This window comes from Eptatretus burgeri, chromosome 9 (assembly GCF_056783735.1).
Source record: "Eptatretus burgeri isolate ZD-2024b chromosome 9, Ebu_testis_v1, whole genome shotgun sequence".
Lineage (NCBI taxonomy): Eukaryota > Metazoa > Chordata > Myxini > Myxiniformes > Myxinidae > Eptatretus > Eptatretus burgeri.
The window spans coordinates 3036726-3180904 of record NC_140969.1 but is presented as its reverse complement, the minus strand read 5'-3'; the positions used below and the strand labels follow the sequence as shown (position 1 = coordinate 3180904).

General features: G+C 43.6%; 1 protein-coding gene and 1 long non-coding RNA gene across 4 annotated transcripts in view; both read left to right on the top strand.

The window, feature by feature from the left end:
- The window catches only part of LOC147019442 (uncharacterized), a 19279-nt gene extending 12552 nt beyond the window's left edge, over positions 1 to 6727 (top strand). The window contains exons 3-4 of the long non-coding RNA XR_015061409.1: positions 3466 to 3489; positions 6485 to 6727. This is a non-coding gene — a long non-coding RNA (uncharacterized LOC147019442). The remainder of the gene's footprint in view (positions 1 to 3465; positions 3490 to 6484) is intronic.
- A 31643-nt stretch (positions 6728 to 38370) lies between these two features.
- Positions 38371 to 139121, top strand: LOC147019441 (thyrotropin receptor-like). Of its 3 annotated transcripts, none has more exons than XM_085893950.1 (11): positions 38373 to 38759; positions 76046 to 76117; positions 92898 to 92972; positions 93995 to 94069; positions 96302 to 96376; positions 103461 to 103538; positions 104142 to 104210; positions 107970 to 108047; positions 117352 to 117543; positions 119342 to 120113; positions 136062 to 139120. In XM_085893950.1, exons 1-11 carry the CDS (start codon positions 38551 to 38553, stop codon positions 136554 to 136556), a joined length of 2190 nt encoding a protein of 729 aa, XP_085750076.1. In that variant the 5' UTR covers positions 38373 to 38550; the 3' UTR covers positions 136557 to 139120. The 3 variants fall into 3 exon arrangements, with proteins under 3 accessions (XP_085750077.1, XP_085750076.1, XP_085750078.1); XM_085893952.1 differs by lacking the exon at positions 38373 to 38759 and adding an exon at positions 75439 to 75925 and having other exon boundaries at positions 136062 to 139121; XM_085893951.1 differs by lacking the exon at positions 96302 to 96376 and having other exon boundaries at positions 38371 to 38759; positions 136062 to 139121.
- The last annotated feature ends 5058 nt before the right edge of the window (positions 139122 to 144179 follow it).

The following is a 144179-nucleotide window of genomic DNA, read 5'->3' as shown; positions in this document are numbered from 1 at the left end:
ACAGCTCTTTTAATTTTTTGTCACTTAAAGACACGTACATAGGCAAACTGTGGTAGAAAATTCAAGAGTTGTTCTCAATCCTTTCTTTTTTAAACGATTTTTATAAAGGCCCACAATTAAAAAAAAAACATGTTCGATGAAAGATGTAGAATAAAAGCAATACGTGTGCTTTTTAAGTGGAAGCCATGTCAAGAATTCCTAAGTTGGCACCACAATGATCAAATTGTTGTGTTTTTTGGTCAGAACAAGTATGTGGTTACTTTCATTTGGTTCACATTTTTTTAAATGGATATTTTAGTTTAAGGCCGCCGCCAATCTCAACTACAAATTAAGACACATAATGTGATCATAATAATCACCATTATAAATATTCATTTGCATATCTAATTGTTTATATACTTAGTGTACATTGTACGAAAGTCTACATCCATTTGTAAATGTCGGTACAATATCTGATTCAACTTTTTTTTCATAATTTCATATCAAATTGTTTCGACAAATGTACTTGGATCCATTGTACAAAGTGAACAGTGATTAGTTTTATAATTGCCAGGATATAATAAAATGTAACAATGAGCATTGGCAGTTACTACAGGGCTGTGTATTAGGTTAAAGCCTAAATAAGATAGAGTTGTGCTTCATGCCTAAATTTGGAAATGATTTTGGTACACTTCTTTAAGCTTTACTAAACTGATTTATATGTTGTTAGATTCCACTTAAGTCATACTTCCTTACAATATCTTTATTTTTTCTATATGTTTGTTAGTAAAAATTTATTTTTTTTAAAAAGTAGCTTTTGGGACTGCAGAATCATTAGAAATTGATGCATTTTTTGTAAATTACTTCAAAACTTCAAATCTCACATTTATGATATTTTGCATGAATATACAGGTTTACACAAGTATTTACTTGGTATAAATTTGATGTTTATGTGCAAATTTAATTCTACTAGCATAACCCACGCTCTGCGCGACATATTGGGGTGGGTGTGTTTGAGAAAGGAACTGATGCAGAGTATCAGTAGTAATTTTACTTTAATGCAGTAAGTGGAATACGATTTCACTGTTTCAGAACCATTTTATTTACTTTTTTTTGTACTATGCACCTCATATGGTCTTTGAGATAATGTAAGCCGAATATCACGTTACTCGAGCGCAGAACAAAGTCGAAGATAGCGCGACACGAAACCACAAACTCGGAAATAATATATAAGATGATATGAGATTAATAATGTTATAAATATTTATTACTTTTATATCATACAAAATGCACCATTGCACATTGTGCCTTTTTTCCTGATTGAGATAAGTGTTCGCATCTCATTTTTAATTGGAAAAATACATTTTTGAGCCAAAGTAAATTAACCACAAAGTTATTCTGACCATGAAACACCACTGTATGCTCATTGTGGTGTCAGCTTAGGAATTCTTGACATGGCTTCCACTTCAAAAGCACACCTATTGCTTTTATTCTACATCTTTCATCGAACATGTTTTTTTTTTTAATTGTGAGCCTTTATAAAAATCGTTTAAAAATAGAAGGGATTGAGAACAACTTTTGAATTTTCTACCACAGTTCGCCTATGTATGTGTCTTTTAGTGACAAAATTTTAAAAGAGCTGTGTAACTGTCAATATGGTGAACACTTGGCATAAAACCAGGGTAAATTTCAGTGTCGTTGAGTCTGGAGCAAAGTTCAGACACCTATAGCACCCAAGATATTGCTCCAAAAGGTTTCAGTTTTCTTGTATAAATGATCCAGTCACTAGATTATGTAAATCGGGCAACAAAATTCTTCATGATGAATAAACTGACTGTTGGCAGCAATTTGAAAACTCCAATTTTTTTTGACTGCATGTTACAAATCATGACTTTTGAGAGTACTTATCTTAAAAAATATTTTTAAGTAGAACATTTTTGGTTCACGAAAAAATATTTTCATGAAAAAAATAAGTGACCACTATATTCGTTATTGTTGTGTCTGTCTGTCTGTCTGTCTGTCCCGAGCATAGCTCCGTGGGTTTTGATCCGATCCTGACAAAATTTTGGTGGGAGGTTTATATCATGATCGAGTTGTGTTTTCCTGAGAATGGGCATGGTGCGCCCATTATGGGCGGAGCCACGCCCAAAAAACGTGTTTTTAGGGGGTAACCGATTTCAATTTGCATCTTCTCCGAGGGTGTTTGTTGAATCTGACAGGAATTTCGATATTTGGTTCGCCCAATGGCACTTGCATAGCCCCACGGAGCTCGATTTTTTTTTTTTCATTTTCGTCCTAAGGTCAAGGTCACAAGGTCATGAACTTAGAAAATTGCGAATTTTGACATGAAAAAATTTCTTATCCAAGGGGTTTGTCGAATCTGGCATGGGTTTCGGTATTTGGTTAGCCCAATGGCACCTGCATAGCCCCACGGAGCTTGATTTTTCATTTTCGTCCCAAGATCAAGGTCACAAGGTCACGAACTTAGAAAATTTTGACATAAAAATCATACGACCGCCCAAACTTTGAGAGCTCGGATGACAATATTTTTTATGCATAATCTTGAGGTCATTCCCCACCTAAAGTCTTGAAACTATTTTGCTCTATCTCGAACACCTTGCCCGTGGCACCCCCTTCAAGTTTGTTTTTACGCTGATTTCATCAAAGTATGGATAATCCGAGGAGTGTGAAATGCCATGTTGCCTATATGACGTTATATTGTTCCTGGAATGTTCCAGAGGAAGTTTTGCACCAAAGGTCATAATCCTTGACCTTTGACCTTTAAAGGTCACAAAGGTAAAATTTTCAAAGATGTGGGAATCGAACCAGGTTTTCAACCTTCTTCGACGAACTAACTCCAATAAGCTATAGCACGTATCCTGTTTCCTTATTTTAATATCCACAACATTATTTTGTGACCTTTAAAGGTTATGCAAAGGTCAAATTTTTAAAGTTGGTGAACGAAACTGGGTTTTCGACATTTTGCAGCTAATAACCTGTCACTCGTACCACATCATGTTGATCATTTTTATAACTTGGTCAAACAATATCACGTTGTCTCATCCTTGACTTCTGAAACAATCTACATCGTCAAATACACTTGTGAACCATCGTCGTCTTCAGACTTGTTGATGTCAGATTCTGAAAGCCTCACTAACAAACACCATTTGTGAGAATTTTCAGAACTCTGTTTGTAAAAGTCTGGAATTTAGAGCCCTCCAAAAATGCTTCAGATACAAATTTGCAACTCGCGACTGCCAGAATTGAAACACCCCAAGGGTGTTTGTAAGGCCATATCTCGGACACTACTTGGAATTTTGAGCTCTAACTTGGCAAACCTTCCTCATTTATGTTAAGGTAGCTTTGAGAATTTTTTCAGGAAAATCTGAGGGGGTCATCGCAGAATTTCATTTTTTTGGCTGATTTGACACTGAATGACCCATACTTGCTGTTTGTTGGTAACTTGTATTCCGTTTTTATTCTCAGGAAAGAAAAAGGCAATCAAGGACGGTGAGTGGAAAATCTTTTTCATGTGCGCTGCTCATGAACTTTGCAAGTAAAGCAATTTAAAATAAAAAAAAATTCATGCATGGGCCCATCTATTTACCATATCTACATAAGTAGAAACATTTCATCTTTCCTCCCACCTCTCTCCCCTGAAGGCCACATGCATGTCACCTCCCCTTACTCGATTCTCTAATCTCCTTCCCTTAAAAATGGAATTTCCTTTTTCAAAACATATGATCCTGTGTACATGCTTGTTCCCACCCTCGCGATACCTTATGATAAAACTGTCAGCTGTAATTGTAGACAAAGACGTTTAGTGTTTGTGGGCCGCCCCGTATGTGGGCCCATTGTACAGATCGGTTTCTGCACCAGGCTGTGATCACATCCGCCAAAGCATTTAAATGCTATATCTTAAGGGGCTCTTAGTGCTTTAAGAAGAACCTAACCCTAATTTTCTTGGTTGTTTGTTTTTTTTTTGCTAATTTTTCACCAAAAATAAGTTTTTACCTTATCATTGTACACCCAAAACCTGTAAACAGACTATAATCGTGGCTGTTTAACAAAGTGGCAATCGCGTGATTTGTGATGTAGGTAATGGGAAGGACAATGTGCCGGGGTAAACCATGGACAACCGTAGAAGTATTGGCACGAGTTAATTGTGAGTTTGTTGTACATTTATCGTCTGGGTACAGGCTGCATCAAAGGGGCCAACCCAGATTGGTGGTGGTTGTGGGTGGCTTTTGGACCACATCACCACAAACTGTGACATGCATTCCACAAATCCATTGCTACAGCATTGTACACCAGTTTGTGGTGAAAGCATAAAGGAAAATAAAAACAAACAATCAAATCCATATTGTTTCACGAGGTTCTCGAGGCTCTGAGCATTCTACACTCTATCACCTTTGATTGAATACATATATTTTTCAAAACGGATGGTTTGAGAATGGATCAATCTTCAATCAAAATCCTTTTGAATGGCCTTCAGCTGTGCAGCGAATCATTACTCCATCATGTGGCTTAATTGTCGCAATTATTTAACATTTTCCGCAAATGTAAAAAAAACAGAGAGATCGCCCCTGCACTTGTAACAGTTGCGTTCTTGAGGGGAGGTAAGACGACTTAGCAGCACATGTGAATAACTTAGTTGTAGTTCTTGAGATTGTTAGTCTCGCCCAGAAGAAGATGCAAGACGTACGTGCATGCGTGCGCATTGATGTACGTATTTTCGTGTCCAAGGAGTTTAACCCCCACCTGGACGGATGGCAAAGCTTCTCCCTTGAAGGGCTACAACCGAGACTCTGAAATTAATGTGCGCACGAGAAGGGGGCACAATGGCGGAGGGGCGGAGGAGCACAGGGGCGCTGCACCAGGACAGCACAAGTGGGGTTTATACTCGAACCCCACTACAAATACATGGATACAGCTTCATAAAAGGAACACATTTAATGGAAATAAATAAATATTTACAAAGGACAATCATTCAAAAGGTAATGATAATAATGAAGTAAATAAATCCTAAAGTCAAGGTGTCTCTTCACACAGAGTCAAATACAGACAAAGGGAAAACAAAATAAAAATAAAACCCTTCCTTTAGAGTATTCGTGTAGTTAGCTTGGCCCAGAGCTGGTCGTTGTGGAACTTCGAATCAAGGCGCTCCTAGTCACATGTGCAGACGCGCACAACAAAATGGCACCTCATTGCTTCTCTCGTAGCGGGACTAACACACACCAGGCAATCCGCGAGCGACACTCCACACCAAGGCTCAGAGACCCAGTGCAACGGCTTCATGTGCCGGTCAAGGGTCAAAGGCCCGCGTCTTGCTTCACAATGCGAGCCAAATCACCTCAACATGAATACAAGATCGTGCCGCCGTCCTCGGCATGTGCTCACCCTCTCTCGCCTCTCAAATTGCGCAACCAACCCTCCCTCTTCAATCACACCTAACCAATCCTCCGTCTCAGGGGCGTGGCTTGCTCGCCCAAAACCCGGGAAGGCGGGGCCGCCATCTCGGCATGCCTGGCTAGCCTCTGAAGTCACGCCCATCCATCACCTTGGGGTGTGACTTCGCCCGCTGTCACCATTTGAAGGCCACTTGTAGTCGTTTTAGGGACGTGTTTCCCCACCTTTATTGCTGATCTTGAAATATAAAAACATAGGGTTAAAAAATCACAGGGACAATCACATACTGGGGGAACGTATTCTTACTCCTTAGCGAATAACACCACACCACCCCCCACGTGGTGACACATAACACTTCAGCTCACAGATTCCCTACTTAGTTACATTGAGATGCCTCCTACACGACCACAGACCAAGCAACTCTACACAATGCTATATTCCCAATTAAATTTCTCCATCTACCCCCACAACCATATGTATGTATGTATGTATATATCATATTTCTCTGCAACTGCTTGTCTGATTGATGAGAAACTTAAAACGTAGGAGGGACTTCCCATGGAGAATATTTTATTGATAACTCTGTCATAGGTCACATGGTATGGCAGCCATATTGGATTAAAGGAAAAAAAAATGGACATAATTTTCCCTGAAACCACTCAACGGAAAAAAAATTGAGACTTGGCATGTGTCATCAACTCCGCATGGAGTATAAAGAGTGATAGCGATGATGTCATCGGTGATGTGGTATTCCAGCCATAATTGGCTGAATTGGTGTTCCATCCATAACTGATTAGATTTTGGAAATCCTTGCCCAAAAAATCTTAAACTTCATATATTTGATGTACGACTCAATATGAGTGAGTAATTACATTTATGATATCATAACCCATGCCAATAAACTATGTGACGTAATAGGGTGCATGGATGACATGGGTATATGGGTCATAATCGTAGTGTGTTGAGTTGACGACGGTATTTTGTTCAGAATGAACGCATGAGGTGACACGATGTGCTCTGAGTGCCGTTCTTATGTACTGCTCTTGATCTATCTCACATCGTTTCCTTAAACCCCCCCAATTCTCCCCATTTACAGACAAAAAAGGACATCATTGAGTACAAGCATTGGAGGGAGACGATGTTTCATCTTGTGGCTCCGTCACGAATGCTATGCACCGTGCTTATGCCGCATTGATGAAAATGTGAAAATTCTCTAAAAAAAACCACATTTACAATCGCATGTGGAGATGGTTTGTGATTATTGGTTTTGTACATAGCATACTGATAATGAGGTTGCCCTTTTCATGTCCTGATATCGATTAAAATGCAATTCTGGCTCCTCTTGTGTGGTAATTTTGTTTTATTTTTATGGACCTCGGTTTTATTTCCATTGCACCATGTGAAGGAACGGGGATGCTGCATTTTGGTGGTCTGTCCACGTGTCATCATGATGGGTGACTTTTGGGGGCAATTTGTATTTCATTTATTTATCGACCAAATTGTATTGATACGTTGATATTTACCCTGTCAACTCGAAGCAAAAAGCAGTGTTAAGCAAGTGGTTCATGTCCGTCCGTCCGTTCGTCTGTCTACAAACGTCAGTTTATGATCGAGGAACAACTTGATTTCGATTGAACATGAATCGGAAAACGAACATCTCGTTTAGCAGTATGTTCACTCTGAATTTGACCCGATCACAATGCCCACAAAGGAGTGAGAATTTTTTTTTTTTTTTTTAACTGTCTGCCTACCTGGCACTGAAAACAAAATTGAAAATCATTTCAAACAGGAAATTTACTGTTTTTAATGGACGCAAACAACATGTACGAATAACTCATGTAAGATGGTGTAAAAGATGCTGTGTCAATGGCGGTAAATTCCAGAATTAATTCATTTATATGACTTTAACAATCTTTATCTCATTTTAATTAAATTATATACTTGAACACTGAGAACATAAATTGCCTTGTTATCACTTTCAAAACATTTCCGTTTAGCAGTACTTGACATGTTAAAGGTGGTGTATGAGGGTGATGTACAAGACTGCTTCAGTAGCTCTAAACTTTTGGGTGGGTTAATGTGTCCTATGGTGTAGTTGTTTCAGTGATGCAACTTCAATATCTATAACTATAAGAGAGAGTTGTGTCACCATTTTTCTGAGAGATGGCCAAACGGTTCTTGGTCAAACTTTCAGAGATTCATCAGTTGGTGCTGGTGAGTGTTTTCGGCAAAAAAGAAAGTTGGATTTTTATTTTCGCTCACCTGGAATGTAGTTCTGAGGAGCTTATGAGATGGCACGTCATCTGTCCATCCGTCCATCCACAAATACTTGCAACAACAGCTCTGAAACGACACATACGATTTCGATGAAACTTTTCCACAACCTATATCACCTTGTATGTACCAAAGTTTTTGTTCATGGCAAATATATATATATATATATATATATATATATATATATATATATATATATATATATATATATATATATATATATATATATATATATTGTTGCGGATTCGCGCCCACCGGCGTGCGGACGGCCACGTAACTCGAATCGCGGCACGTCGCCCACCGGACGGACAATCCAGTCGTGACCCTCTCGGACTAACGCCGGGAACCAGTCACGGGTGGACCTTTCGGTCTCACCGCGATCGTGCCAATCGGCCCCCGCGTGGGATAGGGTTGCTCGCCAAATTCGACCTACCTAAGTACCCACACGGAGGGTAGACCGGGCGATCGCACCTCGCCGCAGGTCGACTTCGGACACGGGCCACTTAAGCGACCCGTTCCGTACTATCGGGATAACCGAGCGGTGTTATTCGTCGGCCTCGACGGTTCGATTAATTATCGGGCGTCTTAACCCACGACCAACCCTTTACGTGAAGCAAGATGGGGATTCAATGAAAGAAATGACGAAGCGAAGCGGGAAAACAGTTCAATAATAAGCACATTTATTTCGCGATGAACGGAAAGCACACATTCCACCAAAAGCACATGGAAAAGAAGAAGACAAAAAGCAAATGCAACAATGCAGATCTATCCGACTACCGGGCACTCGGCAACACTTATACAATTTTAGTTCACAGACGGCGCCGACAACACACATTCCCAAAGCAAAAGAAAAGAGAACCACCCTCCAGGATGAGGGGGTAGGCGGGCCTGGGGCCGAGACCGTGTCGGGCCTACCCGTCTGATGATGAGACGCGAAGTGGCGGTGGTGCCTCAACTCCCCGGGCCTCGCGGACAGTGTCTGGTAGGGGGTGGGAAGGGGGCCCCCTTTTGTCGCACTATCTCAGCGCGGGGGGAAACAGGAGGGGGTTGCTGATGCTCGGGGAAAGGAGGATTTCACAAAATCTCGGGTCCCGCGACGAGCGTCTCCACCACGACCTCGGTCGCGCCGCCGGCCTCTCCCTCCGCAGTTCCCCGAATCCGACGCGAGCACCCCCTCAACCGCCTTCGCCGCCGCCGCCTCTCCACAGCTTCGTCCGATCGCCCTCTCCGTCTCCTCTCTTGACTCGTCCCAACTCTTCACTGGCTCCGCGAACTCCCAACTGCGAACTGCCAACTGCGAACTGCCCACTGCGAACTGCCAACTGCGAACTCTTCCTCCTGCGAACTGCCAACTGCGAACTGCTTCTCCAACTCCAAAACTGCCCTCGACTGACGAACGCAGTCGTTTTTATAAGCCCCGTGGCTTCGCTCTTCCACCCTTGACCCTCTGCCTCCGACCTTTCACCTCGCTCCCCATTGGCCCGAGGAAAAGTGGGCGTGAATGCTTTTTGATCCATGAATTTGCATATAGCGACCGCCCTCCAACGCCCTGGAGGCGGGGCCAAACCGCCCCTCGCTCACCGATTGGATGGAACAAAAGTGGGCGTGAGTCGTTTTTGATCCGTTTTTCTGCGGAAAGTCCGCGATGCTTTTGAACACGCTGCTCGGTGCGCGCCCTGCACGAGTCCAGCATCGGTGCCCACGAGTGGCGCGAGATGACGGTGATGCGATGGTGGCGAGTTGTGACGGTAAAGGTCGTGGCGGTTGTGGTGAAGCGGCGTTGTGGTTGGTGGTTGTTGTTGTGATGGCCGCGTTGTGACGTGGTTGGTGGTGGTAATAATGGCGGCTGGTCCAAAATAAAGATAGTAAAAGAAAAACGGCTATCCTGAAGAGTCGCAGCCCTCATGAATGACATTTATTCCCTCCAGACAACGGGTTTGGGCCTAACTACACATATACTTACCGAGATATCTCACCTAAGGGACCTGAATGGTGGTTTGCGAATTTGCTCAACCACAACACTACCCCCTCCCCTTTTTACAGACTCGTCCCGAGTCGTCAAATTTTCGTGTGCCATCATGTGTAGTTTTCCCCTAGTACATTTTACCTACGGATCCCTGAGTGCGACATTCATGGTATTCGTGTCCCCAAAATAAATAACCTAAGTGCTGAGTAACTACCTAAACAAACTCACTCACACGGACGACTTAAATAAAATTGCCGGCGCTAAGACAAACATGCCGGGGGCGCACTCATATTTACAGTACATCTTAACCTTAACTTACAAATTTTACACTAAACCATGGCCCAGGATCACTGAACTCTGCAAAAAGAAAGCAGTTAACAGGGAGCCAGGCTGCTCGCATGCAGTCTCTGGCTCAAAACAATGCAGGTGACAGGGAACGTGGCCGGCTGCTCACACGCAGTCCAAGGCCTTCCTTTTTGAACTGAACGCAGTGAACCACAACGGTGCATGGGCTGCACAAACGTAGTCTCCGTGCCAGCTCAAGTGGCACACGCAATGAACACAACGAATGGATGGATGAACGCAAACACGGTGCACGGGCCGCCACTGCAGGCCCGTGTTGTAGCTGCCAACAGGGCAGTTCTTGCAGCTTGCAAACTGTTGCTTTTACGATCCTGGCGCACATGGCAATGAACAGGGGGGGCAAAGCAAAAATTGAACGGGGCTGGTGAACCTGGGCAGTGGGCATGGCATGGCAAAGGCAGCAGGCAAACACAGCCCGCAGAAGAAGGCCGCTGCAGGCAAACACAGCCCGCAGAACCAGGCCGTTGCAGGCAAACACAGCCGGCAGATGAACTGGCCGGCACAGGCCTTGAAGAAAACAGCCAGCCGGCAGATGAAGTGGGCCGGCACAGGCCTTGCAGCAACACAGCCAGCAGATGAAGCTGGCCAGCCTTCGCCGTTCAGTGGAGGTTGGTGGAGGGAGTGCGGTGGTGCTGGCCACTCAGAAGGCGGGCTCGGACCTACCTACCTGTCTCCCTCCCACCTATCGCCTTTGCCTGTCACGGTACATACCCACTCCCTTAATTTGTCAAACCCCAATTTAGCCCCAACTTTTTTTTTTAACTTATTTCCCCACTATAAATCGTCCCCTAACCCCCTTTATCGTCCTTGTTCGGCTAACCTATCCTGTCACCTAGCCTACTCCCAACCTCGACGTTCCCTTCCCGGAGGGGAGTAAGGGAGAGCTAACGTCCTGTGTCGAGGCCCACCTCAAGCCTCAGAATGGCCTCCCCAGAGTTCGGCGATCTATAACCAAAGTGGGTCCAGCAGCCCACAACGAGAGCGAGGGGATGGATGGTGCGGAGGGGTACATCTCCCAATCTACCCTAACCATTTAACTGTTAAACTACCCCGGGGCTTTCAACAAGCGCCTCTCACTTAAACTATTGGTTCTAACAACCCAGATTCCCGTCGCCTGTGTTGGTGTCCTCACAATTTCGGGCCTCGCCCCCCCCAATTTTCTCTCTGTGCCCTCACACGGTCTCCTGGCTGGGACACGTGGCTCCCTTTGGCAGGCACGACCCTCTGCCGATTCTCCCGCTATGGCACCCCCGGGCACTACACTGCCTCCGAGCCTACCAGCTCCCTAACACCGGGGAGTGCCCCCCATGGCACCTCCCCTGAAACGCACACGTGGCAGGCTGGCTTCCCGGGCCCCTTTCCGAGGGTCACCCGTGCCCACAACACTGCCCACACGGCTAATGGCGCCCCGGGCCCCCACACCAAGCAGGCGCACCCGTGCCCACTACGCTATACCGGCCCCCCATGGGCCCTTGGCCTACCACGGCCGACTAGCCTGGTGCCCGGGGTACCCACTCAGCGATACTCACCTTTCGCAGCCACGCTCCCAAGCCCGTCAACAGGGCTCCTGCACCCCTCCAAATGGGTTTCGAGCCTACACTCCCACCAACAACAAAACGACCTCCATTTTTCAATTTGACTAACCCAGCTAACTTACTTTATACTGACCCCGGGGTCCCTTGGGCGGGAGTCACTCCTCCCCCCAATCACTCATCGCACCATGCATTCCCCATTCACTCCATTCACACAGACCCGCTGGCCTCACTCACTCATCATGTACTCACCTCACAACTCACCAACTCTTCAACACACTCACCGCTGAACTCTGCCATCCTTCTAACTACTTCCCCTAACTAACTCGTGCTCCCACGTCGTCCCTTAAACTAAAGCACGTTCCTTTTAACCTACGTAGCTAAACTACGTCCCCTCTACACATCCACAAGTCTGTCACTGTCTCCAAATAATCCCATTAATCAATTCCCCAACCTAAATCTCGCTACAATCCCTCTAACTAATCCATTCCACGGACTCCATGAGGCTTACCCCTGCCCCATGAAGTCGGTCTAACTAAGCTAACCCTTCCCTCTAACTAGTTTCCATCCTGTGCCCAGGTAAGGGGGTCTTCCACCCCTTGCCCAGGAATCCTGTGCACCCGAAAGTGAGGCTTACTGTTTTTTTTTTTTGTTTTTTTTTTCATGCGCATCACCAGCGCGGCAACTCACAGCTCGCGCACTTTGCAGCTGCCCGTGACGTCATGCAGCTGCACGTGTACCTCGTCCCTCCTTGGACGGTACCATCCGGCAGGGATACCCCTCCTGCCGGATTCCAACCCCGCGTGCAGCCATGACGTCACCGTGCGCAATAAAAAACACAAGCCCCACGTCTCGAGGGGTTCCCCACGCGAACACATGTGCTTTGCCCGTTGGAGCTTAACACACACGATCGCGTGGAGAACCCGTCCGGTCCAAATCCAAAATCCTGCCTAAACTTTGTCCGTCCGCGGGATCGGCAAATCCACCGCTGGCGTTTCCGGACCGGGACTTCATTCCCGCAAGCGAGCACGTGGGGGTCTCGTGCGTTGCACAGCACGGACCTCGTGCTCACTGCTGGGTGAACCCGGCACGGTCCCCGAAACAACTACAGCCGCTACTCGGCTTTCTTTCCTCACATGTCGCCGTCGTCGCCATTCGACACACGCACTCCCGCGTGTTACGACGCTCACACTCCACTCCATTACATTCACACCGGGAGACGCGGCTGCGTGCTCCCGCATACCAACCGACATCTCCCTCACATACAGCTCTCTCACACACACGGTCTCCCTTGCATAACCCATACCACTCACACGTGGTGCTCCATTCATACAAACCACTCCACTCACACCCGCGGGGGCACTCACCCGCGGTGCCTCACTCACACACGCGGGGGCACTCACCCGCGGTGCCTCATCCACACTGGCCGTTTCATCCACACACACGGCCTCCACACACGGTGCCTCATCCACACACGGCGTGCTGGGAAGCACGCACTCCGGCACCATCGCCACCACACCACCCACACACGGGGTCGCTTCCACACACGGGGACGCACTCACACCTTGCACCACACACACAGGGACAACCACACTGGGGATTCGTGTCCCCACAAGGGTCTCCGGGGCCTCTATACCCCCCAAGCTCTCCGTGCACCTGTCCACAGCACCCGTCCTCTCAACCTCGCAAAGCACGACCGAACTCACCTGGTCGTGACTCGCCTCAAGGGGGCATACTCCCTCCCCTCGTTCCTGGAGGTGGCTATCCCGCTGCTCGCACTGGGTCCCTACACGCTCCGCAAGCTCAATCTCATCATCCTCCACTACCTCTGTGTGTGTGTGTGTGTGTGTGTGTGCGTCTCTAACCCCGTCATTATCATGCAGTCTCTCCCCTATTTTTTCTGTCTCCCGTGTCTCTATACATTTTCTCTCCTGGTTCCTTTTTTCTGTCTCTTCGTGGTTCCTTTTTCCTTCCCATCTGAGTCGTTCTTTCTCTCTGAGCCCCATTAGCTGTTCGTTCTCCCTCCGTGGCTCCTCAATCTCCATTGACTCCAATCTCGCTCTCCGTTTTAGTTGTTCAATTTCACACTCATATAGTTGTTGTTTTCTCTCCCACTGTTCCTCCTGCTCTTTGTTTTCCAATCTCATCGTTTCTTTCAATTGGCTCATTTCCTTCCTGTGTTTCATTCGCTGTTCTCTCACTACTCTTCCTCGTTTCCTCTCCTGTCCTTCCTTCTCCAGTTTCATGGTCTGCTTCATTTGGTTAATCTCCTTTTTGTGTTTCATTTGCTGTTGTCCCATTACTCTTCCTTGTTTCCTCTCCTGTCCTTCCTTCTCCAGTTTCGTTGTTTGCTTAATTTGGTTAATCTCCTTTTTGTGTTTCATTTGCTGCTGTCTCATTACTCTTCCTCGTTCCCTCTCCTGTCCTTCCTTCTCCAGTTTCATGGTTTTCTTGATTTGGTTCATCTCCATTTTGTGTTTCATTCGCTGCTGTCTCATTGCTCTTCCTAGTTTCCTCTCCTGACTTTCCTTATCCAGTTTCATGGTTTTCTTCATTTGGTTCATCTCCATTTTGTGTTTCATTCGCTGCTGTCTTATTACTCTTCCTAGTTTCCTCTCCTGTCTTTCCTTATCCAGTTTCATGGTTTTCTTCATTTGGTTAATCTCCTTTTTGTGTTTCATTTGCTGCTGTCTCATTACTCTTCCTTGTTTCCTCTCCTGTCCTTCCTTCTCCAGTTTCATGGTTTTCTTGATTTGGTTCATCTCCATTTTGTGTTTCATTCGCTGCTGTCTCATTACTCTTCCTAGTTTCCTCTCCTGTCTTTCCTTATCCAGTTTCATGGTTTTCTTCATTTGGTTCATCTCCATTTTGTGTTTCATTCGCTGCTGTCTTATTACTCTTCCTTGTTTCCTCTCCTGTCCTTCCTTATCCAGTTTCATGGTTTGCTTCATTTGGTTAATCTCCCTTTTGTGTTTCATTTGCTGCTGTCTCATTACTCTTCCTTGTTTCCTCTCCTGTCCTTCCTTCTCCAGTTTCGTTGTTTGCTTAATTTGGTTAATCTCCTTTTTGTGTTTCATTTGCTGCTGTCTCATTACTCTTCCTCGTTCCCTCTCCTGTCCTTCCTTATCCCGTTTCATGGTTTTCTTTATTTGGTTAATCTCCTTTTTGTGTTTCATTCGCTGTTCTTTGTCTATCTCCTCGTACTCCAGCCTTTCTTTCAATTGGTCAACCTCAGATTCATATTCTTTTTGTTTTCTATTCCATTGTTCCTCTCGTTCTTCCCTCTCCAATCTCGTTGTGTCCTTCAATCTCCTGATTTCTCCTTCCAGCTTCATTCCTTGCTCCTTTACTTTCTCCTCGTATTCAAACCTATTTTTTTCCTTTTGTCGTTCAGTTTCAAATTCATACTCTTTCAGTTTTCTATTCCACTGTCTTTCTTGTTCCTCCTTCTGCAATCTCGTCATTTCTTTCAACTGACTGATTTCTTTCTCCTGTCTCATTCGTTCTTCCTTCATTACTCTTTCTTGTTCCTCATTCTTTAGTCTGGCCTTCGCTTCCAGCTGTTCGATCTGTACAGTGTGGTTTCTTAAAGTTTCATTTTCCGTTCTCTTCCTTTCCTCTTTTAACACTCTCAGTTCGTTTTGTAGTTCCCTCTCTTTGTTTTGGTGTTTCTGTAACTCAGAAACTTTCTTTTCCAATTCCTTTCTCATCTCCGCACACTCAGACTTTGCTTTGGCTTCTAACTGTTCTTCCGGCTTGCGCTTGTGGTTTTCTACCCGTCTTCCCAGTTCCTCTGTCTCCGTTTTTACCTCCAGTCCCAGCTTATCAACTCTCTTCGTCATGTCTTGAAGTCTTTTCTCACACTCCACCGTTTCGACCTTCAATCCCTCCTCTGTCTCCTCCTGGCTTTCTTTTAATTTTTCTAATACCTTCTTTACCTCGTGTCTCGTCTTACACGTCTCCCGAATTATTTTCTCGCCCGCCCCGACCGCGGGCCTGACAGCCGTTGCACTCCCCCCCAGCTCGTTCGTCCCAGCACGTGGCAGCGCCATTTTCTCGCCCGTGGTCCGCGTTTCGCTCCTCGCCATTGCCATAATGCCTGCCTGCAGGCCTATGCCCATGCTCTGCATCTCACCCCGCATTTCTTTCATTTGGTTTTTCGCTTCGAGTGCGTTTCCATCCATTTTTTTTATTTTCCATTTGTTGCATATTTCTCTTCATTTCGTTGTTCCTTTCTTTTGTATTTGTATCCATCTTTTCGTTCATGCCTTTCATTTCGTTTATAATTTCATGCGCATTCGTTTCCATTTGCTTGTTCATTGCCGCCAGCATGGCGCATAGCTGGGCTATGTCGGATGCACTCAGCTGAGCCGTTTCGGCATGAATCGGGAGGTTTTGGTGGAGAGGGGGAGGGGAGGTGTCATACACCGCGGCCGCTGCCGCACCTATTTCGGGCTCTGGGTTCAGTTGGGCGAGTTCGTTTTCCTGTACAACCAACATTTCCTGCACGGGGATTTCATCCTGGACCATGGATTCTACATTACTACACATATACATTTCTAATACCCCCGGCTCCCGCTCGCCTTGAGACGCCATCTTATTTCTCGTAAAGGGTTAATTTAGCTCGCTCGTAATTTGGAGGGAATCGGGGGTCGCTTCTCTCACCCCTGGACCGATTCCCGTGAATTTAATTGGAGACAGGACAGCCCGTTTTCCCGTTCTCCGTTACCAGTGCTGCGAGGAGGGCGATGAGTTTATATCGCACGACCTGACACCAATGTTGCGGATTCGCGCCCGCCGGCGTGCGGACGGCCACGTAACTCGAATCGCGGCACGTCGCCCACCGGACGGACAATCCAGTCGTGACCCTCTCGGACTAACGCCAGGAACCAGTCACGGGTGGACCTTTCGGTCTCACCGCGATCGTGCCAATCGGCCCCCGCGTGGGATAGGGTTGCTCGCCAAATTCGACCTACCTAAGTACCCACACGGAGGGTAGACCGGGCGATCGCACCTCGCCGCAGGTCGACTTCGGACACGGGCCACTTAAGCGACCCGTTCCGTACTATCGGGATAACCGAGCGGTGTTATTCGTCGGCCTCGACGGTTCGATTAATTATCGGGCGTCTTAGCCCACGACCAACCCTTTACGTGAAGCAAGATGGGGATTCAATGAAAGAAATGACGAAGCGAAGTGGGAAAACAGTTCAATAATAAGCACATTTATTTCGCGATGAACGGAAAGCACACATATACAATTCCACCAAAAGCACATGGAAAAGAAGAAGACAAAAAGCAAATGCAACAATGCAGATCTATCCGACTACCGGGCACTCGGCAACACTTATACAATTTTACTTCACAGACGGCGCCGACAACACACATTCCCAAAGCAAAAGAAAAGAGAACCACCCTCCAGGATGAGGGGGTAGGCGGGCCTGGGGCCGAGACCGTGTCGGGCCTACCCGTCTGATGATGAGACACGAAGTGGCGGTGGTGCCTCAACTCCGCGGGCCTCGCGGACAGTGTCTGGTAGGGGGTGGGAAGGGGGCCCCCTTTTGTCGCACTATCTCAGCGCGGGGGGAAACAGGAGGGGGTTGCTGATGCTCGGGGAAAGGAGGATTTCACAAAATCTCGGGTCCCGCGACGAGCGTCTCCACCACGACCTCGGTCGCGCCGCCGGCCTCTCCCTCTGCAGTTCCCCGAATCCGACGCGAGCACCCCCTCAACCGCCTTCGCCGCCGCCGCCTCTCCACAGCTTCATCCGATCGCCCTCTCCGTCTCCTCTCTTGACTCGTCCCAACTCTTCACTGGCTCCGCGAACTCCCAACTGCGAACTGCCAACTGCGAACTGCCCACTGCGAACTGCCAACTGCGAACTCTTCCTCCTGCGAACTGCCAACTGCGAACTGCTTCTCCAACTCCAAAACTGCCCTCGACTGACGAACGCAGTCGTTTTTATAAGCCCCGTGGCTTCGCTCTTCCACCCTTGACCCTCTGCCTCCGACCTTTCACCTCGCTCCCCATTGGCCCGAGGAAAAGTGGGCGTGAATGCTTTTTGATCCATGAATTTGCATATAGCGACCGCCCTCCAATGCCCTGGAGGCGGGGCCAAACCGCTCCTCGCTCACCGATTGGACGGAACAAAAGTGGGCGTGAGTCGTTTTTGATCCGTTTTTCTGCGGAAAGTCCGCGATGCTTTTGAACACGCTGCTCGGTGCGCGCCCTACACGAGTCCAGCATCGGTGCCCACGAGTGGCGCGAGATGACGGTGATGCGATGGTGGCGAGTTGTGACTGTAAAGGTCGTGGCGGTTGTGGTGAAGCGGCGTTGTGGTTGGTGGTTGTTGTTGTGATGGCCGCGTTGTGACGTGGTTGGTGGTGGTGATAATGGCGGCTGGTCCAAAATAAAGATAGTAAAAGAAAAACGGCTATCCTGAAGAGTCGCAGCCCTCATGAATGACATTTATTCCCTCTAGACAACGGGTTTGGGCCTAACTACACATATACTTACCGAGATATCTCACCTAAGGGACCTGAATGGTGGTTTGCGAATTTGGTCAACCACAACAATATATATATATATATATATATATATATATATATATATATATATATATATATATATATATATATATATTTATTGGTGCCCTAAGGGGTCTACAGGGATTGCCCCCCAAAATAGGTATTTGCTTTCTTCTCAGAAACTCCACATGCAATTCTGATGAAACTCGACTGTAACCTTCATCACCCATGATGTACCAAAGTTTGTTTACAACATTCAAAAAAAAACGGGGTCGAAAGAGGCCTTATGGGAGATCGGGACTATTCCCCCCCCCTCCAACGTTGGTTCATTGATACATTTTGCTGATTCCATCCCATGTTGACTTCCTCCTCAGTATCATTATTCTATCAGGTAAGTGCCCAGGGGTATTGCCCCTATGTTTAATCTCTGCCGTGCCTAAGACTTTATAGCTGCGTGAAAGGTAATAGTGAAATCGTTGGCTCTGAACACAAAGCTGTTCAAAAGATTTGGCCTGGACATGGGTTCTGACTGATGTGATGCTGTTCTACACTTCTGTATGGTGGTTGTCAGCAGGGACCTTACTCAACAGAGTTTTTCAATTGAGAGAGAGAGGAGTTGGATTTATTTCTCCAGGCTCAAGGGAAAGAGTAATTCTGAAATGTGCTGACAGTCAAACTTAGAACTTGCATGTCTTGTTATTTTTGGAATCTTGAACAAACAATCTTCAGCTGCAAGAGAAAGGTACAAATCTGTTCTCTCACCAAAGCATCATCAAGGCTTTTCTTGACAAATTGGAACTCTGGATTGTAAGAGTTGAAGGCAATAATTTGGTTCAATTCCCATATGTAGATGTCATGCTCGGAGAAAAGGAAGCCATTCGAATGCAAATTCTCGATCATTTACGGAAGCTTCGGGACGAATTCCAACGTTACTTTCCGGAAATGGACTGGGCAAGGGATGGATTATCTTTCATCAGGAATCCATTCACAACAGATGTTAATAGTGTTCCAGAGGATCTGCAGGAACAAATTTTGGATCTGAAAAATGATTTTGCGGCTCAAGACGTGTCCCAGTAGTTGACCATGGAGAATTTTGGGCCAGCATGACCGGGAGTTGCCCAAATGTCAGCACACGTAGTCAGATTTATTTTGCCATTTGCAACAACTTGTTTGTGTGAAACTGGATTTTCATGTTTGTTGCACATCAAGTCCAAACAAAGGAATTGGCCTGCAGTGGAAAGTGATATTCGTTGTGCATTATCGAGTATCACTCCAAACATTGAAAAGCTTGTCGGTGAGAAGAGAATCAAAATAGGAAATGACACATCTGCTTCTTATCATTAATCACTCCAAGATATTGTCTCTGAGCATCAGGAAGTTTTAGTTAATAATTTCGGTATTAAATGTAAAGAGATAAATCTTTGTATTCCTCGGCTTTTCTGGATCCATAAGCTTCATATGAACCCGTACAAGTACAGGTTTATAGCAGGTGCCAGGCAGTGTTCCACCAAACAGTTATCAGTTACAGTTAACTCAGGCTGACAAGTTGTTAGGGAACAGTTCAGGAAATATTGTTTAGTAATTGAGAAGAATTCTGGTGTTAACACTTTCTGGAACATTAATTCTTCTTTAGAGTTATTAGATACCTCAATATAAAGTCAGTTGAAGTTTTTGATTTTTAAACTTTATTTACAAATTCGGGTTGAGTTGATACATAGAGTGAGGGATTCACTCTTCAAAGTGATTGACAAAGTTTTTAACTCATGAAATAAGTTTTTATGTGTCAGGTTTGATAGAGCATTCTTTTCTAAAAATAAATACTCAAGTTTTCATTGTATTGATAAACAGAAGTTAAAGGATGTTGTTAATTTTATTTTATTTAATACTTTTGTATCTTTTTGTGGGATATGTTTCAACAGGTTAAGGGTATTCCCATGGGTGGGAATTGCAGCCCCCGACTCGCAGATATTTTTCCTATTTGCTGTGAATTTTCATTTATGTAGAAACTGATGAAGGAGAAAAAAATTAGGATTATCTCAAGTATGAATCTCATACATGTCGTTACATAGATGATATTTGTGTTGTTAACTATAATTTTTTTGATAGGCAGCTTCACAAGATATATCCAGATAGCCTGATTGTAAACAGGAGTGGTAATGATTGTACAGTTGCTGCATGTCTGGATGTGTTGGTTCGAGTTGAACAGAATTGTTTGAGTACAAGTGTTAGTTCCTGATTGATTTCAGTTTCCCTGTGGTCTTGTACACCTTTCCAGGTAGCAATGTACAATTTAGAATGGGTTACAATGTCTTTTTCATTTCAATTACTTAGATTTGTATGAATTTGTTCAGTAAAGGATAATTTTGTGGAGCATGCTGAGAAGGTTTTTTTTCCCCATCATGTTAAACAGAGGATATTTGGATGATTGTTTGATCAGGTCTTGTAAGAATGTCTTTCGACTCGGTCGTCACTTTTTATTTAAGTTTGGCTGGTTTTCATGAAAAGTTCCTATTTCATTGGACAAAATAATTAATTAATTAAGTGATGTAAATTATTTAATGCATATTGTTGGTTAAATGTGAGAGTGTTTGTATATATATATATATATATATATATATATATATATATATATATATATATATATATATATATATATATATATATAATATTACATACACAGGGTGGTGCAGAGCCGACTGACACATTTCAGACCGCTCTCCTATCTGAGGGGTGGGGTGGGAACTTCTGGGGTTGTGGGACCGTTTTTCTAAGCCAATGCACTGCAACTGGTGGAGATCACCTTCCTGATGTCATCTACCATAAATAATAAAATTGCAAGCTTTGAACCTAAACCTCATGTGTTTCAATTATCACATATTCGAATGTGTCAGTCGGTTCTGTACAACCATATAGATTAATTAAATAAAGGAGGTATTTACATATAAAATAAATTAATATTTTTTTCTGCAATACATTATGAACTTGAAGGGCACTCGATAGAGCACACACATCCACCACATAATGCCTGATCCACAAGAACATATCAGGCCCAATACATTTTTGAAATATCATGCTATATAATCGTTTTTGGCCCTATCTCTTAATGGTGAAGAACCTCTTTAAAAATTAAATATTTCTCATGTTCAGATCTTCACCAACATCTAATCAAGTTTTCCTTTTCACACACCCAACCTGCCCACCAAGTTTCATCCGAATCCATCCACAACTTTTTGAGATATCGTGCTATATATCATTTTTGGCCCTCTCTCTCAACCGTGAAGAATCACTTAAATTCTAGTAGTCGGATCCGGATCTTCACCAAAATATAACCAGTTCGTCCTTGTCACACACCGAACCTGTCCACAAAATTTTATCTGGATCCGTCCACAATTTTTGATATATCCTGTACACAGACAAAGGGGTGAAAACAACCTCCTTCACCTTCGGTGGTGGAAGTAATAAAATAAGTTTGAATAAGGATATTGCATTGCTATGTTGAAGGACTGTGTGGACATAACTTCTAGGTTGTGGGTCCATTGCTGAGTAATCTACTGATGTGGACCGGTGACTGGGGTTGTGGATCCACCGTTTGGAGAAGTTCTGGGCTGGAAAGATCGAAACCTCGATGATAAACGGTGCCCAATTGATGATCCAGACAGTTGGGAAATCAGTAAATTGCTTGGAAGTTAAGTTTATAACTTCAAATAAAATCGCTTTGTAAGTACTTACCAGTACATCATATATCTGTGTTTGTATGTGTGTATGTATGTTGGTGTGTGCGTGTATTGTTACAGTATGTCTGGCTTCCTTTCTGGGACGACGGGTACAGTAACTGGTCTTTATTTTGATTATCATGACTCAAAAAGGAGGTGGTTCACGAAAAAATTTTGATTGGTCTGGTGGTCCATGGACTGAAACGAGTTGAGAACCACTGCTTTAAACCTTTAGACTCCTAAGACCACTACCACCCTCTAAGTCCCAGAAGACCTTCAAACCCCGAAGACTCTTCAGACACTTAAGACCTGAAAGACCCATAAAACCCTTCAGACCTCTGAATAACCTTTCGACCCCAAGGACCCTCATACCCGATCGACCCCATTAGAACCATTAGTCCCCAAAGCCACTATCGACCATCTCAGACCTTCTGTCTGAGGGCCTTCTTCAATAACACTTGAGGGTCACCAGTCATAATCAAAAGACAACCCCCCCCCCACCCCACACACATATTGGTAAACCACCTCAGTTCCAAACTAAGAGAGTGCAAAATATCATATAATTAATTAATTTATCTTATTTATTTATTTTTCCCCAGGTTCTTCTCATATTGGTTTGTGGCAGAAGAAAAAGTCAAAAGTCCCATGTGGCAGAGGCAATGGTGTCCATGACAACACTTTCACCCCCATTATAATCAAATTGGATATTTTTGTGATTTTATTTTTGCCAAACCTCAGGAATTTTTCAACATCTCAGATTAAAACTGACAGCTTATTTGTACACATGTGTCATGCATGTGTCTACAATCTGGTCAAAATTAGTCAAAGGTCGAGGTCAATGACATCCAAAACATGTAAAACACCAATGAGGCGGCAATTAGAAAATGTATCAACCAAATGTGTTATGCCCAACATTCCAACAACATTTAATTGGTCGAATGTTCCAAATCACCAAATGGATGATGTTTCCATGACAACTATTGTTGATTTAGATTTTGCAAGTTTTGTGCCACACACATCTTTCTTCTTGCTTCCGAAATCAAAGATTTTTCAAATGTATTGGTCTGGTCTGCGATTCTGTCTTTGTCTGAGGATCACCTTGTCTGAGGTCAACAACTTAGGTGGGATTTCTAAAATCCTTAATTTTCATCCAATCGAGTTCAACCACCAATTATTTTTAAGGTCAAATTTGTTTTTGGGATTTTGCAATATTGTGCCATGCATGACATCTTTCTTGTTTGGCTGTCTTTCTATGTGCAGGATATTTCAAAAAGTTATGGACGAATTTGGACTAAATTTGGTGGACAATGATGAATTGATTAGATATCGGTGAAGATCCGGATACGAGAATTTTTTAAGCGATTCCTCAGTCCTCACCATTGTGGTATGGTGAAAAACAAAATAGCGTGATATCTCAGAGTTATGGATGGATTCGGACGAAAGTTGGTGGACAGGTTGGGTGTGTGACAAGGAAAAATTGATTCTATTTTGGTGAAGATCAGGGTCCGATCATTTTTTTTATTCTTTTTTTTTTTCCAAGTGACTCTTCAACATTGAGAGATGGTGCCAAAAACAATATATACATCACAATAATTCAAAAAGTTAGAGATGGATTATGACTGAACAAGGTGGACGAGTTGGATAGGTGAAAAGAACAAGCCGATTAGACTTTAGTTAAGGTCCAGATGTAGATCTGACCCATCAGTGGGATACACAACATGTGTTGTTCAGCCTGAGAGAGGTATGTGCTCCAATGAGTGCTGTTCTAGTTATACATGTTATGTACGTTGTTGTTCTTCTTTCGGCTGCTCCCGTTAGGGGTCGCCACAGCGGATCATCCATTATGATCCGCATACTGATTTGGCACAGGTTTTTTATGCCGGATGCCCTTCCTGACGCAACCCTGGTCACCTCTTACGACACAGGGATAAGGATTGGGTTTCGCCATGATTCCGGGCTGCCCTACACCCTCTCATAGCACGGCCCAGCGCAGAGCGCCGTCCTCAAGCGATCCTCCAACCCAAGCCTCCGAGGAGCTGGATTATAGGCGCACGCCACTACGCCCGGTATACATGTTATGTACGTATGTACTAATAATACTATCGAAACATGCAATTCATTCTTTTATGATTGTATTGTGATTTCTACTTTTCTTTCTCATTCTTCAATGTCGACAAACATGCAAAACTCCTCCACCCCCAAAATGCACAATAGTGAGTTCATGGATAAGCTTTGTGGGGGGGGGGTCCTCTTTCTGACCCCCCCTCCCCCATTTTTTATCTTTCTTTCTTTAATTGGTCCTTTGCCAAAGACAAAACAATGATCCCCTCAGGATCCACCACTGGTACTGTGTCTACAATTTAAAAGTCCAAGAAACTGTCTGTAGAACTCTGAGATAGAATTGTGAGGAGGCATTGATGTGAGTAAGGTATAAAACAATTTCTGGTGTTGAAGGTTCCCAACAGCATTGTGAGCTCCATCATTAGGAAATCGAAAGAAGATGGAACAGACTCTTCCCAGAGCTGGCCATCCAACCAAACTGAGCAACTGGGCAAGAAGGACCTCAGGGAGTTGAGGAAGAACCCAATGACCACTCTGACAGAACGAGAGAGTTCCTTGGCTGAGATGGGAGAACCTGCCAGAAGGATAACAATCTTTGCAGCACTTCACAAATCGAGGCTTTATGCAAGAGTGGGCAGACAGAAGCTACTCCTGAGAAAAAGTCACATGATAGCATGCCTGGAGTTTGCAAAAATGCATGTGAAAGACTCTCAGAGCATGACGCAAAAACATTATGTGGTCTGATGAGACGAAAATTGAACTCTTTGGCCTGAATGCAAAGTACTACATCTGGCAGGAACCAAGCACAGCTCATCACTCATCTAAGACCAATCCCACCATGAAGCATGGTGGTGGCAGCATCTTGGTTTTGGGATGCTTTTCAGTGGCAGGGACTGGGAGACTTGCAATGATAGAGGGAACAATGAATGGAGTCAAATACTGGCAAATCCTTGAGGAGAACCTGCTTCAGAGTGCAAAAGACCTGACACTGTGGTGAAGATTTACGATCCAACAGGACAATGACCCCAAGCATACACCCAAAGCAACATGGAATGGCTTCAGAACAAGAGCATAAAAGTCCTTGAGTCTCCCAGCCAAAGCCCAAACTTGAATCCCATTGAGAATTTGTGGAAAGACTTGAAAATTGCTGTTCACCGACGCTCCCCATCCAACTTGACAGAGCTTGAGCAAATTTGCAAGGAAGAATGAGAGAAAATCCCCAAATCCAGATGTGCAAAGCTGATACAGACATACCCAAGAAGACTTCAAGCTGTAATCACTGCCAAAGCACTTCTCTAAAGTATAAGTATTGATTCGGGAGGGTTGAATACTTATTGATACAAGACATTTCAGCTTTTTATTACCTCTGCCACCGGAGGTGAAGGAGGTTATGTTTTCACCCCTGTCTGTCTGTTTGTTTGTGTGCAGGATATCTTAAAAAGTTGTGGACGGATCCGGATGAAATTTAGATTTCGATTTAAAATAGATTTTGGTGAAGATCCGGATCCATACAATAATGTTTTTTTTTTTTTCCAAAGTGATTCTTCATCAATGAGAGATTGGGCCAAAATCGATATGTACCATGATATTTCATAAAATTATTGGGCCCAATATGTTCTCGTAGATCAGGCATTGTGTGGCGGAGGTATGCATTCTTTCGAGCGCTCTTGTAGTTTTTAATAAATTTGTAAAATTTCGAAAAACGTCTTCACTGTCATTATGGGATATTTTGTGTAGATCGGTGACAAAAAAAATTTAAATTTAATCGATGTTAAATTCAGGCTGTAACAACAAAATATGACAAAAGTCGAGGGGTGTGAATACTTTCTGAAGGCACTGCACCAGAGAGGTCACAAAATTGTGATTTGGAATAATGAACTTGTCATCAAAGGCACATTATTCAGCACCACTCAAAATGTCATCCAACTACCAAAAGGTGACAATTAATTCATGGACACATTTGTTTTGATGATAAATTGTTTTATTTAAAAAGTATAACTGAGGGATACCAGATATTTAAAAGAACATAGTATGGAAATATTGGTGACATTCACACTTCTTCATTTTGTGAAAATAACTGATGTCTGATCATTTACGTTGAAACGTACGAGGTCCGTTTTAAAAGGTAACGAGACTGACTTTGCAGAAACTTTATTCCAAAAAATATATTGAAATCACACCTTGTCCCCTGAAAAATAATTTCCCTCCAATCTCACACACTTGTCCATCCTCTTCCATGCTTCAATACACCCCCAGAAGGCTTCATCTGGAATCCTCCGGAGCTCCGTCATCACGGCCATTTTGATGGCCTCCACATCAGGAAATTGGGCCTCTTTGATCACCCCCTTGAGCTTGGGGAATAGGAAAAAAATCACAAGGGGCCAAGTCTGGTGAATACGGGCATTGCTCCAGAGTTGGCACGTTCCTCTCCACCAGAAACTGTCGGATGCTCAGGGCACTGTGAGCAGTGGCGTTGTCATGATGGAGTACCCAAGCGTTGTTCTCCCACAGATCCCTCCTCTTGTCCCGGACTGATCTCATGAGGTATCAGAGGATCTCCTTGTACACGTATTGATTTACTGTTTGACTCTGTGGTAGAAACTCGAAGTGGAAGATGCCCTTGATGTCAAAAAAACGCGAAGGGCATCACCTTCGACATCCTTGCTTTCTTTGGTCTTGGTGATGCCGGACTTTTCCACTGATGACTCTGCCGTTTGGTCTCGAGATCGTATTTGAATATCCACGATTCATCGGCAGTAATGACTCTCCCGAACAGGTCTGGATCGTCCTTGAGGCACTCGATAATGTCTTGACAGACAGTGACTCTGCTGTTTCTGGTTCTCGGACAACAGCTTGGGGACCATCTTTGCGCACACCTTGTGCATTTCGAGATTTTCAGTGATGATTTTCAAGGACACTCCAGACATTGTCCTTGTTGATGGAAAGTCCCTCAGCAATCATGCACACCGTGAGTCAATGATCTACACGCACCATCTGCTTTACATGCTTGCTGTTGTCCGCCGTTCTGCTCGTTGAAGGTCTTCCAGACCGTGGATAGTCTTCAACCTCCTCCTGCCCCTCTTTGAACCTCTTGTGCCATTCAAATGCACGTGTACGTGACATCGTTTCTTCCATGTGGACTTGCTGTAGCATTGCGAAGGATTCGGAAGGTGTTTTGCCAAACTTGGCAAGAAACTTCAGATTGGCTCTCTGCTCACGACTCATAGCGCGACGACTCAGACTAGACAACGTGTAAAGCACGACCTGTAAAAAAAAAATCACACAATGAGAGCAGTCAACCATCACCAATCATATTTTTATTGCTGGAATGTTGCGAAAGACTGTGATGCAACCCGTTCATTCAAGTTGTGCAAGTGGAGCACACACAGCAGGCTCACTCCCGTTATTTTTTAGACGGACCTCGTATACGAGTTCACGGCAGTGGAAAAACAAGTTTTTCATTACGTGTTGAAGTGTTTCCGAAGACATGTGACTTCTTATTTCAGCGCGGATGGTGTCTTTCAGTTCAGGCAATGTTTTTCATCGATTCACATCGACCATGGACTTTAAGTAGCCCCATTTAAAAAAAAAATTGGAGACGCAAGATCAGGTGATCAGGATGGCCATGGAATGTCCTCAATTCTTGAAACAACATGATTTGGAAATGTCTCTTGCATAAGTTGCCTTGTGGGGCAAGTTGTACCATCGTGTTGACAGAAAATGTCACTGAAGTTCAGGTTGCGGCGATATAATTCAACAATGAAAAATTCTCTCAGCATTTTGCAGTACCAATCACCATTCATGGTCACAGTTTTCCCCTACTCATTCTCAAATAAATAAGGGGCTATTATCCAAGATTTTGAGATAGCACACCACACCATTACTTTCTGGCAGTGTTAACGGGATTTTGTGAGGATTTGTGTTGCTCCATGTTCAACAGTTTTCTTTGTTGACATAGCCTGATGAATGAAAATGTGCTTCATCAGACATTGAGGTTTTCGCCGATAAAGTTAAGGCCCGGTCACACCTTGACGTTTTAGCCAACGTATGCCGATTTTTGAATTTTTTTTCTAAAACGCTGGCACACGTTGAATACGTTATGGGTAAGTTTTGATAACATTGAGAGCACGCTGAAAAACACTGCCATACGTCGTTGTACGCTGGCTTTAAACGTTGTACTTTTTGGTTGTCCTCAAATTTTTTCATGCTTGAAATTTCACGACGTATGCCGGCGTATGACTCACACGTTCCACTACGCTGGCCACAAGTTGTATGCACGGTCTGCGATCGTTGACAGACGTCAACACATGCTACTTGTAAGTTAATCATAAGTTGAGACACGCCGAATAATGTTTAGCGTACCCGAAACTTATTTCTAACCTATGATTAACGTGTTGTTGGCACGTTACGCGATCATTGCCACACGTCGACAGACGTTACTTTTAAGTTACTCATAGGCTGAAAGACGTCGGTATAATGGATCGTCCTTGCGTCAGCGTCCACGGCCACGACCAGGACACTTATTTGCAGCATTCTTCAAACTTTTCTTCGGCATGACGAGGATGTTCACACTTCGATGTCCAGCTTGGCTATGATTCCAATTGTCCATCGGCAACGTCTATTTAAAATAGTCGAGTTTGAGCGTTTTAACACGTTCAGAAGAAACGCTTCAAATTTCACAACCCCAGCGTCAAAAAACAAAGGCGAGTGACAGCAATTTAAATCGTTCATTGTAAACAAGTCGTTTATGGTACCGTTTAAAAGTCGTTGAGTGTAAAAAAAAAAAATCCAATTGTTGAGCGCAAGCGTCTACTTTCAATAGTGGAGATGCAGCCATTTAAATCGTTGAGTGGCAGCCAATGAATAGCAAACCCCACGTCACCGGCAAAGATAAACTGCCGCACGATATGGATAAGTTAGGCTATCGTTGGGCATAGTTTGTGAACGCCGGCTTCACGATAGTTATTCGTTGGTATATCGTATCTATAAGTAATCAAAGCGCTCTATGCACATTATTAGTTCATTGTGCATTTGTCCAACCCATTATGAATAGACCTAAATCGTAAAAACAAGTCATAGCTCATTGTTGAAAAAGCCCCATAAAAAATTAGCCACGAAGAACTTCGAACAATGGTGAAAAGATGTCTCCTACCCGTGGACACGCGGACGCAAGGACGATCCATCATAACCCACACCCTCCCCCTCACACTCGCCTACTACTGCCAACATGAACAAACTACTACTAATACTAATACTAATACTGATACTGATACTGTTACTGATACTGCTGACATGGACATTGACTCAAAAAGGACTCAAACACTGTTGGGTTCCCCTTTTATGAACACCATTTTTATATAACAATTCCCAAAACCGCTGGGAACACGTCTTTATATTATATGGCAGTTGTAAGTTAGAAACACGTTCATTTATTTTTTTTGTCGACCGGAAGACGTCATTGGAATACGTCTACATACGTCGATGTGTGTTGGGACTACGTAAAGAATTGGTTCAAAGCACGTCAAACATAAGTTAGAAATAAGTTTCGCGTAAAAAAGACATTACCGCGACGTGTTTCGACTTATGAGTAGCTTATAAGTAACCTTTGTGGACGTGTGTAAGCGTCCTCATATCGTGTGTAAAACTTATCCCCATCGCATGCGGAACGTGTGTCATACGCCGAGTACGTCGTAAAATTTTGAACATGTTTAAAATTTATTGACGTACTCTACTTACTACGACGTATGATAGCGTACTTTAGCGTTCTACTCACGTATACCAAACTTACTCATACCGTATTTGACGTGCCCCAACGTTTTAGACACAATTTTGGTCAAGGTGTGACCGCGATGTTGACACTTCCATTTCTACGGCAGTTATGATTCGAATCGTTGTGCGTCAGCCTTTTAATAGGCTACGTCACGACATCGTTGGCGATGCGTGCAACGCGCTATGCCTGAGTTAGACTATCGTTGGGCATCGGTTGTGTAGGCCGACAACAGGTTCAGCATTCGTTGGTATAAGTTATCTATAACACAACGAAACGTTCTGCGTCCGTTACCAATGCGTTATACATAAGACCAAGTCGCTATGAATACGTCCGAATCTTTAAAAAAAAACATCAAAAGTTCAACGTAAGCCAGCGTTTTACATACATTTTAATACGTTGCCATCGCTGGCTAAAACGTCAAGGTGTGACCGGGCCTTTACCGATTTAAAAAGTCCGATGAGTGTTTCACATTTCCATTCAACTTTGATTGTCTGTTCAGCCTGGTGTTGGCTTAGTGGTTTGGGTGGCGGCTTGGGATCCTAGGGTCCTGAGTTCAATCCCCGTTGGGCCGCTGAATTAATATACACCAGGAGGTTGACTCAGCCTGTCATCCTTCCGAGGTCGGCAAAATGAGTACCAGTGTACTGGTAATGGGGACACTGCATCAGCGGCATTGCCACGTCCCAACCAATGATGCAACCAGCAGCCACAGGCTGCACTCCATAGAGAGAGAGATTGTCTGTCGGTTTCAACAGCTGTGACAATTGGATTTTCTCGGGAAATATTCAAGATCCTTGTTCACAATTGTACGCAAAGTTTCCCTGTAAATGCCCAACTATTGTCAGATCAGGCCAGATTAGATCTGTGACTTGCTGGACGTCCCATGTAAACCTGTACTAACCTGTTTCATGGTCGGGTTGTCGGCGACTAAACTATCTCCCCCACCAGGTTGGCTGGTGAGGAGGGTGTATGGATATGGACACCCAACATGATAAATAACAAAACCTGTCAATGGGAGGAGAACCTCCTTATAAGCCAACAGCCATCCATATCTAGTGCCAAATTGTGTCTGTGGAAGTCATCCTACAGTTGGGTTACTTTTTTTTAGGAGGTTGGTGGCAGGATTTGCATTCCGGCTACTGTAAAACACTTAATTCTGCAAAACCCACAAATGCAAAGTAAACTGAAAACCCAGTCTGTGGGAGTGCCTCCTGTGCTGCTGCCCTTCGCAGGGCAGCTCAAAGCCTTTGGGACCCCCATTTCTTGATGATAGGAAGAAAAGCATGGGGTAAACTTCCTATGTCAGATTGCAGTGGTGTGTGGCGAAGTGGTGCTGAGATGTCGTCCACCAGACGGCAGTCTCCTTGGGTTAACCTGCGGCGGTGCCTTCGGGTGGGTGCCTGGAATGACCTATCCCGAAGAGAGGATGATCAGCTGTCTCTGTCATCATCTGAGCTCAAGTGTTTGAACATCCGTATTGCAGCACTCTGAGGTTCAGAGACCGGACAGTGGTGAGATCATGGCGGGTGGTTACACCGACTTTTTGTCTGGTTGCTCTGATGGTTACCATGCCCAAGGAGTTGCTGGAGCTGTGTCCAATAAGCTGACTCCAATGGTAATTGAGGTAACACCGGTCAACAAGCAGACAATGAGACTAAGGATTCGTCGTCACTCCTGGGTGTCATTTCCCTGGTCTCGAAATATGCCCCGACTGAGGAGCGTGCTCTCACCGTGAAGGATGCATTCTATGCCACGCCCAAGTCTGTGGTTGATCAGTGCGCAAGGTGGGATACACTTCTCGTCTTGTGGGATTTCATTGCATCAACTGGCACTGATAGGGATAGTTGTGAGACAGGTCGGTCCCCATGGGTCTGGAACTGTGAACCGGAATTGCACTAAGTTCCTTGACTTTGCAAAAAGTCATGGACTTAGAGTGGCTGGTTCATGGTTTCAGTGCTCACAGGCTCATCATCGCTGGACTTGGTATTCCAACGCCGGTGGTGTGGCAAAGGAGATTGACCATGTGCTCGTTGGAGGATGATTCAGAACTGCAGGGTCTAACGGAGTGCTCAGTTCCTCAATACTGACCACACGCTTGTTGTAGCAACTCTGAAGATGCAGATTAAATCTGGGAGAATGGTACCATCCCAGCCTCGGCTGGATGTTTGCAAGCTGAATGATGAGAGGGTCGCTGTGGAGTTTGCAAACAGGCTGTGTTGGGCATTTGGGGGGTCTGGGTGCTTTGGGAAATCCAAAAGAGTTGTGGAGTGCCTTGAAGACTACCATCCTCGATGTTGCCAGTGGATGTCTTGGAACTCACCATAGGGCGAAGAAAATTTTTGCTCACAAGTGACACTGGATACCATTGTCGAGGGTTGCAGGTGTTGTGGAACTCTTATTATTCAAGGTAACTCTTAACACACAAATCCACTCAAGGCAAAGTACAATTCAATCAGAGAATATTTATTACGCGTGACATCACAGAGCAAAGGACATTGATGTAAATACATACAATGGTCTCCGCTAAATTGGAGTTTCAGGAATCGTCGATATATAATACAAAAGGAAGGGAGGGGGAAGTTTAGGGGGCCGAGGAGAAGAACTGAACAAGAGAGGAGGAGGAGAACCGGGTCATAATGACCCACATCCGACCTTGTCTGGGCCAGTTTAAAGCAATACTTGCGGGTCCAGAAAGTTATCATCTTGGTTAAAACAACAAACGATTTAACAAGCAAGGCAAGGGTAAAACAATCCTGGACAGATTCAGGCTATGTCACCATCACATAGATCTTTAGAAAAGGTCTGTGTAGAGATGACAGGTACATAAATTAGAAATCTCAGAAGAGAGAGAGAGACAGAGACAGGAAGAAACATTGGGTGCATCGAAAGGCAAAGAGAATTGTCATTAGGCCTTTATCTTCAGTACAAGAATCAGCAAGAGAAGATACAAGTTCCAATAAAATACCTTTGATTATAGGTTCCAATAAATGAGATGCATTGAAATGAATAACAGGTGCAATAATTAATCGAACTACAATTCTTCTACATTGAGTCCATTGATGGCAACATTTGAGCAAATTGATTACCAAACTGCTATTTAAAAAGGAAGTCCGCTTCAACACAGGGCCAGGCTAAACGACAAAGCTGAGCTGTACAGAGTTGAGGCATTAAACTGTACGTGCGCTGAGGGCGGATAAGGAGGCCTATGTGCGAGGAATCTGAATCGGTGAGAGGGTGAAGCATCACCTGTGGTCAAGTAATTCGCACCCTGCTTTCAGGGGAATTCACGCATTGTATTCGTCCATGCTCATCCCTTGGTGAATTGCAGTTGGAGCAGAGAGTGGTGGGGCCTTGACATAGGAGTCCAAAGTGAAGGCCTGCTGGGAGAGATACTTTGAGCGGCTATACCAGCCTGACCCACCAGTGTTGAGTTGTACGTCAGAGGTGTTACTATCCCTCTTGTTGACCCTCCAATCAACTGTGATCCACCATCATTTGTGGAAACGCAGGCCGCGGTGAACTGGTTAAAATCGGGTGAAGCTCCAGGGATCTGTGGCATCCATGCTGAACTTCTCAAGGCTGGTGGAAATGCTGTACTCGTGGCGTTGCATGCAGTTTTGTGCTCTGCCTGGAACACAGGCATCATCCCAACTGATTGGAAGAAGGGCCTTGTCGTCCCTCTCTGGAAAGGGAAGGGTGATCGCCAAGACTGCAACAACTACAGAGGGGTGACACTGCTGTCAGTGCCGGGCAAGGTCTTTGCTCACATAATTATTGAGAGGGTTCGCCACCATCTGCTTGAGCACCAGCACCCAGAGCAGACAGGTTTTACACCAAAGAGGTCAACGATTGACCGTATTCTTGCCCTTCAGGTCCTCACAGAATGCAAATGAAAGTTTCAGCAGGGGCTGCTTGCAGCCTGTGTTGATCTCTGCGAAGCATTCGATTCAGTGAATCGGGATGCCCTCTGGAGGATTCTTGGTCTTCGTGGGGTACCAACAAAACTGATCGATATGTTGTCTGAATTATACACTGGCACTGAGAGTGCTGTGAGATGTGGTGATACCATCTCCTGCTTATTTCCAGTTGCTACTGGAGTTTGTAAAGGGTGTGTACTGGCCCCCACACTTTTCAGCACTTGTATGGACTGGATTCTGGGGAGGATGTCGGAGAGATCAAGCTGCGGTGCAGAGTTTGGTGAGCAGGATCATCGTCAAGATCTCTGACCTTGATTTCGCAGACAATGCAGTCATCTTTGCGGAGACTCTGGATATCCTTTTGGGGACCTTCGCGGTGCTGAATGAAGAGTCTGTGCCACTGGGATTATGAGTTTCCTGGATCTGAACTAAGATCTTGGCTTTCAATTACATCTTGGATGCTGCTATCTTGTCTGTTCCTGTTTGTGGTGAGGATGTTCAATATGTTGTCTATACTCGTGGTGAGGTCAGAGAGATTCACTTACCTTGGCAGTGATATTCATGTCTCCGCTGGCTGTGAGCCAGAGGTCAAGAGATGTCTGGGTCGGGCCTGGGGACTTGTGGATTCATTGGATCATGGGGTGTGGCGCTGTCAGTACCTGTGCAGGACGAAAGTCTGAGTCTTCAGGTCCTTTGTGCTCCCAGTCTTTCTCTCCGGATCTGAGACTTGGACTCTGACCAGGTATCTGAGATGGAGACTTAATTTTTTTGGTAGCAGATCTCTTTGGAGAATCCTTGGCCATCGCTGGTCAGATTTTGTGTCCAATGAGCGCTTACCGAGAGAGACTCAAATGAGATTTGTTACCTGCATAGTCCGTGAGCATTAGCTGCGGCTGTATGGACATGGGGCTCATTTTCCTAATGCTGATCCTGCTCACCAGATTCTCTCAGCGAGGGAGCCTCGTGAGTGGAGGAGGCCAATGGGTCGACCGCGTGCGTCGTGGTTACAGCAGGTTGATCAGCATCTCAAGGAGATGGGGATGGGCCAGGCACCTGCCTGGGGGATGGTGAGACGAAGGCCTCTGGAGTACCGGCGGCAAGTGGATGCAACGACGCGCTGCTCCGGCACATGCTCCCATACCTGACCTGACCTTGAAACTTCCTTTTTCCCGACTTCTTTGGGCTCTGCAAGAATGTTTTTTTCACTCTTTCAAATGTTTCTTCACTTCATTCCGAATTCCTTCATTCTGAACTTGTTGCATCTGCTACGTTGCCAGTTGTCCTGTGTGCTTTCACATAGCGTAATATTGAATTCCATGTGGGACATGTTCGCAAACCAAACTCTGCCTGAAATCGTCTTTGAACTGGAAGATATTTTTCTCACCTCTCTCCGCTCTCCCCTGATTTCATGAGCAGTTGAGACAAACATTCCTGCAAGGAGTTTTCTCGCACTTTGGTTCCGTTGTTCTAACTACCCCATTGGCGGGTGAAGAAAGTGCTTCCACACTTTTTTTTTTAATGTGACTCTAATGTGATATTTTCATGATGTCATGTTGGAAACACTTTCTTCACCCCCTGTAATTGGGGTAATTAGAGTAGTTAATTAATACACCAATGTTTATATCCTCCTCCCTCACCCTACACAGATTCTGATTATCCCAATCACAGGGGGTTACATGACAAACATAAAAACTTAACCCTATCAAATCACACATCATCATATGAGGTTTTGTCACCTGAAAACCTGGACAGTGAAATTCATATTTCTGGTGCATGCCCGTAGGTGCGTGCCCGTAGGTGTGTGCCCGTAGGTGCAAAAAAAACAAAAAAAAAAAAGTGACGTCATAGCACCGTGTCCTGTCATTGCTTGATAAATAAATGGCCGTAACTTGGGAACCACTTGTCTGATTAATATCAAACCTTGAAAAGGCACATTCTCAGGTCCCCAGCAATATACATGCCAAGTTTCAATTAGATCGGACCAGAGGTTGTCGAGAAACGGCCGTCGCAGACACACATACAGACACACATACAGACATACACACAGAGATTGCTGGAATTATAGACGAGCGCGGGCCCGTAGGTTCGTGCCCATACGTGTGGGCCCGTAGGTTCGTGCCCGTAGGTTCGTGCCCGTAGGTGCAAAAACAAAAAAAAACTGGATTGGGGTATTGTTTCAATTATATCGGACCACCGTATCATAAATGGCCATAACTTGGGAAACACTTGGGAAGCAGCTGAAACGGATGAAGAAGAACGATATCAAACTTTGAAAAGCTACATACTCAGGTCCCAGCGTCAATTGTGACATTATATTAAAAAAAATAGAGGAAGCATTGTGACGTCATTCGTGACTTCATTGCACCGTGTCCTGTAATTGGTTGACAGATAAATGGCCGTAACTTGGGAACTGCTTGTCCGATTAATATCAAACCTTGAAAAGGCACATCCTCAGGTCCCCAGCAATATTCCTGGCAAGTTTCAATCAGATCGGACCAGTGGTTGTCGAGAAACGGCGGTCAGACAGACAGACAGACAAACAGACAGACACACACACAGAGATTGCTGGAATTATAGATAGATTATACTCATGGTACCTTTTACACACATTCAGCACTTCACTGTCCCCTTACTCCCCATGCATATTGTAATATTCAGCACCCACGTACCCCTCTCTCCCCATGCATATTGTAATATTCAGCACCCCCGTGCCCCCTTTTTCCCCATGCATATTGTAATATTCAGTGCCCCCATGCCCCCTTTTTCCCCATGCATATTGTAATATTCAGCACCCCCTGTGCCCCCCTTTCTCCCCATGCATATTATAATATTTAGCACCCCCGTGCCCCCTTTTTCCCCATGCATATTGTAATATTCAGCACCCCCGTGCCCCCTTTCTCCGCATGCATATTGTAATATTCAGCACCGCCGTGCCCCCTTTCTCCCCATGCATATTGTAATATTCAGCACCTCCGTGCCCCCTTTTCCCCATGCATATTGTAATATTCAGCACCCCCGTGCCCCCTTTTTCCCCATGCATATTGTAATATTCAGCACCCCCGTGCCCCCTTTTTCCCCATGCATATTGTAACATTCAGCACCCCCGTGCCCCCTTTCTCCCCATGCATATTGTAATATTCAGCACCCCCGTGCCCCTTTTCTCCCCATGCATATTGTAATATTCAGCACCCCCCGTGCCCCCTTTCTCCCCATGCATATTGTAATATTCAGCACCCCCGTGCCCCCTTTCTCCCCATGCATATTGTAATATTCAGCACCCCCGTGCCCCCTTTTTCCCCATGCATATTGTAATATTCAGCACCCCCGTGCCCCTTTTCTCCCCATGCATATTGTAATATTCAGCACCCCGTGCCCCCTTTCTCCCCATGCATATTGTAATATTCAGCACCCCCGTGCCCCCTTTTTCCCCATGCATATTGTAACATTCAGCACCCCCGTGCCCCCTTTCTCCCCATGCATATTGTAATATTCAGCACCCCCCGTGCCCCCTTTCTCCCCATGCATATTGTAATATTTTCTTTAGTAGACTGCAGTAGTCAATTCGTGATAACATAAAGGATTCCCAAATCCATTCATGTCGAGAAAGAAAGACCGAGCTGTGTTTTTGACATTAACTTGTATCAAGGTTGGATTTGTTTTTTCTCTCCAGTCTGTTTCCTGGCAGAGTTGAAACATGTAACATCGGAAGGATAACAACAATACGAGATGCCTTTGTGCCTTCACATGAGATACAAGAAGACCATGACCGGATGGATAAAATATTTGTGATTTTTACTGTAGGAGCTCCAACATCTTAAACTATGTGGTCAGAGGGAAATAACCAACTGGATAACCTTATGATAAGTTATCTGCTCAATGAGTGGTGTGCTTGTCAAATATTTACAGGAGAGGAGCACTATGTTTTGCACACACAAACCTTATCTCCATCTGGGTCTTGTAACGAGTACAATGAATGTTCTCTTGTTCTCAGGTTGCTCTTCTTCATATATCTCTGTCTCTCTATAGATTCTTATATGAATCCCCAGATGCCACATGTGCAGTGACTTACAAAAGTGTTCACCCCCTACCAATAATGCCACATTTATATGAATTATGTGGAAACTATTTTTCCAAATGAACTTGTTTTATATATAGTTGAGAGTTCCAACTAAAGACCGTTATAGTTCAAGGAGGTTACCTGTAAAGAACATGTACAAATCAAAATTCACTGGTTGTAAAAGTATACTGGGTAGATCTCTTCCGGCTTCGCACAGTGAGATGGTGAAATCTTTGTCCATTCTTCATGTGAACATTACTCTATTTCTGCCAAGTTTGATGGGGATCGTCGATGGACTGCAATGTTCAAGTCTCACCATAAATGTTCAACTGGGTTCAAGTAGTCCTGGTGTTCGCTTCACGGTTATGGTGGCTGGCTTAGGATTCGAGGGTCTTGCGTTCAAGTGCCCTACAGTTGAATCAACACCAGTTTGGTCGAGTCAGCCCATCATCCTTCGGGGGGGGGGGGGGGTCGGCGAAATGAGTACCAGCTTACTGGTAGTGGCCAGTGGGGCACTGCATCAACGGCACAGCCATGCCCCGAGAAAACGATACAGTCAAGCAGCCACAGGCTGCACACGATACAACGAGCTCGTCCCTTGAATAGTCTTTGTGCTCAGATCTGGGTGCCTTGTGCATGTTCATGAGATCTTTGACGTGCACCCAATAATTATTATCATCCGATTATAATCGGAACGTTTTGAAAAGGAATTTTGATGCACACACTCACCTGTGCCATCATGTGGAATATGCCAAGGTAAAATCATGAAGTGTTATCCGTTTGTCTGTTTATTATCGGCCCTGCCTCAAGTTAGTGGGTGCAGACAAAGCCCACATTGTCAGGCAGGAGGAGAGGAGGGGGGGGGGGGGTCTCTTCGACGTTCGCGAATTACACCAATCATGGGTGAAGACAATCCCACGATCCACGGATGGGCTAATCAAGCCTTTACCAAGCCTGGTCCATTCGTCCCCGTCGTCAGGACACCATGCGCCTCGTCCGAAGCTCCAGGGTCCGGCCTTATGTGTGCCGGTCCGTGCAGGTCCTCCTGGTCACCTGCGCTCTGCTGTGCTCCATCGGGGATGTCCGGTCCTGCCCTGCCTCGTGCACTTGTAAATCCGACACACACAAGGTGGTCTGTAAAGGGAGCAGCACGCACCTGAGGTTCCAATCTCTGCCACCCAACACAAGCCAACTGTAAGTACACCCAGCAATCGGCCGAGAGTGATTCAGAGAGAGAGAGAGAGAGAGAGAGACCGACCACAAGTGTTGGGATTTTATGGTTCAGAGGATGTCCTCACTACACTCACTATATATATATATATATATATATATATATATATATGAAACGGAATGGGAACTCGTACAAAATCCGGTACAACTTTCATATTGTTGGATGAATGATGTGGTACTGGACATGTACTCAGATCACATGTTTGGATTCGTGTGTCATGTCCAAATCTGGACAATGCACAGTCACCAACACCTTAATGGCTCTTCACCGAGTTTTCTTACAAAATGCTGTTCCTCCATCCTCAAAACAATCTGGTTTGAGTTTGATAACGGAGTGTGAGTGTAACCAACAGGTTGGGAATAAACGATTGATCGATGACTCTCTCTCTCTCTCTCTCTCTCTCTCTCTCTCCTTGGCAGTTTGGTTACAGATTAGCAGGTCACCTAATGGATCATTTACCAAGATAAACCTGTCGGTGTTAATTCGTTAATATTTGTTGTTGCTGAATTCGTAATAAACGTTTCCATCACAATTATAAATATGTCATCACGAGAGATGTTCATAAAGTTCGATGAGATCATCACAGCAGTCCACCAGGACAACACTCGGTGGAGCGCATACCTCCGGCAGGTAGAACAGTTTACATTTTGTATTCTAATGATAGGTCGGATATAGGATATCACCGAACCAACCCATCCACCTCGTTTTGTCACAACTCATGCACAACTTTTTAAGATATCATGATATACGTAGTTTTTGGCCTCATCTCTCAATGGTGAAGAATCACTTACAGAATTCTCGAATCCCGATCCGGATTCGGATCTTCACCAAAATGGGATCAATTAGTCCTTGTCACACACCCAACCTGTCCACAAAGTTTTGTCCGAATCCATCCGTAACTTTTTTTAAATATCCTGCTCACAGTAAAACAAACGGGTGAAAACGCCCTCTGTCCACCTTCAGTGGCAAAGGTAAATATACAGTACACCAAGGTACGTGTGTGTGTGTGTATATGTGTGTGTGGACACAATTGAGGTTGTGGATCCAGTGATGTAGGTAATCTACTGATGTGGATCCATGACCGAGGTTGTGGGCCCACCTTTTGGAGAGGTGCTGGGCTGAAAGGATGGAAACCTCGAGGAAGAACGATGCCCAGCTGATGATCTATGTGGCCGGGAAACCATTCAATTGCTTACAGATTATGGTTCTTCCTTTAGGTAAGGGAACTATGATTTGGGTTTATAATTTAAATGAAGTCGAACATTGGATGTTGTGACATTAACATCATTTACAGAAATCCTTTAAATTATATTATATTTTAAGAGTAGCCAGTAGTGTACAATTGCGTGTGCATATTATGACTATATATATATATATATATATATATATATAGTTTCTTACCCAGGGTCAGGGGTGAAGACCACAAGGGGTGAACTACCTTGGGTTCCCACCAGAATCTCCGGAATCGCAGACCATCACACATGAATAACTTTGTAACACAGCGGGTTGTGAATCGACCTTGAACGCCAATAACTCGACTACGTGACTTAGGGTCCTCCATCTAATAAATACTGTTTACCTAAAGGTCACGTGATCTAATTACTGGGGAACATGCCCTCGGTATGCACTTGCTCAAACCAGATCATATGCAGCCGAGCGGCACTGCCAAGTATATACCGCGAGGAAACAGATCGTTGGGAAATAACGTCCCGGCTAAACTTGGGTGTGGGCCATGCTGGACCAATGGAAGAAAACACGAAAACGAGCTGGGACCATTTCTGGACAACACATTTATTTTCAATTAAGTGAGGAAAAGTATGTGGCACCGTGAATGGGGTTTTATTTTACGTACAGTGGGGGATAGCAAGGAATTTGTGGGGTGCGGCAAAAGGCAACTTATAAAAGAAGACACAGAGTAAGATTATCCTGACTATTTTACTTGATCTAGGAAAGGCACCACCTCACATACACACCGAGGAAAGTTAGAGAGCCAAAAGAGAAAGAAAAAGGTGAGGTTGAGCGCCCTCCAAATACCTGGTGTGGTCGGTTGACCAACGCGGCCCAGGACGCTTCAGTAGGGGTAGTTTGAAAGATATGGTGTGGTGTCTATGGTGTGGGAGTGAGGAGGCGCGATGTAGATGACGTGAGGGGTGTGGTGTTGTGCCAGAGGAAAATGGGATTGCGAGTCAGTAATTTTCTTATTTGTGCGTCCAAAGAAGATGGGATAGAGGGGACAGAGAGAGAGAGAGAGAGAGAGAGAGAGAGAGAGAGGGAGAGAGAGAGAGAGAGAGAGAGAGAGAGAGAGAGAGAGAGAGAGAGAGAGAGAGAGAGAGAGAGAGAGAGAGATATATATATATATATTAGGTTCGTATAAACTATATACTTAAAACCCATAAAAGTCCAACATTTCTAAGTTATACAATTTAAGTACTTAAATTTCAGGAAAATGTTCAAAAGTCAATAAAAATCAGATTTTCCTGTTATTTAGTGAAGGGTGTTTCATTTTCCTCGCACTAATATTCTAAACAAGGCCAAATGTGTCCAAGAGCCACGTCCTAAAAGTTTTGTCTTCACCAGAAGAAGAGGAACAAGACAAAAAAGAAAAAAAAACAACAACTTCCGATATTTCGTCACGTGCCTTGATTAAGCCAATAGCGAGACCCGTCATAGTGTATTTACGTATTTACGAAATTACAATACATTAAATGGAATAATCTTTAAGTAGTAACGTGAACTTTTCGAAACGTTAAAGCAAGTGTCCGAATATATTTAAAAGTTCATGATAGACGCTCTCAAAGTCCGGTTGGACTTCCGGTTCCGGTTCGAGAGCAGCGAGAGGTCTCCTTTGGGGCTCTCTGCTGACGTTCTCAAAGCTAAGTTTCCGGTTGTTATTTGTCCCGTTTTAACTGTTTAATTTTCTCACCTACATGTTACTGTGTGTTGCTAGTTCGGTTTTGTTTCAAAAATCGTGCTATTTTGTGAGTATTTTTGTCGACGTTCTTACCTGTGCTTGAGGCCTACCGGTTCCACTCGGTGTTCGATCGTTTATTTTTTTTGTTTGTTTGTTTGTTTTTTCTCCCCATTTCAATTTCTATCCTCCCCATTACCTTCAATTTTGATCCTCCCCACTTTCCAAACATCCCCCATTCCCCCAACTAATCTCTTTCTTATCTCAACAACAACAACAAAAAAAAAATACCCTACAACAACAACAACACGCTCACCTTCTCCCGATTTGCTTCTTCTTCTTCTTCCTCTTAACTTCCTCCTCGTCTTCCTCGATTTTTTTTTTTTTTTACACTTCCATGACCTAATCTGTTGAACTCTCGAATACATTATTTTTAACTACAAAAACGATCTTATAATGCTTCATCTTCCTCTCTCACACATGTGGTACTCTTTACTGTTTCACAATGCACTACTCTTCTGCTATTTTAACAGACTGCTCTCATTTCGACCTTTCCTTCATTCCTTGCCTAAAAAATCGAACTATGACAGCGCTTCTTCTCTCCATGCTCTGAATTCGCCTTCATTGCATCCATCAAGAATTGTGTTAAATCGCATCTCTGACCTAAAACTTTTAAAAACCACAGTTTGCCATGGATGTTCACTTTCCATCAAACATTCTTTTTTTCCAACTTCAGTGCCAACTCACCCCCCTCACCCCTCACTCTCACTCTCAAAGCAACCATCCCACTCTTCTCCCTCCAAGCCTCCCTCTCACCTCTCTCAAAAATTCCCCCCTCACCTTTCTCCCACCTTTCATCCCCCTCACTCTTCCTTCTCAAAGTTGCCCCCCCTCTCATCCACCAACCTGCCTCTCTCCACTGCCCTCTCACCTCCATCTCTTCACTCCACCTCCTCAAATCCTCAACTGCCTTCTTCCTTGTCTCTTGTCCCCCCTCTCCCCCAGCACCACAGAGCCTTTTCTCCTCCTCATTCGGCCCCCTCCCCTCGCTCTTCTGCAATACCCCACACTCCTTCAGCAACCCTCCTTACCTGCCCCCCTCGTCCCTTGTCCTACCCTCCCCCTCCCCCTCCACCTCCTGCACCCAAAGCCTCCTCCCCTTCCTCTTCATTAAAAGTGTGGACCTCAAATATCCGGGGCCTTCGCTCAAACCTTTCAGATCTTTCCATACAGGTTGCCACTGACAAACCAGACATTATCTGCCTAACAGGAACTTTCCTCTCCCAAGACGTGTCTGACTCCCAAGTATCTCTCCCTGGTTACTCCCTCTTACGGTATGACAGACCTGAGCCTCGTCCTGGTGGAGGTGTTGCTCTCTTCATCAAAGACTCTATTCCTCACTCTCCATGCACTGCTCTCACTCCCCCACACCCCCAGGAATACCTCTGGCTTCGGCTTCCCCTCCACTCCCACCTCATGTTTATATGTGTACTGTACCGTCCACCGAACAGTGATGACTCCATCTACACCTCACTATCCGAAAACATGGACCATCTTCTATCTTCTCATCCAAACTCTCTCTTCCTCTTATGTGGTGACTTCAATTGTCATCACGCCAGTTGGCTAGGTGTGGGTACCTCTCTCACCTGCCATGGCACCTCAGCAAAAGCTTTCTGCGACTCATTGGGACTGACTCAATCGGTCAACTTCCCGACCCGGATCTCAACCAATGGTACTCCATCTCTTCTGGATCTGATTTTGACAAATTTCCCTGACAATATCTGCTGCTCTTCCTTTGCTCCAATTGGTTCTTCTGACCACGTCCTTGTCAAAGTGGACATCTCTCTGGCTGTTATCAGAGAACCACCTCACCGCCGTCGAGTCTGGCATTTCACTCAAGCCAACTGGCAGGGTCTCCGAGCAGCCATCAAACTTACAGACTGGTCTCCTATCACTACTTTTTCAAACATCAACTCATCCTGGGAATTCTTTCAAAGAAACTTGCTCTCCCTCATGCACAGATTTATCCCCTCTCGTGTTCAGTTGTCTTACCCTTCCTCCCGCCCTTGGTTTACTGAAGCTTGTGGCGAGGCAGTTGTCCTGAAACAACTTGCCTTTGCCTCATGGAAAGCAAACCAAACTGAGGGCAATCTCAGTTCTTTCCACAAAGCTCGGAACAAGTGTGTATCTACCCTGAGGAGAGCCAGAAAACAACATCTTTCTCATCTCAAGTCTGAACTCTCAAACCTCTCTCCCTCCTCAAAATCCTGGTGGCGTTTAATCAAATCTGTTTCTGGTGTATGTTCCCCCTCCATCCCCTCCCTTAACTCAAATGGCCGCACTGCTGATTCCACACGTGATAAAGCTGAATGCCTAAACTCGGTGTTTGCAGCTAAATCTTGTGTCCTAAACCCATCTCTATCTCTACCCACTTTACCCAGTCGCACCCAACTGTCCCTGGACTCTGTATCCTTTTCTCCTGACAAGGTGGAGAGCTTGCTTTCAAACCTCGAGTCAGATTCTGCAACCGGTCCAGACGGCATCAGCCCACGTGTCCTCAAAGCCTGCTCTTCTGCTCTTGCTCACCCTCTCTCTGTTCTATTCACCCTCTCATTTTCCCAAGGTCATCTGCCATCTGCTTGGAAATCTGCTAACATCACTGCCCTGCATAAAAAAGGTGCAAAAACAGATCCCTGTAACTACAGACCAATCAGCCTTCTCCCAATCATCAGCAAGGTGATGGAATCCATCATCGCCTCAGATATGAAATCCTTCCTCTTCTCCAATGGCTTGATTTCCAATCATCAATTTGGTTTCAGACCAGGTCACTCTACCCTGGATATGCTGCTTCTGCTCTCCCATCAATGGATGGAGGTCCTCAATGCCAGACAGGAAATCCGAGCCGTATCCCTGGACATATCACGTGCTTTTGACACAGTCTGGCACCCTGCCCTACTCACCAAACTCTCTTCCCATGGTATTCAAGGCCATCTCCACTCATGGCTCGCAGACTTCCTCTTCTGTCGCAGTCAACGTGTGGCCATAAATGGAGTTCTTTCATCCCCTCTTCCTGTGCAGGCTGGAGTTCCTCAAGGTAGCGTTCTGGGCCCTGTTCTTTTTCTGGTTTTCATCAATGATCTCTCGGACTCTCTGGAAAATCCTCTATTTCTCTTTGCCGACGACTCCACCCTCTGCCGTACCATCTGTCATCCCTCAGACCGGCAAGCAGCAGCTTCTTCGCTCACTGCAGATCTGGATAAAATCACAAACTGGTCCAACACGTGGAACATGTCTTTCAATCCAGACAAATCTCACACTCTCACTATGTCTCTTCGAAAGGACCGTTTACAAAACCCCCCCATCCACTTTCTCAACAATCCTCTGGAAGAAGTCTTTTCTTTCAAGCTTCTGGGTCTCACTATCTGCCATGACCTTTCCTGGGAAAGTCACATTTCCAACCTCGCCTCAAAAGCCAGTCGCCGACTGGGAATCCTCCATCGTGCTAAGTCCTTCCTCGGCCCTCTTGAGCTCCTGACCACTTACAAAGCTTTTGTCCGTAGCTTGATGGAGTACTGCTCTCCCCTCTGGGCTGGTGCTCCTGCCTCCCACCTTTCTCGGCTTCACGCTGTCGAAACCAGGGCATTTAAGATCATCGGCATCTCCCGCAATGAAGCTGAGTCTTTGGGCCTCTCACTCAATCACCGCAGGTTGGTCGGTGGTCTTTCTGTCTTCTACCGACTCCTCTCCAGCCTTGCCCCCCCTGCTCTCTCTGCGATTTGTCCCCACCACATTTCCACAGGGTGCTCAAGGTCCGCCAACAACCCCCTTCTGGTAAAACTACCAAAATCACGAATCACTGCTCATCTTCACTCTTTCATTCCTCTTTTTTCCTGCCTTTGGAATAAACTTCCTCACTCTATTCTTTCCCATTCTTCCCTCCAGGCTTTCAAAACAGCTGTTCACCACCACCTCTTATCTTCCCCCATCCAAATCCTCGATCTTTTCTACCCCCGATAATCCACCCAAGCCCACTTCCTTCATTTCTCCTGCTTTCCTTCCTGAAAGTCCCTGAAATGTCCATCTTCTCTTCGCCATGTTCCCCGTCCCATCCCCATCCCTCTCCCTTCCACAGTTCACCTAATGTGTCTGTTCCCCACTGTTTTGTCCCTTCCACTCCCGCCCCTCTTGTCTCATGCCTCCTTGCTGTGAGTTGTGTGTTAGCTCTCATACGAGCCTCGACCAAGGTATACAAAAAAAAAAAAAAAAGGGCACCCTCAATGCGAGGATGTGTACAGGTGTTTAGTATTTAAGGAGATCGGGATCCTGTATATAAAAGAGCCGAGTCCTTAAGGTTTTATCTTCAGAAGAAGAAGAAGAAGAAGAACAACAACAACAACAACAACAACAACAACAACAACAACAACAACAACAACAACAACAACGCCGAGCTCTCTTCGAGCCATGTTCGCTACGCGAGACACTAAAAATGATATTTTATTGGAATTTCTATTTACTCTCAATTTACCTCTGGAATTTCTAGGATGTGGTCCTTAAAAAGGGGTTATTTTAGCCCTTAAAAATCCTGAAAAAAGACATCTCAAAATAAGTGGGAACCCTGGAATAGATGTGTGAGAAGGAAGATCCCTAACCCAGCCGTGTAAAGATCTGTATGTGTGGCGTGTCCCTCCGTGGGACGCTCCGCCTGAGCGTTCCCAACTCGTGATTATGGTGTGTTATCTCCTGCCTATTTATTCGCCGGTGCTCGTGGCAACGTGTGCTCCACACTGGTCCGTCTGGCTTCGTGGGGGTGGCGGGACGTGAACAGCATGGCAGGGAGTCTCAAAGGACGGCAGTCACACTCGGATCAGGTTCTCGAAGAAGCTCTTTCGAAGAAGCGTGCTCCAATGGTTCTGCGCTACCCCCTTTTATAAGCCCAAGGTGAAGGGTGGGGTGAGGACCGGAGAGTGACGTGCTGTGGCCCAAATCCTGCTCCTCTATTGGGCCACAGCGGCCATAGCCATGCCCCACCAGGCTCCGGGACCGGAAACCGGCTCAGATGCCTACCAGCTTCGGCACGGCTCAGAGCTCCTGACTTAACATGGTGGCATGCTCCCCAAGCCAGCACCCCGGCCATGAACGTGCACCGAGTGTAGTCTGTACGTCGGATGGCTGCAGACTTTCTCCGCCGCCCACGGACTCCTTCATGAGCCAAAATGCACACCCGGGACCCGAATCAAACTCCCAGATCGTCCTTACCGCGACCCCTCCTGGTTGCTTTCGGTCTTGCCATGATCTGATGACTGGATGAGGTCTGTAACAATTCCAGACACTCACCCAGGACATTCCCGGTGAGATGCAGTGGAGCTATTAGCGTCTGTTATGTGGTCGAGCATCGCGTGGCACCGAAGACAATCCGATGCCGCGCGGTGCTCCTCGAAATAGAGTGGCGAATCGTAGCGATGCAGAGGTACGAGGGGGTGCGGGAATATTTCTCCCCATGTGAGGGAAGCGTTTGTGGTCAAAGTGGTGAGATTTGGTGAGTGAGGTGCGGAGAAAGGTGAGGTGCCAGTTGTGAATTGGCACGCAGATTTGAATGAAATAATGGCGTGCAAATTCCCGGGAGCAGGCTCTCTTGGGTACAACGGGGATGGGGATGATCCGAGTCACAGGAGGCAGAGCGGTGTGCTTTTAAACAATTGTCTATTGAATGGCGTGTGTGCTTACATGCTTGTCGTGTACGATGGCTAAAAGTAAAGGGTTAGAGTAGGGGTCAGAGTATGAATCAGGGACATATTTATTAGACCTAACTACGAGACCCATGCAATGCACTTCGTCCCATTAACCCACTAGACATGAGGGGAGGAATAGTAATGAAATAACTGCCTGGGGATCACTGAATGTTGGGTGCCATTGCAGAACTGCAACAATGTGTGTGTGTGTGTGTGTGTGTGTGTGTGTGTGTGTGTGTGTGTGTGTGTGTGTGTGTATGTATATATATATATATGTATGTATTATGATGCATGTCACCTTTGCATAACTCCCAGAGGACGGCGTGTCTGAGACCACGATCAGCAGTCGCCGCAGAACTTCCCGTGGGATCCCACGCCCCGAGTCGTGTTACCATACGCAAAAGCCTGAGTGCAAATGGGAACCATGCCAGTGTCTTCCCCATTGGTTTTTCCTTAACTCTCCCGCTCCTCTTGTCTCCTGCTCCCTTTGTTGTACGTTCTGTGTACAACAAAGTTATGTGGCCGAGCCTCGACGGTGTATACAAAAAAAAAGAAAAAAGTGACAGACACACCTTTGGAATGTTAACAGTGACATCACTCTACAGTATGCCCGAATCATTCATCCGATGTGGAAGTGAGAGGATGAGTGATTGGCAAATACGATGAGATGAGGATATACATAAATAGATGGGGACAGGACAGCCTCTTGTTGATCCTGGCTCCCACGTCCTGACTATAACCGGAACCCTCCACGCTCCGCTTCCACTTCTCATACAACTGCAACTCTGGCGTTTCCCTGCAGGCCGGTGACATTCATGGCACATCTTTAACATGTCTCTTGGCGGAATTCCCGGGTGAAGTCGATGAAGTAGAAGATCCAGCTATGCAGCTAGCAGAAGTGGGTGCGTGAAGGTGATGGTGCACAAGGACAGAACGCGAAGAAATAAGGAAGATAGCGAAAGGACAGAGAGAGAAGATCCAGGAAAGACCAAAGAATGAAGTGAAGCAAAGATAGTGAGTAGCAAGACATGAATAGATAAAGCGCGAAAGAAAATGATAAAAAGAAATGCTTCGGGCCAGATTTGTGCCACCAGAGAACGTGAATATCGAGTCACTCCAATGTTAATAACGAAAAGCGCTCTAAAGCCAGAAAGAACGAAACACGAACGGGCGAGTAAAGTTCGGACAGAGAAGGACGCAAAGGACCCTCACATGTTTTCAAATAAGAAGAAGCGAGCAGCCCAACAGAGTCTGGAAAACTCTCTCAAACTCCGAATATCCGTGCCTCCGGATCTGTGAATTTCCAAACCTCCCAGTCTTTCTCCCCCTTCTCTCCAAGGAGGTTCTCCACTCTGCCTATTACAAAGCCTCGATCCCCCTTTGCTCGAGCATCGCCCCTCCCGTCGTCCATGGGAGGAGCTGCCTAGAATTTGGGTTTTGGCGCGATATATTGTCTCAGGCGTTCATGAAACCTGTTTGAAGCGGTTTCCAGGGGGTCTGTGGAAAATGTGCTCAAGGTGATGTGAGATGCAGCAAATAGCTTGTAGAAAAGAATGTTGAACAAGAAAAATGATACATATGGGATTTCTACGCCACAATCGCAATGCAGACCTATCAACATGGACTTTAGACATTGAAACTAAATAATATAACTATGAAATAACTGGCGTTCACTATGGGAGGATCTCTTTGGGACCCCTCAAAACAGTAACAGTACAATCCCAAATCAATAAGTCTGTATATATAATGTACAATTTGTGTATAGACACATATCAATGTGTATAATCAAGTATAATAATCGGTGTGTATACTGTATATATAAATAAATCGACTCCTCCCATGCTCTTTTAACCGAAAAAGTTGCATAAAGCAACCATGAAAGGCTACACAAAGTAAGCCCTTTGTTGTTTCAAACCCTTCCCAGAGTTCCTCCACAGCTGGAAAGACTCACAACTAGTACACACATGAGAATCCCAATGCTGCACCCTTCCTCTTCAATATCACTTTTCCAAGCAAAAGTACCCACTTTTCCTCCTCCTCTTCCTTCGTATGCAACACAAGACTGCAGGTAACATTGGCTGGGAGTGCTGCTGTGCCGCTGATGCAATGCTTCTATTATTGCATCAGCTGCACAAACCCTGAAGCAACACATTTCGCCGACCTCAGAAGGATGACAGGCTGAGTCAACCCTGGCATTAATTCAATGGCAAAAAACAGGGGCTTGAACTCACGACCCTAAGATCTCAAGCCAGCCATCCTAACCGCGAAACAAACATCAGGCTTGCTCACTTTTCCCTTCACTGGGGACAGGTACTCTTGCTTGGATTTGGATAGTTTCCCCAGAATAGTGTTGATGGTGGACTGTGAGCCCTGAAGGAACCTGGGGGAGACAAAGCACGGAAAGAGCAGAGGTGCAAAACCAGAAAGGAGGTGATAAAGACAGAGACCACTGACCTGTCTGCGATGGCAAAGTGATAGGCCCAAAGACAGCTTCAGTGCGAGAGATTCCAATGATCTTGAAAGCCCTGATTTCCATGGCATCAAGCTAAGCAAGATATGAGACAGGGGAGCCAGCCCAGAGGGGAGAGCAGTAGGCCATCAAGCTGCGGATAAGAGTTCAGGAGTGCCAAGGAAGGACTTTGTACGACAGAGGATGCCCAGTCGGCGGCTGCCTTTGGAAGCCCACGTTGAATTTGAGTTTGAATGACTGAACTTTCTCAAGATTAAGAAAGTCGACGGGAGGTTTTGCCAGACAGTTCTTTTGGAGAAAGATAGTGGGAGTTTGATATTTTCAGGATTGAAAGACATATTCCAAGTGTTTGACCAGCTTGTAATCTGAATCCAGACCTTAACCAAAATCTAATCAGTTCGTTCTTTGCATAACTTTTCCACTACTTTTTGAGACATCATGACATATATATATATATATATATATATATATATATATATATATATATATATATATATATATATATATATATTGTTGCGCGCCGGGGTCCGGTGGCGAGAACGACCACGAGGTGGGGAAAGTTACGTCGATTCCCACCAGACTCTCCAGAATTGTAGGCCGTCGCTCCGGATAATTCCGTGATACAGCGGGTCGCTTCGCCGACCGTGGACGCCAATACCTCCACCGCGTAGCGTAGGGTCTTTTTGTCTAGAACCAATTTACCTAATCAACCATGAGGTGTCGTCTACCGGGGAAACACGCCCTCGGTACACCTTGCCCAAACCGGGTCACTCTACAAACTACGGTAGAGTAAGAACTACCAACTCCAGATCGGATGCAGCCGAGCGGAACTACCAAGGATGTACCGGTGAGAATGAACAGATTATCGGGGATAAGACCCGGCTAAACTTAGATCCGAACCATGCTGGACCAATGAAGGAAACGACAAAAACAAACTGGGAACATTTCTACAATGATTTATTTACAATAAAGCGAGGAAAGTTATGTGGTACAGGTAACAGGTTTATTGGTGTGGTATGCAGGGGAAGATGAGAGAGATGTAGTGCGACAATTTTACAGCAACTTATAAAGCAGACACAGAGCAGACTTGTTGCGAGAATAATACAGGCAAGATTTACAAGGTTCGAATAACTTATACAGTTTCTACTTAAAGACGGCGCCACACACTCAGACACACACTCGGACAAAATATACCCAGTTGAATGGCAAAGGACTTTTTCAGCCAGGGAGGGAGGGAGTTGAGGTCGCAGTTCTCGGTACCTGAGTTCCGGAGAAAGGAATGCTCCATGGTGCGGCACCTGGCAATGGTCGTGTGGCTTAGTCCATGGCCGCCTGCGTGGAGACCATGTCGGCAAAGGAGCCCAGGTCAAGTAGAGCAGAGTCCGAGGCAGGGATCAGGGTTTCTAGCTTACTCCCAAGACAACTCACTTTCCAGCTCACCAGACAACTCACTTGCTCTCCCTCTCAGCACTCTACCCTGAGGATGGTGTCGTAATTTATAGACCTCCCTCAGCGGGGAGGGGCCTTGGTGAAGCTGATGTCACTGTTCGCCCTGATTGGACGGGGCTTCCATGGGTTCGCCCTTTATAGGCGGGGGGTTTCGGCCATACCGGGAAGCCTGCCCACTCCACACGTGCGGACTCGCCAAAAAGGAACTACTGCAAGAGGATTTTGCCTCGGACAGCGAGTCGCCGGTTGGGCGAGTAGGCGAACAAGCGTTTGTTCAGCCCATGTGAGAGGAAGGTACTGTGGTTCATAATGGAGGGGATATAAAGATTTATTAATCTCACTAAAAAAAACATCGCAATGCACCCCTTTGATTTCCCACTAAACACAAGGTGTATCTTCACATATACTTAACGGAATAACTGACTTTGGGACAACTGTATGTTTGTATGCATACGGTTCCTCGAACCATAACAACATATACATATATATATATATATATATATATATATATATATATATATTTAAGTTATTGGTCCTATCTCTCAATTTTAGAAATTAGGCCTATGTTGACTTTTTGATCTCAAAAATAATAGGCGGTTGAATCAATTGATTTGATATGCAAATCCTGTTCAAATTTAAAGTAAATCAGATGAAAATTGAGGATTTTAGAAATTGCATCTTTTGGCCTATGGTTGACCTCAAAAATAATTGCCAAAAACAATATGTGGCACGATATTTCAAAAAGTTGTGAACGAGTTATGACAAAACTATGTGGCTGAGTTGGGTGCGTGACAAGAACAAGCGGATTCGATTTTGGATAAGGTCTGGATTCAGATCAGGCCTATCAGTGGGATACAAAATGTAAACTATTCAGCCTGGTGGAGGAATCCGCTCTACTGAGTGCCATTGTAGTTGTTGTTACTGCTGTGAGAAGGAAGAACAGGGCGGGTATCCGGGGTGGCACGCCCACACTGTCCAGACAAACCAAATACAGTGCTGTACAGTATAAACATCTACCCACCTCCCCCTCACATCCACAGTGTAAGTGATTGGGTGGTGGACGATGTGGGGGGGGGTGATGGGGGTCGCGAATGTGGAATCCGTATACATGTACCGATTCACAAAACTCACGAATACGGAAGGAGGGATACCTGAACTATATTACACTTATCTTATATATGATGGGATATCTTTGAGGTGACATCAATTAATTAGTTATATCCACGTTCATTATCTGGTTTAAAATTGGAGAGGTTTCATCAAAATAATTGCCATTTCCAATTCCCACTTTCTTTCTTCCTAAAAGTAATAGTACCAAAATTCCAAATGTTTGCCCCAACCAACCATAGGTCTTTCCACCGAAAAGAATGACACAACACCCTGTTTATAAAGCACCGTTTATTGATGGGTCTAGAGATGGTACCCAGACTAGACCGCACACAGGTGATACCCACGATGTCTTCAGCCATCAAATATCAATGCATTTGGTTAGCAGCCATCTGGATTCCATTTTGGATCCTGGTGGGAAGTAAGTTAATGGATAATCGCTGAAAATATGGGGAATATCTGAGTGATGACTGCACTTGACTCATGACAAACAGAGTGGTTCCAGTCATTTGAAAATAGATCATTCAGAGATCAATAGTCATTCAGAGAGGGTTGCTGGGGTCAAGAGGATTAATTTTCACAGAATGTTAACAAACAGGACATTTGTAGTGAAATGAATCTCCAAACCAATGACAAACAATAGTAACTACAATTGTTTTGCCAGTTGGTCAAAAGCTATTGAATATTTTCCAAGAACATCAACAGAGCACTTTACAAAATGAAAACCTTTTCAGCCAGAATATAGAAATGAATTTGAAGCATTAACGTGAGATGTGTTTGCAACTTATTGTTACGGCTGTGGAAATTCGCATCACACCATTCAGGGCCCGTAGGTGAGATATCTCTAAGCACATGTGTAGTTAGCCCCAAATCCGTTGTCTAGAGGAAATTTATGTGATTCATTCGGGCTGCGACGCTTTGAGATAGCCGTTTTTCTGTTCTATCTTTATTTTGAACCAACCACGTCTCAACCGCCATCACACAACAACCATCACGCCAGCCATCGTCACCAACTGCAACCACGCTCCAACCCTCAGACAACAACAACAACGCCAACAGCCATGACCTTTACCTTCACAACTCAATCCCGCAAACATCGCATCACCGTCATTCCCAAACAGCACCATAACCATCAAACCACCACCAATAAACCCTCCACCACCCTCACCTCTCTCCTTCTACAGCCATTACCGCACCACCTGTGAACACTGAGCGTCGGGCTGTCTTGGGCTCGTTCAGCGATACGCACCGAGCCGCGAGTGCAAATAGCAGCCTTTCTGAGGGAGAATTCAGATCAAGAACGCTACACGCCCACTTCTGATCCGTCCAATTAGCAAGCGCGGAGCGGCTTGGCCCCACCTCCAGGCGCGTCTGTGTGAAATGGATATATGCAAATTCTAGGATCAGGGGAGGTTCACGCCCACTTTTCCTCCGTCCAATTGGTGAGCGTGGCTCCGCCCCCGAGGTCATCCTGATCCGGATATTTGCATATTGTTTTCTCCTGCCGGCCTATAAAACGGCAAGCGCAAGGCGAATTGTAGCAGAGTGTGGCAGTAGCAGAGTGTGCCAGTAGCAGAGTGTGGCAGTAGCAGAGTGTGCCAGTAGCAGAGTGTGGCAGTAGCAGTGTGTGTCGGCAGGGCAGAGTGAGTCGAGTCATCGGTGTGGCAGCGAGTTGGGATCTGCAGTCGGCTGAGGAGAGTTGCGGGAAGAGGAAACGGAGCTTGGGTCCGAGGCAAGGACGGCGGTCAGCGACGAGGTCGCGGTGTGAGATCGCTCGTCGTGGGACCCAAGCCAGCCAGCCAGCCAGCCATTCTCCTCCCCAGGGCATCAACAATTCCCCCTTTCCCCCACGCTGAGATAGTGCAAAAAGGGGGGCCCCGTTCCCACCGCACTCCAAACGTCGTGCCAACGAAACCCGTCAAGGAGCACGGAGTCAGGGCACAGCCACACGGCCACATCTGCGGCTCGTCCGCCAACGCGTCACGAGGACGCGGGTAGGACCCCCCCCCCGGTCTCGCGGACCTGGCTGCTCCTCCAAGTCACGCACACATATTGGCCTCCAGGCCTGTCTGCCCCCTTTTCTATGAGGGTGGCTTCTTTCCTTTGCTTTTGAGTAAATGTGTGTTGCCGCCGTCTGTAAAGTAGAACTGTATAAGTGTTGCCGTGTGTACGCGTATTCGGTAGTAACTCTGCGTCATTGTTTCTTTTGTTTTAACTGATATATGTTCATTTTGACTGTTTGGCTGTATATTTGTGCTTTCCGTGTGTCGTGTAATAAATGTGCATTGGGTGAACTGTTTTCCCGTTTCGCTTCGTCTTTTCTTTATTGACCCTCGATCCTGCTTCACATAAAGGGTTCGTAGTGGGCTTAATACGCCCGGTAATTAATCTGAACCGTCCAGGTCGGCGATAACACCGCTCGGTTATCCCGATAGCACTGAACGGGCCGCCCAAGCGGCCCGTGTTCGGAGTCGACCTGCGGCGAGGAGCGATCGCCCAGTCGACCATTCACGCAGGTACTTAAGTAGATCGAATTTGGCGAGCGACCTTTTCCTGCGCGGGTGGGCAATTGGCACGATCGTGGTGAGGTTAAACCCCCACCTGTGACTAGCTCCCAGCGTTGGTCAGAGAGGGTCACGAATGAATTGTCCGTCCGGTGGGCGACGTGCCGCGATTCGAGTCACGTGGCCATCCGCACGCCGGCGGGCGCGAATTCGCAACAGTAATTGTTTTAGTACAAAGAGAAAAATCAAATGCAAGGAAAGGCCCATTGTTGGCCTTCAATAATGGACAGAGGAGGAAATACTGCAATACATTGAATATATATTTTTTTTTTTTAAGAAAAAAGGTGCATCCAACAAAAAGGTAACGAAATATACTTCGCCAAGTTAGGTAAGAAGCAAGAACAGACCCAGTGTTAGGTAACATTTCAACCTCTACCCAGCGAGTTTCCTCAGGCCAATAGATCCCGCGTCTCGGCAAGTATCGGCTTCTCTTCCTGAGGCGACCACTCGTTTCCGGTGTGTCAGATCATTGAAGGTGTTTTTCTTTTAAAAAATTGTCAAACCTTAAAGCAAATAAATGGAAAACGTAAAGGAAATCCACCAACCACACAACCTGCATACGCCATCACGTCCAAGCCGAACAAGAACACAAAAAACAACAAACGCACACACACTCACCCACACACCATACAACACCAGATCATGAGTAAGAAATAAAAGGAGCAGAGCTGACCATCGATGATGCGAGTTGATGTCTCTCCAATTCCGTAATACACTTGGCCAAAAATTTCACTTCGATGTTGGAGAACAAGATGAATCGATGAGTTTCTGGCATGCAAGGGGGTGCAGCCGTGCTAAATTCTTCGGGTTATCCTTCCTGCAATTCACAGACTGGTGTTTGTTACTTCCGCCACCGAAGGTGGAGGTGGTTATGTTTTCACCCCTTTATGTCTGTTTGACGGTGTGCACGATATCTCAAAAAGTTGTGGACGGATCCAGTTGAAATTTTGGGGACTGATTGGGTGTGCGACAAGGACGAACTGATTAGATTTTGCTGAAGATCCGGTTCTGACTACTAGAATTTTTAAAGTGATTCTTCACCATTGAGAGATAGAGCTGAAATAATATATAGCTTGATATCTCAAAACGTTGTGGATGGATTCGGACGAAACTTGGTGGACTGGTTGGGTGTGTGACAAGGCCGAATTGATTCGATTTTGGTGAAGATCTGAATCTGGATCTGGATACGAGAATTATTTAATTTTTTAAGTGATTCTTCACCATTGAGAGATGGGGCCAAAAACGATATACTACTGGATAACATGATATTTCGAAAATGTATTCAGACCGATATGTTCTCATTGGTCAGGCATGACATGGTGGAGGTATACTCTCTACTGAGTGCCCTTCCAGTTTGCATGTTTATGTTTGTCGCGCTACTCCTTCTGCAGTTCTGGGCCGATTACATTCAGACTTACTACATAGGATCAACATGGTCCCAATTTATGTCGAGGGGTGTTTTTATCTTTGCCGGATGTCATGGGGGGAGTGAAGAGGGAAAGTAAATTCTCTATGTAAATGTGTATCGTATAGCGCCCCCTCCACGTGAGGAAGGGTATTACAAGCCTCCATCATTTACAGTGCAGTGTTCCTGTCCCACGTTTTCCAGTACAGTCCGGTGTTTTGATTGATAACCAGTCGGTATGTTTTTGCCTCATGCATGTTATTGTACACCACTCCTTCTCAATTCCATATCCAGGCCATGCATGACGTCATTGCCAGGCACCAAAGGAAGGGAATACTCAGTTTTTCCTCCATTTGTTCTTCTTGTTTGTTTTCTTGTTTGTCTGGGTGTGATCTCTCAGCCATCCTTTGAGCTCGAAAGCTGAAATTTGGAGACAAAAGTGAAGATGTGTTTTGGTAAAAATGTTTTTTTTTTTAAATTTGTTTTGATTAAATGAATTAATTATTCATTTTTCAATGAATGACTTCATTTTCAAAAAATTACAGATTTGGATAAAATGGTGGTGGTTTTGGTATGCCGTTAGCCAATGGATTAAAAAAAATTAATATGGAATAGGCAAAGCCGAGAAACGAACGTAGAATTCTTCTTACATTCGCTTGTGACTTTACCTATAACTTGTTCACAACTGTATACTTGCCAACTATACCGTGGTACATGTAAGTGCCGCACAGCTGATGATTTTGACAGATCTGAGGTCAGTCAGGTGCATAGCAGACGATGCTGCAATATCCAGTTACTTCGGCCTGGATTCGGGATCAGCGATCAAATAATGTAAATCACGATTAAAAATTATTTTTGGATGATGCGGGAGAGAACTTTATTAAAATCAGTGGAGGAAATATACACCATGTCTGATATTTGGGTCTTTCATGTCTCCGACGATGCCTTTATCTCCCGGCATGCATCATTCCCCATGACAAAAACCGGAAACAAAAAAAAACCAGAAGCAAAAAAAAAACCGGAAGCAAAAGGGTCATAGCCAACTACACGGATTCCAAATTGCCATGGTATTGTGTTGTTGTTTCCGTTTCCTATTCTCTCATGTGCACACGTTCGCTATTATTATTTATTTTAATTCTGCAATTAATCAATCAATTATTGTACACCGTTCCCTCCCAATTCTGTCTCCATGTGCTGCAAGGTCAGTACCATTTGTACACATTTACCTCAGAAGTACATTTGTACACATAAAGTAAGTACCATTTGTATACATTTACCTCAGAAGTACATTTGTACACATAAATTAAGTACCATTTGTATACATTTACCTCAGAAGTACATTTGTACACATAAATTAAGTACCATTTGTACACATTTACCTCAGAAGTACATTTGTACACATAAATTAAGTACCATTTGTATACATTTACCTCAGAAGTACATTTGTACACATAAATTAAGTACCATTTGTACACATTCACCTTCGAAGTGCACCGCTCCCTCCGAATCGGTCTCGACGTGATGTAAGGTGGCATCACTGGGCGCCGACCCCGGCAATGTTGCACGCTGTGGGATTGGTTATTTATTTATTTGGCGGGGGGGGGGGGCGTTGTACTTTGTACCTCCATTTGTTTTGTTCTTTTTACCTATACATAGCTGTGTCACTTGCCTATACACCGCCCAAATGAACGTATAGGTCAGAATATACGCGCAGTGTGCGTGTTGCATGCTTGGAACAAGATCGCCCATCGAACAAGCGAGTACCCTGCAAGTATAACAAAAGGTGATCACATTATCCTTTATCGCGCCTTTGACATGCACTTTACCGCCATGCGCCAGGGTCGACGTTCGAACTTCCGTGATTGGTTTCCATGAGGCTAAGACAAGTTGTTTCAGGACAATTGTTAGCCAGAGGTATTCCTGGGGGTGTGGGGGAGTGAGAGCAGTGCATGGAGAGTGAGGAATAGTCTTTGATGAAGAGAGCAACTCCTCCACCAGGACGAGGCTCAGGTCTGTCATACCGGATGAGGGAGTAACCGGGGAGAGATAGTTGGGAGTCAGACACGTCTTGGGGGAGGAAAGTTTCTGTTTGGCAGATTATGTCTGGTTTGTCAGTGGCAACCTGTGTGGAAAGATCTGAAAGGTTTGAGCGAAGGCCCTGGATATTTGAGGTCCACACTTTTAATGAAGAGGTAGGGGAGGAGGCTTTGGGTGCAGGGGAAGGGAGAGGAGGGTAGGACAAGGGAGGGGAGGGGAGGGGTGGTAGGACAAGGGAGGAGGGGGGGAGGTAAGGAGAGTTGTTGATGGAGTGTGTGGGATTGCAGAATAGCTAGGGGAGGGGCCGGATGAGGAGGAGAAAAGGCTCTGTGGTGCTGAGGGAGAGGTGAGCAAGAGAGGGGGCAGAAGGCAGTTGAGTTGAGGTGGAGTGATGAAATGGGGGTGAGAGGGCAGGGGAAGGAGGCAGCTTTGTGGATAAGAGAGGGGGCAACTTTGAGAAGAGTGAGTGAGGGGGGGATGAATAGTGGGAGAAGGGAGGGTGGTGAGAGTTGAGGGAGAAAGGTGAGGGGAGTTTTTGAGAAAGGTGAGAGGGAGGCTTGGATGGAGAAGAGTGTGATGGTTGCTTTGAGAGGGAGGCGTGAGTTGACACTGTAGTTGGAAAAAAAGAATGGTTGATGGAAAGCGAACATTCATAGCAAACTGGGGTTAAATTTTTTTTAGGTTAGAGATACGATTAAACACGATTCTTGAGGGATGCGATAAAGGCGAATCCAGAGAATGGAGAGAAGAAACGCTGTAACAGTTGGATTTTTTAGACAAGGTACGAGGGAAAGGTCGAATTGAGAGCAGTCTGTTGAAATAGAAGAGTCGTGTATTATGATTCAGTAAGGAGAACCACACATGTTAAAGAGGAAGATGAAGCATTATAAGAGATCGTTTTTTTATTATTATGATTATTATTATTATTGTTATTGTTATTGTTATTGTTATTGTTATTGTTATTGTTATTATTATTATTATTATTGTTTGAGAGAGTTTTCATCAGATTAGGTAATGGAAAGGTTGTAGATAAAAATGGTTAGGTGAATGGTGAATTTGGATTTGTAAACGCAGGGGGTGGAAACAGATCACGTGGTTACGGGAGAAGCATGTAGCTCTGGGAGGTGTATCGTCAAAAGTGAATTTATGTATTTATTTAAAATCAGGATTGCGTAACATTCGGAAAAGGGAAGGTTGAAGTAAAAATCATGGAGGTGTGTGGTGAATTTGGAACTGTAAACGCAGAGTGAAGCTGCTGGGTCGATAAATATCAGGAAGAGGGTAGAGAGAGACACGTGGTTGCAGGAGGTGTACAGATCGAAAGGAAACAAGGAAAATTATTATTTTTTGATGGATTTTTGAAGATTAGGTAAGATTCGGGAATGGAAGGTTGTCGGAAGAAATCGTGAAGGTAATGGCGAGAATGGGTCAGCTCAAATAGAATAAAAATGGTGTGCCGGAAGGAGGAGGAGGAGTTGGAGGAGGAAGAAGAATAAGTAGAAGAATCGGGATTCGTGCATATGCAGGGAGGAAGGTATTTTTTTGTTTGTTTTTAGTCCTTTAAATTTATGACAAGAAACAGAGTGTTTACATGCGAGGGCGTTGGGAAAGCGTGGAAAATAGGAATTGAAGGTAATAAGGAGAGAATACAAATAAAAATGATCACACACCAAGAGGGGAAGGATGGGTAGGCCTCAAGGAACCCGGTAAGACTAAGGTAAGAAAACTCACAAAATAGCACAATTTTTGAAACAAAACTGAACTAGGAACACACAGTAACATGTGGGTGAGAAAGTAAACAGTTAAACGGGACAAAAATTGATCGGAGATTTAACTTTGAGAAAGTCAGGAGAGTCCCCTGAGAGAATCTGCCAACGCTCCAAACCCAGAACCGGAAGTGACGGGTTTATTGACCTCAAGCCAACTTGGAGGTAGGACATGTCTTTTTTTCTGCACTGTGGGTGTTGTCCAGCGCTAGCCGGTCATATTTGTTGTGGATTTCATTTGTATGGTGGTTTTGTAATGTTGTGCGCAATGTTGAGTGCTGCAAGGTGTGCATGGGTGTGCTGCAGAGGTGTGGAGAGATTGAGAAGAGAGAAAAGGAGAGGTGGGTTTTACAAAGGGGGTTCGAATCTGCTGCACAGACGCAACGCATTTTCCTATCCACTAATTTGAGGAGAGAAGTGATTTACCGAAACAAAATGATTGCAGATATAACTACACTGGGGAACCCTTATGTGTTGGACGTGTCTCCCTGGGGTTTTCCAAAACCGTAACAACATACTATGCATATGTCCACAGGGCTTTCTTAACCCACCTTGCAGCTTCCTATGGCAGTGGATGGTTCCATCCACCCATGGGGACCATACTCCGTGCAGAGCGTCGGTGCTGCCTAAGCAGTCTCCTTGACTATTAGGCACAATCCTGGACGGGTCACCGCTCCGACACCGGATACCAGCAAGCTGGCACTCATTTTGCCGACCTCGGAAGGATGGGCAGTCAACCCTACCTGTTTTTTTATTGAACAGCCAAGGAGGATTTGAACTCAAGATCGTCGGATCCCAAGCCTAAGTGGATGGTTGAATAATGAATAATGAGTCCTGCTGGTGAAGGTGAATAACTAGTCTTTGACTTGTAATGTAGTCTACCATCGATGTGCGTTAGTACACATATAGACCAATGCAGGAAATTAACATGACGTCAACTGAGGTATGCTAACTGCCATGGGAAGAGTGCATGGATGGATGGATAGACATCCTTTTTACAGGATGTAGAGTAAAGCGTGTGCACAACATTAGCTTACAACTTGTAAATTCAGGTTTTACAGAGAAATTAGACTCCTGAACTAATCATATACAAATTCCCCCCCCCCAACCACTGTACTGGTCCCGGTGTATGTCCCGGTTCGAATAGGTGTACCGTATCCCTGTGTGTCGTAAGAGGCGACCAGGGTTGGCGTCAGAAAGGGCATCCGGATCCGGCCATAAAACATTGCCTCAAGAAGGGAACCATGATTGCATGGAGCCCGCAAAAAGCTAACTCCTGCCCAGCAGGGAAAAATGGCTATAAAAAGGCTGTTTTTTTTGTTTGTTTGTTTGTTCTCTCTCTGTCCCCCCCACCCTTACAATCCAACACTCCACATTCCAAATTTTCTTGGCACACCAAATATGCAGAGTGCATGATCCATTTTAGGAGAATTTAGGAAACAATACGTTTTAAAAAGTATCAAAAACAAATATTTAATCCTTTGCGATGCTGTGTTTTCCCAAGACCCTGGTGGGCAGCACCAGCAAAAAGGCAACTTAAATCAAGGTTGGTTGTTTCATTAAGGTTTTAGCTAAATGTTATTTGACCTGCCAACGTGGTCACGATATTGCCTCGACGGGACGTGAGCTCAAAATTCCACGCCAGAAACTTTGTGCCAAACCTCATTTTTGTGATCAAGCTAAGAGTATGAAGACCGTGTAAGTTAATCAGACTGAGACGAGCTGTGTGTCGGAATAAGTTTGGCATTTTCATTGATGTGAAACGGTTTCAACATGTTGCCTTGAATTTCTCTTATCCATTCGCTCGGAATGTCCTTGTGCTCATGAATTCAAAAGGATAAAGTTTATTGCAGCGGAAATATAAGCCTGGTGTTGGCTTCGTGGTTTAGGGTGCCTGGCTTAGGATCTTGGGGTGCTGAGTTCGAGCCCCGTTGGCTGCTGAATTTACACCAGGTGGGGTTAACTCAGCCAGTCATCCTTCCAAGGTTGGCGAAATGAGTACCAGTGTACTGGTAGAGGGGCACAGCATCAGCGGCACAGCCGCACTTCCAGGAAATGATAGCTACCCAGCAGCCAAGCTGCCAGATGCAAGAACAGAACAGAGCGGAAATATAATAATGTTAAACCAACCATAGGTGGAGTCCAACTCGTCCACTCTCTTGGAAAGGTACCTGACAGTACCAGATGCTTTGCAAACATGTAATTTAAAAACCAACAATTTATTTTCGTTGTGAACTCTCGAGCTTAAACATTCCTACCCCAGTGTGTGTAGATCGTCCTTCTTATCCGAATAAGGCCGTTTACGTGAAACACACGAACCACTTGGTCAATCTGTTTGTCGTGGAGAAGATGCTGCTAACATAGGAGCCACTGAAACCTGACACCAAGCAACCTCCGGGAAGACCATTTGCGACCCACAGTCAGGGAAGGAATATGTAATTTGGTCACCAGGGTGCTGGTGATAATTTGCTTACTCGTCGTGAAAGACACCATGGGATTTTAGCATCTACCAAATAATGCTAGGACATGGGATACTCGGCTTAACATCCATTGGATGGACAACGCACAACACACACACACACACACACACACACACACACACACACACACACACACACACACACACACACACACACACACACACACACACACACACACACACACACACACACACACACACACACACACATACAAACACACATACACACATACACACAAACACACACTGATTTCTCAACCTGCATAGGAAATGCTACAATTACAATCAGTTTATTCATAGCTGGGCCAAGATCAAGTTGAAATTTAAAACATATATTCCCTGTCACTACTACATCATAATTGTGAACTTTTATGCCGATTGCTGAAGGGGTTCAAGAGAAATAATTATTTTACTTTTTTTTGTGCTCAATCTAATATGGCTGCCAGACCATGTGACGTATTAATTATTCGTGAATATCCTGGTATCTCCAAGGTTTGGGGAACATATATGTGAAGTTTCCCCTTGATCTGTCCATCAGTTCTGGAGAAATGTATTTTTTATAGGTTTTAGAGTAAATCCAATATGGCCAACAAACCATGTGACCTATGACATCATATGTGTGAACCTTTTGTTCCTCATGGATAAGCGGTCATACGTGTAAAGTTTCGATCTGTTCAGCCACTTAAGAGAAGAAGAATTTTAAAGGATTAAAGGATTAAAATATATATATATATATATATATATATATATATATATATATATATATATATATATATATATATATATATATATATATATATGGCTGCAGAATCACGTGACTGTTGACGTCATCAAATGTTTTTTTCTGTGGACCATTTTATCCCTTGATGACCCTCATAAATTTTCATACTGATCAGATGTAGCATTGCACATATGCAATTATGACGTCATAAAGAAGGCACCAATGATGTAATTTAAAAAAAAAAATCATACTCATTCCCCATGAGGACGACTTGCCGTGTGCCAAGTTTCAAGTTTTTTTCCTTGGTGTGGTTTCAGAGATAGAGGTCCAAAGTTTTCCGTTTTTCCAACATGGCTGCCACGCCACGTGACACATGACGTCATAATTATCAATAAAACATTCCATATGAGTCGTCGCTCCGATGGTGAAAATTTTGTCTCAATCTGACAAGCGGTTAAGGAAGAAAAGCACTAAAGTTCTCTGCGGACAAACAGACAAACAAGCAGACCCAAATGCAACAAAATTATCCTCCAGCGAGGGTAATTATTAATACCAACTAGTAATAGGCTTCCAAAACCACGCTTGACCATGTTGTGGAATGTCAGCTGAGCCCCTCATTTTATTTATTGTTCCAACCCCCCCCCCTCGTTTTTTTGCCATATTTGCTTTGAAATTCGTTTTCTCCATAACCGCTTGAGTGATTAACACAAAATTCTCAACGCAGGAGCTTGTACCCATGGAGAATGTTTGTCCAAAGTTAGTGGATGATTGGATGGAAAATGCGGACAGTGTAATGAAGTCTCTTTTCTGTAGGCACGCGTTGTTTCACGTATTAGGAATAAACGGCCTCGACCAAAGTAAATCACCTGTTTGCTTGCCGGAAAGGAATTCGGCGGAATGTTCAATAAAACAAACCAATTTACGTAAATGCTTTGTCGACTTTAACACCTAAAATGCACACCATAAGTCCACCATTTTGTTTCCCACTTCTCCTGGGCATTTGCAATCTCAGTTTACAACTAAAAGGGCTTTCAGAAGAGCACATACCTCTGCCACGTAATGCCTGATCAACGAGAACATATCGGACCCAATACATTTTTGAAATATCATGTTGTACAGTACTGTGTCGTTTTTGGCCCGATCTCTTAATGGTGAATCACTTAAAAAAATTTATAATTCTCGCATTTTCGTGTCTCGTTTTCTCTGTTCTTTCTATGTGTGGTCCCAGAAGTGTGAAATCATCTGATGTTCCATGACAACAAAATATCATGTGGCACTTATTACACTCATTGTCCTCATTGTCATCATTGTCATCATGCATTGAACAAAGAATCTTCCATCCCTTTCAAGCCTGGCTCGAACACAGCTCAATTCTTTTTCTCTTTTTTTAGATCCTCGTGGAGGATCTCGAAATCTTACTCACGTTGTTCTTCTTCTTGTGGACTTTTTTGTTTCACAGCCTACAATTTTCATCGAAACTTCCTGAAACTTGGCACATACATGTAAAAATACCCCGCGCAGACAGTAACCATCTCCGACTTTGAAAATTCCTCCTATAAAAATAGTTATGACGTCAAAATATCTCCGCTAATGGAAATCGCCGAAAAAATTATCTCCGAAACTAGGCAAGCTTTTTGAATTCTGTTTGCGGGAATCGAACAGGGCATTAGCAGAGATGAATTACCGCACATATGATGCATCACTATGATGTCATATCAATTGTTATGACGTCATTCCTATTTTTTGACATTTTTTGTTTCACAACCCAGAGTTTTTGTCGGATCTTCGTGAAACTTGCCATGTATATGCAGGAAGCCCACGCGCAGGCAGTAACCATCTCTGATTTTGGAAATTCTTCCTAGAAAAAAAAGTTGACATCATAATATCGCCGCTAATGGAAATCGCCTATACCATTATCTCCGAAACTAGGCAAGCTGTTTGAATTTTGTTTGCGGGAATCAAGCCGGGCATTAGCACAGATAACTTATCGCAAACCTGACACATCACAATGACGTCATATTCGTTTTTATGACGTCATCATTCGGAGGCCGACGATCTTAGCTCATTTGAGCTTGTTAAAATGATGCCTTGGGTCGTGGCAGAATCAATCAATCATCATCATTATCATCATAATTGCTTATTTTAGAGAAAGAACCAATCTGTATGTCTGGAAAGCTCAGCTTTGTGCAGTGGAACGAGACTTTGTTTATCGATTCAAAATCTGAACTCGTGAAAGAGTGAGATGCTGTTTCTTCAGGCTGGTTTGTGAACTACTCGACTTCAGAACATGTCCCAGCAGCTGTACCACATCCCCTCTGCCCACTTAAACCTTCAAAAGGTTTCCAGCATGTGGTACCCTATCACCATATCAGTCTATAACCCCCCCTCTTCCATACTTACCCAGGATCCATTCTCTCTCCCCCCCCACCCTCCCAATAACAATACCAACCCCGACCTTACTTGCGAGTCACTATGTTCCTCCTCTCCCACCCCCCAAATCCCCCACTCCCACACCACACAGTCCTCTCTCTTCCCTTGTTTGTGTTCAACTGTTTCTGACGTCCAACTGTCAGGACGTTGCATTTTTGACCCCTCTAAGCCATGCTGTCAGTCCCACAACTAATGATGAGAAATATTTATTTCCAACTCATGACAATCACGATGACAAATATTCCTGAGAATTTTTCTAATATAAAAACCAGCAGATAACCCAATTCCACTGGGCTGCTGTCAGAGAATTCATTCCCAATGGAGTGTGAAATATTTAGGGAGTTTGCTAGGAATGACCTTTGATAGCATAATAACAGGAACCAATGGAAATTCCATGTAATGTAAAATGTGACCTCAATTCCGAAACCCCCTCCCCCCCCCACACTCCCATCTCCAAGTCTTCAAACTCCCTCCCCACTTCAAGTACTCAAACCCCCTCTCCTAGCTCTGTCCCTCCCCCACTCCAACTCTCTTTCCTCTCCTCCCCCCCTCCCTTTTTCTTCAAGTTCTCAACTTCCTCCTCCAAACCCTAAGTCTGCAACCCTCCTCCCAACCTCAACCTCCCTTTCCCAACTCCGTTCCTTCTCTGCCCCCACACCCCCACTCCAACTGTGTCCTTCACTTCCCCCTTCTCCTTCAAGTCCTCTCCTCCCCCACCCCAAACCCTAAATCTGCAACCGCAAGTCTCAAACCCCCTTTCCCAATTATGTTCCTTCTCTGCACCCCTCCCCTCCTCAACCTCACTCCAACTCTCTGTCCTCCACTCCCCCTTTATTCTTCAAGTCCTCCACCCACTCCCAACCCTTGGTTTGCAACTCACCCTCTCTTCTTTCAACCCCCTCCCCCCCCCCCGTTCCCAACTCCAAGTCCGCATAATAGTCACTAACTGTTAAGACTGTAAAGGTTTATCGGTGAAGTAAATTGACGAAAAGGTAATTATACATCGGACAGAATTGACTGAATAGTTTGTGCTTATATTATTTACGACCTCAAATTGTTTAACATGTGACAATGCAACATATAATTGACCTTGGCTGAAGACATGAGTGATGGGTTTGGGTTGTTTTATTCAAAACTTCAAATATTAACATTTTTATACTTTGTTGTATCAAAATGCATTGCCCCTAGAACTATTTTCTTTCCTCTACATGGGTTGTAATCAAAACATACCTCCCTTTCATGATAGAGGACGCGTTGTTCAGTCTTCAAATGTACATAAACCCCAAAGTCCTCTGGAGTGCACGAAAACGTACAATAGCCAACAGACTGCGGCCTCGATCACTCCCAAAAATCATATCATATCCATAATATGGGATGCTATGCACGTCGCATTGCTTTACCGTGGAAAGTGAGTGTCGAAAATACAGAGCTCAGTGGGTTCTCATTTTGGGATGTTTTCCAGCCATATGTCAGTTATGGCATCCACATGGCAGCATATCAAATAATATTTCATTGATTGAAGTCTCGAATACCAATCAAAGTTCGAGCTTAAGTTATTTATTAAACACGTAACTCAAAGCCTGGCATTGGCTTAACGGTTAGGGTGGTGGCTTGGGATCCGAGGGTCCTGAGTTTGAGCCCCATTGTCTGCTGAATTAACACCAGGGAGTTGACTCAGCCTGTCGTCCTTCTGAGGTCGGTGAAATGAGTATTAGTGTACCGGTAATTGGGGCACTGCATCAGCAGCACTGCCATGCCCCTAACCAATAATGCGACCATCAGCTAAAAGGCTGTACACAAAGGGATCAAAAGCATGATTTTTCAATTATTACAATCTCACAGATAAACATCGGCCTTGTCCGGATAATGAGATAATGAAATGATGTGATGAAATTTTTAAAATGCATCCAAAATGCATGGGGACCATACTCTGTGCAGAGCGTTGGTGATGCCTAAGCAGTCTCCTTGGCAATTGGACACAATCCTGAACGGGTCGCCACTCCGACGCAGTATACCAGCAAGCTGGCACTCATTTTGCTGACCTCGGAAGGATGACAGGTAGATTCAACCCCACCTGGTATTAATTGAACAGCCAAGTGGGATTTGAGCTCAGGATCCCGAGGATCCCTAGCCCACCACTCTCCAGCCATCAAGATATGCGGTATACATCATCACAAAGGAAATTTAGTCAGGAATACTGAGAGGTATAAACATTTATTAATGAATGCCTATTTCTAAAAATGAAAAATTTGTACTTTTCCAAGTTCACTTGCAAATACCAACTTCTGATTTTTTTTAACCTCATTCATGTCTTCACCACTCCTGTGTGCTTGTCATCGCAGTTACAGCAGCACGTCATGTTCTCATATCATCAAAGCATTTTTAAGCAAATCGCAATCAAAAGCATTAAAGACCACAGAACTTTTTCTCTGCATTTCTCGTTTTTGACAGAGGAGTGCCAAAGACGTTGATAAACAAACTAAAAAAAAAACCCCCCAAACCTGTTCATTTATATCTTAATTGTCTCTCACTTGTTTTTTGTTCACAGTACAGGTCATGCATGATTCCTGCAGAAACGGCTCTCATTTCCCCTTAATTAGCACATGGATTGGGTCGCAGCCTTCGCTCCCATCAGGCGCTCACTTGATTCGATGGTACGAGCGTGGCTCACGGACCCGATGTTCAGGATTTCATTCGCCGGAAAGGTCTTTAAAAGTTCGTTTGAAATCGAATTGGTTGCTGCAACATGATGGGCCTTTGACAGAAAAACCGAAGTAAAGGCCCTTATACGTTCCAAGAAACAAGAGGAGACTAATGTCTGCTGCATGTAGCATTGAACTTGAAAGGACATTGATTAGAGACTTCAGGATTGTCTTCTTTTTCGACTTGTAAACAGACGCTCTCACTCTCGCTCTCTTCTTATTGGCATTCCCATATAATGCTTTGGGTCATCATGTTCTGATCCCACTTTGAAAAACCACATTGGGTGTTTATTTTTGTACATTGTTGAAAAATGTTCTCTTAATTTTGAAACACAACATTGCTTACCCTGGTGTCCTTGTTCAACGTATGATGCGCAGAAGCTCCACAAGAAAGGAGCTTTAGATAATTTGGAGAAAAGAGACTTTGCGTGCAACTATTTGTTACATGTGAGTAATTGTGAATTATTTAAATAATTCTGAACGTTTTTCTGTATATTTCAAACATTCCGATTTGCGTCTTTGTTAACTTTTCATTTCCATTGTGATATATTTTTTTAATTAACTCCACCACCGAAGGTGAAGCAGGTTATGTTTCCACCCCCTTTCTGTCTGTCTGTCTCTGTACAGGATATCTCAAAAAAGTTGTGGACAGATTCGGATGAATCTTGGTGGACAGGTTCGGTGTGTGACGAGGAAGAATTGATTCGATTTTTGTGAAGGTCCGAATCCAGATCCGGATACGAGAATTATTTAATCTTTCGTGATTCTTTACCATTGAGAGAAAGGGCCAAAAACTGTAGTACCAGTCAAAAGTTTGGACACACCTCCTCATTTAAGGGTTTTTCTCTATTTTTACTATTTTCTACATTGTAGAATAATAGTGAAGACATTAAAACTAGGAAATAAAACAAATGGAATTATGTCGTAACCAAAAGTGTTAAACAAATCAAAATATATTTTATATTTTAGATTCTTCAAAGTAGCCACCCTTTGCCTTGATGACAGCTTTGCACACTCGGCATTCTCTCAACCAGCTTCATGAGGTCGTCACCTGGAATGTTTTTCCATTAACAGGTGTGCCTTGTTAAAAGTTAATTTGTGGAATTTCTTTCCTTCTTAATGTGTTTGAGCCAATCAGTTGTGTTGTGACAAGGTGCAGTTGGTATACAGTAAATACCCATATTTGGTTAACATTATTTTGTCTGTGCTGTAGTAGTCCATATTATGGCAAGAACAACTCAACTATGCAAAGAGAAATGACAGTCCATCATCACTTTAAGACATGAAGGTCAGTCAATCCAGAAAATTTCAAGAACTATGAAAGTTTCTTCAAGTGCAGTCGCAAAAACCATCACACGCTATGATGAAACTGGCTCTCATGAGGACCGCCACAGGAAAGGAAGACCCAGAGTTACCACCACTGCATAGGATAAGTTTATCAGAGTTACCAGCCTCAGGAATCACCAATTAACTGCACCTCAGATTACAGCCCAGTAAATGATTCACAGAGTTCAAGTAACAGACACATCTCAACATCAACTGTTCAGAGGAGACTGCGTGAATCAGGCCTTCATGGTCGAATTGCTGCAAAGAAACCACTACTGAAGAAGACCATGAAGAAGAAGAGACTTTCTTGGGCCAAGAAACATGAGCAATGGACATTAGACCGGTGGAAATCTGTCCTTTGGTCTGATGAGTCCAAATTTGAGATTTTTGTTTCCAACCGCCGTGTCTTTTGTGAGATGCAGAGAAGGTGAACGGATGATCTCTGCAAGTGTGGTTCCCCCCGGGAAGCATGGAGGAGGAGTTGTGATGGTGTGGGGGTGCTTTGCTGGTGACACTGTCAGCAATTTATTTGGAATTCAAGGCACACAACCAGCATGGCATCCACAGCATTCTGCAGCGATGTGCCATCCCATCTAGTTTGCACTTAGTGGGACCATCATTTGTTTTTCAACAGGACAGTGACTCAAAACACACCTCCAGACTGCGCTTAAGCTATTTGACCAAGAAGGAGAGTGATGGATTGCTGCATCAGATGACCTGGTCTCCACAATCGCCCGACCTTAACCCAGTTGAAATGGTTTGGGATGAGTTGGACCGCAGAGTGAAGGAAAGGCAGCCAACAAGTGCTCAGCATATCTGGGAACTCCTTCAAGACTGTTGGAAAAGCATTCCATGTGACTACCTTATGAAGCTGCTTGAGAGAATGCCAAGAGTGTGCAAAGCTGTCATCAAGGCTAAGGGTGGCTACTTTGAAGAATCGAAAATATAAAATTTATTTTGATTTGTTTCACACTTTTTTGGTTATTACATAATTCCATGTGTGTTATTTCATAGTTTTGATGTCTTCACTATTATTCTGCAAAGTAGAAAATAGTAGAAATGAAAAAAAACCCTTGAATGAGTTGGTGTGTCCAAACTTTTGGCTGATACTGTATATGTAGCATGATATTTCAAAAATGTATTGGGCCCGAGATGGTCTCATGGATCAGGCATTACGTGGCGGAGGTACGTGCTTCACCGAGTGCCCTTCTAGTTCTCTCTCGAATGTCTTTCTTTCCATGTAAGTTACCTGCGTCTCCAGGAGCAATGATGTTGACAACATTGAACATTTTGCGGAGTATAATCAAAGGATAAAGGTGATATGAACTTGTGGTATAATTACACAAACTTTGCACAATAAGTGGGACAACAAAGCAAGAAGGCTTACAACATGAGAGGCCGATCTCCATTGTAAATCCTGAATCTCTGCACACAGTGCTGTTTGCGCGTAGCAGACTTGTATCCTACCAAATGCTAAGTGTTGTAAGTATTTTAATATTGCTTCATGCATCGTTTAAAAGCCTCGTTTAAAGCTTTTAAATGCTCATTTCCATGCACCACTCAACAGAGTTGGAAACCCGGCTGTCCCTGAAACTGTTTCCGTATTAATTGAGCAAACCTGCATGTGCTAGCAATTCGAGCTGGGCCTGATTTCGTTTGTAATGCAGAAGTTGCTGCCCAGACAGAAGCCACACTCGAAGACAACAAGTGATGTAACTTGATGTCATGGATTGGAGCCTCCAAGGAGAGCAAACCATTTGCTATCTGGAGTCCAGGCAGGAATCTGTCATTTGTTCATCAGGATGCCAGCGACAACTCATCTACTCTTGGAGAAGGGACACAGTGAAGGATGACACCATGGCATCTTTAATATCCAACAACTAATCCCGGCAGATGGAAAGCCAGTTTAACATCCTTCCGAGGGACGGCACACACATTGATGGATCACCCTGCCTGCCAAACAACAGGATGGCACTTTATAGCTGGGCCAAGATTCGAACCAAGGCTACACATCTCAGAGGCGAGTGTGCAAACCTCTCATCTCGGCTATCCTGCCAGCCCATGTGTAGTCTGATTGGGAGTCATCTGTCGAGTGAAGGGATGAAGACCATACACTAGACCAAAGGTCCTCAAAAGGCAGACCGTGATCCACATTCAGACCGCAGGCATCATCGGCAGACATCATTGTGTCCATTCACAAAGGTCGAGAATTATGTACAATTGGAATGTACCTTTTGAGCTTTCAGACCCCTTCGACCTTTGAACACCTTTAAGACCACCACGACCCCAAAATACCTCCAATTGTTAGTATTATAAGGGTTCCAAGTTGAGAAACCTATTGTTTATGTTCACATGAGCAAAAACGCCCAAGGCTGTGAAGACCAATGAAAATATTGTCCAACGGACCAACAGGACACCGAGTGCATAAAATTTGTTGGTGTGAGGAGCAAAGAGGGGGAGATTGTTCATGTGATATCCATCTCACCCTTTTTAAATGCTGAATACTGAATAATATACAACAACACACGAAGAGGACAATCAAAATGGAAATGGAAAATGCAAAGCCCATCCACATTCAAAATGTATGACCTTTTATATTCAGGCGTCGTCTTCTTCTTGTCTTTTTTTCACGGGCACAGGCACGCACGCCGACACCGAGCTGGAGCTCCTTTTATATGCAGTTTAAGTATTTTATGAAAACAAATTGAACATACAAATCGACCCCTCCCCCCACAATGTCATTCAGTTTTTATAACTTTATTGTGTGCTGTGGTTCGCAATGCCACGCGGATCGCAAAACAAGCCAATGTATGAATGCACTTAGAGTGGTGATAAAGCAGCAAACAGTGTGTTTACTTGACTTGTTATCCCATGTACTAGACACAAATGTTGATCTGAATTGTCATACCATGGAATATGGTAGTAGCACTCAGTACGGTGGTATTGTGGAGTATTACCATATTCCATATTATCCAAAACAAAATACATAAAACATGAAGCATTTTATTACTTACAAAAAATTGCAGAAACAAGAAAATAATGTTGTTGTTTTTTAAATGTAAAAACAGAGGGATGAAGTCTCAAAAAAATCAACCAAACAAGGTCAGAAAGACGCCACATTACAATGCCACAATACGACACCATAATGTTCTTATTAACATCATGACATCTTTTGACGTTGCTCCAGCACAATCCCACAACAAAAATTAAATGTCAAAATATGTCATGATGGTAATCTAGAAGAGGATTGTGGCATCGTATTGTGGCGTCATTCCTTCTCTGTTTGGTTGTTTTTTGAGATTTGATCAGCGCGTGCTGTGCAGTATCTATTGTGTTTCTTCCACGGGAGGCTGCGCGGGTGCGGGCGTGGGTGCTTGGAGGCTGTGTGTTTCTAACAGCTTGTTATTCATATTGTGTGTGTTTGCTTGCTTGCTTGATTTGTATCATGGATAAAAGGAAAGGGTTGAAATGGAGATCAGGATTGAATGGAAGACATATAATTTTATCAAGCTATTGGAATCATGCAACACACTTCGTCCCGTTAACCCACTAGACATGAGGGGAAGATCTAACTGCACAGAGACGAACGAAATAATTGCCTGGGGATCACTATGTTGGATGCCATTGCTTTGGAGGCATAACCGCAACTATATATATATATATATTGGTTGCGCAACAACCCTCATTGGTTGCGAGGCACACCCATCACGCTGGGCAGAGTCGACCTCACCCCGTCGCCCCGAACACGTGCATAATGGCGATGATGGAGCGAAGGGGAGATTTAATGTAAAAAAAAACCTGACTATAAAGAAACCCACAGCGCACATATGAAATTAGCCCATTAGACAGGACGGAACCCTGACTATAAACACATACTTATCAAAATTAACTGAACTGCGGGGACTGCTGTCTGTTTGTGTGCAAATGGCTTCCAGATCGTAACAATATATGTAAATATATATATATATATATATATATATATATATATATATATATATTTATATATATATATATATATATGTATGTATGTATTTCCTTCTTGATCCATCCTGTTCAACCCATTCCTCCCTACCCCATTGTTTGTCCAATTCTCCTGCAATTTTGTCCTTCTGATTGTTGTTAGAATGGCCGAATGGTCTCTTTCTGTTGTGAAGTTCCTTGGAAGCGAAGTCATCCATTATATATTGTGAACCGTGGTGCCTGTCCGTGCGTTCGTTTGTCTCCCGTTTACGGCAGCCGCTTCCCGCGCAGCATTGAAAAGCTCAACATTCACTTTTGAAATGATGGAAGAACAGACATGAATAATGTTGATGTCAAATTTTATTTCACAACCAGGATATTTTGCACTCTTGTCAGACAAATCCAACCTCCGCCACCCGATATTGCACCACCATTTTGCGTTGGGCGGTATAAGTAACACAGAGCTTTGGCTCTGTGTGAAACCAAGAGTACAACACAATTAACCTTTACAAAGTCCTGGAAAAAATTTAAAATGATAGATTAACCTAAACTTTTCCCGTTTTTGGGGATGGGTACTTATTCTAGCTTTTCCCGTTATTTGGGATGGGTACTTATTCTAGCTTTTCCCTTTACTGGGGATGGGTACTTATTTGTGATTTTTCCCGTTATTGGGGATGGGTACTTATTCATGCTTTTCCCGTTATTGGGGATGGGTACTTATTCTAGCTTTTCCCTTTACTGGGGATGGGTACTTATTCTAGCTTTTCCCGTTATTGGGGATGGGTACTTATTCTAGCTTTTCCCTTTACTGGGGATGGGTACTTATTCATGCTTTTCCCGTTATTGGGGATGGGTACTTATTCTAGCTTTTCCCTTTACTGGGGATGGGTACTTATTCTAGCTTTTCCCGTTATTGGGGATGGGTACTTATTCGTGCTTTTCCCGTTATTCGGGATGGGTACTTATTCTAGCTTTTCCCGTTATTGGGGATGGGTACTTTTTCTAGCTCTTCCCATTATTGGGGACGGGTACTTATTCGTGCTTTTCCTATAACTGGGGACGGGTACTTTTTCGTGCTTTTCTCGGGAAATTTGGGAGAGATGTTTTTGATGTACATGCACACTTTAAAGTTTTATGAAATGTACATTTCCTCCTTCATACACTCAACATCACCTGTGAGTTTATGTACTTTTTAAAACTGAACAAGGTACATTTTCATAACAATGAAAAGAGTCATGATTAATATTTGTAGTCTTTAACTAAAAAAAAAAAAAGTCCTTTTGTCAGTGTTTTGTATGTACTGTATGCTGTTGAGATGTCCAGGAGTGTTCACTTATCAAGCAGCTAGCTAGCGCTTGCCAAGCCAGCTGTTCCTTATCAACTGTTGATAATGGAGTGCTTTCTTGAGTGCTTTAGCCACTTGGCGAGCGCTCTACAAGAAACTTGGTAACTGAACACACCCCAGATTCATTACATGGCGACGAGGGTAAACATCGATACCATCACTTCTTTCAGCCATAATCGATGAATTCGTCCCTCAGGGGGTGGGGTGAGAGGAGGGAGGGTAAGGGGTGAGGTAGGAGGAGGGACCCGACGTTGCCCGTTAATGCCGGGTACCTCTGATAGTATATTTATAAAAGCTTCCAGTTGGTTTAAACTTTCCCTGTACATCATTCACAAGCCCCAGATATGATCTTGCCATCGGTGTTAAGAATCACCCAAACGAGATGTGGTGTCTCCCTCAGGGAAGTCCTTTGTCGAAAAGTCAGTAGCCATTGCTCTGTTGGTAATGACGTCCAGCATCGTCTTTCCCTTTGCCTTCTATTTCGAGATATCAAGTTGTTCGTTGTCAGGTGGCCATCAAGATGGTGGCCACCATGAGAAAGTGTCTGCTCTTGTCTGTAGGATGTGAACAGATGACCATTCGTCTCAAATTGTGCTGCATTCAGAAAGCTTTTGTGAACAGACAATTAAAATGGTTTCCTGGGAGATTTAAGATTGCACGTGTCAATATTTTAATGAAATCTTCATCATCGCAAGTGATGCTTCTGCGACGACTTTGATGAAAAGGTTCAGGTAAATTTTTTTTACAACCTCAACTAACCTTTACCCATCACATCATGCACTGGTCTTGTTTTTATTGATGCTGCCATCGAGTTTTTTTTTGGGTTGAAGAATGTAATTCTGTCTTTGTAGGATCATGATGGAAACCAAGCTCATCACCATACCTTCTTTCGCCTTCAGGGAGATGAAGAATATCACTCGGGTGTAAGTACACATTTTGATCGCAACACCATTGATCACGTTTTGTTTGTGTACGGAGTCGAGGCTCGTGGAGGAGCTAGAATACAGAAAGGACCAAGATGTAGGAGAACAAAAAGAAAAACATAGGGGGCAGGGGGAGGGAAGACACCAACAGTAGAGTAGATCGAAGGACAACATAGAATGAGACTTGGCGGGATAAGATGTGGGGAAGAATGACAGCAAGGGGAGGACACGGGGCGGGGGGAGGGGGAGTGTTGAGCAAAATGGAGACGGCCACAAACTCTTGATCCCAGAAGAGGAAATGAAAACTGGAAACCCAGAAAGGGGTGGGCTTGGGAAGGGTTTCATGGGGGTAGAAAAGATCATGGTTGTGGATGGGAGATGAACCAAGATGGTGGTTGTTGTGTTTGTAATATATCAGATCCGGACCACAGGCGTACAATAAACACGCTTTACTCAATCACCGCCATACTCGCTCTCTTCATCGTCATCGTCATCTTCTTCCGCTCCCGAAACTGTAACTCGATGATCGAACGCCCTCATGCGTCCAAAGTGGGATTACCATTTGCATCATAAATATACGAACAGGACACAGCATTTCCCTTTTTTTTCTTGAAGATATTTAAGAACAACAGAATTGAACTTTGAAATGATAAAGAAATCAAACACGAGAACAGAATCAAACATTAATTATCCCATGACTTGGTACCTTCACACACTAACTCTATTAATGCATGGAATCGATTTATCAGCCTGTCCGCTGCTTCGTGGACAACGGGCTTTTTGCAATCGTGTGTGTGTGTGTGTGTGTGTGTGTGTGTGTGTGTGTGTGTGTGTGTGTGTGTGTGTGTGTGTGTGTGTGTGTGTGTGTGTGTGTGTGTGTGTGTGTGTGTGTGTGTGTGTGTGTGTGTGTGTGTCCGTCCAAGCCATAACATTTTTACCATTTGAGCTTTCGTCGAGTAAAGCGAGACACTCGCACCGTTTTTATGTCTCCACTGACGAAGTTGCCGGAGACATTGTTTTCAGGTTGTCCGTCCGTCCATGCTAATTTTCTCTTTTCTTTGCAACCGCTTATCCGGTTGACCCAAAATTTTCAGCATAGGTGCGACTGCTCGTGTGGAATGTTTTAGTGACAATTATGACGTCATAGGTCACGTGGGGTGGCAGCCCTTGTTGGAAAAATGGGAAAACTTTGGACCTCTGGAGCTCCTAAACCACACTATGGGAAAAAAATTTGAAACCAGGCACCTTGCAACTACTCTGCATGGGGAATAAGACTGATTTGACTATAATTGAAGTGGTATCCCGGTGAAAATTCGACATGTAGAACGTATCAGTATGAAATCCTATCAGTATGAAAATTTCAATGGTTCATCTTGGGAAAGATGTCAACACAAAAAAAATTATTATGATGCCATTCGTCATGTGATTTGGCAGCCATATATATATATATATATATATATATATATATATATATATATATATATATATGTATATATTTATATATTTATATTTTTTTAAGGAAAAAATCTTCTTCTCCAGAACTGCTTTACAGATTGAAGTGAAACTGCATTTACAGATTAGCCATGCTGAATAAAGCTTATTAACTATGACGACATAGGTAACATGGTCTGGCAGCCGTCTTTGATTTACCCTAAAACCCTCAAAAATATTCTTCTCCAGAACAGCTGGCCAGATTGAAGGGGAAACTTCACAGACATGTTCAGCATAAGTTGGGGATATTGAAGTGATAAAGAATAATTGATGTCAGGTGGTTCGGTGGCCATATTGGATTGAAGAAAAATATTAAATAATGTTTTCTCTGGAACCGCTATCCGATCGAAGATAAATTTAACAAGTATAATTTAATAACATAGCTGCATTCAGTTTGGAAATGATGATGTCATAGGTCATGTGGTGTGGCAGCCATATTGGATAGAAAAATGAACCTTATCTGATCAAAATGAAACTTGACACACGTAATCCTCGACCCAATCTTGGGCAGAGTCCAAATTTTCAATGCCATAGGTCATGTGGTTTGGCAGCCATGTTGGTTTGAAAACCGAAAATTAAAAAACCTTTTTCTCCAAAACCACTTAACAGATCAATATGAAACATGTTGCCTGAAAATGGAGCAATGGCAGTGGATCACAACTGCAAAGACTTGCATCAATCGCTACATCAGTTTCCGAAATATAATTTTTTTAATTTTTTTTTCCCCTTGAAACCAATGTGGCTGCCCCACCACGTGACTGATGATGTCATTTTGAAATCAAATGTATGCAGAAAGAGCAGTGGATCATACCTGCAAAGTATAGTATTGATAGGTTAAATGGTTTCAGAGAAATAATTGTTTAATTCTTTCCTTAAAACCAACGTGGCTGCCACATCATGTGACTGATGAGGTCATTGTTAAATAAAATATTTGCAGCAACAGTAGTGGATCATGACTGCAAAGCCTCACATCAAAAGGCTAAGCGATTTCAGAGGAATATTTATTTTTTTTATATGATCGACTCGGCATGGGAAATATTTATTGAAAATTTCAACGTCATCGGTCACATGGTCTCGCAGCCATGTTGGACAAAAAAAACCTTATCCGATCAATGCGAAACTCCAAATATGTGATCGACCACCCATTGTGAATTTGATTTGATGAGGACATCGTGGGTCAGGTGTCCGATCGAAGCGGGGTTGCATCGAAGCGGAGCGGTATGGTTTTTTTTTTCTTTTTCACCATAGATGCGACTACACATGTAGAATGTTTTTGTGATAGCTTTGATGTCATAGATCATGTGGTGTGGCAGCCATTTTGGAAAAAAAGAAAAACTTTGGACCTTCGTTTCTCTGAAACCACTCTATGGAAAAAATTAAAACTTTGCACATGTGAAGTACACCCCATGAGAAACAAGTGTGATTTTTTTGATGATGTCATACGTGGCTTCGTTATAATTGCATTTGTCAATCGCTTTATCCGATCAGAATGAAAATTTCTGAGGGTGATCTCGAGCTGAATTGTAATTGTCAAAAAAAATGATGACGTTATCGGTCACGTGGTTCGGCAGCCATATTGTTTTTATCATAAAACCTTCAAAAATCTTCTTCTCTGTAACGGCTGAACAGATCGAAGCAAAACATTACAGATATGATTGCCTATCCATGAGGAACAAAAAGTTATCCACCTATGATGTCATAGGTCACATGTTTTGGCAATGACAATTTTTTTTGAAGGATAAACCTTTAAAATCTTCTCCAGAATGGCTTGACAGATTCAGGGGAAACTTCATCCACATGTTCCCCAAGCCTTGGTGATACCAGGGTGTTCACGAATAATTAATAGGTCACATGGTCTGGCAGCCATATTGGATTGAACGAAAATCTTGAAAAAAATTATTTATCTTGAACCACTTCATCAATCGATGTGAAACATCACAATTATGATCTAATACTCATGGTGAAAGTATGCCTTAAATTTCAACCTGATTGGACGCAAGGTCTTGCAGCCAGAATTATTGAATATTTTAAATGTGGGTTCAGGTATTTAAATCAAACTTGGTACAAGTATGTATAATGATGATGTAATGTAGGTGAAGGCATATCTGGTGATTTTGGGACATCAAAGAGTGCCCTTCTCGTTTTTTTTAATTGCTTCCATGTATTTTTTTTTGTATACCTTCTGGAGGCTCATATGAGAGCAAACACACAACAAACAGCAAGGGGGGCATGAGACAAGAGGGATGGGAGTGGGAAGGACAAAACAGTGGGGAACAGAGACATGAGGAGATCTGTGGAAGGGAGAGGGATGGGGTGGGGAACCTGGGGTATACAAGATGGACATTACAGGGACTTTCAGGAAGGAAAGCAGGAAACTTGAAGGAGGTGGGTTTGGGGCGGATTAACGGTGGTAGAAAAGATCGAGGATTTGGATGGGGGAAATGGGGATTTACTTATTTATCATTGAGCTTCAGTGCGTCTGTCCAAGCCATAACATTTACCATTTTTACCATTTGAGGTTTTGTCATCAAATATTCAACAAACCTTTATTATGAGAATGTGGAGAAAGTATTAAAAAATTGGGTCAAAATGTGAATGGGCAAAGTCATAGTAACTATAAATAGTGTGTGTGTGTGTGTGTGTGTGTGTGTGTGTGTGTGTGTGTGTGTGTGTGTGTGTGTGTGTGTGTGTGTGTGTGTGTGTGTGTGTGTGTGTGTGTGTGTGTGTGTGTGTGTGTGTAAAGTGGGAATACAAATCCCTTGAGATTGGTACTCCCATGGGGTGTGTTGTGTCACCTTTGTTGTTTCTCATGGCCATGGAGTTGATTGTTTGAGCAGCAGAAGAACATTGCAGAGAGTAAATAGAGCTCTTATCAGGCCAAGTTATTCCCCCAATGCAATCCGTTATGGATGATGCAACATTAATCATGGAAGAAACAGAGGTGATGAAGAGAATGTGAGGCAGACTGGATGAATTAATTTTATGGAGTCGGATGAAGTTTAAACCAAAATGAGCATGAGTTTGTCTTTGGCAAAGGGAGAGTACAAGTTGGTAAGGTTGCAGATTGCTGGAGAGAACCACTGTGAAGGAGGAATCAATAAAGAGTCTTGGAGGTGGTATTCCTTACCCTTAACGGACCACCACCATGGGGTGGAGTTGCTGAAGACTATTTCAGAAGGACTAGAAGCCATTGAGAAGTCATGGTTACCTGGTGAGTTGAAGTTGTAGTGTTTAAAGTTTGGTGTGCTTTCATGAATTCTGTGGCGAATGCAGGAGTATGAGATCACATTAACTAGATTTGAGAAAATGCAAAGAGTAATTAGTAGCTATGTTAGGAAATGGCTGGGTATTCCATGGTCTCTTGCTATGCTGGCTCTGGATAGCCCGAGCACTAAGGTGCAGTTGCCAGTTGCATCAGGTGGAGGACATACGGGTGATGGCGAATAAGGCAGTAGTCTGGCCGAAGTCTATTAGATTTGTTCCAGCAGGCAGTAGAATTCAGAAACTCCTCGTCTGATTGAAAAGGAAATCATTGCTTGTACCAAAAGCAGAGTGGAAACTTAAAGTTCACCTTGATTAAAAAAAATTGACTTTTTCAGAAGAGGTTAGTCTGAAACCAATTTGGTTTCAGACCAGGTCACTCCACCCTGAATATGCTGCTTTTGCTCTCCCAACAATGGATGGAGGTACTCATTGCTGGACATTAAATCAGAGCCATATCCCGAGACATATTGCGTGCTTTTGACATGGTCTGACACCCTGCCCTGCTCACCAAACTCTCTTCCTATGGTATTCATCTCCACTCATGGCTCGCAGACTTCCTCTCCTGTCGCAGCCAACGTGTGGCCTTAAATGGACTTCTCTCTTCCCCTCTTCCTGTCCAGACTGGAGTTCCTCAAGGCAGCATTCTAGGCCCTGTTCTTTTTCTGGTTTTCATCAATGATCTCTCCGACTCTCTGGAAAATCCTCTATATCTGTTTGCTGATGACTCCACCTTCTGCCGTACCATCTCTCATCCCTCAGCCCGGCAAGCAGCAGCTTCTTCACTCTCTGCAGATCTGGATAAAATCACAAACTGGTCCAACACGTGGAACATGTCTCTCCTAAAGGACCGTTTGTAACCCCCGCCCACCCCATCTACTTCCTCGACAATCCTCTGGAAGAAGTCCTTTCTTTCAAGCTTCTGGGTCTCACTTTCTGCCATGATCTTTCCTGGGAAAGCCACATTTCCAGCCTGGCCTCCAAAGCCAGTCACCAACTGGGAATCCTCAGTCTTGCAAAGTCCTTCCTCGGCCCACCTGAACTCCTGACCACATACAAAGCTTTCATCCGCAGCCTGATGGAGTACTGCTCTCTGCTCTGGGCTGATGCTCCTGCCTCTTACCTTTCTCGGCTTCACGCTGTGGAAATCAAGGCATTTCGGATCATTGGTATCTCCCACGATGAGGTTGAGTCTTTGGGCAGCTCACTCTCTTATCGCAGGCATGTCGGTGATCTTTCTGTCTTCTACCGTCTCCTCTCCGGTCTCCCCCCCCCCCTGCTCTGTCTGCAATATGTCCCCACCATATTCCCGCAGAGCGATCAAGGTTTACCAACAACTACCTGCTGGTAAAACTTCCAAAATGAAGAATCACTCCTCACCTTCACTCTTTCATTCCTCCTTTTCCCCACCTTTGGAATAAACTCCCTCACTCTGTTCAATCCCATTCTTCCCTCCAGGCCTTCAAAACAGCTGTTCACCACCTCTTCTCGTCCCCCATCCAAATACTCAATATTTTCTACCCCCGTTTTATCCACCCCAAACCCACCTCCTACAAATTCCCTGCTTTCCTTGCTGACAGTCCCTATCGTGCCCATCTTGTTTACCCGTGCTCCCTGCCCCATCCCTCTCCCTTTCCACAGATCTCCTAATGTCTCTGTTCCCCACTGGTTTGTCCTTCCCACGCCCCTCTTGTATCATGCCCCCCTTGCTGTGCATTGTGTGTTAGCTCTCATATGAGCCTTGACAAGGCATACATAAAAAAGAGGTTCTCCTGACCAATTCACACCCTGACATTATTATGTGGTCAGTTCCCCAGAAGACTGTAATAGTCGTGGAGCTCACAGTTCCATGGGAAGACAACTTGGAATGGGCATATGAAAGGAAGAGGGCAAAGTATGCAGACCTTAAGGCACAGTGTGAAGAACGAGGATGGACATGTCTCCTGTTTCCAGCAGAAGTAGGCCTCCTTGTCCACCCTCAGCGCCCATATTGTTTTACATCTCAACTCCCTGAGCAGATCAGCTCTGCCATTAAGCCTGGTCCGGTGACTGGTCAATGGTATCCAATGTCCCGTGAGACACAAAGTTATTCTTCACCTGATGGTGGGTTCAAGACAAACACCCGCAACATCAAGGATGGCAGTCTTGAAGGCACTCCACAACTCTTCAGGATTCCCAAAAACACCGACTCACAAATCCCCACTCAACATGTTCACAAACTCCTCAGCTACCCTCTCATCCTTGAGCTTGCAAACATCCAGCCTCGGCTGGGATGGTACCATTCTCCTGGATTTAAGCTGCAACTTCAGAGTTGCTACCACAAGCCTGTGGTCGGTATTGAGGAACTGAGCCCTCTGCTAGACCCTACAGTTCTGAATCATCCTCCAGTGTCCATCAACGAGCATATGATCCTTTGCCACACCACCAGCGTTGGAATACCAAGTCCAGCGATGAGTCTCTGTGTGCTGAAACCATTAAGCAGCCACCCTAAGTCCATGACTTTTTGCAAAGTCAAGGAACTTAGTGCTATTCTGGTTCATAGTTCCAAACCCATGGGGACCAACACATGTCTCATAACATCCTTATCAGTTCCAGTTGATGCATTTAAATCCCCCAAGACAAGAAGAGTATCTTGCCTGGGGCACTGATCAACCACAGACTCGATCGTGGCATAGAATGCATCCTTCACGGTGAGATCACTCACCTCAGTCGGAGCATAAACAGAGACCAGGGAAATGACACCCAAGGAGTGACGAATCCTCAGTCTCATAAGCTCTTTGACTCTTTGAGCTCTTTGACTGGTGTTATGTCAATTATCATGGGAGTCAGCTTATTGGATACAGCTACAGCAACTCCTTGGGTATGGTAACCATCGGAGCGACCAGACCAGTTGGCTGTGTATGATAATGACACCACTATCTCCGAACCTCAGAGAGTGCTGCAATACCGATGTTCAAACGCTGGAGCTTAGATGATAACAGAGACAGGTGATCATCCTCTCTTCGGGAGAGGACATTCGAGGCATCCACCCAAAAGGACCACCTCAGGTTCACCCGAGGAGACCACCGTCTGGTGGACGACACCTCAGCACCACTCCGACACACACCACCGCAATCCAACCCAGAAAGGTTACCCCATACTTTTCCTCCTATCATCAAACAATTGGTGTCCTTCAGGTTTTGCCCCAATACTGTCATCCGGTGAGCTGTCTGCAAAGGGCAATAGCACAGGACGTACTCCTTAGAGTGGGTTTTCAGTTTTCTTTGCAGGTTTTTCTTTTTTTGAATGTTTTGCGGAATGAAGTGTTTTACGGTGGCCGGAGTGCAAATCCTGCCACCAATGTCCTCGAAAAAGGTAACCCAACTGCAGGAGGACGTCCGCAGACACAGATATGGATGGCCGTTGGCTCACAAGTTGGCTCCGACCTTTGAAATGAAAAACAGTTTGTTCATTCTAAGAGAGACCACCACAGTATTTCCTGCTTGGAGTGGCATTTGTTCGAGCTGAAGCACTTTGTAAGGCTAATATTTCCTTCTGATGGCACTTCTACAATCCATTTCATAATGAAGGTCAATGCCAAGCATCACCTTGGCAAGTTATTTGTAATTTGATAATGCTGATGTCCACCATGCAGATAAGTTGAGCTGGCAGGATAGCCTCGGATGAACATTAAACCGGGCGTTCCATCTGCCAGCATTAGTTGGTGCATGTTAATGATCCCAACGTCTCCTTCACAAAGTGTAGGTGAGTGATCGTCAGCACCCTGGCCAAATCCAAAATGCTGTTTTAACCTGCAAGGTGGGGTCATTGCATCAGCATTAAACTTGGCGTTCCATTCCGGTAGAGCCACACGCCTCCTGCCAGCAAATGATGCTACTTGCAGCTATGCGCTGCATACGAATGAAGAAGGAGATAATCTAGCAGACTTCAAACTCCTTACAAACGACCATTTGCTCTGAGATGCAATGCTTCGTCCTGGGGGCTCTGGGAGTGGGACCATACTATTTTTAGTGTGATTCGATTGTGCCAGGAACAAAACTCAGAAGCAGACATCTCGAAAGGGAAAACGGAACCATTGACCTCTCCCAACGATACCTAACCACAGGCCCGAGCGAGCTTCAAAGAAGCGTCTTCATAACTCGGATTACAATTTTAGGATGTTCATAAAACAGAGAATAGCAAGAAAGGTTTGAAGATAGGGAAGAGCGTGGGAGATCTCAATACACTCTACTGAATGAAGTAATGTCTTGACATTTTATCTCACTTCACAAGAAACCATCAGTCAAGGCTAGTTGTAGGTCCGCTTTGTTTGTCTTCCGTAAAGCGTGCCAAGGACTTGATGTTTAACAGAAGCAGTCCTCTTGTTTCAAAACAATGCTGAGTATATTGTCTCAAATCAACACCAGGTGCTTTAAATGAAAGCAATTTATCTCATGAGAACGAATTACAAACCGAAAGTCACTTGAAATGATATACGTGTGTGTGTGTGTGTGTGTGTGTGTGTGTGTGTGTGTGTGTGTGTGTGTGTATGTATGTATGTATGTATATATATATATATATATATATATATATATATGTATATATATATATATATATATATATATATATATATATATATATATATATATATATATATGTGTCAAGGTCTAGCTCATTCCTTTGAATTCCAAGTAGTCAGGTACAGCGTATTCATTCATTCAGTTCAATGTTTGTGTCGTCTGTGGCTGAAGCCAGTGTTAATCTGATACCTACAAAGTTTTGATTCTGATGTACCAGACTCCGCTCCATCCTGAGCGTCGGTGTTGCTGAAGCAGTTTCTTGTAAATGATTATTCCAGATGGTTTGCCATTATGTGTGGTGTTGGCTTAATGGTTAGGGTGGTGGGCTTGGGATCTTAGGATCCTGAGTTCAAATGTAGCTTGTCTGTTGAATTAATACCAGGTGGGGTTGACTCTGCCTGTCATCCTTCCGAGGTCGGCAAAATGAGTGCCAGCATGCTGGTATCCTGTGTCGGAGCGGCGACCAGTCCAGGATTGTGCCCAATAGCCGAAGGCAGCACCAACGCTCTGCACAGTGTATGGTCCCAATGGATGGATGGATGGATGGTTTGCCATTGCATTCCCAGCAGGAGTTAGGCTATGAATTTGTAATTTGTTCAGGGTGCCGTTCAGGACACCGTGGGATCTTTAACGTCCACAAACTAATTCTGGCAGACGGGTCCAGGTTAACGTCCATCTGAGAGACGACACATGCACACTGATGAATCACCCTTCGCCTGTGAAACACTGGGATGACAGTTTATAGCCGTGTCAGGATTCAAACCCAGGACTAGACAGCATATTGAGGTGAGTGCGTGTACTTCCTGGCCATCCTGCCATCCTGCTAGCCTCCCTATAAAGTACCCAATCCTTAGTAGGTGACATTGTCCGTATGAGAGATTAAAATCGGACATTCTTCTTCTTGATGATGTTGGATTGTTGCTTTGGAGTACCGTACAAGGAATATAAAGATCCAGGTAGCCTGGAAGAATACGGCCTCTGCTGTGCGAGTAGTCGCGTTCATCTGTGCGAAGTGTGTGTCGTTCTGCAACTTGTGGTTAAATGGAGGCTGTGTGAACATCCCCTTTCCTTCATTTCTTCATTCACCTAATACTTGCCCCCTGCCACTACCCGTCCTCAACAATCCTTTTCTCATCATTTTATTCTGTTCCTCATCTTCATGTGGAGTGTGATGCCAAGTTTGCTTATTTATTTATTTATTTATTGGGAGTAGGGGGAAGTGGAATGATGGATTGAGGATGCAAAAAGGAGTGATTTAACTGAATCGCTGAATGTTGATTTTTCTTGCCATTATTTAATAAATAACACACAAAATCTCATATTTAACTTCATGTACAACATGTCGAGCTGATTTGCTTGTTTGGCAAAAGATTTTGGCAAGTGGTCTCATCAGCCCTTCTTCTCTGCACCCCCCCCCCCACCCTCCCTCATCTACCTCCAAACAATCTCTCTATTTTCCAGGTGTGCACTTTAAATAGGATTTTACTTTTGTTTTGATGAAGCAGTAATATTGTTCTTTCATGTCTCTCTCTTACTGGCACAAGATCCAGTGGTTTGTTGCATTTTAGAGATTTCCCGCCATCACATGATTCCTCTTCAACTTGAGGCATCCAATGGAATGCCGAGTTACGATGTCCAATTGAGAGCGACCATTTTGTTTGGCCACGTTAGTGTGTTGTTATTATCCTTTTATAATAGAAAAATAATGGCAACAGGTGACAAATGACAAGGCGGGAAAAGATGCCATCTGAATGTTGTTTTGATTACCTTGAATTGGTCAGACTATACTTGGGCAAGTCAATTGTCAAACATATTGTTTTTAATCCAACAACGATTTATTGAAATTCTGCACTGTATAAGCAACACTTGTTTTTACAGCTCAGCCAGCATCACAGTTACCGTACTGCAAGGTCCACCCAACAGCATCACCCCTGGCAACACACTCAATTCCCTCACTCTTCTTCTTCTTCTTCTTCTTCTTCTTCTTCCTTCTTCTTCTTCTTCTTCTTCTTCTTCTCTTGAACCACTTCCATCTCCTTCCATGCGATCATCGATCGCATCACGTTCTCCAGCAACATCAACGTTTCATACAACTTTTAAAACACAGCAATGACCAATAAATAGATCTAAAAAAGAATGACAAAATATCTCCTGGGAATTCCCCTGGCCTCCTGCCTCAATAATTATTCATGCAGACATTTCACTACAATATCATTTGCTTTTATTCAAAAATACCAACAGCTCTTCTGTTAACCTTTCTCAATAATCGCAGATGTTCCCAGGTATGAGTCTTACCTGTGTTGGACTGTCGCAGAGGTTATTAGGTGTCCTAATACGTGCCCGTGCAAAAAATAAAAAATAAACTTTCGAACCACGAGCCAGAAACAACAACCACACAGGCCGTTCCTTCGCTCTCGCATGCCCGTACGTGCAAACCACGCCCCCCTAAAACAAACAAAAAAAAACTTTCACACCGTGAGCCAGAAACAATCACACAGGCCGTTCCTTCGCTCTCGCATGCCCGTACGTGCGTGGCCGTACGTGCAAACCAAAAAAAAAAAAACTTTCAAACCGTGAGCCAGAAACAATCACACAGGCCGTTCCTTCGCTCTCGTAAATGACAACTGTATTGGGGCATTGTGTTTATGTATAAATGCGCATAAGAAATCGAGAAATTATTAGAATACAGTAAGTCATTACTATCCGGAAGCGGTGCGTGCCCGTGGGGAATGTTCACATGCATTCCACGAATTATCGCTTGCATTGAAGTAACAACTGCTGTGATACTAACACAGACAGAGTTAATTAAAATCAAGTTTACCTCCCTGTCTTTGCTTGCCATGACATTCGCTGCCATTGACCATTGCCACTCCTACGCCACGGTAACTAAGGCACCGATCCCCATCGTAACCGGCACGGCACGTGACGTCATCGTCGGCCGGCCACGCACCGGCCTACGCAGCCACGCCTACGCAACATGTCCTTTCATTGGATTGGTAAATAAATGGCCATAACTTGGGAAGCACTTGTCCGATTAATATCAAAACTTGAAAAGGCACATCCTCAGGTCCCCAGCAATATACCTGGCAAGTTTCAATTAGATCGGACCAGTGGTTGTCAAGAAACAGCAGTCACAGACACACACACACACACACACACATTGCTGGAATTATAGATAGACTAGTACATGCCCGTACGTGCGTGGCCGTGCGTGCAAAAAAAAGAAAACTTTCAAACCGCAAGCCAGAAACAACCACATAGGCCGTTCCTTCGCTCTCGCGTGCCCGTACGTGCAACCCCCCCCCAAAACTTTCAAACAACTACATAGGCCGTTCCTTCGCTCTCGTAAATGACGACTGAATTGGGGCATTGTGTTTATCTATAAATGCGCATAAGAAATCGAGAAATTATTAGAATACAGTAAGTCATCACTATCCGGAAGTCCGTACATTGTAGCCAGTAATGGGGAACGCGGCTGAGGTTCTCTTCTCCATCGGCCACGCCCACGCAGCAACGTGTCTTGTCATTGGTTGGTAAGTAAATGGCCCTAACTTGGGAAGCACTTGTCCGATTAATATCAAACCTTGAAAAGGCACATACTCAGGTTCCCAGCAATATACCTGGCAAGTTTCAATTAGATCGGAACAGCGGTCACACACACACACACACACACACACACACACACACACACACACACACACACACACACACACACACACACACACACACACACACACTGCTGGAATTATAGATAGATGGCAGACTTGTAACCTCGCTCATTATGGGAGAATCAAGTAACAATCTATATAATAAAGAAGAAAAAAATTGAAAAAAAAACTGTAAAAACATAGAGATGAAATCTCAAAAAAAAACCAAACAAGGTTGTAGCATCACAACATCTTTTGATGTTGTTCCATTACAATCTCACAACAAAAATAAAATGTCAAAAAATATCATGATGGTAATCCATGAGGATTTTGGTGTCATTCCTACCTAGTTTGGTTGTTTTTTTGATATTTCATCCATCTGTTTTTCCTTTTCTTTTCTTTTTTTAATGTTTTTTCCTTTCTTGTTTCTGCATTTTTGTGAAAGCAATAAAATGGTTCATGTTTTATATATTTTGTTTTGGATATGGAGTATGGTAATACTCCATGGTACTGCCGTACTGTGTGATACTACTGTATTCCATGGTACTACAATTCAGATCAACATTTGTGTCTAGTACATGGGATATAAAATCAAGTACGCACTATGTTTGCTGCTTTATCACCACTCTCAGTGCATCCATACCTTGGCTTGTTATGCAATCCGCGTGGCATTGCGAACCACAGCAGACAATAAACTTATAAAAACTGAATGACATGGGGGGGGGGCAGGGTCCATTTGTACGTTCAATTTGTTTTCATAAACTACTCCAGCTCGGTGTCGGCGTGCGTGCCTGTGCCAGTGAAAAAAAAAAACAGGAGAAGAAGATGAATATTAAAGGTTACAAGTCTGGAGACGGCGATGGTTCACGAGGGGACGCCACAGGCAAACTGGCGGGAATCGGGAAAAATGTAAATGATGAAAGTTGTCGTACTCGAAGAGCACTACTTGCATTCCAACCTTCATTCGAAACAGTTGAAAACCCTTGGAGCTCGATGCCCAATTTAAATAATTTTTTTTGACATTTTCTAAGTTTGTGACCTTGTGACCTTGACCTTAGGACGAAAATGAAAAATCGAGCTCCGTGGGGCGATGCAGGTGCCAGTGGGCTAACCAAATACCGAAACCCCTGCCAGATTCGACAAACCCCCTCGGAGAAGATGTAACTTGAAACCGGCTACCCCCTAAAAACACAAGTTTTTTTGGGCGTGGCTCCGCCCATAATGGGCGCAGCACTCCCATTCTCCGGAAAACACAACTAGATCATGATACAAACCTCCAACCAAAATTTTATCAAGATCGGATCAAAACCCACGGAGCTATGCTCGGGACAGACAGATAGACAGACACACACCCATAACGAATATAGTGGTCACTTGCTCGTGAACCAATACATTTTGAATGTGGATGGGCTTTGCATTTTCCATTTATATTTCGATCTTCCTCTTCGTGTGTTGTATATTATTCCGTATTCAGCATCTAAAAGGCTGTGATGGATATCACATGAACAATCTCCCCCTCCTCACTCCTCACACCGACAAATGTTATCCATATCCCTCAAGTGGATGCGAACGGCCTTTGCTTTCTCATGTTTGATAAATTTTTTGGTTAGCTGGCGCCAGCAGTGACCACTATTTTCGTTGTGTCTGTGTGTCTGTCTGTTGGGTGATCGCTAGACTACCCTTAGTCTCAGGTTTTCCGTCTGTGTGTCTGTATGTCTGTCTGTTTGTTTGTATGTAATGGACAGCTCTGGAGGCCAGAGGAGTCAACCGATTTTGATGAAACCTGACAGGTAGGTTCATACCAGGATCTAGTTGTATTCTTTTGATTACCGTTGCTATGGATGCCACTGTTGCCTAGCAACGGGACTTTGAAATTTTTGAAAAAATCCCAAAAATATTTTTTCCCGAAAATCAAAAATCGGCTTCCGCGCTTTTATGCGAACTATAATCAACCTCTTTGTCAAAAAATTTCAGCCCGATCCATCAAAAACTGTATGACTAGTATGCAATTATATAGCGACCACCCATGTCACCTACGAGTGTGTGTGTGTGTGTGTGTGTGTGTGTGTGTGTGTGTGTGTGTGTGTGTGTGTGTGTGTGTGTGTGTGTGTGTGTGTGTGTGTGTGTGTCAGTGTGTCTCCTCCATAACTCCAAAACTATAAAACCTAGCAGCCTGAAACTTTGCATGCATACCAAGAAAACTCCAAGGAATTGCAGGAGTGAAAACTGGGTGTTTGGATTAATTAAAACATCCTTTTCGAAGATAATTAACGGCCTTATTTAATTATATCCTTCATCAGACGCATCCTCGTTCACCTCGCTCTCCCTCGCAGGAGTCTTAATTCACCATTTTTTTTTTGGCCTGCTCAACAATACCTTGACTTGGATCAGGCTACAATGGTTTCCAAACAATGAAGCTCTCAATTTTTTTTTTCACTTGCCCCACTCGCATCATCAAATTCCTCATCTACACACCTACGAACCGCTGTTTCCATCGCTTTTGTAAGTGCTATGCTTTTCAAATTAGGAGCTTGGAGCGATTTCATGAATTTTATATGATCTTATATTCCACGATCTACTCTCACGGACTAATTCAAGTAAAAATAAAAATACAATTTCAGTTTGGAGGAATGGATCACGTTGACTAAACTTGAAATCTGGAATGAAATCTGAAAATTTTAACAAATTAGCGACGTATTGGTTTCTCGAGGGTATGTCCCATGACTGATCAGCTTGCTATCGCTTACAAAGCCAGCTGTTCCTTATCAACCGTTTCGTTGGAGTGTTTGCTTGAGTGCTTAAGCCCAGTGCCGGATTAAGCCTCGGCTGGCCCTAAGGCACATTTTGAAATTTTAGAGAATGGCCTGAAAATTTTAAATTGGATCTCGGGCTCATGGAATGGACCCCAGACAAAAGATGAACTGATTCAAGAACAAAATATTTAATTCAAAAAAAGACAAATAATAAATGTGAAAATAATTTTTGGCCCGAATTTTTGGCTGGCCCGAAGGCACATGCCTTGTCTGCCTAATGGTTAATCCAGCACTGCAGTTAAGCCACTTAGCGAATCCTCTACAAGCTGCTCGGTTGATCGTTTGTAAGCTGTAGTAATACACGGCAAAAGTATCCGCACTGTCACTGAATATATTGATCGACTTGAACAAAGTTCAGTTCAGCCCCCACTCGCCTGCACGTGGCCCCGTATTGTTGTGCGGTGCCTTGGGCAGTGGCTCGCCCGCTGAAAATGTGTAATTAAATTTTACATGACCTTTCCACTTTTTGTGTGACACGCTTTCCTGATATGATTCATCACTTCGACATGGATAATATGCGTATAAAAAAAAAATTTTGTTGGAATGCTTGCTTCAGTGATGTAATGTGTTCAGTAGTCAGAGAATTATGGAATGTGGAGGAATTGGGTTGCTCAGAAAGCTCAGATGGCAGAGCACTGGTATGGTTTATTCAGAGGACCTGCGTTTGATTCCCGCTCTGGTCTTGTAATTTTTCCACATATATATATATATATATATATATATATATATATATATATATATATATATATATATATATATATATATATATATATATATATATTGTCCTATCCTGTTTATTTAAGAATGTTATGTTCATTATTCCAACTATTTTGATTCACACTTGTGCAACGAAATGCACCTGCATTATCCCATCCTCCCAGTGTGCACCATATACACACCGTCACACTCCGTGCACACGTAATAAATGGATGGCAACTGCAAAAGTTCACGTTATTGTTCAGTTATTTTGTAAAAGAGTAAATTTATTTCTCCTCGTTTCTGTTTCCAGAGCATTTCATATATCCACGAGCCTGCGCCACATTGAAGTGAATGCCTTCAGCGATCTGCCCGAACTCATGAGTCTGTGAGTGTCAGCGAGTGCTGCGACCCTGGCAATGTCATTAACATGAATGTTGGCGAAAAGATGTGAAATTCGGGGGGGGGGGCAAGATTGGATATTAATTTATTTTAAACTCATCAAGCATGAGAGTTGCCTTTTAGTTTGTGATGAATTATGTTCATATTAAGCTCCGCCACCAAAGGTGAAGGAGGTTATGTTTTCACCCTTCCCTGTCTGTTTGTTACTTGGTGAAAATAATTTATTTTTGCCAAGTATGTTGGTCTGTAGCATTTGTCTGTCTGTCTGTTTGTTTGTTTGTTTGTCATGATTTTTGGCCACAGTTTTCAAGCAATCGTTGAAAATCAAGCAATCATTCAAGCAAACAATGTTTTTTGTGTGTGTAGTTGACCGGCCAAGGACAGCAACACTTAATTTTGGTGAAGATCCCAATCCGAATCCGGATCCGAGAATTTTTTAAGTAATTCTTCACCATTGAGAGATGGGGCCCAAAACGATATATAGCACGGTATCTCAAAAGGTTGTGGACTGATTAGGATGTAACCTGGTGGACATGTTGGGCGTGTGACAAGGACGAATTGATTCAATTTTGAAGATCCGGATTTGATAATTTTAAAAGTGATTCTAAGTGATTCTTCACCATTGAGAGATAGGGCCAAAAATGATATAAAGCATGATATTTCAAAAATGTAATGGGTCTGCTATGTTCTCATGGATCAGGCATTACGTGGCAGAGGTATGCGCTCCACCGAGTGCCCTTCTAATTTGTAAATGTTTTATGCCATTTACAGGTGTTCCCATCTAAACCGCTGATTCATGATGCTCATAACCCAGCTCTGTATTGCGCAAATCAAATACATTTGTGCCCATTGTCTACTAACGGCCTTGCAATCCATCTAATAGTTCACTACTAATGTCTACACTGATGTCCTCGTCCTGTACGTGATTGTAATACAAGCTCCTCTACGTGCCTTAAAACAATGCAAATACGATGAAGTGAATGCTGCCATATATTTTTCTTTTCTCAGCATCATCAAGAATGTCATAACACTTGAAAGCATCAAACCCGGTGCCTTCCGTGACCTCCCCAAGCTGAATTATCTGTAAGTGCTGCAGCGATTCCTCTGCATGTGCTTTGCAATCACTCCTTAGACATGAGTGCTTGCACTCCCAGCTCCATGCGCGCTCCAAGCTCCTCGCGCGCTCCAAGCTCCACAAAAACTGGTCCGATTTGACACCATGCCTTTTTGAAAACTTTCAGAGAAAAACAGTTGCTTGGAAATGAGTAAAGAAGCTCTAAAGTGTAGGAATTGGGAATGTTTTAGCAATAAGAAACGATAGTTTGCTGGCGGAGGGCAAGCGGTTCGAATGGATGGCATGCTGCACACTAAGCTGCTTGGCTTTTGGAGTGAATCTGAATGGATTTGAAATCCCTTTCGACTACTATCTGGATACTGCACAAGCAGGACCATGTTGTTTGGGGGAACGTTTGTTGACCCTGCTCTCAGATCTTGTGGGTGGTTTCTTTGGGAAAAGGTATTGTGTGCAAGTTAGAGTCTAGTCCAGTGTTTCTCAACCTTTTTTGTCCCATGCCCCACTTTGATTTTCAAAAAAATCGTACACCCCACCATGATTGGAGACACTACAGTATATACTACATGTAAGGAATTCCCCTTGATGAAAAGCGAGTCAAAGTAACATAACAGCGTTGAATTGATCAAGGGCCCGCCTTACCGGCAGATTGGCTAACAAGGGCGCGGTGAAGCAGTTTTTAGTTATGACACTATGAGGCATCAGTCGCAGCTTCAAACTTTTGAAAATTTGAAAGTGCAAAGCTATGAAAACGATCATATATTGATTCATTAATTCTGAATCCTCATGCCCCACCAAAATATTGCCACGCCCCACCTTGAGAAACACTGGTCTCGTCTCTCTGATTTGTTTTGACTTGGCTTGGCTTTTAATGCATTGACCTCTTGGGAAAACATAAATGCTATGAAAATATATATAACTCCCACCCCCCCCCCACAAAGCACCTGCTTTGAGCTCTCAGGCTGGAGGCCCCAAAATATTGCAGATGAAGCAGCCCAAGAACAATGAAACTTGTAAAGCAATGACTGGAGTGAAGCAGAGTTGTCGGCTTGTTGATACGTCTTGGTTTTTAAAGGTCAGGCAGAGCACCTGTCGTATTTGGGGGTTCTGGTGTTGCGAACCAATTATTTTAATAGATAGTTTCGTAAACTTGAAACGGAAGACCAAGAAGGAACTCGAAGAAGTAAAGAGCAAAGACGGAGTCATCAGGAGGAACCGGGATAGATTTCGGGTTTCAGCCGCTACTCCACAACCCTCAAACCCATCTAGGCACAGCCAAGTGAGCCTTACAGAAAAAAAAAATTCTGCAAGAATTCACTTCTTCTGAGAGAGATAGATAAAGAAAGAGAGAAATAGAAAGTAAAAGAGATTAAAGAGAAGAAAAAGCAAGAATTAGAGTTAATAAAGAGAATTGTGAAAAAAAATTAGAAAGAAGTATGAAAGGAACAAAGAACAAAGATGTCGGGAAGAACCTGAATCGATAGATTTAAGCAGTTACTCCCCAGGCTCAAACACAGCAACATGTGCAAGCTACCAGAGGTTAGCCAATGAGTGAGTAAAGGTTTTGGCTGTGTACATTATTACATACTCCAGCCTCATCGTATGTTGTGTCTCACGCCAATCCCCACGAGATGTTTCTTTGATTTGATGGTTTATTCATATTCTTCATGTTGTTATTTTAGTCCAACAGGATAGTGCAGTGATAGCGCACTTACCTGTGAGCTGCCAACTCCTGGGTTCAATTCACGACCCGACTATAAACTTCCATCCTGGTGTTTCGAATGCTGGGCGAGGAGGCATTGAAGTGTGTGTGCACCGTCCATCGGAGAGACGTTAAACCGGATGTCCCATGTGCTGGTCAAGGTTAACTAAAGAAGGTGAAGATAATCATTTTCTGTGGGATGTTAAAGATCCCCACGTTGTCTTCCTTGAAGTGTCCTGGGATTATCACTGGCAGGCTGATGAACAAATTTCACATTTCTGCTCGAATAACCTTGGGTTGAACATCAGGCCTGGTCTGTTGTTTCATGAAACTCTTGGACTTAAACTCCCCCCCACAGACGGCGCCACAAGAAGGTGGCCATGAAATAAATAGTAGCAGTCAAAGTAGATTGTGTTGTTTTTCCATGGGAAAAGTAAATAATATGAGCATGAGAATGCATACCAGATTAAAATGTGGAGTGTTTAAAACATGGTCCCATAAAAAAATGGAATGATGTTAATACAAACGTTTCTTTTTCCAGTGTCATCTCAAACACTGGAATTTTCACTTTCCCCCAGCTGCGCTCCATTCATTCCACCAGCATGAACTTTATCTTGTGAGTAACACACACAAACCTGATATCAACAGGATGCAGTCGTGGCCAAAAATATTGGCACACTTGCACTTTCTTCAAGTAACTCACAATTTTCTTTAAAAATAAGTATAAATTGACAATAGTATTTGGTCCCCACAATACTTTATTTAACTGTTAATATTACAGAACCTTTGTTTTTGATTCAGAACTTAATATGTCCTTTGAAATCAGAAAATAAAAATAAATGCCATTGACAAAATTGTTGACACCCTCGACTTAATATTTGGTAGTACGACCTTTGGACAAAATAACTGCAGTCAAGCACTTCCTGTAGCCATGAATGAGCTTCCTACACCTCTCTACTGGCAGTTTGACCCACTCTTCTTTTGCAAACTGCTCCAGTTCTCCCAGATTTGATGGGTACCTTCTCCCAACTGCTGTTTTCAGATCTTCTGACAGGTGTTCAATGGGATTTAGATCTGAACTCATTGCTGGTCGCTTCAGAACAGTCAAGCGTTTTGTGTTGAACCATTCCTGGCTGCTTTTTGAAGTGTGTTTGGGTCATTGTCATGCTGCAAGACCTATGACCTTTGACGGAGACCTAGCTTTCTGACGCTGGGTTGAGCATTGTGCTCCAAAATTCCTTGGTCATCTGATTTCATGATGCCATGCACACATTCAAGGCACCCAGTGTCAGAGGCAGCACAGTACCCCCAAAACATCACTGAACCTCCTCCATGTTTGACTGTAGGTAAGGTGTTCTTTTCTTTGAAGGCTTCATTTTGCTTTCTGTAAACATAGAGATAATGTGCTTTTCCAAAAAGCTCTAATTCGGTCTCATCTGTCCACAGGACATTCTCCCAGAAGGATTTTGGCTTGTTCAGGTGTGTTTAGGCAAACTCAAGTCAGGCTTTCTTATGTCTCTCTCAGCAGTGGGGTCCTCCTGGGTCTCCTACTATAGAACCCCCTTTCAATGAGTTGGCGATGGATGGTGTGAGTGGAAACTGTCGTTCCTTGTGTCTGAAGGTCAGCTTGAATCGCAGGCCATCGCACACAACTAACTTTGTGACGCGGCGAGTCGCGAATCAACCGTGAACACCAATAACTCGACCACGTGACTTAGGGCCCTCCATCGAATAAATACCGTTTCCCTAATGGTCACGTGATCTAATTACCGGGGGACACACCCTCGGTACGTCTTGTTCAAACCAGATCACCTTCCCGGATGAGATGCAGCCGAGCTTAACTGCCCAAGAACGTACCGGCTAGAAAAACGGATCGTTGGGGGATAATGTCCTGGCTAAGCTTGGACAAGAACCATACTGAACCAATGAAGGAAAAGATGAAAACGAGCTGTGAACATTTCTATACAAGCATTTATTTACAATCAAGCGAGGAAAGGTATGTGGTACAGTAAATTGGGTTTACTGGTATTTACAGCAAGGAGAGCAAGGAATGTGTGGGGTGCGGAAAAAGGGCTAGGAATATACAAAAGCAGACACAGAGCAGACTTATCCCGTTATCACTTCCACAATCTTAACTTGCTCCGACAGGCCCCATCACATACACACACACACACACACACACACACACACACACACACACACACACACACACACACACACACACACACACACACACACACACACACACACACACACACAAACCCGAGGAAGATTAGATAACCAGAAAGAAAGAGAGCAGATGAGGGTAAATGGCCTCGCAATACCTGGCGCGGTCGGCCGACCAACGCAACCCAGTAAGCTTTGAGGGTGGAAGGGGGGAGAAATACTGGTATCTAAGGTGTGGGAGTGGGAGGTGTGGTGTAGTGCAATATGGGGGGTGCGGTGTCGTACCAGAGGAAAATATGATTGCGAGTCAATTATGGATGCCCTTTTGTGTGTCTAAAGTGGACGAGATAGAGGGGTAGAAAGAGAGATAGGAGAGAAGATGCATGAGGCAAAAGATCCTGAAACTAGTCATGCATAGGTTGGCTCGTGCGGCGTATACCTCCATAGGATGCTCCGCTTGAGCGTTCCCACCTCAAGAGTTGGCGCATTATCTCTGACTTAGTCACTTTGCCGGGGCTCGTGGCAATGTGCACTCTGCACTGCTCCTCCGGAATAAGCAAGTTTCAGGTCAGGTCAGGTATGGGAGCATGTGCCAGAACAGCGCGTTGCTGCGTCCACTTTCCGCCGGTACTCCAGGGGCCTCCGTCTGGCCATCCCCCAGGCAGATGCCAGGCCCATCCCCATCTCCTTGAGATGATGGTCAACCTGCTGCAACCATGAGGCACGTGGTCGGCCCACTGGCCTCCTCCACTCATGAGACTCCCTCGCTGAGAGAATCTGGTGAGCAGGATCAGCGTCAGGAAAACGAGCCACATGTCCATACAGCCGCAGCTGACGCTCACGGACTATGCAGGTAACAAATCTCATCCGAGTCTCTCTCAGCAACCGCTCGTTGGACACAAAATCCGACCAGCGATAGCCAAGGATTCTCCGAAGAGACCTGGTACCAAAGGAATTAAGTCTCCGTCTCAGATCCTTGGTCAAAGTCCAAGTCTCGCACCCATAGAGCAAGACTGGAAGTACCAAGGACCTGAAGACTCGGACTTTCGTCCTCCCGCACAGGTACCGGCAGCGCCACACCCCATGATCCAGTGAATCCATGACTCCCCAGGCCCGACCCAGGCGTCTATTGACCTCCGGCTCACAACCTGCGGAGACATGAATATCACTGCCAAGGTAAGTGAATCTATCCACGACCTCAACATCCTCACCACAAACAGACACAGACAGGACAGCAGCATCCAAGATGTCACCGAAAGCCTGGATCTTTGTTTTGACCCAAGAAATCCGTAATCCCAACGGCTCCGACTCCTCATTCAGCACCTCGAGGGCCCCCCAAGAGGATGTCTAAAGTCTCCGCAAAGATGACTGCATCATCTGCAAAATCAAGGTCCGAGATCTTGACATTGCCAAACGATGCACCGCAACTTGATCTCTCCGACATCCTCCCAAAAATCCAGTCCATACAAGTGCTGAAAAGTGTGGGGGCAAGTACACACCCTGACGAGACTCCAGTAACAACTGGAAATAAGTCAGAGATGGTACCACCACACTTCACAGCACTCTCAGTACCAGAGTAGAGTTCAGACATCAGATCGATCAGTTTTGGTGGCACCCCACGAAGACCAAGAATCCTCCAGAGGACATCCCGATTCACTGAATCGAACGCTTTACAGAGATCAACATAGGCTGCAAGCAGCCCTGCCAAAACTCTCGTCTGCGTTCGGTGAGGACACGAAGTGCAAGGATACGGTCAATCGTTGACCTCTTTGGTGTAAAGCCTGACTGCTCTGGACGCTGGTGCTCAAGCAGATGGTGGCGAACCCTATCAAGAATTATCCGAGCAAAGACCTTGCCCGGCACTGAGAACAGCGTCACCCCTCGGTAGTTGTTGCAGTCTTGGCGATCACCCTTCCCTTTCCAGAGAGGGACAACAAGGCCCCTCTTCCAGTCAGTTGGGATGATGCCTGTGTTCCAGGCAGAGCACAAAACTGCATGCAACGACGCGAGTGCAGCATTTCCACCAGCCTTGAGAAGTTCGGCATGGATGCCACAGATCCCTGGAGCTTTGCCCCGTTTCAACTGGTTCACCGCAGCCCGTGTTTCCACAAGCGATGGTGGACCACAGTTGATTCGAGGGTCAGCAACAGGGATTGTAACACCCTTGACGTCCAACTCGACAGCTGGGGGATCAGCCTGGTACAACCGCTCAAAGTAACCGGCCCAGCGGGCCTTCACTTCAGACTCCTCTGTCAAGAGCCTACCACTCTCTGCTCGAACTGCAGTGCTCCGAGGGATGGGCTTGGATGAACGTAATGCGCGAATTCCCCTGTAAGCGGGACGAGAATCACCTGTCCACAGGTGATGCTCTACCCCCTCACAGATTCCTCGCACATAGGCCTCCTTGTCCACCCTCAGTGCACGTACAGTTTTACGCCTCAGCTCCCTGAACAGCTCAGCTCTGCCATTCAGCCTGGCCCTGCGACTCTGGTCAATGGTATCCAGTGTCCCTTGAGAGACAAAATTCTTCTTTGCCCTGCGGTGAACTCCAAGGCATCCACCGGCAACATCAAGGACGGTGGTCTTGAAGGTGCTCCACAACTCTTCAGGACCCCCAAAGCACCCAGACCCCCCAAGTGTCCACTCAGCCTGTTCGCAAACTCCTCAGCTACTCTCTCATCCCTGAGCTTGGCAACATCCAGCCTAGGCTGGGATGGTACCATTCTCCAGGATTTAAGGTGCAGCTTTAGAGTTGCTACAACAAGCCTGTGGTCAGTATTGAGGAACTGAGCACTCCGGTAGACCCTGCAGTTCTGGATCATCCTCCAACGACCGTCAATGAGGACATGGTCAATCTCCTTTGCCACACCGCCAGCGTTGGAATACCAAGTCCAGCGATGAGCTTGCGGGCGCTGAAACCATGAACCAGCCACCCTAAGTCCATGACTTCTTGCAAAGTCAAGGAACTTAGTGCTATTCTGGTTCATAGTTCCTGACCCATGGGGACCAACACACACCTCATAACCATCCCTATCAGTTCCAGTCGATGCATTGAAATCCCCCAAGACTAGAAGTGTATCTCGTCTGGGGCACTGATCAACCACAGACTCGGAGAGGCGTAGAATGTGTCCTTCACGGTAAGATCACTCGCCTCAGTCGGAGCATAAATAGAGACCAGGGAAATGACACCTAAGGAGTGACGAATCCTTAATCTCATAATACGCTCGTTGACCGGTGTTACCTCAATTATCATTGGGGTCAGCTTATTGGACACAGCTACAGCAACTCCTTGGGTATGGTAACCATCAGAGCGACCAGACCAATAGTAGGTGTAACCACCCACCATTATCTCGCCGCAATCCGGTCTCCGAACCTCAGAGAGAGCTGCAATCCCGATGTCCAAACGCTTGAGCTCAGATGATAACAGAGACAGGTGATCATCCTCTCTTAGGGATAGGACATTCCAGGCACCCACCCGAAGGGACCGCCTCAGGTTAACCCAAGGAGACCGCCGTCTGGTGGACGACACCTCAGCACCACTCCGATACACTCTCCCGCAATCTGACCCAGGGATGTTACCCCGTGGTTTCCCTCCTATCAAAGATTGGGGGTCTCGAAGGTTTTGCCCCAATCCCGTCATCCGGTGAGCTGCCCTGCGAAGGGAAGCTGCACAGGAGGTACTCCCACGGAGTGGGTTTTCAGATTTTTTTGCGTTTTTGCGTTTTGCGGAATGAAGCGTTTTACGGTGGCTGGAGTGCAAATCCTGCCACCAACCTCCTAATAAGAAGTAACCCAACTGCAGGAGGGCGTCCGCAGACACAGTTGGGCACTAGATATGGATGGCCGTTGGCTCACAAGGAGCTCCTCCGCCCTTTGACAGGTTTTGTTTTTAATCCTGCTGGGTGTCCATATCCAAACACCCTCCTCACCAGAAAACCTGGTGGGGGAGACGGTTTAGTCGCCGACAACCCGACCATGGAACAGGTTAGTACAGGTTTACATGGTACCTGTAGCAGGTCACAGATCGAACCTGACCTGACAAGATCCTGAAACTAGTCATGCATAGGTTGGCTCGTGCGGCGTATACCTCCATAGGATGCTCCGCTTGAGCGTTCCCACCTCAAGAGTTGGCGCATTATCTCTGACTTAGTCACTTTGCCGGGGCTCGTGGCAATGTGCACTCTGCACTGCTCCTCCGGAATAAGCAAGTTTCAGTCACACACAAACCGCGAGTGAAGAGCCAGTGATGGGCAGAGGCAACGAAGAGCCAGCGATGGGCAGACGCAACGAAGAGCCAGCGACGGGCAGAGGCAACGAAGAGCCAGAGACGGGCAGAGGCAACGAAGAGCCAGCGATGGGCAGAGGCAACAAAGAGCCAGAGACTGGCAGAGGCAACGGAGAGCCAGCGACGGGCAGAGGCAACGGAGAGCCAGCGACGGGCAGAGGCAACGAAGAGCCAGCAGCGGACAGAGGCAACAAAGAGCCAGCGATGGGCAGAGGCAAAGAAGAGTGCGAAGCAAATAGGCAAAGGAAGAAGAGGCTCCGCGATCCGCCTTTTATAAGCCCCGGGCGAAGGGTGGAGTGAAAACCCCAAGCGACATGCTGTGACCCGAATACCGCTTCTCTATTGGGCCACAGTGGCCCGAGCCACGCCCTGCCAGGCTCCTGGGGCTGGAAGCAGTCCCATTTGCACATCCGGTGTGACACGGCCCGGAGCTCTGCACCGAACTCCCGGATTGCTCTTCCTGCGACCCCTCCTCGCCGCCCGTCACACTGTGCCCTGGCGACTGGACAAGGGCTGCATCAATTCCACGTGCTCACCCGGAACATTCCCCGGTGAGATGCGACTGGCTCCATTAATATCCGTTGCTCGCCCCCGCATCACGCGGTCCGAGCACAGCCTGAGCTGTGCAACACGCCTCTTTTTAGTGGCGAATTGTATCGATACAGAGGTATGAGGAGGTGCGGGAACATTTTTCCATGTGCAGCAGGTGTTGGTGGTCAAGGTGGTGAGTTTTTGGTGAGCGAGGGGTGAGCAAGGTGAAATGCAGTTGGAAATTGGCGTGCAGATTTGAATGAAATGGCACGCCATGCGCGTTCTGTATAGTGTGTTTGTTCTTTTGTTGATTCTCCCACGGGAGGCTGTGTGGTGTGTTTGTTATTCATATCGTGGTGTGTGCTTGCTTGCTTGCTTGATTTGTACCATGCCAAAAAGGAATAGTTTGGAATAGAAATCAGAAGAAAAGATAAAGATTTGTTTGGGTTCTGAAGGGATCCATGATGAAATTGAATGTTCTCCTTGTCCACATCAGTGGCATATTTGGGACAAATTTTATCCGTTCATATTGTCTTTGTGACATACATATGTCGTATGTGGATTTTCACATTTGAGAAACCAGGTAATACTGTATCAATGCAAATGAATTATTTATTGTTAATTTGAACAAGTCAGGTGGTCTCACTTATCTGATTGACGTTTTGCATCTCAACACCTTTGCCGTCTCACTTCTGATGTTATACCACTGCTGTTTCAGGGAGATGACATTTAACCTAAACATCCGCTTCATCCCTCAAAGTGCGTTTGAAGGGATCAGTCAAAACTCCTTAACCCTGTGAGTATAAAACTTTTGTCATCCCTTTCCATTTTTCTTAACTCGAGGGCTATGGAATTGAGGATTGCCTCGAGGTGCGCACACTTGCCTCGAAGCTGTCTAGCCTGGGTTCGAATCTTGGCCTAGCTATAAACTCTCATTGAGATAGAGAGCTATAGCGATTCCCCCGGCGTGAGCATCAGCGTGAAAATGTTAAAGTTTTTGGTGCAAGTTATTTCCTTTCTAATGTTTTTATCTACCACACTATTTTTTACTGATTACAATATACAAATACATATATTGCTTTAAAATTATTTGGATCAGACTTCACTGCAATGCTTTATAAAAAATATTATTTTAAAAACGATAAATGTATAAACAGGCGAGCATTGGGTGGCTTTGACACCAACTCTGGTTGCATAACTGTTTCATTGTTGAAAAAACTTAAGAAGTTTTGACTCAACTCTTCATTCAAAGTGAGATTTTCAATTTTAAAAAGAAGTGAAGTGTGGTATTAACTTGTGATATTCACGTGTATACTTTTACACTTCATTCATGAAGGCTTCCTTTCGGGACTTTCATTGAAGAGATTGATTTTACTCGTGTTGTTTTCTTCGCTTGAAGCCGCCTCTTCTCCAACGGGATCACCGAGATTAAAAGCAGTGCTTTTAAAGGTTCGAAGACCTACCGAATGTAAGTTTCTTGGGTTGTTGGGTGTATGTCGAGTTCAACACATGTACAATGAAATGTAGAAAGTATCAAATACATGTCCAACTCCTTTTTTTCTCTTGCCATAAACCTGGTCCTGTAGATAAACTTCATTGTGCCATAAGTCCCATTGTTCTACCTTCTTTTCAGAGTGATTGCTCCATAACAGGAGGCTAACACAATAGCTCAAATGTTGCTTGTTCGACCTTACGTGACTTCTCTTACAAGGAACCTCAACACAGGAGGAGGCTCTTAGGATCCCAGTTTGGTTTTCGAATCTGCATTGTTTTTCTATACTCTCTCCTTTTTAAATACTGAGCATCAAGCAACGAAGCAGCCCGTACCATTTCTTACCTCCACCACCAAAGGTAGACGGAGGTGATGCTTTCACCCCCACCTGTCTGTCTCTTTGTTTGTGTGCATGATATCTCAAAAAGTTATAGATGGATTCAGACAAAACTTGGTGGACAGGTTGAGTGTACAGTATGATAAGGCTGAATTGATTCGATTTTGGTGAAGACACGGATGCAGGTCCGGCCTATCAGTGGGATACAAAATGTAACTGTCAGCCTGGTGGAGGTATTCGCTCAACCGAATGCTGTTCTAGTTAGTCTTTGCTATGACTCGGCCCGGGCCAGGTTCGAACTACTGACCTCCCACACTCATCGCAGATGCTGTAACCATTACACCATCGAGTATTGTGGACTTTCAGTTGTTTTGGCTTGGTTCGGTTGCTGCCAGAAAAGTATACGACTGCCAACTCAGCCTAGTGTTTTTCAGACAGGGTGTGGTATTCGTACCATACATCATTGGGTGGACCATACAGACCATACAGGTGGACCATACAGATTACAGTACAGGACCATACTTTTCTATAATATCAAGGCAGCCTCTTGGCTTTTCAGCCTCTTGGTGTTGGCACAACTTGAGGATGATTAACTGAAGTGGTATCCCCTGTTCTTACTTGTTGTCTTCCTTTTGCAGTGTGTATAGACTCGAAGAGATGTAGTCAACTTGACACAAAAGTATCTTCAGAAGCAGGATGCTAGGAGCCAGATGCTTTGATTTATCTCAGAAGCAAAGGCTTGTTATCCCATATACAGGACTTCATTAAATTGTCTATTATTTGCTATCTTCCGTGTAATTCATGTGAAGGTACACTGATGGCTCCCAAAGTCTTCTGTCTGTAGCCTGTGATGTTTGTACAAGATCTTCCACGAACATTCGTCAGTGCAGAATGATTAACTCTTCGTTGGTCACTCAAGTAGCTTGCATATCCTTGTTAACGTTCAAGATATTGTTACGAATCTACACCGCCCAGCGTGTGAGCGACCGCTTTAGCCAATGGCGGCCGTCTCGCCTACCGGGCGGACAATTCAGTCGTGACTTTCTGGAACAACGCCAGAAACCAGTCACGGGTGGGTTTTTAATCCCACCATGCCCCAGTCCGTATTCTACCCACACGAAATAGGGTCAATCGCCGAATATCGATATACCGAAGTACCCACATGGGTAACCTACCGAGGGACCGTACCTCAGCGAAGGCCTGCTTGGACACGAACCACTTAAGTGGTCCGTTCCGTGCTGGGATAACCGAGCGGGTATTATCACCAGACCTCGCCGGACCCGATTCTATTTATCGGTTATTTAAAAACCAACTAGTATTGCGAGAGCGAGATAGCGGTTCAATGGGGGGAAAAGGACATGACGAACGGGCTAACATTCACACAAGCACATTTATTATTTTCCACACGTATACAGTCATGCAGGTATGGAATCAAAAAAAGCGAAAGCAAAGGGTGCTACGTCCGTCTATGAGCAATTATCAATGTACAGCCACTTAACAGGTTTTACTTACAAGACACGGCGCCACAACATGCATTTGAAAGCAAAACCCCAGAAAAAAAGACCACCCCCATAGACAAGGGAGTCAGACTGGGCCCGTGGGCCCTTATGGCGTGGGACTTGGCAGACCGAACGAGTCCCACGACACCGTTGCAGGTTACCTGCCCCCTCGTGGTGCCTTGTGGTGTGAGCCTCGACGTCCTGTCCCCACGGCAGCTAGCGGAGCCGTGCCTGAGCTCGGGCCTTCCGCATGGCCGGCGAGCTCTCTCCGGCTCTCCTCACACGAGCGCGCAGGTTCGCGCGACACCGCTGGCAGAGCTGCGCCTCCAGTCCGCGTCTCCTTCGCGAGGCCCGGACTCTCCAACGAACAGGTCACTCCACGAACCGCTTCTCCACAGACGAAGACCACTAAGACTCGCACCTAACTCCTTCCACCAAGACCACGAGAAGAGAACGAACGCCCGAGAGAGAGAACGAATGCCCCGTGCATCCTTTATATAACTCACGCCCCGCCCCTCTGCTCTCACCCCGCCCTCCTTCCAGCTCCTGCGGGAAGCTTCCAGAAGGGAGGCGTTTTCCACTTCCTACCCTCTCGCCCAAGCCTGGTGTTGGCTTAGTGGTTAGGGTGGCGGCTTGGGATCCCAGTGTCCTGAGTTCAAGTCCCGTTGGCTGCTGAATTAACACCAGGGGGTTGACTCAGCCTGTCATCCTTCCGAGGTCGGCGAAATGAGTACCAGTGTACTGGTCCCGGTGTATGCCCCGGTTAGAATAGGTGTACCATATCCCTGTGTGTCGTAAGAGGCGACCAGGGTTGGCGTCAGGAAGGGCATCCGGCCATAAAACATTGCCTCAAGAAAAAGCCAAACCCCTGCACAGCAGGGAAAAATGGCTGTAAAAACGTTTTTTTTTTTTTTACCCTCTCGCTCCCCCCTCGCGGCGCGCGGGGGACTAGGAAATCGTTGCAGTGACCCTGCAGCCAAGGGACATTCATTCCCCCAAAATCAGGCCCCACCCTACTTCACCTTTGACCTCTGCCTCGAATCACACCTCCCCCATACAAAAGCGCGGGAAAAGCAGGAGGGAAAATCCACGCGCCATCGAAATACCTTCTTATTTCCCATGGCGTTATTGGAACCCCTCGTTCCTTTTCCTTGGTAGAGTCGGTTTCATAAGCGGAGAGGGTTTCCGCGGGGTTGTGGCGAAGGTGATCGGTAGTGGGCGTAGCGGGGAAGGTGGTTAGGTGATTGGCGTAATTGTGGTTGGCGTTGTGGTTGAGGTGATCAGGATGGCGTGGTTTGTTGAGAGGCGCGTGTGGTTGTAATGGTGGAAGGACGGTGGGTCTCAAGCGGTTGTTTGAGAGCGCTGTTGGTGGTGGTGGTGATGTTGACGGTTGCTGGCGGAGTGGTGAGGATGGCGTGGTTGTTGAGAGGCGGGTGTGGTTGTGGTTGTTGTGAAGCGGTTGGTGGTTGGTCCAAAATAACGATAGTAAAGAAAAACGGCAAACTGAAGATTCACAGCCCTTTGACATGAATAAATCCCATTAAACAACGGTGGGGAAATCTAACTGAACACGGACTTATCGGCATAACTAACTAAGGACCTTTATGGTGTTCTGCAAATTTCCACAGCCGTAACAATATTATGCAATTACTCATGTCCCTCTCATTGTGGACCATATCTTAAAAGGGAATTTTTAATGTCAAGGAGTATAGTTTACACTCAAATCATACATGAAGTGGTCTTCTACGTACTACCCATGGAAAAATGTGGGTGAAGGTCTTTTATGCTGTTTTGGGTCAAATTTATACCATTTTGAAAATGGTTTGTTGTACACACAAAGTCTCTTTTGTGGTGACTCTGATCTGTTTCTTTTATTTCCCTCAATGATTGGTTGGACAGTGACTTACAAAGAAACAACCACTTACAAGTATTCAGCAGTGACGCTTTTGATGGAGTCCTGGAAAGTCCTCAAATTCTGTAAGTATCTTCAGCTCATTATATCTATACCCTCCTCATAAAAGCCTCTTCTACACCTCTTTTCTGAACTTTGTTTCGTGTTATTTAGCCTTTAAACTCCCCCTCTTGAGGGTCATCAATTCAAGTGGTATCCACTGTTCTTATTTGGTCTCTCCCTTTTACAGTGTGTAGACTGCAAGAGGTATAGTCAACTTAACACAAAAGCATCTTCATAAGCAGAATACACGGAGCAAGACACACACTCTGTCTTCACACACACACATTCTCACCTCCCAATTCTCACCCAACCGAGAATAGCGAGGATGGAATATGTCATAATCTACATCCACCAATCCAACCAGATTCATCTGTTCATTCAATTGAATGGTGATATGCCAATCATGGTCCCCATAATTTTATTTGCCAATTAAACGCAGACATCCTCTCGTACCCCCTACTGCTCTCAACCGTCTGCTGCCCTATGTGCTATTCTTGTTCCATTGTGGCCTCGCTTATTAAGGCCCCCGGTGGTTCCCTGGGCACCCCACTGGCCTTTGTGACCCAGTGTGGCACCATGGCTTCTCGGTATGGGCTGAGATAATGCACTTGAATGAGCTGGGAAAGGGTATGTGGTCCCATCTTGATCTTATAGACCATGTTATAGATCTGCACCACTCTCATCTTCCCCTCCCTTGATCTCACTCGAACTTTGACTCTGTTGTTGGTGTTTCTTCCTTTCCATTTTGTTCCCTTCCATTCTGCTCTTGGTCTTCCATGAGGCTCGATCATTAGTAAAAAAAATTTAGGCACTTTTGAAGGGGGACTTTGGGATGGAAACCATACAAACCTCATGTTCAGCAGTTGTTTCCAGATGATTGTGATAAGAGTTTTGTGAACATTTCCTTAATGGATTGATGACTGTCCAGGTGTGTTCCATAATATTATCTGGTCTGATTAGGCGGTTTTCCATAGGATTAGGCTGTTGGTGGTTTTTGTTAACAGGCATAACTGCCATGACTGGTCAGGAGATAATCCTAAAACGAACATAGCCAAAGTCGGCCAAAACTGCTTGTTTGGTGTGGCATGACTTCAACTCAACACATTGGACCTTATTTTAGGTCAGGCATGGGAGAATGCGCCAGAGATTCACGTCGTTGCATCCACTTTCTGCCGGTACTCTGGGGACCTCTGTCTGACCATGCCCCAGGTAGATGCCTGGCCCATCCCCATCTCCTTGAGATGCCGATCAACCTGCTGACATGAGGCACGTGGTCGGCCCATTGGTCTCCTCCATTCAAGAGGTCCCCCGCAGAGAGAGTTTGGTTGAGCAGAATCAGTGTCAGGAAAATGAGCCACATGTCCATACAGCTGCAGCTGATACTCACAGACTATACAGGGAACAAATCTCATCTGAATCTCAGTAAATGCTTGTTGGACACAAAATCTGACCAGCGATAGCCAAGGATTCTCCAAAGAGATCTCATTCCGAAGGAGTCAATTTTCCATCTCAGATCCTTGGTCAGAGTCCAAGTCTCACATCCGTAGAGGAAGACTGAAAGCACCAAGGACTTAAAGACTCGGACCGTCATTGTCCTGCATAGCTAACTGACAGTGCTACACCCTATGATCGAGTGAATCCATGACTCGCCAGGCCCGACCCAGACATCTGTCATTTTCTGACTCGCAACGTGGAGACATGAATATCACTGACAAGGTCAGTGAATCGTTCTATGACCTCAACATCCTCACCACAACCAGGTTCAGCCAAGATAGCAACATCCAAGATGTCATTGAAAGCCTGGATATTAGTTTTGACTCAGGAAGCCCCTAATCCCAGCAACTTTGACTCCTCATTCAGCATCTCAAGGGCTCCCATAAGGATATCCAGCGGCTCCACAAAGATGAATACATCATCTGCGAAGTCAAGGTCAGAGATCTTGACATTCCAAAATGATACACCGCAGTTGGTCTCTCTGACCTCCTCCCCAGAATCCAGTCCATACAAGCGCTGAAAAGTGTGGGGCCAGTACACACCCCTGATGAACTCCAGTAACAACTGGAAATAAGTCAGAGATAGAACCACCATAACCTCACAACACTCTCAGTATCAGAGTATAGTTCAGACATCAGATTGATCAGTTTTGGTAGCACCAGGAAGACCGAGAATCGTCCAGAGGGCATCCCGATTGACTGAATCAAACACTTTGTGGAGATCAACATAAACTGTGAGCAGTCCCTGCTGAAACTTTCGTCTTCGTTCGGTGAGGATGTGAAGAGCAAGGATATGGTCAATCGTTGATTTCTTTGGTGTAAATCCTGACTGCTCTGGGCATTGGTGCTCAAGCAGATGGTGGCGAACCTTATCAATAATTTTCTGAGAAAAGACCTTGTCTGGCACTAAAGAGCAGCATCACCCCTCGGTAGTTCTTGCAGTCCTGGCGATCACACTTCCCTTTCCAGAGAGGGATAAGAAGGCCCCTCATCCAGTGTGTTGCGATGATGCCTGTGTTCCAGACAGAGCACAGAACTGCATGCAACGACAAGAGTATGGCATTTCCACCAGCCTTGAGAAGTTCATCATGGATGCCACAGGTCCCAGGAGCTTTAACCTCCAACAACTGGTTAATCGCAGCCTCTGTTTCCACAAAAGAAGATGGTTCACAGTTGATTAGAGAGTCAGCAATAGGGACAGTTACACACCCGACGTCCAACTCAACAGCTGGTGCACCAGCCTGGTACAGCCTTCACTTCAGATTCCTCTGTTAAGAGCCTTCCACCCTCCGCTCTAACTGCAGGACACCGATGGATGGGCTTGGAGGACCGCAATGCACAAATTCCTCTGTAAGCATGGTGAGAATTACCTGACCAGAGGTGATGCTCTACCCCTTCACAGATTTTCATACTTCGGCCTCCTTGTCCGCCCTCAGTGCACTACAGTTTGATGCCTCAACTCCCTGAACAGCTCAGCTCTGCCATTAATCCTGGCCCTTCAACTCTGGTCAATGGAAGTCATTGTCCCTTGGGAGACAAAGTTCTTCTTCGCCTGATGGTGAGCTCCATGACATCCACCAGTAACACCAAGGATGGTCATCTTGAAGGCACTCCACAACTCTTCAGGATTCCCCCAAAACATCCAGACCCCCAAAATCCCCACTCAGCCTGTTCACAAACTCCACAGCTACCCTCTCATACTTGAGCTTGCCAACATCCAGCCAAGGTTGGGATGGTACCATTCTCCCTGATTTAAGCTGCCACTTCAGAGTTGCTACAACAAGCCTATGGTCGTTCTTGAGGAACTGAGCACTCCGGTCGACCCTACAGTTCTGGATCATCCTCCAGCGACCATCAACATGCATATTATCAATCTCCTTTGCCACACCACCAGCGTTGGAATACCAAGTCCAGCGATGAGCTTGTGGGCGCTGAAACCATGAACCAGCCACCCGAAGTCCATGACTTCTTGCAAAGTCAAGAAACTTAGTGCTCTTCTGGTTCATAGTTCCAGACCCATGGGGACCAACACATGTCTCACAACTATCCCCATCAGTCCCAGTCAATGCATTGAAATCCCACAAGACTAGAAGAGTATCTCGTCTGAGGCACTGATCAACCACAGACTTGTGTGTGGCGTAGAATGCGTCCTTCACATGAGATTACTTTCCTCAGTCGGAGCATATATAGAGACCAGGGAAACGACACCCAAGGAGTGACGAATCCCTCGTCTCATAATACGCTCGTTGACCGGTATTACCTCAATTACCATTGGCGTCAGCTTATTGGACACAGCTACAGCAACTCATTGGGCGTGGTAACCATCAGAACGACCAGACTAATAGTAAGTGTAACCACCCACCATGATCTTGTCACTGTCCGGTCTCCGAACCTCAGAGACTGCTGCAATACCGACGTTCCAGCACTGGAGCTCAGATGATAGCAGAGACAGGTGATCATCTTCTCTTCGGGATAGGACATTCCAGGTACCCACTTGAAGGGACTGCCTCAGGTTAACCCAAGGAAACCTCTGTCTGGTGGATGATACCTCAACACCACCCCGACACACACGACCGCAATCTGACCCAGGAAGGATACCTCATGGTTTTCCTCCTATCATCAAAGAATAGGACCCCCAAAGGCTTTGCTCCAATCCCATCATCTGGTGAGCTGCCCTTTGAAGGACAGCTGCACAGGAGTGGGTTTTCAGTTTTCTTTGCATTTTTTTTTTAATGCTTTGTGGAATTAAGTGTTTTACGGTGGCCGGAGTGCAAATCCTGCCACCCAACTCCAAGAAAGAGGTACCCAACTGCAAGAGGACGTCCACAAACACAGTTGGGCACCAGATATCGATGGCCCTTGGCTAACAAAGAGCTCCTCCACCCTTTGACAGGTTTTGTTTTTAATCCTACTGGATGTCCATAATTCATACACCCTTCTCACCAGAAAAACTGGTGGGGGAAACGGTTTAGTCGCCAACAACCCGACCATGAAACAGGATGGTTCAGGTTTACATGGTACCTGTAGTGAGTCACAGATCTTATCTGCCCTGACCTGACAATGAGTTTTATGGGTCCTTTGTCCTGACCTGACAGGGTATTATGGGTCTTTTGGATCCTCAGGGTCTTTTGGGTCCTCGAGATCTTTAGGGGTCTTGGGGGTCCTCGAGGGTCGTTCACGGTTGAAGGGCTCTCGGCAGTCTAAACGGTTGAAAGGTACATTCCAATGGTACATAATTAATATGCATACATGTGTGAAGTCAGGGTGCAACTGATATTCAAGCAGTAATTAATAATAATTAAATATAATTTCACAATACTGAGACAAACATAATCATTAAATAGAATACGTAATTAATCGACATGTAGTCACCCAGCTTCACGGATGGCATCATGGACGGACCATGTTTTTCGTTTTCATATACAGTACCAGTCAAAAGTTTGGACACACCTACTCCTTCAAGAGTTTTTCTATATTTTTACGATTTACTACATTGTAGAATAATAGTGAAGACATCAAAACTATGAAATAAAACAAATGGAATTATGTAGTAACCAAAAAAAGTGTTAAACAAAACAAAATATATTTTATATTTTAGATTCTTCAAAGTAGCCACCCTTTGCCTTGATGACAGCTTTGCACACTCTTGGCATTCTCTCAACCAGCTTCATGAGGTAGTCACCTGGAATGCTTTTCCATTAACAGGTGTGCCTTGTTAAAAGTTAATTTGTGGAATTTCTTTGCTTCTTAATGTGTTTCAGCCAAGCAGTTGTGTTGTGACAAGGTAGGGTTGGTAAACAGTAAATAGCCATATTTGGTACAAGACTATTATTTTGTCTGTGCTGTAGTAGTCCATATTATGGCAAGAACAACTCAATTATGCAAAGAGAAATGACAGTCCATCATCACTTTAAGACATGAAGGTCAGTCAATCCAGAAAATTTCAAAAACTTTGAAAGTTTCTTCAAGTGCAGTCGCAAAAACCATCACACGCTATGATGAAACTGGCTCTCATGAGGACCGCCACAGGAAAAGAAGACCCAGAGTTACCTCGACTGCAGAGGATAAGTTTATCAGAGTTACCAGCCTCAGGAATTGCCAATTAACTGCACCTAAGATTGCAGCCCAGTAAATGATTCACAGAGTTCAAGTGACAGACACATCTCAACATCAACTGTTCAGAGGAGACTGCGTGAATCAGGCCTTCATGGTCGAACTGCTGCAAGGAAACCACGACTGAAGGAGACCAATAAGAAGAGACTTGCTTGGGCCAAGAAACACAAGCAATGGACATTAGACCGGTGGAACTCTGTCCTTTGGTCTGATGAGTCCAAATTTGAAATTTTTGGTTCCAACCGCCGTGTCTTTGTGAGATGCAGAGAAGGTGAACGGATGATCTCTACACGTGTGGTTCCCCCAGTGAAGCATGGAGGAGGAGGTGTGATGGTATGGGGGTGCTTTGCTGATGACACTGTCGGCGATTTATTTGGAATTCAAGGCACACTTAAACAGCATGGCATCCACAGCATTCTGCAGCGACACACCATCCCATCTGGTTTGCACTTTGTGGGACCATCATTTGTTTTTCAACAGGACAGTGACCCAAAACACACCTCCAGGCTGTGTAAGGGCTATTTGACCAAGAAGGAGAGTTATGGAGTGCTTCATCAGATGACCTGGCCTCACACAATCACCCGACCTTAACCCAAATGAGATGGGTTGGGATGAGTTGGACCGCAGAGTGAAGGAAAGGCAGCCAACAAGTGCTCAGCGTATGTGGGAACTCCTTCAAGACTGTTGGAAAAGCATTCCAGGTGACGACCTTCCTCATGAATCTGGTTGAGAGAATGCCAAAAGTGTGCAAAGCTGTCATCAAGGCTAAGGGTGGCTACTTTAAAGAATCTAAAATATAAAATATACTTTGTGATTTGTTTAACACTTTTTTGGTTACTTCATCATTCCATATGTGTAATTTAATAGTTGTAATGCCTTCACTATAATTCTACAATGTAGAAAATAGTAAAAATAAAGAAAAAACCTTAAATGCGTGGGTGTGTCCAAACTTTTGACTGGTACTGTATATACTCGTGTGGATCGGCTCGCTACGCTCCTATCTCCACACATCGTTACAGGGATTGACATCACATATTTGCTGTGTTGTCATGATTTGCACAAATCATAATGTAAACACTTCTTTTGTGCAGATTTATTTGGAATATAAAAAGGTCTAAAGCTCTAAATGGTCAAGAGTTTAAGCTGTCTTATCTCTCTGAAGGGAGTAAGGGGTCTAAATGGTGTTGAGGTCTAAGAGGTCTAAACTAAAGGGACTTTATGGATGTAAAGGTCCAAAGGTTCTCGGGGTCAAAAGAGTATAATAGGTCTAAATTCTAAAGGATGAAGGGATCTAAAGTGTTGAAAGGGTCTCAAAAGTAAAAGGGGCCAAAAGGGTTTTTGGGGTCCTCGGAGGGTCTTTTGTGTCCTTGGGGATTTTTTGGTCATCTGGGTCTTTTGGATCTTCATAGTCTTATGGGTTGTCAGTGACTTTTGGGTCTTTTAGTTCCTCAGGGACTTTTGGGTCATCTCGCTCTTTTGGGTCTTTTTGGTCATCTTGGTCTTCATGGTCTTTTGCGTTCAAGGGGACTTTTTGGGTCCTCGGGGTATTTTGGGTCCTCTGGGTCTTCTGGGTACTTTTGGTCTTAATGGTCTTGAAAGTTTTAAAGGGTCTTCAAAGGTCAAAAGGGTCTCAGCAGTCTTAAGGGTTGAAAGGTACATTCAGATGTTATGTAATTAATAGACTACGTGTGTGAAATCAGGGTGCAAATGCAAATCAGGGTGTGAAATCAGTGTAAATAAATGTATTCGTGCTGGCAGGATAGCCTTCAGGTTACATGCACACTTGCCTGTGAGCTGTCTAGCCTGGGTTCAAATCTCAACCCAGGTATAAACTCATCTTGGTGTTTCATAGGTAGGGTGAGGCATCAGTGTCTCATCTGCCACCATTAGTGTGAAGGATGTGAAAGTTTCATTAGGACGTGAAAGATCTCACGGTGTCCTTCACAAAGAGTAGGCGAGCTATCGCCGCGTCTGAAACTAATTACGAATGCTGGGAATGCAATGGCAAGTCACATAGCATAACCCTTGCCAAGAAACTGCTGTGATAGCACCAATGTTCTGCAAAGAGTATGGTTCATCTCATTTCATCATGGTTTTTTTTTGTATGCATCGTCGAGGCTCATGGAAGAGCTAGAACACAGAATGGATCAGGACGCAACATAGCAACAGGAACAGCAGGAGAAAGGAGAAATGCCAACAGCAGAACAGAGGGAGAAAATAGACAGAGACGGACACACAAGGGACACGGGTAACGATGACGGGTAGGGGAGAACGCAAGTGGTTGACAACATGGATACAGAAACAATATTTTACGAGGGGTGTGGGGTGGTTTAACGAGTGTAGAAAAGATCATGGTTTTGGGTGGGGGGGGGGGGTTGGGGGGGTGACTTGAGATGGAAGAGAACAGCTGTCTTGAAGACCTGAAGGAATGAGATTGAAGAGAATGTAGAAGTGGATTCAATAGATGGTAAAAAAAAGAGGAATAAGTGAGTGGAGGTGAGCAGTGATTCTGGATTTAGGCAGTTTCATGAGGAGGGGGTTTCTGGTGGACTGCATTCGTCCTCCAGAAACCTTGAGGGGACAATGCACGGAGAGGGCAGAGAATACAAGGCCAGAAAGGAGGTGGAAGAAGACAGATAGACAACCAACCTGTTGGCGACGGCAAAGTGATAGGCCCACAGACTCGGCTTCATCGTGATAGATTCCAATGATCTTGAAGGTGTTGGTTTCCACAGCGACAAGCTAAGCAAGATGTGAGGCAGGGGAGCCAGCCCAAAGGGGAGAGCAGTACTCCAGCTGCGGATGAAAGCCTTGTAGATGGAGAGGAGCTCAGGTGTGCCAAGGAAAGACTGCACAATGGAGGATGCCCAGTTGGTGTCCGGCTTTGAAGACCAATTTTGAAATGTGGCTTGCCCAAAAGAGATCATGGCTGACTGAACGCGAGACCCAAGAGTTTGAGTGACTGAACCTCTTTGAGAGGGTTGTTGAGAAAGTAGATGGGAGGGTTTGTGGTCTGGTCTTTTTGGAAAGAGTGAGTGAGTGTGGAAGACATGTTCCAAGTATTTGACATTGAAAGACATGTTCCAAGTATTTGACCAGTTTGTGATTTTGTCAAGGTCTGAAGAGAGGTAAAAGGCTGCTGCCTGTCTGTCAGAAGGATGACTGATCTCAAGGGGGCAGATGGTGAAGTCATATATCTGAGATTTATGTCAAAGGTCAAATAAAGTGTTCCAAGAAAGGGGAGCCATGTTTAGATTGAAGGTGGGCTGAGAACTTTTGTGTAGAAAGTATGAAAGTTGATCAATAAAGTTTGTGCAACAAATTTTCTCCACCAAATATGGACATAGGTAAACAAAGCACTGTGATAAAGAAGGTGAAGCAACGTTTTTGTGCAGGAGCCCTCCTTTTAAGCAAGTGTTGTCTTGGCTTTTGTTTTGAAGAAAGGCATATGCCTAAAATGTCACTTCAACTTATTTTCACAGTGGGCAACACACCTTTGTCAATATTTGGTTGAGAATTTTTTTTGTTATTACTTTCCACTGACGTAGACTTTATAAAGACAAGTTTTCCAATAAGTTTACGGTTTACAGAATGAAAGCTAATAATGGTGACACGAGTATGTTGACATGTCTGCTGTTGATGCAAGATCTCGGTTCCTCTTGTCGTCTTATATCTGCTCAATCGTAATTATCCCTGTTGTATTTCTCATTCTCAAATGCAGTGATGTGTCGGAAACGAGAGTGGAGTCAATTCCTTTACGAGGCCTGGAAAAAGTGCAACAACTGAGGGCACAAAAAGCATACTGGCTCAAAAAGCTCCCACCAGCTTCAGCCCTGCCTTCACTTACCAATGCCAGCCTCACGTATTCGTGTCACTGTTGTGCATTTCGTGAACAAAAAATACATCTGGAGAGGTGAATTGTTCTTGTGCTTCAAATGGAAATCAATATTAATCTACACCAACTGGTGAAGCGTGATGGTGACACCATTTTCCAGTAACAAGTGTGTGATTAAAAATGCATTCCCGATATATACAGTTCCCTGCAAAACTGTTCACCCCCCCCCACCCCATCCAAAGTTTTCACATTTTGATGCCACCTGAGCTTATTTAATGATGTTTTCAAATCCAATTTAACATATTGAGTCTTCACAAGCTACTCCAAAGTGATAAAGATTTTTTTTAAAAAGCAGATAAAATGTGAATAAGTTTGATTAACAGAGAAAATGAGATGATTCTCAGTTACATAAGTATTCAAACCCTTTACCTAATCAACAGTAAATCACTTCAGGAGTAAATTATTTGTTTGAAAGGTTACAAAATAAACGTATGTTTCACCTGTATGTAATCAGTGGTTTAACTTCAAACTTTTAACTCCCCTACTTATCGAAGCAGATTTAAGGTGAAATGCACTTCATCAACCAATAAGGCAACAATGAAGACAGAGGAGCTTTATAAAGAAGTCAGATATGAAGTGGTGGAGAAGCACCGTTCAGGAGAGGGTTTTCAGAAGATTTCAAAGTCACTCACAATCCCTTTGAGTGCAGTGAAATCCATCATTAAGAAGTGGATGATTTATCATACCGCTAAGACTCTACCCAGATCAGGTCACCCATCCAAACTCAACAGCCAGGTAAGCAGGAAACTGGGTCGGGATGTCACTGTAAATCTAACAATGACGTTGAAAGATCAGCAAGGCTCTATGTCCGAGATGGGGTTCAGTGTTCATCAATCAACGATATTCTGTTCCCTTCACAAAGCTGGGCCTCTATGGAGAGGTGGCAAGAAAGAAGCCATGACTGAAATATACATCTAAAAGCTCGTACGGAGTTTGTGAAAAAGCATCTTAATGATACTGCAGAGATGTGGAGAAACGTTTTGTGATCAGATGAGAAAAATTGAGCTTTTTGGTCAGTTCAAAGTGTTATGTCTGTGCAAGCTTAACACTGAACATCACCCAGTCAACACCATCCCTACTGTCAAGCATGGTGGTGGCAGCATCATGTTATTGGATTTTTTTCATCAGCAGTGACTGGCAAGCTCGTCAGGATAGAAGGGACAATGGACGGTGCAAGTTCAGGAGAATCCTTGATGAAAACCTGCTCGAGTCAGCCATGAATCTGAAACTAGGTCGGAGATTCACATTTCAGCAGGACAACAATCAGAAGCACAAAGCTAAAGCCGCACTGGGGGGTCTGAGTAAGAAGTAAATAAATAGGTTCTTGAGTGGCCCAGTCAATGTTCTGACTTGAACCCAATTGATCATTTATGGTGAGATTTGAAAATTGCAGTCCATCGATGATACCCATCAAATGTGGCAGAACAAGAGCAATGTTCACGTGAAGATTGGGCAAGGATTTCACCATCTCACTGCACAAAGCTGCAAGAGCAGTCATTGTAGTCATTGCTGTGAAAGGTTTTTCCACCAAGTGCTGGCCGAAGGGGTTGAATACTTTTACAACCAGTGAATTTTGATTTTTACATTTTTTTTACAGGTATTCCTGACAGGTAACCTCCTTCAACTATAACGGTATTTAGTTTAATCTCTTCAGGTAGGAATAAAACAAGTTCATTTGGGAAAATAGTTTCCACATAATTCATCTAAATGTGGCATTATTGGAAGGGGGTGAACACTTTTGCAGGTCACTGCAGACCTTTTATTTACAATGATATATATTTTTGTAACCAAAGACTGATTTCTATCCCCTGATCAGACCAGTATTCTGTAACACTACATTCCTGGATGCTTTAATTCAGCAAGAATACTCGCCAAACCGATACTTGGCTTCCAACGGAAATGATTCTCCAACGACCCCTGCGGCGGAGCATAGGCTTGCCCACCTGGAATTTCACACAAGTCCTGCAGAAGGCTCAATGATGGGCTTTGGAGACGAGATCCGCGTTACCGGTTTCATTGAGGGGAGCACGTTTGACGACACCAACTATGACTACTACGCATCAATGTGCGTGGAGGATGTGGCTTGCCAGCCCGCACCTGACGACTTCAATCCATGTGAGGACATCATGGGCGATTGGTTTCTTCGTGCGACTATCTGGCCCGTGGCTTTGCTTGCAGTTCTGGGGAATCTAGTCGTCCTGGTCGTGCTTTTGTCTAGCCAATACAAGCTTACAGTTCCACGCTTCCTCATCTGCAATCTTGCCTTTGCCGACCTTTGTATGGGTGTCTACCTGCTTTTGGTGGCCGTAACTGATATACAGACTCAAAGTGATTTCCACAACCATGCCATAGATTGGCAGAATGGACCCGGGTGCACGACAGCAGGTTTCCTCACCATCTTTGCAAGCGAACTGTCTATTTTCACACTCATGGCTATCACTATGGAACGTTGGCACGCCATTGCGCACGCCATGCGTCTTGATCGCAAGATGCGCCTGCACCAGGCCGGTGTGATAATGCTTGTGGCCTGGCTCTTGGCGATAATGCTCAGCAGTTTGCCCCTGCTTGGCATCAGCAGCTACTCAAAGGTGACCATTGTTGTGATGTCAGATGCGGTGCAGTGAGATTTTGATGTTTGTTTTCCTTGTGTGAAGCAATCAAAATCAGATTTATGAAGCAAAGATACAGCCGTTTACAAAACAATATCCGTGCAACTTGTGAATCGTGGAATGAAAAGAAAAACCAATTCGTCACCCTTGTCAAGGAGATTTTCCCTGAAAGCAGCCCAATCGTATTTTCCATTTCCATACTGCAGGTTTGAGTCAAAATGTCCCCCGCCCCAAGGATGAAGGAATGGTCTTGCACCAGCACAACTCTTCCCAGATCTTCGTCCCTTTATGTCTGGTTTCGAGCCGGTATCGCACTTTCCTCCCAGGGGCGGATGGGTTTCCTTACGCAGTTGTCACGCAAGTCGTAGAAGTTTTTGGCTCAACTTTTTGACTCCTCTTTGCACATACCAGTATTTTGTCATTTAAATCATTTTATGTGCTCAAGCAATGTGAGGGTAATATTGATTTTATTAATATCTTATGATTGGTGCACAAGCACCTGCGTGATATCAGGTAAAACGAACACCTCCACACATCTGTGGTGACCGAAGTGCAATACGTAATGTAAGTTTCTCGGGCAGCTAAACATGAAATAGGAGAATCTTCCCCCTCTGGAATAATGTGCAAATTGTCTTGTGCAATATTGACTGCTATTCTCAAAATAAAATAAAAATTCTGGAATTCAATTGCAGCCACAAACCCCAGGTGTCACCACCACAGTACTAAACTAGAAGGGAACTCGGTGGAGCGCATACCTCCGCCACGTAATGCCTGATCCACGAGAACATATCGGGCCCAATACATTTTTAAAATATTATGCTATACAGCACCATATCGTTTTTGGCCCAATCTCTCAATGGTGAAGAATCACTTTAAAAATTAAATAATTCTCGTTTCCAGATACGGATTCGGATCTTCACCAAAATCGAACCAATTCGTACTTGCCACACACACCCAACCTGACCACCAAGCTTCATCCGAATCCGTCCACAACTTTTAGTGATATCGTGCTATGTATCATGTTTGGCCCGATCTATCAATGGTGAAGAATCACTTAAAAAAAAAAATAATCCTCGTCTCCAGATCCGGATTCGGATCTTCACCAAAATCGAACAAATTTGTCCTTGAGACACACCCAATATGTCCACCAAGTTTCATCCGAATCCGTACATAACTTTTTGTGATATCCTGCTCACAGACAGACAGACATACAGAGGTGAAAACATCACGTCCATTCACCTTTGAAGGTGAAGGTAACCAGAGCGAAGTCGAAGGTGCACAATCGCAAATCCCCACACTTGCCACGTCAAGCAAGTTGAAAGATTGCGCAAAGTTCCACCAGGAATGAACCAATTATCAAAGTTTGAGATTAAATAAAATTTCCCGTTTTGACCCCTATGATCCTCAGCCTCAAACCCGGGGGTCAAATCCAAAAAATTACATATTTCATGCATCCCCCAATGTTGATTGGACAGACAAAGTCTCATTTGAAAATGTTTTATATTTTTCGGTGTTGACCTTTTGACCCCGTCCCAGGAGGTGGGACCAAAAGTGATAACGTTCTTGTCATGTGGTGATCACAACAACCAAGTTTGCACAACCATTTAGGAGGAGATAGCGTGACAGTTAGACAGACAGACATGCGGAGCAGATTACAACGTCCTCCTGATTTCTTTCAAAAAATGTCGTGATAAATATCATTTTACACCCCCACAACAATACGAGGCATCTGCAGACAAAGTGAATGATATGAATTTCCATCCACAAAAGGTCAGTAGATGATAAATAGGTTTTCTGGGACACCCATTCAAATGAATGGGGAAAAAGGGAAAAACCTTCTGACCCAAGCCTCAAAAGCTCAAAATAGGAGACACACTTCCTCCCCATCTATCCCATTCCCTCGCATACAAGCAAATGTAAAATTGAGACTCATTTCCTCCCCCCTCCCATACAAGCAAATGTAAAATTGAGACTCATTTCCTCCCCCTCCCATACAAGCAAATGTAAAATTGAGACTCATTTCCTCCCCCTCCCATACAAGCAAATGTAAAATTGAGATTCATTTCCTCCCCCTCCCATACAAGCAAATGTAAAATTGAGACGATGAAATATTGAGACTTACTGATTAAAGCACTTCTTCCCTTTTATATTTTCATTCCACTCAAAGAGCGAACCAACGAAAATTTGCCCATGTTCTACTTTAGGGAATAACTTCATTTTCTTAAAACATTCATTTCCATCGAGTATATTCACAAAGAACAATTTGGAACTTGGTTCTTGGTTTAAGTGTCTTTGTTGTGCAGAAATTAAATGATAAACTTCTCTTCATGCTCTTGTTTCGCCACCTCCTGAGCCACATATCATTTTGAGATTGTAGTAAATTGTTTTTCCATTGTTCAATTGATAACCATCAAAGTTTTCAGTCCATTCAAGGATATTAATTTTTTTTTCTTTACATCCTCCAACCCATTTGTAATTAAATTTATCCGCTTATTTGTTTTATCTACTTTTACCCCGGTTATTTCTTCAATAAGGCTTATTTGATATTTCTCACATTCTTAATCTTTCCCATTTAAATACCAAGGCTGATTACATCTCCACTCTTTGGTTTGGTTATTGCTTGGTTCTATCATTTCTTCTTCTTCTTCTTCTTTCGGCTGCTCCCGTAAGGGGTCGCCACAGCGGATCATCCGTATAGTGATTTGGCACATGTTTTTACACCGGATGCCCTTCCTGACGCAACCCTGGTCGCCTCTTACGACACAGGGATATGGTACACCTATTTTAACCGGGGTATACACCGGCCCAGTGCACTGGTACTTATTTCGCCGACCTCGGAAGGATGACAGGCTGAGTCAACCCCCTGGTGTATTAATTCAGTGGCGCAACGGGGCTTGAACTCGGGACCTTTTGGATCCCAAGCCGCTGCCCAAACCACTGCGCCAACACCAGGCTGCTTGGTTCTATCATTTATAAGTCAGTAAAAAGACAGCAGAAGCCTGTTAAAATTCCCAACCCAATATCTTAACACTTGTACTTATAACCATAAGGGAGACTATTGATTCCATTCTCTAAAATACATATTTTATCATCAAAAGCTCCTAATGCTTTCTTATTTATCTCCTTTGTATATAATTGATGCTTATAACTTCTTATTGTATTCATTTTTCTGTACTCTTCCTTCTTGAAGGTTAAACAGTTGTAATAATGTTTAAAGTTTATTGTTTCCTTGATAATATTTTTCTTTATTCCCTTTAGCTTCTTATCACACCTTTCAATGTTATTATTATCAATATACTGTTACGGCTGTGGAAATTCGCAGAACACTATAAAGGTTCCTGAGATCAGTTATCCCGGTAAGTGAGTGTTCAGATAGGTTTCCCCCACCGTTGTTTAATGGGATTTATTCGTGTTCACCGGGCTGCAACCCTTTGAGATAGTGTTTTTCTTTCTCTGTCGTTATTTTGGACCGACAGAGCATGCTACCACCCCTTCCGCGTCGAAAACCGTCCGAGAACGTCAAACAAAGGCGCCAAGGAATGAACTGCGATGACGCGTGGGTTTTACCGCCTTTTTTTCTCCGAGGCTGGTGTGACGAGAAGGGCGAGGCGGCTCGCTCGCGATTGGTGGATACGAGGAGTGAGGTGGTCGGAGTTGAGAAACGCCCCTTTTCAAGAAGCTTCTCAAAGAAGGTGGAGCCGAGAACGGGGCGGAGCGATGGGCGGAGCCCCGCGCTATAAAGGGCAGACCGCACGTGAGGCTCAGCCCCTCTTCTTGGTTCATGCTTGCCCCTGTCTCACGGTAGTCCAGTTCTTCTTCTTCTTCCTCGCTTGGTTCCTGCGCTCGTGGTCCTGTGAGCGGCCTGTTGGTGGGAGACGTGGACGGAAGGTGCAGCAGTGCCGGCTGTGTCGTGGACTTGCGCGTCGGACGAGGAGCGCCGGAGAGAGCTTGCTGGCCACATCGGGGGCCTGGAACCAGGCGCGACCACGCTGACGGTCGTGGGAGCGGGACGTTGCGACTCTCCGACCACCGAGGGGGGCAGATAACCTGCCACGGTCTCGCGGGACCCGTTCGGTCTTCCAGGTCCCACGTTATAAAGGTCCGCGGACCCTGTCTGCCACCCTCGTCTTTGGGGGTGGCCATTTCTTGCTTTTGAACGAATGTTGGTGGCCCCGTGTCCTGTGAAGTAGACCTGCATAAGTGACTGTGCGTGTACATTATTGCTCGTAGTCGGTGGTATTGCTTTTGTTTCTTGCTTGTACATACGTGCATGATTCCTTGCTTGTGTTGTGTGTAAGTAATAAATGTCCTTGTGTGAAATGTATCCCGTTTGTTGCGTCCTCTATTCCCCATTGAAAATGCCATCTTGCATCGCGGATTAATTAGTTGGGTTTTAAACACCTGGTGAGGAGAATCGGATCCGTCGAGGTCGGCGATAATACCCGCTCGGTTATCGCTGTAGAATGGAACGGACCGCTTAAGCGGTTCATGTCCCAAGCTGACCTGCGGCGAGGTACGGCCCCTCGGTAGGTTACCCGCGCGAGTACTTAGGTATTTCGATATTCGGCGAGTGACCCTATTTAATGCGGGTAGAATGCGGACTGGGCTGTGGTGAGGTTAAACCCCCACCCGTGACTGCTTTCTGGCAATAGTTCCATGAGCGTCACGACTGAATTGTCCGTCCGGTGGGTGACGCGGTCGCTATTAGTGGAAAGCGGCTGATCGCACGCCGGCGGGAGCGAATTCGTAACAATACGTAAAAGCATAAGACTTTGATCTCAATCCTATAAATTCACTCATGACCTTCCCACCCAATTCATCTTTAAACTTACCAATAACCTTTTTATTCTTTGATGAAAACAACACATCACCTGACATAATTACTTGTGTCATATATATCAATATTATCAATCATATCGTCATATACATCACTTGTCTTGATTTCTAATATAAAACTATCTGTATCCATATATAACAATGACACATTATCCTTATACTTTGATTTTAAATTATTATAGTAATAGTCATACATTAACAACTTTGACAAGTCAAGAATTGATCTTCCTATATAAATAGGTTCATCCATTTCAACACTCTCTTTTTTCAAATGAATAGCACAAAAGTTCTCTGAAAACACCTCCACTCGCTCAAAACTTGGTCTATTAATTAACCTTGAAGCCTGTTTCCAAGATGTAGCAAGTCTTATGTTTTGTCGATTCCCAACATTTATCATCGTCTTTCCAAATACTGCACAGCATTATTCATTAATTTATAAAAGTCCTTCTCAACATCTGTTTTTGCTTCTGTTCTCCTTTTTGTATTAAAATTAATATACTTCGTTAAGCAATGACTGTTTGAATTTCAAAATCCTATGAATTTTCCTCATTCTCAACCCAGCAGATAAATATTGTCTCAAGTTCCTTTGATGCAAAACACAATTTTCTTTATCATTTAATGTAGTAAGTAGTTTTTCTGGAGATTTACCTTTTAGATTAAATGACTGTTGGCAATCACTTAACCTTTCTTTTCTTGGACTTTCTTTATCAAGGGCATAATGTAGGTCTTTATGTTTGTTATGAAGTTCTTATGGATATTTTAAATCAACCTCAAAATAATATCCAACTTCAGCTTCATCCAATTCTTTTTGAGAGGAGACAACAATGTCTTGTAAAACTTTTTCATACTGTTTTTCTTTAACCCATTTAAGTTTTCCATCAGGTAAAGATTGAGACATAACCCACCCATACAAATTGGTAGCATCAAAATACATCAGGTAAGAGTTGTCCTCATTCTTATTATAATCAGAAAGATATTTGTTATTTGCTTTAGCATATCTCTTGGAACATACTTGAGATATTCCTCCTCTTTTAGCCTTCTCTATCATTAAAGTATATCTATATCACTGATTAATTCCAAATTCTGTTTTGTCATTTTTAACATAGCACTCCAAGCCAATCCCGGGGCTGTGTAATAGTGAGTGGGGTCTCATCCATAAGAATTTTTATTATGACAGACTGTTCTAAAAGTTTCAAACACATCAGTCAATAACAATACATCAGTTTTAAGATACAAATCATGATATTCTCCAAGATTCTTTGTATTGAACTTCTCCCAAACCTTTTTTTAGCTTGTGTTTAATCTCTATCGGAAATATGAGTTTTATTCAACTTGCTATAGAAACTTTCCCTTGAAGGAAGTTGTGTTTCTCTAAACCTCTCAAATGAATCCATATATTCATACAGATATATTCCCTTTTGTGATAAGAGATCAATCTCTTCTTGATTTGAGAAATGTAATTTAACATTCGGCAAGTTTTTAATATTTGATGTTAAGTGAGATCATGGACTTGCCATAAACTTTTATGTGTCAAGAAATCTGATATGGGTTCTGGGGGATGTATGAATTGTTTTAGTGAATGAGATGTATTTTTGATGTGTTAGGAATGGCAGAAATATCTCCAGATGCCTTTGAAAGTTCATTTATAATTAGATGTGTCATCGTGAGCATTGTTGTGAAGAAAGACAGGAATAAAGTTTGGGGGCTTGTTATTAAGATTACAATGGGAATGAGCTGGATCTCCATGTTTTCCAGTAAGATGACAATGATCCCTAACTTTGATCTCTCCCTCAATTTTCTCCTCACAATTATGACAGATACTGTTCTTTCTAAATTCCTTTTTCTCTTCCTTTGTTAATGACATTGGTTTATAGGTTTTCACCATTATTTCTCTTCGTCTTATACAGTCTTTTTCCAATCATCTTACAAACTCCTCTGAGGCATTTTCTCCTCTATAAAGTTCTAACTTGTATTCATCACCAACAGATGATTTTATATAATAACAGAAACCACAGGGAGTATGTTTTTGATATTTATTTGTGTGTGATTTATTTGGATTTGGAGAAACAGTATCTATCTTTTCAAGGATACTTTCAAAATCAGCATATATCACAAACAGATGTTTTATAGATTTGTTTAAATCTTTGAATGATATGTTGAACCTGCTTTTGGTAAATTTATTACGGTTGATTTATGATTCCAACAATATTTTGAATGTTTATTTAATCGTTCTTTTGTATGAAAGGAGTTGAGACATCTCTTACAAGGATACGTTTAACATTTTCCTCCTGAAGAGTTGTGATTTGGTTAATCTTGATAAATTTTTGATAAAAGCATAATGTGATTTTTCCTTTGAAGTAAAGTAGAGAAGGTCAATGTGTGTTTCATCATTTTTATAGTTGTTTGAAATTTTTAATATCTGAACTTTTTTGTATCCATTAATCCATATACATTAACAGATATATTATTCATTTTCTCAAATTTAGGAATATCTCCCAATGACATTGGCAACTTTAAATCTTTAACATTTAATGTATTCTCGTATTTCTCATAATGTTCAACCCTTTCAGGTTTCCATTGTGGAGGATGTAAGTGAGCAAGAACAGACCATAGAAAACATTTATTATCTTTGTTTTGAATATTAACAACCGCTTTCTTAAGTTTTATCTCTTTTGGTAAATCAATATAAGAAGAAGCTTGAAGCGGATCTGATTTTAAGATGTGTATATCTAAAAATATATTTTTGGAATCGCAAATCGACTACCTACTACAGTATTATCAACATCTTGTTCTTGTCTCTGGAGTTCATTGTAAACATCACATCTTACAAAATCTTGAAATGATGAGATAAAGTGAGGGTTTGTCCTCATATCGGGAGTAGTTTCATCACCTTCTCTTACCATATTCAATTTTACTCCCATATAAAACTTTTAACAAGTTTTCATTTCACTTAATGTGTTTTTAATTATAGTTTCAATACTTTGTTTAACCATATCAACAGCTTCAATGATTGAAAATGGTCCAGGGTCTTGAAAGCGAAACAATCTTATTTTTATGTCCTTCAAATGCCCCATCAGTGTTTTCAATGGAGAATTTAGTGGCACCTTCCCTTTCTTCATTCTTCTTGTGTTTGTGTGGTTGAAGGTGTTTATTATAATTTTTAAAAAGAATATCATTATCACATCTCTCACAATGTTTTGTTTCTTGGTCAAGTGGAGATATTTGTCTGAAAAGATTGAATGTGTGTTTGTTGGTTTGAAGGGGTTTTTTATGACATTTATATTCATGATTACAAACATCGCAGTACGTTGTATTCACCATATTTATATAACAAAACTTTGCTGAAAATAAAATTTTCTCGATGAAAATTCCATTTAATTTATAGGTGAATCTGTGCTTGAAACCATTTTATTCTCCAACTTTTTTCACTGAATAAATACAATGGATCAAGACACAAAAGACAAGTTTCAATCAACCTCTTCATTTGTAGAAGATACTGAGAAATATGTTGAGGATGTAAAATTGAATAAAGATAAAGATAACAACTATTGTATAAAAACAATTATGGTGAATAATATGAGTTCTTCAATTTCCTTCAGTGGAAGGGCTTTTAGTATATCTGGAAGAACATCAATTAAAGTAGCTCGAACAAAAGTTTCCCCTCTCCTTCTGGCAATATATTCAAAACTAGAAAAAGCGATGAAACTAGAAAACGTATCAAAAAAGAAAAACCTCATGGTTGAAGCTTTAGAAAGAAAAGAAAAGACCATCTCTAATATGCAAGGTGAAATTTGTATTTTTTTCAACAACCCTAAACATATAAATCCTGATGAAATAAAGGATGTTAATATATCAGGTGAAATGACATTTTGTTCAGTAGTAGTTAAGGACCATTTTAAAATTACCTTTAATATAAAAAATGTAGTAGTTGAATCTGTTAATGAAAAAAAGTATATAGATATAGATGGTAATGTTTTTTTCTACTGATTAAATATGAGTCATTATTCAACTGTAGATTTTGAAGATTATGAGATGATGATAGTATCTCTGTTGGAACAGAAGACAGTTATGATACTGAGAGTTTGTGTTCAAACAATAGTTATGAAAGTAATTTTATCAATGATTGTGAAAGCACCAATGAAAGTTCCGAAGATGAATTTTATTTGAAGTAAAGTTTTACTTTATAAATATGAATAGTTTACGAGATTTTGAGCCTCTTGAATTTCCTGATTCTCCACATGACAAATTTAAGAATTGTCCTGCGTGTGAAAGACGGGGATTAAACACAGAGTTAAAAGCCTATAAACAATGTATGTTCTGTGATTATCTTCTAATTAATGATAATAAAAAATATAAAAAGGAATAGAATTCTTTGAGATTTACACCAAAAATGAATTACTTTACAAGATTGATTCGAGAAATGAATGTAAAGTATGAGGGTGTTAATACACCTTTTCTTATAAGAGAAGAGATTGAACAAATGGCGGTCATGTTTCGTGGATTGATGATTTATATTATTAACAATTGTCATTTTCAGGGAAATATCAACAAAAGATATTGAATAAATAAAATAATGGATTATCTTGAAATTAAACCTGAACTTAGGATAAAACAGAGTTTCTAAAAAAGCCAATAAAAAATTAAATAACCTGTTTTCCAAATATATAAATGAATGATTTTTTTACCCATTTGTGAAAATAAGATAAAATTTAACAACCATAAAAATCTTCCAAATTCATCAAGATGTCTCAGTTGGTTCAAGCGGATGTGGAAAAACTTGCTTCTTTTTAAAGATGCTCCTTACTCCCAACTTTTTAGATTATGATAATTTAATAATTTTCACAAAGTCAAGTTTTCAACCTGAGTATCAACTCCTCTCACAAGGTTTTAATGCTGGTCTTCAGAAAGAAGATATAATCGGTTTATTTAAACTTCAAAACAAACTAAATGATTACAACATTGAAGATATAATACAACTATTTTGTGATACACAGAGATATAAAAAGAAATCAAAGCCAATAATTTGTATTCTTAGTGACAATATGGATGATATACCTTCTCCCCAAGATTTGGATAAATCAAAAAAGACCTCGTTATCTTTGATTGTGTTAATGAGAGAAACCAAACAGTAATGGATAGCTACTACACAAGAGGGAGACATTCTTCTTGTAATTGTATTTATCTTAGTTAATCATACTTTCAACTCCCTCGTCGCTCAATAAGAAACAATGCTAATACTTTTATTTTATTCAAGTTAAATTCAATAGATATAAACAATTTTTGGAGAGACAATTGCTCTACATTATGTAGTAAAAAAGGAATTTGGGGATTATATGAAGCACAAAACTGAAAAATATAAATATGTTGTTGTGAAACAAACAAGAAGATATTAAAAGATATATTTTTTATTTTATAAACAATTACATATATAAATGACAACCATAAGTATTAATCGTGTGGGTAAATCTGCTTCTGGAAAAAAAACTTTCATAAATCAAGGTTCTTGAATGGTAAAAATGAAAATATTGTTAAAAAAAAATTTTTTGAAGCTTTTTTTTTTGTGATTTTTTTTTATTTTTTTTTGTGATACCATGTGATTCATATTGCATCTACAACAACTAGAGCAATGTGACCTGGAGAAGTAGAAGGTGTAGATTATAACTCCATTTCAGAAGAGGAACATGCGATTGAGGAATGAAGGCCAAATATTTGAGGTTTCTCTTGGAAAAACAAAATATTCACATTGTAACAGTGAGTTACAGAAACTAAAATCTGGTGGTCTTGGGATATTAGAAACTAACCAAGAAGGAATGAGACAAATTATTAAACATCTGAGTGGTGATGAAGTTAAAATTTTGTCATTCGGTTTTGATGTTGATGAAGAAACACAATGTAAGCACATGAAAAGCAGAGATACAAGTATTGGTGAAGAATATATTACAACTCATATTAATGTTAATAAAGAATTTGATGAAATATTTAAAGAAAAGGATTTATTTGAACACATCTACTTTAATGATGAAGAAAGGGAAAATTTCCCTGTTGACCTTTATAATTCAGTGAATGATATTTTCCAATAAATAAATGTATGCGAAAGAAAGAGCACGAAGATTTCAGGAGCATCGAGTTGGTTTCAAAAGTTGTAAAACAACAGGAAGACATAATATAAAGAAGAAACGCAAACAGAAACTAATGGGTGAAGAAGCATTTGAAAGAAAACTGGAGAAAATTTTTAAACCACTTTAAAAAACTTACCAAGAAAAAATTATTATAGATGCTTCCACAGTTCCCACAATAGAATATACTCCTAAAAAACTTCAAATATTAAAATATTTCAGTCAAATGATGTAGGAAGAATTAGAGCATATAGGAGAATTACAATATGATGATGAAGGATTATTTCAACAAATGGAAGAGATTAATCAACCCCCTGATTATATTGTGAAGGCTTTTCAAAACAATGAATATTCAGTGGATTCAAAAACCAAAGCAGGACTCATTCCAACAGAACAACCAGCAATATTTCATCTTGTTCAAGAAACGGGATTGATATTTAATGATGAATTAAGGTTCTTAAGTTCTGCTCAACCCCCTGTTAAACTAACTCCGAGATTAACGTTTCTTCGAACAAAAGATGGAAAACAAGGTTCAACTGTGAGGGATGAATCAAAGTATTTTGATAAACCATTGAATATGAAAAATAAGGATGATATAGTATATATTGATCTGCTGCACTCTCTTAATTATAGGGTTAGTCTATCTTGTAAAAGTAGGAAGAATGAGAAGGAGAAAGACATTACTCAGGATTCAAGTAGGCTTGTTTCAGGTGTTAGTTTTCTTCCAAATGACCCATCACAATTAGTTAATAGACTGTTATTGCTGTTAGGTCATAAGAAGGCTGGAAATAACAATTGTTTCAATGAAGCATCAGCCATTTTAGACCAGTTGATGAACATGAAAACAATTAATAAATGTCAATACAAAGACATATTTTCTCATATTAAATAAGATGAGAAGCACAATCCTTAGTTTTAATTTCACAACAAGCGACCACACATCTTCATTCCCATACCCACTACAACTTGACGCAACAAAAGAATACGAGGCGTCTTTATTTTCTATGGAAACTTCTCATACCTTGTTTAATACCTCCGAGAAAAATGACAAATATAGTTATAATCCGGGAAGTGGATACAAAACGATAACAGTTTCACCAGGAGCATATGATATTTCTCAAATATCTTCCGAAATTGCTCGCCTTATGAAAGAACAGGGTGATGAACCCAAAAATATTTTTATAGATATTCAAAATCGTACTTCAAAATCAACGATGAAACTAAAAAATAACACAAGGTTGATTTCACAATTGATAATTCCACTGGTCTACAAAAATATAGTTTTTTTTTTATTGCATTGACTTTGAAGACTGTTTTTGGCTGCTGAATCCAAATCTGAGCTCAAATTTGCTCTATCACATAAAGTTTTTGTGCTATCTGTATGCTCCATAGTCATGCATTTTTACAAAAGTTGACCATCCAGTCTGGCAATCTTGGTGGGGATAAAACAGCAAAAGCTTGATTATTCCGAGTACCCGTAGCTGTAAACAGCCCCTATGGTAAACAGCCTGCCATGAGCAAAGTGGAGTTATTGTCTGATTCTCTTAAAAGAATCAACGTATGCATCAGTAGTTTACGTCTATGATGTATTTATGATTTGCAACTGTGAAGACTACCTAATCTGCTGTTAAGACTCTACCTCATCTCGCGAGTCGTGAGCATTACCGTATTACGCGATTCTCAGTGGGTGGGCACAGCTGACTCAGTGGGGTTGTTTATACCGGTACCTGGTACCTTACACTGTAAGCTAGCTAGCTATATCTACACCTTCAAAGAGAAGAAAGTGCTGTAACGACCCAGATATCTTCTGCTATATCTGTGGATGCTTCACTTTAGCACCTCAAAGACGCAATATCACTACATTCGTCAAGAGAGTGTACCGTGCCTACTTTAAAGTACCACTTGGAGACCAGGACAAAAACTGGGCCCCTCATAAAGTATGCACGACTTGTGTCGAAACTCTGAGATCATGGTCTCAAGGAAAGAATGCTAAGCTCAAGTTTGGTGTGCCGATGGTTTGGAGAGAACCAAAAAACCACCTAGATGACTGCTACTTCTGCCTTGTAAATGTCAAAGGATTTAATAAGAAAAACAAACAATACATGAAATACCCTAGCATACCCTGTGCTATATGGCCAGTTCCTCATTGTGACGAAATACCTGTACCTGTTTTTACTGAGCTCGCAGAGATTGATGAGGAAGCACTTACTTCATCCACATCTTTATCCGATGATGATGATGATGAAGAAGCAGATGCAGAGTACAAGCCATTGGATTCGTTTTTTGATCAACCTTCTCTGTATAGTCAGCCTGAATTGAATGATCTGATCTGAGATTTGAATTTGCCAAAACAATCTGATGAGTTGTTGGCTTCCAGACTGCAAGAGAAAAATCTTGTCAAACCTGGCACAAGTGTCTCATTTTATCGCAACAGAGAGGCAGAACTGAGGAAGTACTTCCACTCTGATGGTCAACTTGTATACTACAATGATGTTGAAGGGCTTCTTCTCGCTATGGGATTGCCTGCGTATCATTCAAGTGAGTTGAGACTCTTTATTGACAGTTCGAAAAGAAGTTTGAAATGTGTTTTACTTCACAATGGGAACATCTATGGATCCATCCCTATAGGACACTCAGTGACCCTGAAGAAGAAGTATGCAAACATCAAGGTTGTACTTGAACGATTGAAGTACCACGATCATGAATGGTTGATCTGTGTGGATTTGAAAATGGTGAACTTCCTTTTGGGGCAACAAGGAGGTTACATCAAATACCCTTGTTACCTATGCTACTGGGACAGTATGGCTAAGGAGGAGCACTGGGTGAGAAAGGAATGGCCATCAAGGAATAGTTTGATACCTGGTGACAAGAACATCATTAATGAACCACTGGTTGATCGGAAAAATATCATCCTTCCACCATTGCACATCAAACTCGGTCTGATGAAGCAGTTTGTTAAAGCTCTTGATCACACTGGAGACTGCTTTGGCTACATTTGTTCAAACTTTCTGAGTCATAGCGACGAGAAGAAAAAAGCAGGGATATTCGACGGACCTCAGATCAGAACATTACTCAAGGACCCACACTTCTTTACGACGATGACCGCTGTCGACGCTTGAGCATGGAATGCATTCACGAATGTGGTGCAGAATTTTTTAGGATACAAGAAAGATGACAACTACTGAGAGATTGTGGAGGAGCTGCTCCTTAGTCTGCGAGTGCTGGGGTGCAGAATGAGCATCAAGGTGCACTACTTGCACAGTCACCTGAGCGAGTTTCCAGATAACCTTGGAGATGTAAGCGAGGAACAGGGTGAATGTTTCCATCAAGACATTAAAGTGATGGAAGAAAGTTATCAAGGTCGTTGGGACTCAAATATGATGGCAGATTACTGCTAGAGTTTGATGAGGGATGTCCCAGATGCTGTACATAAGAGATTGTCCACAAAGAGGAGGTTTACTATGTTGTAATACGATTACACCTGTGCCTTTGGATACTTACGCTTTCAAGTACCGTTAGTTATTTTGTTATATTCGCATATTTTTGCATTTATTGCTGCATTCTGAATGTCATGAAAAGTCACAAAACTCAGAAAAATGCTTTGAGCTTGAGTGATGCCTTGTATTTAAAGTGATGTACACCATGTTAAGGGGAACTTTTTCCGCCTATATATTTAACTTAGTTTAGTGAAATTTGTAAACTTTTCATTCATTAAAAATATCGAGAAAATGTGTAAAAATATGTGCAAGCAAGCATGAATTATATGTTAATGTATGATTAAATATTGTAATTGAAGTAGGTACCTTTCATTGTAAACATTTTTGCATCTATCGATCTTCTAATCGAGACACACAGAGAGAGACAGAGGGATAATTTCTCACCTTTGACTCGACTCATTCAAGGTCAGAGGACGTGAGAGGACTTCTTTCCAGCCAACAATAATGTCATTCAGTTCTCTTCTGAACGATTGAATGTTATGTCTTTAAGGAAGTCATTCCTTTTTTTGCTACTCGTCGTGATATTCAAACGCCTCATTTTCCGGATCAGTTATCAACGATGTTCTAATTGGGGCCAACCTGTTAGAAAAAAAACGTACAATAATTATTGGTTGTATAATGATTTAATTCTGTATCAAACAACAAATGATAAATTGGTTTAAGGATCTCACCTCTCATCTTGTGAGAAAAAATTGATCCGCAAGGTCGGAGTACTCCTCTGCACATTCCATTCTCTGAATAAGACATACGAAGTTCGCGTCTGGTATTAAATAGGCCGAGTTGATGACTCGTCTCGGAAATTACACAACAATGGGGTTTTCAGGGTGTGTCTCATAAAGGAAATGACTTCGGGCTTTTTTGGCTTGGTTCGGGTGTGAGGGCCGAAATAGAGATTTTATATTTTCTTTCATTTAAAACTTACTTTAAAATATATTATTTTTGTCAAAAGTTGTTTTTGTTTGCTTTTTGCTAAACTTTGTTGTGTTAGTGTTCTGATGATTTAAGATATAACCATGAGAGACATGGACACAGAATACTTCCTCATTTTCACAGCACGACTGTGCTCTTAAAGGCACTTCCCAATTTTATAGAACCGAAGGAGGGATAGTGAACTTCCCTTTATTTCGTGCTTGAACAGATAAAGTGAATATACTCGATGGAAATGAATCTTAAAATAAAATTAAATGAGTCTCAATTTTACATTTGCTTGTATGGGAGGAAAGAGGATAGGTGGGGAGGAAATGTGTCTCCTAATCCTCGCTTTTGGGGCTTGGGTAAGAAAGTTTTTCCCTTTTCCCCCATTCATTTGAATGGGCGTCCCAAAAACCCCATTTATCATCTACTAAAGTCGTCACCCTTTCTGAGCTCATTCTGCTCTTTTGTGTATTGCTGACCGTTGTTGATTGACTTGATTTAATCTGTAGTTCAGTTAATTGCAGGAAATTGTTTAACGCATTGATGGTGGGTGTGTTGTGTAGGTTAGTATCTGTTTGCCGATGGACGTGGAACTCCTTGCATCACAGGTCTACATCGTTGGCATTCTTGGCCTCAGTGTCCTTGCCTTCTGCGTCATCTGTGCCTGCTACGTTCACATCTACCTCACCGTCCGCAAACCGAACTGCGTCGCAGGCAATCAGGACATGAAAATGGCCAAGCGCATGGCTGTGCTCATATTTACCAACTTCACCTGCATGGCACCTATCGCCTTTTTTGCTATTACTGCAGCACTCAAAAGCCCATTCATCACTGTGTCGCACTCCAAGATCATCTTGGTCATCTTTTACCCACTTAACTCTTGTGCAAACCCATTCTTGTATGCTCTCTTCACACAACCCTTCCGCCGCGATCTCTTCGTCTTGCTCAGTCGCTGTGGTCTGTGCCAGACTCGCGCTCAGCTCAGTCGTGGTCAAGTTGTCACATTGGGTGCCCCATGTACCCTTGGGCATAACGGTTGCTGCACGTCCAGTCTGTGACCGAGCGCAACGACAACCACCATCGCCACACACAAACCAACGCCCTATACCAACTCGCCGTCCTGAGTGGCATCACGTAGTTCAGTACAGTAGTTGATTGTGACCCTTCGGAAATGTTCCAAGACATGTCAAAGTGGTTTGATCCAATTTAAGTCAGGCAACACTCTTGCATGACTAATGTAGATTTTCAACCCTGTCCAAAATGTTCACAATAAGACATCTTTATGAAGCACATTCTACTATCCCGTTTGGAAAAACCATGCACATGCACATGGGGAGGATGAATCTCAGGTTTGGGTATGTTTTCACCTGTGACGTGTCGCAGGTCTGCAAGAGCTCCATGTGGTTGTTGTTATTGGTGTTGCTGTTGTGGTTCTTGTTCGGGGTCGATTTTTGAAATGTGCATCCATTGGTCGGACAGCTGCCGGACCACACCCACATTTGTCGCTTGACTCCACCCACCACGGCACCCAAACCGCCATCTTGGTTTTCTGGTGGGTCAAAAACATCATGCCTGTCGGCCTCTGCTGATTATACACTGCCTGGGTTTGTTGCGTCAGATTTCCATTGGCTTTGTTTGGGGTCAAGTGTTACTCTACTCATGATGAGTGACCCCCAAAAATCGAATCAATGTCGAATAAAAATCATGAGGAAAGTTTAATCAAACCCGTCGGCAAGCACGGTATGCACCTCCTTAGAAAATAGTGATGTAATTTTAGAACGATCTGATATTGGGGTTAAACAATCCATGACCATGTGACCGATCAGTTCGTACTGATATAACCATGGTGGAGGTTGAAATGGATGAGGGGTGTCGAGTTCATCTTTCAATGCGGCGCAGTGAATGTGTGTTTCCCAATCGGCCCGTGACCCGGTTTTGTCTCAGGTTGTGACCACAGTGCGGTCATTGTTGTTGCAATACTCTTGGCAATGTAGTGTTGTTTTGTTATTATTTAACAAACGTGATGGATTCATTGTGAGAAATTGTCTAGGGGGGAGATGGAACAATTTCTGCCAAATTTCCACTCACAATAAATAGCTTGTCCCTTGTTCATGATTGAAGGTGAATATTATTTAGTTAACGTGTTCGGTGGGTGGCTCCATGGTCGACGGTTAATTATCCTGTGTACGCGAATCGAAAAGTGGGGTTCAGGAATTGTCTGTCTGTCTGTCTATCCTTCCGTCCACAAAAGTCAGTTAATGATGGAGAAACAACTTAATGTAATTTGAATGTTATATTTTGAACGCACATCGTGAACATGAATCTGAAAATTAACCTGGAGTTTCACAGTACAGTACTTTGTCTCTGAATTCAGCCCGATCACACAAGGTAACTTTTTTTTGTTTTTACTCTGCCTGTCTGACAGTGAAACAAAATTTAAAATCATTCCTCACAGGAAAATTACTGTTTTTATGGACGTCATAAAGAACACAAACAACAAGCACTGACAACTAATGTAACATCATAAATAAAGTGGTGTAAAAGACGCTGCATCAACGGCAGTCAACTCCCAAAAAACTTTTTATCTACAACTTTTAAAATCATTATTTTATTTCAATTCAATCATACACTTGAACACTGCAGAATACAAATCTCCTTTTTGGCTTCAAAGTATTATGGAGGCGATTTGTGTTCCACACTCTTCAAGTGTATAATTTAATTTAAATAAAGGTTGAAAGAGGTTTAAAGGCATAAAATCAATTAATTCTGAGTTTTACCGCCGTTTTCCCCAGTGTCTTATTACATCACCGTATCTAACAAGTTACATTAGTTATTCGTGCTTGTTGTTTGTGACTATTACAACATCCTTCACCACAGTAAGTTTCCTCTTTGGAATGATGTTTCCATGTTGCTGTTAAGGAAAAAAAAAGTCAATGTCTCTTTCAATTATGATGTTCCATCTTAGCTCAGTCTTATTACATATTGATTGAGTGATTGGTGATCTGAGTTGAGGATAACTCCTTGAAAAGTGGTGATCTGAGTTGAGAATAACTTCTCAAAAAGTTGTATTCTGAGTTGATATCAACTCAGATCACCACTTTTAGAGGAGTTAACTCCTCGGAAAGTGGTGATCTGAGTTGAGGATAACTCCTTGAAAAGTAGTGATCTGAGTTGAGGATAACTCCTTGAAAAGTGGTGATCTCAGTTGAGGATAACTCCTTGAAAAGTGGTGATCGGAGTTGAGGATAACTCCTTGAAAAGTGGTGATCTCAGTTGAGGATAACTTCTCAAAAAGTTGTGATCTGAGTTGATAACTCCTCGAAAATTGGTCATCTGAGTTGAGGATAACTCCTTGAAAATTGATGATGTGAGTTGATAACTCCTCGAAAATTGGTGATCTAAGTTGAAGATAACTCCTTGAAAATTGGTGATCTAAGATGAGGATAATTCCTCGAAAATTGGTGATCTTCGATGAGGATAACTCCTTGAAAATTGGTGATCGAAGATGAGTATAACTCATCGAAAATTTATCTGAGTTGAGGAAAAAAAGGAAATTTAACTGAACCCCAACTCTCCGTGCATACATAATAAATAGATTACTCCTCGAGTTGCACAAACAAGGTTTGCTGTGATTTGTAAAAAGGAAATCAACCATTAACACAAATTAAAGCCTCGAATGTCGATGCTCCTGGGTATTGAAGTGTGTGAAGAATGAAGGTAAAGACACCTTCCGAGCAACGAAGTTTGCCACGATGAACGAACCGAGTCGTTTTGGTATCAGAACATACAAAGGAAGAAGAAGAGTCTGTTGGGTAAGATTAAATGTTGAACCACACAATCATGGAGCCACGGATCATTCAATCACTCCTGAACTCAAACAAAGAATTCGTGAAAGAATTTGGCAAAAACTCCTTTTCCATCATTCCATCACTCGATCATTCCATCATTCCATCACTCGATCATTCGATCACTCGATTATTCCATCATTCGATCACTTGATCATTCCATCATTCGATCACTCGATTATTCGATCATTCCATCATTCGATCACTCGATCATTCCATCAGTCGATCACTCGATTATTCCATCACTCGATCACTCCATCATTCTATCACTCCATCATTCGGTCACACAATTATTCCATCACTCGATCATTCCATCACTCGATCATTCCATCACTCGATCATTCCATCATTCGATCACTCGATTATTCCATCATTCGATCACTCCATCACTCCATCATTCGATCACACAATTATTACATCATTCGATCACTCGATTATTCCATCACTCGATTATTCCATCATTCGATCACTCAATTATTCCATCACTCGATCATTCCATCATTCGATCACTCAATCATTCAATAATTCGATTATTCGATCGCTCCATCATTCCATTATTCCATCATTCCATCACTCGATCATTCCGTCACTCGACCATTCCATCACTCCATCATTTGATCATTCGATCACTCCATCATTCGATCACTCGATCATTCGATCACTCCATCATTCGATCAATCCATCACTCGATCACTCGATCATTCCATCATTCGATTATTCGATCGCTCCATCATTCCATCACTCGATCATTCCGTCACACGATCATTCTGTCACTCGATCATTCCATCATTCGATCACTCCATCATTTGATCACTCCATCACTCCATCACTCCATCACTCCATCATTCGATCACTCCATCACTCGATCATTCCATCATTCGATCACTCGATCATTCCATCACTCGATCATTCCATCATTCGATCACTCGATTATTCCATCATTCGATCACTCCATCACTCCATCATTCGATCACACAATTATTACATCATTCGATCACTCGATTATTCCATCACTCGATTATTCCATCATTCGATCACTCAATTATTCCATCACTCGATCATTCAATCATTCGATCACTCAATCATTCAATAATTCGATTATTCGATCGCTCCATCATTCCATTATTCCATCATTCCATCACTCGATCATTCCGTCACTCGATCATTCCATCACTCCATCATTTGATCATTCGATCACTCCATCATTCGATCATTCGATCACTCCATCATTCGATCAATCCATCACTCGATCACTCGATCATTCCATCATTCGATTATTCGATCGCTCCATCATTCCATCACTCGATCATTCCGTCACACGATCATTCTGTCACTCGATCATTCCATCATTCGATCACTCCATCATTTGATCACTCCATCACTCCATCACTCCATCATTCGATCACTCCATCACTCGATCATTCCATCATTCCATCACTCGATCATTCCATCATTCTATCACTCCATCATTCGATCACTCAATCATTCCATCACTCGATCATTCCATCACTCGATCATTCCATCACTCGATCATTCCATCACTCCATCACTCCATCATTCCATCACTCCATCATTCCATCATTCAATCATTCGATTATTCGATCGCTCCAACATTCCATTATTCCATCACTCCATCACTCCATCATTCAATTATTCCATCGTTCCATCATTCCATCACCCGATCATTCCATCATTCGATCACTCGAACACTCCATCATTCAATTACTCGATCATTCCATCACTCAATCATTCCATCACTCGATCATTCCATCACTCCATCATTCGATGATTCCATCATTCAATCATTGGATTATTCGATCATTCCATCATTCCATCATTTGATCATTCCATCATTTGATCATTCCATCATTCGATCACTCCATCATTCGATCACTCGATCATTCGATCACTCAATTATTCGGTCACACAATTATTCCATCATTCGATCACTCGATTATTCCATCACTCGATCATTCCATCATTTGATCACTTGATTATTCCATCATTCGATCACTCCATCATTCGATCACACAATTATTCCATCATTCGATCACTCGATTATTCCATCACTCGATCATTCAATCATTCCATCATTCGATCACTCTATCATTTCATCATTCAATCATTTGATTATTTGATCGCTCCATTATTCCATCATTCCATCACTCGATCATTCCATCACTCGATCATTCCATCACTCGATCATTCCGTCACTCGATCATTCCGTCACTCCATCATTTGATCATTCAATCACTCCATCATTCGATCACTCCATCATTCGATCACTCCATCATTCGATCACTCCATCATTCGATCACTCCATCACTCGATCACTCAATTATTCCATCACTCCATCATTCGATCACTCCATCAGTCCATCACTGGATCATTCAATGATTCCATCATTCAATCATTGGATTATTCGATCACTCGATCATTTGATCACTCCATCATTCGATCAATCCATCACTCGATCACTCCATCACTCCATCATTCAATTATTCCATCATTCCATTACTCGATCATTCCATCACCCGATCATTCCATCATTCCATCACTCGAACACTCCATCATTCAATTACTCGATCATTCCATCACTCGATCATTTAATCATTCGATCACTTGATCATTCCATCACTCGATCATTCCATCATTCGATCACTCGATGATTCCATCATTCAATCATTGGATTATTCGATCACTCCATCATTCCATTATTTGATCACTCCATCATTCCATCATTCGATCACTCCATCATTCCATCATTCGATCACTGCATCACTCGATTATTCCATCACTCGATTATTCCATCACTCGATCACTCCATCATTCTATCACTCCATCATTCGGTCACACAATTATTCCATCACTCGATCACACAATTATTCCATCACTCGATCATTCCATCATTCGATCACTCGATCACTCGATCATTCCATCACTCGATCATTCCATCATTCGATCACTCCATCACTCCATCATTCGATCACACAATTATTACATCATTCGATCACTCGATTATTCCATCACTCGATTATTCCATCATTCGATCACTCAATTATTCCATCACTCGATCATTCCATCATTCGATCACTCAATCATTCAATAATTCGATTATTCGATCGCTCCATCATTCCATTATTCCATCATTCCATCACTCGATCATTCCGTCACTCGATCATTCCATCACTCCATCATTTGATCATTCGATCACTCCATCATTCGATCATTCGATCACTCCATCATTCGATCAATCCATCACTCGATCACTCGATCATTCCATCATTCGATTATTCGATCGCTCCATCATTCCATCACTCGATCATTCCGTCACACGATCATTCTGTCACTCGATCATTCCATCATTCGATCACTCCATCATTTGATCACTCCATCACTCCATCACTCCATCATTCGATCACTCCATCACTCGATCATTCCATCATTCCATCACTCGATCATTCCATCATTCTATCACTCCATCATTCGATCACTCAATCATTCCATCACTCGATCATTCCATCACTCGATCATTCCATCACTCGATCATTCCATCACTCCATCACTCCATCATTCCATCACTCCATCATTCCATCATTCAATCATTCGATTATTCGATCGCTCCAACATTCCATTATTCCATCACTCCATCACTCCATCATTCAATTATTCCATCGTTCCATCATTCCATCACCCGATCATTCCATCATTCGATCACTCGAACACTCCATCATTCAATTACTCGATCATTCCATTCATCAATCATTCCATCACTCGATCATTCCATCACTCCATCATTCGATGATTCCATCATTCAATCATTGGATTATTCGATCATTCCATCATTCCATCATTTGATCATTCCATCATTTGATCATTCCATCATTCGATCACTCCATCATTCGATCACTCCATCATTCGATCACTCGATCATTCGATCACTCAATTATTCGGTCACACAATTATTCCATCATTCGATCACTCGATTATTCCATCACTCGATCATTCCATCATTTGATCACTTGATTATTCCATCATTCGATCACTCCATCATTCGATCACACAATTATTCCATCATTCGATCACTCGATTATTCCATCACTCGATCATTCAATCATTCCATCATTCGATCACTCTATCATTTCATCATTCAATCATTTGATTATTTGATCGCTCCATTATTCCATCATTCCATCACTCGATCATTCCATCACTCGATCATTCCATCACTCGATCATTCCGTCACTCGATCATTCCGTCACTCGATCATTCCGTCACTCGATCATTCCGTCACTCCATCATTTGATCATTCAATCACTCCATCATTCGATCACTCCATCATTCGATCACTCCATCATTCGATCACTCCATCATTCGATCACTCCATCATTCGATCACTCCATCACTCGATCACTCAATTATTCCATCACTCCATCATTCGATCACTCCATCAGTCCATCACTGGATCATTCAATGATTCCATCATTCAATCATTGGATTATTCGATCACTCGATCATTTGATCACTCCATCATTCGATCAATCCATCACTCGATCACTCCATCACTCCATCATTCAATTATTCCATCATTCCATTACTCGATCATTCCATCACTCGATCATTCCATAATTCCATCATTCCATCACTCGATCATTCCATCATTCGATCACTCAATTATTCCATCACTCGATCATTCCATCATTCGATTATTCGATCATTCGATCACTCCATCATTCCGTCACTCGATCATTCGATCACTCGATCATTCAATCACTCCATCACTCAATCATTGTCATTCAATCACTCCATCACTCGATCATTCAGTCATTCCATCAT

What these genes read in the sequence shown, in the direction of transcription:
- LOC147019441 (XM_085893950.1), top strand. Translation starts at nt 38,551, where the DNA reads ATGCGCCTCGTCCGAAGCTCCAGGGTCCGGCCTTATGTGTGCCGGTCC. An exon ending in CTGCCCGAACTCATGAGTCT is followed by an intron (nt 92,973 to 93,994) that starts GTGAGTGTCAGC and finishes TTCTTTTCTCAG; the next exon opens with CATCATCAAGAATGTCATAA. An exon ending in GCATCAGCAGCTACTCAAAG is followed by an intron (nt 120,114 to 136,061) that starts GTGACCATTGTT and finishes TGTGTTGTGTAG; the next exon opens with GTTAGTATCTGTTTGCCGAT.